At 46.6% G+C, this 144,179-nt stretch overlaps 7 protein-coding genes across 33 annotated transcripts in view; 3 read left to right on the top strand and 4 right to left on the bottom strand.

The window, feature by feature from the left end:
- mical3 (microtubule associated monooxygenase, calponin and LIM domain containing 3) overlaps positions 1-18,851 on the top strand; it is a 147,017-nt gene extending 128,166 nt beyond the window's left edge. For 16 of the 23 annotated variants that reach the window (XM_031898574.1, XM_031898572.1, XM_031898576.1 and 13 more), the window contains 7 exons: positions 1,843-1,950; positions 2,301-2,394; positions 5,853-5,903; positions 10,477-10,542; positions 13,631-13,730; positions 14,633-14,706; positions 16,209-18,851. In XM_031898574.1, coding sequence (XP_031754434.1) covers positions 1,843-1,950; positions 2,301-2,394; positions 5,853-5,903; positions 10,477-10,542; positions 13,631-13,730; positions 14,633-14,706; positions 16,209-16,393 — 678 coding nt within the window. In that variant the 3' untranslated portion in view covers positions 16,394-18,851. The remainder of the gene's footprint in view (positions 1-1,842; positions 1,951-2,300; positions 2,395-5,852; positions 5,904-10,476; positions 10,543-13,630; positions 13,731-14,632; positions 14,707-16,208) is intronic. The other 7 variants (XM_031898579.1, XM_012959371.3, XM_012959375.3 and 4 more) reach the window with 3 other exon arrangements.
- Positions 18,852-25,711: 6,860 nt separating this feature from the next.
- On the bottom strand, positions 25,712-38,993 carry LOC116409449 (protein TsetseEP-like). Its single transcript, XM_031898107.1, has 6 exons — positions 38,835-38,993; positions 35,696-35,755; positions 30,204-30,251; positions 29,331-29,534; positions 28,050-28,118; positions 25,712-25,720 (listed from the first exon to the last, which is right to left on the bottom strand). Exons 1-6 carry the CDS (start codon positions 38,991-38,993, stop codon positions 25,712-25,714), a joined length of 549 nt encoding a protein of 182 aa, XP_031753967.1.
- A 3,526-nt stretch (positions 38,994-42,519) lies between these two features.
- Positions 42,520-44,984, top strand: bid (BH3 interacting domain death agonist; the record flags this gene model as incomplete). Its single annotated transcript, NM_001097226.1, is given in 3 exon segments — positions 42,520-42,724; positions 44,414-44,562; positions 44,784-44,984. Coding segments are annotated over 3 exon segments (555 nt in total), but the record flags the coding sequence as incomplete, so codon positions are not given.
- A 1,695-nt stretch (positions 44,985-46,679) lies between these two features.
- On the bottom strand, positions 46,680-70,084 carry bcl2l13. The gene is made up of 7 exons (XM_031898592.1): positions 69,927-70,084; positions 60,398-60,551; positions 59,717-59,824; positions 59,022-59,178; positions 58,424-58,493; positions 57,514-57,657; positions 46,680-49,037 (listed from the first exon to the last, which is right to left on the bottom strand). Exons 2-7 carry the CDS (start codon positions 60,501-60,503, stop codon positions 48,288-48,290), a joined length of 1,335 nt encoding a protein of 444 aa, XP_031754452.1. The 5' UTR covers positions 60,504-60,551; positions 69,927-70,084; the 3' UTR covers positions 46,680-48,287.
- A 4,219-nt stretch (positions 70,085-74,303) lies between these two features.
- atp6v1e1 (ATPase, H+ transporting, lysosomal 31kDa, V1 subunit E1) lies at positions 74,304-84,622 on the top strand. 2 transcript variants are annotated; one of them, NM_203792.1, is given in 10 exon segments: positions 74,369-74,449; positions 79,398-79,463; positions 80,516-80,625; positions 80,740-80,806; positions 81,916-82,005; positions 82,090-82,158; positions 82,264-82,358; positions 82,612-82,699; positions 83,294-83,776; positions 83,883-84,618. In NM_203792.1, coding segments are annotated over 9 exon segments (681 nt in total). In that variant the 5' UTR covers positions 74,369-74,416; the 3' UTR covers positions 83,357-83,776; positions 83,883-84,618.
- On the bottom strand, positions 84,566-107,829 carry slc25a18 (solute carrier family 25 member 18). 4 transcript variants are annotated; one of them, XM_012958458.3, is made up of 11 exons: positions 107,712-107,829; positions 107,529-107,625; positions 101,828-101,875; positions 101,623-101,745; positions 97,238-97,293; positions 89,611-89,701; positions 88,693-88,811; positions 88,401-88,536; positions 88,142-88,296; positions 86,624-86,699; positions 84,566-86,245 (listed from the first exon to the last, which is right to left on the bottom strand). In XM_012958458.3, the coding sequence occupies exons 3-11, from the start codon at positions 101,842-101,844 to the stop codon at positions 86,104-86,106; spliced, it is 915 nt and encodes a 304-aa protein (XP_012813912.1). In that variant the 5' UTR covers positions 101,845-101,875; positions 107,529-107,625; positions 107,712-107,829; the 3' UTR covers positions 84,566-86,103.
- A 2,823-nt stretch (positions 107,830-110,652) lies between these two features.
- cecr2 (CECR2, histone acetyl-lysine reader) lies at positions 110,653-141,991 on the bottom strand. The gene is made up of 19 exons (XM_031898593.1): positions 141,739-141,991; positions 125,859-125,953; positions 123,960-124,143; positions 122,853-122,986; positions 121,824-121,910; positions 121,508-121,560; positions 121,229-121,395; positions 119,733-119,813; positions 119,501-119,636; positions 119,217-119,346; positions 119,057-119,100; positions 118,674-118,765; positions 117,830-117,956; positions 116,790-117,142; positions 115,804-115,929; positions 115,161-115,719; positions 113,898-115,014; positions 113,496-113,586; positions 110,653-112,731 (listed from the first exon to the last, which is right to left on the bottom strand). The coding sequence occupies exons 1-19, from the start codon at positions 141,850-141,852 to the stop codon at positions 112,714-112,716; spliced, it is 3,708 nt and encodes a 1,235-aa protein (XP_031754453.1). The 5' UTR covers positions 141,853-141,991; the 3' UTR covers positions 110,653-112,713.
- Between the last annotated feature and the right edge of the window lie 2,188 nt (positions 141,992-144,179).

Genomic DNA, 144,179 nt, shown 5'->3' on the forward strand with positions numbered 1-144,179 from the left:
TGGTTAAATGATTCCCTTTTCTCTGTAATAATAAAACAGTACCTGTACTTGATCCCAACTAAGATATAATTACCCCTTATTGGGGGCAGAACAGCCCTATTGGGTTTATTTAATGGTTAAATGATTCCCTTTTCTCTGTAATAATAAAACAGTACCTGTACTTGATCCCAACTAAGATATAATTACCCCTTATTGGGGCAGAACAGCCCTATTGGGTTTATTTAATGGTTAAATGATTCCCTTTTCTCTGTAATAATAAAACAGTACCTGTACTTGATCCCAACTAAGATATAATTACCCCTTATTGGGGCAGAACAGCCCTATTGGGTTTATTTAATGGTTAAATGATTCCCTTTTCTCTGTAATAATAAAACAGTACCTGTACTTGATCCCAACTAAGATATAATTACCCCTTATTGGGGGCAGAACAGCCCTATTGGGTTTATTTCATGGTTAAATGATTCCCTTTTCTCTGTAATAATAAAACAGTACCTGTACTTGATCCCAACTAAGATATAATTACCCCTTATTGGGGCAGAACAGCCCTATTGGGTTTATTTAATGGTTAAATGATTCCCTTTTCTCTGTAATAATAAAACAGTACCTGTACTTGATCCCAACTAAGATATAATTACCCCTTATTGGGGGCAGATGTACCATGTCACCCGGTGCAGAAAGGGGGGGCCCATACTGTGTATGGCTCCCTGTACAGTATCAAGGGATGCCATCTGTTCGTTTTTTGCCGGTTCATTTGTAATATCCCTAAATTTAGCTCTTGGCCTGCCCACCCTAAAGCTCCCCATACACAGGCCGATTGTAGCTGCTGATATGGGTCCCTTAAACTGACTCGGCAGCTTATCGGCCCGTGTAGGGGCACTAACAACGGGCCTGCCCGACTGATATCTGGCCTGAAATCGGGCAGATATCGATCAAGCAGGTTTAAAAATTTAGTTGGATCTGGTCCCCGACCCGAGACGTCTATACCCGTCGTTCCAATTTGATCGTTTAGCCCCAGGGCCAAATGACCGAATTAGCCCAATATCGCCCACCCGTAGGTGGGGATATTGGGAGAAGATCCGCTCGCTTGGCTACCTAGCCATGCGAGCGGATCTTAGCGTGTATGGCCACCTTAGGCCCTCGACCCACCCCAGTCTTACCTTTTCCCTTCCCTGATCTCCCTTCTATCCACTCTGTAGATGCCTGACACGTCATAGCCCCACCCCCTATGACATCAACTGCCCCTTGCCACACCCCTATTTACCCCCCTTCATAACCACCCCCCCCAGCCAGCACATAAGAAAAATTTTGGTGGCAACCCTAACAGTATCTGTTCTTTTGCCCCCCAGTCCCATTAGTTTGATACTTAGCAGGATTTATTTTTGGAGAAGAAAAAAGAAAGGGCATTGTTGGAATAATAGAATGGGTAAGCCCCTGGAGCAGTGTTGGGCCGGCCTACCACAGTGCCAGGACCTCCCAGTAGGCCCTTACCCTAGTGGGCTTTGGCCACTAAAGGTGGCCATACACGATAAGATCCGCTCGCTTGGCGAGGACGCCAAGCAAGCAGATCTTCTCCGTATATCCCCACCTACGGGTGGGCGATATCGGGCTAATTTGGTCATTTGGCCCTGGGGCCAAACAATCGAATGAGAACGACGGGTATAGACGTCCGTTGGTTCGGGGCCCTCAATGTCAGGTTCCCTGGTGGACCTCTAGGAGGCCCATCCCAACACAGGGGGTTATACTGGGTAAGCTTTTAAAGCTTTGCTTACAGAGAGCTGAGAATTAGTCTCCATTGAAAATGGTACTGTCCCCCTCCCCATGTCTTTTTTCATTCCTTCACAGAAAACCTACACGGACGAGGAGCTAAGCGCTAAGCTAACAAGGCGGGTGCAGAAAGCGGCACGGAGACAGGCCAAGCAGGAGGAGCTAAAGCGGCTGCATCGGGCACAGGTGGGAGCCCTGATTCTTTTCTTGTCTTTTGGCACTTGCGTTCTGGGGTGGGGGTACAACACTACTTAGTTAGTGGGCACTTCTCCCCTGGACCAACACCCACCACCAGGGCCCCATGGGCAATGGGCCCTGCCAACTACATATCAGCTACCAATCTATTTGCCGAATCCACCCAGCTGTGCCCCATTACACCAAGGAAATGCCCACAATCCACCTACACTCTCTCTCTAATATTTTGCCAGTCATGCTTTCTCATGTCCCAGGGTGACCCCCTATCACTTATCTGGAAGGACCTAGATGTCCTGGAACGAGTCCATGGGCATGAATGCATTGGCATGTCTGTCTTGCAGATCATTCAGCGCCAGCTGGAACAAGTGGAGGAAAAGCAGCGGCAGCTGGAGGAGCGAGGGGTGGCTGTGGAGAAAGCTCTCCGGGGAGAAGCAGGTATTTCCTTAACTGCCCCCTCCTTCTTTTACTTAGTATTGTGTATAGGTAGGCCATTCCCTCTCTAAGGGGATACTAATTTATAATCAGATACCTTCCAGCACGTACCCAAAAGGGATTGTGATATTGGGTACCATTGGTCAGTTCATTTCCCAATCAGCTTGTTCCGTGTCTTAGGGTGAAGACACACTGGGCTACTAGTACTTACTTCATTGTAGCCCCCAGGAAGCCAATGTAGGACCACTAGCTCCCTTTTACTACAGTGATCTCTGGGGGGTTTTCATTGTCCAAGGCAGGCATTTGCTCTGGGGCTCCTTTGCCCTTGGGGCTCTTTTGAGTTGGGGCTCCTTTGCCCTTGGGGCTCCTTTGAGTTGGGGTTCCTTTGCTCCTGGGGCTCCTTTGAGTTGGGGTTCCTTTGCTCCTGGGGCTCCTTTGAGTTGGGGCTCCTTTGCTCCTGGGGCTCCTATGAGTTGGGGCTCCTTTGCTCCTGGGGCTCCTTTGAGTTGGGGTTCCTTTGCTCCTGGGGCTCCTATGAGTTGGGGCTCCTTTGCCCTTGGGGCTCCTTTGAGTTGGGGTTCCTTTGCTCCTGGGGCTCCTTTGAGTTGGGGTTCCTTTGCTCCTGGGGCTCCTTTGAGTTGGGGCTCCTTTGCTCCTGGGGCTCCTATGAGTTGGGGCTCCTTTGCTCCTGGGGCTCCTTTGAGTTGGGGTTCCTTTGCTCCTGGGGCTCCTTTGAGTTGGGGTTCCTTTGCTCCTGGGGCTCCTTTGAGTTGGGGCTCCTTTGCTCCTGGGGCTCCTATGAGTTGGGGCTCCTTTGCTCCTGGGGCTCCTTTGAGTTGGGGTTCCTTTGCTCCTGGGGCTCCTATGAGTTGGGGCTCCTTTGCTCCTGGGGCTCCTTTGAGTTGGGGTTCCTTTGCTCCTGGGGCTCCTTTGAGTTGGGGTTCCTTTGCCCCTGGGGCTCCTATGAGTTGGGGCTCCTTTACCCTCGGGGCAAAGCCACAACATAAATAGTCATCATAGATATGGTGAAGATAAACTAGAGCCAGTGGGTCTGCAAAGGAAGTCAATATAAAGAGGTGGTTTGTATTCAGGGTCAGACAGCCGGAGGGACACCCAGTGGGTCCCCTTACTTCTAGTAGGGGGGCAAATGAGTGGGGGGGGGGGCAGCACAAAGCATTCATGACTCTGGCAGTGACCAGGCTACTTGACTTAATCTGATTCTTATGAGAGTAGGACTTGGAGGTCAGGTTCTCTGATGGGCCCTCGGGGGCCCCCCCGTCCAACATTTGGTATGTGGAATACTATTGTATTGTAAGACCACCTTGAGTTTTATTATTATTCAAAAAAGACCTACATAAAGTTTCTTTTTCCTTGATTTCTAAGTCAGTGCTCTGATGCAGGGAATATGTGGGGTTCGTTACAATTAAGCCTCGGCCCAGTTTGATATAAAGAAATATATACGATGAAGGGATACTGCGGCTTTTGTGCCACCTTTCAAAAAAAATGGTGGACAGAGCTTATGGGGTTAAAAAAGGGGTGTAAATTAACTTGTAGTCTGTTAAAGAATGGCCAGTTATAAGCAACTTTTTCATTGGTCTTCATTTTTTATAGTTTTTGAATTATTTGCTTTCCTCTTCTGACTCTTCCTAGTTTTCAAATGGGGGTCACTGACCCCGGCAGCCAAGAAAAATGTTCCTCCATGAGGATACAATATTGTTATTGTTACTTTTTATTGCTTATGTTTCTGTTAAGGACCCTCCTCTGTTAATATTTTACTTTTCCGTTCAAACTGCCTGGTGGTTGCTAAGATAATTTTGACCCCCTAGGAACCATAGAGCTGCTAAAATTACTACTTAAGAGTTGTAGAATGAAAAAAAAAAACACAAATAATAAAAAATGAAGACCAATTGCAAACAACATAGCGCTCAGCTCTATATTATCAATCAATATCTTTTTCTTCTCAAACCAATAAAACAAAGAAGTTGGACTGTGCTGTTCTGTGTGTCTCGACCAGTGAGAGCTGATAAGGGGGGGGATTATAACTTGCCTTGAAATGCTGTATTTATATACTGTACGTACAATAGTACCCCCCAAGGGGCAGCCGCCCTATAGCAGTAATGCCCCAGGCCTTCCCAATTGCCCCCATCTTGGATCCCGTTAGGCCATCTTTTATGTGGGCGTTTCATCTCTACTGTGCATCCTGTTGCAGTGCATTGTGGGATATAAGATTCATGGCAAGAGTGGGCAAGAGTGGGAATACCCCCTAGAAGGGGCAGATTAGGATTTAGCCGCTGGCATTAGGGAGAGCCAATGAAGAAAGGGGGAGGAGCTTGGAACATTGTACATTTATTGTTTTCCCATCAATTTCTAGAAACCCAGTCCTGATGTCCCCTGGCCCCTTGGGTTTGTCCCCATCCCGGGGTGGGGGGGCACGGGGTCCTGGTATAAATTGTGTGACAAATGCTGTCCGGGCCACATTGGGTGCAAGTAGAGTGTATCACCCCTGCCGGACATATTTTACTAAAGTGTGTTCCACCTGCACTGTCACGTGGCATGCTGTGTCTGCATGATATTCACTGCCTGTCTTTTGCTGTCTCTTTTTGTCTCGCCTACTTCTGTGCTCTCTCTCATCCTTCTTCTGTCCATTGGCCATTTCACTCATGGCTTCCCCTCCCTGCCCTATTGAGCTTGCTATTCTCCTATCTGCCTTTCATTTTGCCCTCGGCGTCCCTTCTAATCTGCCCCCTGGGATCCCCGAGGCTCAGAGAGACCTGCAGAGACCGGGTCCTTGCCAGGGCCGGCAGTCATTAGAATGGCATAAGCGCCATCTGTGGTGGGTATCTGTGCCAGCAGGTTGGTATTGTTCAGGCATAGTCCCCAAGCAATGCCCACCTACTGGCACTACTATCTGCCCAAAGGTGCCCATACACGTTAAGATCCGCTCGCTTGGCGATCTTCTCCCAATATCCCCACCTACAGGTGGGCGATATCAGGCAAATTTAGGCTAATTCGGTCATTTAGCCCTGGGGCCAAACGATCAAATTATAACGACGGTAATGGGGCAGTCGGTTCAGGGATCGTATCAACAAGCCGATGAAGTCCCCGATCCGACTAAATTTTTTAACCTGCCCGATCGATATCTGCACGATTTCAGGCCAGATATCGGTTGGGCAGGCCAGTCGGTAGTGCCCATACACGGGCCGATAAGCTGCTGAGTCGGTCTAAGGGACCCATATCGGCAGCTACAATCGGCCCGTGCTTGGGGACCTTAAGAAGGGGGCACCTTTACCCTCTAGTTCTCCCTTGGCACTATCCGTATTCTCTATACCCCACTGCTTTATTTACCATCTCTTCCCTGCCGCCCCCCCCCAGACACTCTCTCTTTCTCTCTCATTCTCTCCTGCTCGGCTCTGTCTCTCGTATGCTGATGCTATAACTCTCTTCACCATTCCTTGTTGTAGACTATTGGGGAGAGTCTTATTACAGTGACCTCATCGATTTGCACCTGGGTGGTATGTATGGCCAGAAGTGCACCCCAGTACTAACCCGCACTCGCCCTGGCTCCTAAGTTCCCTCTGACCCCGCTCCCAACCCCATACCCCCCCTCCCCGAAACAACAAGAAGAGTCATTCTAGAGCCACCGATTGGTAGAAGTCCTGGTACAGTCGGCAGTTCTAATGCCGAGGTGACAGTCTTTTCCTTTCCTTCATTCCGGGACATTAACACTTGCATGTTACATGGGGCCGGGAAGTATTTCCTATTATTATCACTTTTCTTCCAACTTGCCTGATTTTTAGATTATTTTTACTTTTCCTAAAATCTGATATACAGCTAACGTCTTAGGGTGAAGACACACAGAGCTACTAGTAGCAGCTACTTGTCATGGCTACTAATAAAGACAATGCTGATCATTTACTGATAATTGTCTCTACGTGTGTTTAGCAGAGGCAATTCTCAGTATTGTCTATGGCACGGTATTATCTGGAGTTTAGTAGCCATGAAAAAGTAGCTGCTACTACTAGCTCTGTGTGTCTTCACCCTTAAGGGTGAAGACACACAGAGCTACTAGTAGCAGCTACTTGTCCCAGCTACAGAATTAGACAATGCTGATCATTTACTGATAATTGTCTCTACGTGTGTTTAGCAGAGGCAATTCTCAGTATTGTCTATGGCAGGGGATTTTCTGGAGTTTAGTAGCCTTGAAAAAGTAGCTGCTACTAAGTAGCTGTGTGTGTGTTCACCAATTTGTCAAAGAAAGCCAAATTCACTGGAGGTGCCAGTTTGTTAGGTACCTGTCCCGTGACCCTAATCGCTAACCAGGGATCCCCATTAGGGGACTTTGCTGCCATCTTTACCTGTGGTACCTGGCCCAGGGGTAGCAGAAGGGATTGCTGGGAAAACAGAAAAAAAATAACAGTGAAGCACTCAGATGGAAAGTACCCATAGGGCCAGTGTGTTATGGATAGGAACACTAGCCCGAGGGCCCTTGTTAGCCTTTAGAGTCACCGGTGGGGGTGTTTATATGTTTTAACCCTGATTTTAACTTCAAAATGGCAAATCTAGACTTCAGTGCATGCATATGGGGGGGGGGGGGGTGTTGGTTATACTGGTGCCATGTTTTTGGGCTACTAAATGCCAACTGAAAGCTCCCTGTCTGCAACTCTCCTAATACAGTATAGGGGTTACTTACTATGACTAAAGATCCAAGTGCTAGAACTCTCAGGGAATAAAGCTCCAGCCCTAAGTTCTCCATGGATCAGCTGGCCCATGGCCATATGGCAGCCCTGTACTCACAGCCACGGGATAAAGGGGTAAATACAGGGGTCCCTAACTGCCCCTTCTGCCCCCTTGTAAATACAGCACAGCTGAATGCAGGAAGCACTGTATTCATGGGGCACACCTGACTTATATATTACATTATTAGTATTATTATTATTATAAGAAAAATTAAGGGAAAATAAGGGAATAGAAAAAAAATAAGGAATAGATATTTAATACTTGGACATTCATTCTGCATGAAATTCCTTTTGCAATCGCTCATTCCAAATATGTTCTCACCGTACCTACCCGTCATTCTGTGTGTGTCACATGGTATAACTGAATCAGTGCAGGCAAACCCCATAAAAATGATTTTTTACAGATAGGCATTTACCCACCATTCCATTGGTGTTTGATATAAATGAATCCCTGAAGGCAGGGAGAAAATGCACTTCAATGCTATATACCCCAGCGTTCAGGAAACATTTAGCTCCAAACCCAGATCCACAAAGATTTGGCTATGGGAAAAAGCTATGAGCAAACTTAGGGGGCTGTTCCTGCTGAATTGTGCTTAGTATAGGGGAATCCCTATGCTGCCATAGTTTTATGGTATCTCTCTGTACAGGCTATGAGCAAACTTAGGGGGCTGTTCCTGCTGAATTGTGCTTAGTACAGGGGAATCCCTATGTGCCATAGTTTTATGGTATCTCTCTGTACAGGCTATGAGCAAACTTAGGGGGCTGTTCCTGCTGAATTGTGCTTAGTACAGGGGAATCCCTATGCTGCCATAGTATTATGGTATTTCTCTGTACAGGCTATGAGCAAACTTAGGGGGCTGTTCCTGCTGAATTGTGCTTAGTACAGGGGAATCCCTATGTGCCATAGTTTTATGGTATCTCTCTGTACAGGCTATGAGCAAACTTAGGGGGCTGTTCCTGCTGAATTGTGCTTAGTACAGAGGAATCCCTATGTGCCATAGTTTTATGGTATCTCTCTGTACAGGCTATGAGCAAACTTAGGGGGCTGTTCCTGCTGAATTGTGCTTAGTACAGGGGAATCCCTATGTGCCATAGTTTTATGGTATCTCTCTGTACAGGCTATGAGCAAACTTAGGGGGCTGTTCCTGCTGAATTGTGCTTAGTACAGAGGAATCCCTATGTGCCATAGTTTTATGGTATCTCTCTGTACAGGCTATGAGCAAACTTAGGGGGCTGTTCCTGCTGAATTGTGCTTAGTACAGAGGAATCCCTATGTGCCATAGTTTTATGGTATCTCTCTGTACAGGCTATGAGCAAACTTAGGGGGCTGTTCCTGCTGAATTGTGCTTAGTACAGGGGAATCCCTATGCTGCCATAGTTTTATGGTATCTCTCTGTACAGGCTATGAGCAAACAAAGGGTTCATTCATGCCTCCTGGGTCATATGCAAAATTAGATCTTTTGGTGTTTTTGAAATGGGATTATAACACAGTAGGAGAACTATGGGGATAGAAAATATGGTGCAAGTGTGTCAGAAAATCACTAGCTGATTAGACAAGTCTAAAACTGCAAGCAGAGGCAGTAAGAATATATATGTAAAAATAAAATTGTATTGTATGTTATAGTTGCCCTTTAACACCCAGAAGTTAAAAAGAAACAATCTCATGGGAAAATATTTTTTATCCAAACACATCAGTTAATAGAGCTTCTCAAGATAATAAGATAGCAGCTCCCAGTAGGGATCAGAACAGCACTCAATAGTAAGAAATCCAAGTCCGGCTTGGGACTCCTCCAGTTACATGGGAGTAGGAGAAACAATAGGTTAGCTGAAAGCAGTTCTAATGTGTAGCGCTGGCTGAAAGCTCAGACTCAGGCACACTTTACTGCTGCGCTGCAAGTTGGAGTGATATCCCCCCTCCCCCCCAGCAGCCGATCAGCAGAACAATGGGAAGGGAGCAAGATAGCAGCTCCCAGTAGGGATCAGAACAGCACTCAATAGTAAGAAATCCAAGTCCGGCTTGGGACTCCTCCAGTTACATGGGAGTAGGAGAAACAATAGGTTAGCTGAAAGCAGTTCTAATGTGTAGCGCTGGCTGAAAGCTCAGACTCAGGCACACTTTACTGCTGCGCTGCAAGTTGGAGTGATATCCCCCCTCCCCCCCAGCAGCCGATCAGCAGAACAATGGGAAGGGAGCAAGATAGCAGCTCCCAGTAGGGATCAGAACAGCACTCAATAGTAAGAAATCCAAGTCCGGCTTGGGACTCCTCCAGTTACATGGGAGTAGGAGAAACAATAGGTTAGCTGAAAGCAGTTCTAATGTGTAGCGCTGGCTGAAAGCTCAGACTCAGGCACTGAGATGGCGCCTACACACCAATATTACAGCTACAAATACATTTGTTGGTTCAAGAATAAAAGGTTAAATGGCCGCGGGAATTATTTGCTGTGTAACAGTGTCATTTAGAAATAAAAAGTCATGACCGTATCCCTTTAATCATCTCCATGTTTGGTTGAATGGAGCACTGCTGTCCAACTTTTTTGTTTGTCCGGGTCCAATTAGGTTCTGGGCAATCAAAGCCCTTTTTGTCAACTGTCACCTGGATCTATTGGACAGCAACCATTCCGAGACCTGAATTCATTATTCCAATTGTAGGAGATCAGTTAATGCCAACTGGTTTTTTCTGGCCTTTATTCCCCTTTGTTTAACATGTCCACAACAAACTGGCCTAGTATTTTTACCGTTACTACCTCCCAGTGTAATCAGTAGAGTTTGTTTACATCGATATAATTAGCTCTGTATAAACAAACCCCTCCTCCCAGCTGGAGAATGTCAGGCTTTTAGATAAGGAATGCTCTGTTCCTTTTCCAACCGTTATCACTATGTTACCTTTACAGGAGCCACTGATGCCGGCCCCTTTGGTGGTCTTATGGTGGGATACACTGTACCAGCAACTTCCCATCTTGTCTCTGGCCTGCCAGGGGGCATATACATATAACTGGAAATATATATTTGGGGGGGGGGGGGTTGAAGTGGACTGAACCCATGTATAATTCTATATATCTTAGTTTTGCTTCCGACCTTCTTCTTGTTGTTTCCTGTTTTTCTCACTCTCACGCTCTGTCCTTTTGCTTCTCTCCCTTTCTTTGTTTTGTCCAATGTCGCCACCCTCACCCCTTCCTGCTGTCTCACCCCCGCCGTCCCCTTCCTGCTGTCTCACCCCCGCCGTCCCCTTCCTGCTGTCTCACCCCCGCCGTCCCCTTCCTGCTGTCTCACCCCCGCCGTCCCCTTCCTGCTGTCTCACACCCGCCACGCTCTCCTGTCCCTCTCTTTCCTTTGTCTCATTCTGTGAAGTTGATCCCGTTGCCGGGACTCCGCGCCGTAGACCTCTCTCCTTCTGCCCCTGCTGTGCCCACGAAGGTAATGTAGAATTGTGCATTGCCCCCCCCCCCCGAGCATGCTGGTCGGGTTGGTGCCGCATTATCACGCCCCACCCCCTGTGATAAAAGCACCGCCTCCCGCAGTCTCCCTTCACTCTTCTCTGATCCCATAATCCCCTGTACAAATGGTTTGCATGAGGCTTAATCCTTATAACAGATGTGGGGGGTGAAATGTTCATTATTATATATAAAGGTGGCTATACACGCTCGCTTGGCGATGTCGCCAAGCGAGCAGATCTTCTCCCGATACCCCCACCAACGGGTGGGCAATATAAGGCTAATTCAGGCTAATTTGGTAGTTTGGCCCTGAGGCCAAATTATCGAATTAGAGCGCCGGTAATAGACGCAGTCGGTTCGGGGACCACATCAACTGTCCCCAATCCAACTAAATTTTTTAACCTTTTAACAGTGCTATTTTGAGTGTTTACCCCAATACTTAACATCATTATCAGTAATAAGGAGCATAAGGGGTCACTCACCCTAATTGTCACCCTAGCTGGCCCTTACTCTGCCCTCCAACCTATCCGGGTACCCCAGAGGCCCCATAGTTTGGAAACCACTGTACTTTCCCAGCAACAGAAAAGTAAATGAGCAAAGGGTAATTAACCCCCTTATGGGGCAAGTGCTCAGATCCTAAATATCAGGGGCAAATGAACAATTCCTTCAGCCCTGGCTCTGCCCCTATTCTGCCTTTTCCATGGCACTGGGAACCCTTGGGATTTAGGGCATCCGGATTGGCTGTATGAAAATCTACCACGTGCCGACAATCGCACCCATAAAGCAAGACAAGGCTGCTGCAAACAAGGAAATCGAAGTAATGGTATAAGTATAATTCTCTCCCTGTTGAGTGCAGTAACTATAAATATAAATTTGTACATTTATTCTGGCAACAGTATCCCTTTAAAGGGGAGGGAGTGACTAGTTCAATGCAATATTCAGTAACAGAAATGGCAGACCCCTTGGTTCAATCTGCAAAGTTGGGAATACTTGCCCTTTATGAGCAGAAGTTGGGAATACTTGCCCGTTATGAGCAGAAGTTGGGAATACTTGCCCGTTATGAGCAGAAGTTGGGAATACTTGCCCTTTATGAGCAGAAGTTGGGAATACTTGCCCGTTATGAGCAGAAGTTGGGAATACTTGCCCTTTATGAGCAGAAGTTGGGAATACTTGCCCTTTATGAGCAGAAGTTGGGAATACTTGCCCTTTATGAGCAGAAGTTGGGAATACTTGCCCGTTATGAGCAGAAGTTGGGAATACTTGCCCGTTATGAGCAGAAGTTGGGAATACTTGCCCTTTATGAGCAGAAGTTGGGAATACTTGCCCGTTATGAGCAGAAGTTGGGAATACTTGCCCTTTATGAGCAGAAGTTGGGAATACTTGCCCGTTATGAGCAGAAGTTGGGAATACTTGCCCTTTATGAGCAGAAGTTGGGAATACTTGCCCTTTATGAGCAGAAGTTGGGAATACTTGCCCTTTATGAGCAGAAGTTGGGAATACTTGCCCTTTATGAGCAGAAGTTGGGAATACTTGCCCGTTATGAGCAGAAGTTGGGAATACTTGCCCGTTATGAGCAGAAGTTGGGAATACTTGCCCGTTATGAGCAGAAGTTGGGAATACTTGCCCTTTATGAGCAGAAGTTGGGAATACTTGCCCTTTATGAGCAGAAGTTGGGAATACTTGCCCTTTATGAGCAGAAGTTGGGAATACTTGCCCTTTATGAGCAGAAGTTGGGAATACTTGCCCTTATGAGCAGAAGTTGGGAATACTTGCCCGTATGAGCAGAAGTTGGGAATACTTGCCCGTTATGAGCAGAAGTTGGGAATACTTGCCCTTTATGAGCAGAAGTTGGGAATACTTGCCCTTTATGAGCAGAAGTTGGGAATACTTGCCCTTTATGAGCAGAAGTTGGGAATACTTGCCCTTTATGAGCAGAAGTTGGGAATACTTGCCCTTTATGAGCAGAAGTTGGGAATACTTGCCCGTTATGGGCAGAAGTTGGGAATACTTGCCCTTTATGAGCAGAAGTTGGGAATACTTGCCCGTTATGAGCAGAAGTTGGGAATACTTGCCCTTTATGAGCAGAAGTTGGGAATACTTGCCCTTTATGAGCAGAAGTTGGGAATACTTGCCCGTTATGAGCAGAAGTTGGGAATACTTGCCCGTTATGAGCAGAAGTTGGGAATACTTGCCCGTTATGAGCAGAAGTTGGGAATACTTGCCCTTTATGGGCAGAAGTTGGGAATACTTGCCCGTTATGGGCAGAAGTTGGGAATACTTGCCCTTTATGAGCAGAAGTTGGGAATACTTGCCCGTTATGAGCAGAAGTTGGGAATACTTGCCCTTTATGGGCAGAAGTTGGGAATACTTGCCCGTTATGGGCAGAAGTTGGGAATACTTGCCCTTTATGAGCAGAAGTTGGGAATACTTGCCCGTTATGAGCAGAAGTTGAGAATACTTGCCCTTTATGAGCAGATGCCTATTTGCACGCCAGTCTAATACAATTAGCCCCTGTTGCTATACAGTTATTTGCCAGTGAAGTCCATACTAAAATACTAATTATTTAGCCATAGATTATCCTGTTTGCCACTTAACAAAATCCTGTTTTTTTTTACCCCTAAAAGTTGCCCCGTACCATTTAGATATAGTGGGGTAATCCTCTAACTATACAGCTGATTGGCTTTAGTATTCCTTTATAAGCTGCCCATACACAGGCCTCCCAAGGACAGCAGCTCATTGGCCAGTTTGTTACCCCCTAGGAGGGTCGATATCCGGCCCTATCAGATACTGAGAAGGAGACTCAGAGTGGGGATTGGCCAATAGGGATGCAGCCTACAATAGGGGTATTTCTGTTGTCTCTTCTCCTCCCAGCACCTCTGGCTGTAGGCAGACTCCATGCTTATAACAGAGTATCCTACATACCCCAGGGCAGCTTCCCTCTCTTCCCTGCTCCTCCACCAGGGGGCGCCCTCCATTTCCAGCTTTGCTTTCTTTTCTATTTTTTTTCTCCATCGTACTCCTGATTTTCCTCTCCATCCCTTCCAGTTCATAACCTCCAGTGTCTGTTACAGGGATGGGAAAGAAGGACGACCCGAAACTCATGCAGGAATGGTTCCGCCTGGTGCAGGAGAAGAACGCGCTGGTGCGATACGAATCGGAGCTGATGATATTGTGAGTTGTGGGGCCAATGGGGCGAGACCAATATGTTCCCAGTAACAGATTCCAACACACTTTAGCAGCTGTCTGGTTGCTAGGGTTCAAATTACTCTAGCAACCAGGCAGTGGTGTAAATGAGTAACTGCAGTGTGAGCAGGAGAAGGCCTGAATAGATAAGTAAGTGATACAAAATAATAGCAAGAGTATAATTGTAGCCGCACAGAGCAATAGTTTATAAGTTGCCGGGGTCAGTGACCCCCATTTGAAGAGTAAAAATAAATAAATGATCCCGGTTCGGGATTCGGGCCGTATCCAGGCTTTTTTTTGAAGGATTCGGTTTCGTCCAAATCCACGGTCTTGGCCGAAACCGAATCCAAATCCTAATTATCGGGATTCGGTAGAATCCGTCAGGGTGGGTTTGGGGGTTCGGCCAAACCCAAAAAAGTGGGTTTTTTCATCCCTATAAATAATATAATAATTAAAAATTGCTAGGAACGACCCCTTTAATGGATTAATTCAATTAAGAATTATATAAATAGAGCCATTTGCTATTTTTCTCTAGCGGGTCAGTGTCCCTTTAAGTCAGGGGGCATCAAACTATGGCCCGCGGGCCAGATACTGCCCCCCAAGGTCATTTACCCGGCCCTGGCCCCGCCCCCGCTGCATCCTCACCCCTGGCTACTACCTGTCTGACTCAGCATGGTCCTCGGACCCAGCGAGTCAAATCACCGAGTCCCACTGACTGACCCTAATGACGCTCCGTAGTTTGAGGACTAACTATAGTCCGGCCCCCCAACAGTCTGAGGGCCCACGAACTGGCCCCCTGTTTAATAAGTTTGAGGACCCCTGCTTTAAGTAGAACCCCTGCACTGAGACCCTATATCAGCGATATCTGACTGCTGTTTGCGTTCACTTAGTGCCCGCGAGTTGGAGTTGGAGGACAGACAGAGCCGACTTCAGCAGGAGCTGCGGGAGCGAATGGCAGTGGAAGGTAGGGGGCGCCACTCTGCTGATTTATTTTTACATGAAGTCCTTAAGCAGCAGCTTCATCTCAAGATGCAATAATGCAGGGGGTAAATATATCTATATTCACATAGTTCTACAGAACAGGTATGGGATCCCTTATCCGGAAACCCATTATCCAGAAAGTTCTGAATTACGAAAGGCCATCTCCCATAGACTCCATTATCAGCAAATTATTTTTAAAAATGTTTTCCTTTTTCTCTGTAATAATAAAACAGTACCTGTACTTGATCCCAACTAAGATATAATTACCCCTTATTGGGGGCAGAACAGCCCTATTGGGTTTATTTAATGGTTAAATGATTCCCTTTTCTCTGTAATAATAAAACAGTACCTGTACTTGATCCCAACTAAGATATAATTACCCCTTATTGGGGGCAGAACAGCCCTATTGGGTTTATTTCATGGTTAAATGATTCCCTTTTCTCTGTAATAATAAAACAGTACCTGTACTTGATCCCAACTAAGATATAATTACCCTTTATTGGGGCAGAACAGCCCTATTGGGTTTATTTAATGGTTAAATGATTCCCTTTTCTCTGTAATAATAAAACAGTACCTGTACTTGATCCCAACTAAGATATAATTACCCCTTATTGGGGCAGAACAGCCCTATTGGGTTTATTTAATGGTTAAATGATTCCCTTTTCTCTGTAATAATAAAACAGTACCTGTACTTGATCCCAACTAAGATATAATTACCCCTTATTGGGGCAGAACGGCCCTATTGGGTTTATTTAATGGTTAAATGATTCCCTTTTCTCTGTAATAATAAAACAGTACCTGTACTTGATCCCAACTAAGATATAATTACCCCTTATTGGGGCAGAACAGCCCTATTGGGTTTATTTCATGGTTAAATGATTCCCTTTTCTCTGTAATAATAAAACAGTACCTGTACTTGATCCCAACTAAGATATAATTACCCCTTATTGGGGCAGAACGGCCCTATTGGGTTTATTTCATGGTTAAATGATTCCCTTTTCTCTGTAATAATAAAACAGTACCTGTACTTGATCCCAACTAAGATATAATTACCCCTTATTGGGGGCAGAACAGCCCTATTGGGTTTATTTCATGGTTAAATGATTCCCTTTTCTCTGTAATAATAAAACAGTACCTGTACTTGATCCCAACTAAGATATAATTACCCCTTATTGGGGCAGAACAGCCCTATTGGGTTTATTTAATGGTTAAATGATTCCCTTTTCTCTGTAATAATAAAACAGTACCTGTACTTGATCCCAACTAAGATATAATTACCCCTTATTGGGGCAGAACAGCCCTATTGGGTTTATTTCATGGTTAAATGATTCTCTTTTCTCTGTAATAATAAAACAAAGATATGTTATATTTTTCTGCACTGCTAGTTCCGACTCCTCAAACAATGTAGCGGAAGGCAGCTCTGGTAATGCTGGTAGTCTTGATCTATTTTGTTTATTACTATGATTTTATTTTCCCCTTTTGCAGATCAATTGAAGACGGAGCAGGAGCTGACGGACGAGAAGAAGATCCTGAACGAGATGCTGGACGTGGTGGAACAGAGAGATGCTCTGGTGGCCCTGTTGGAGGAGCAGAGACTGCGGGAGAAAGAGGAGGACAAAGATCTGGAGGAGGTCATGTTATCCAAGGGGTTTAACCTCAACTGGTCTTGAGATTTTGCCCTCCTTCCTTTGCCCTCTTTCCCCCTGAGCCGGGAAGTCCGACCCCGGCACTGCCGTTTCGACACATGAAGAAATACGAGAATGTTACACGACGACGCTGGGAAGGCTGCCGTGCACTGTGACTCCCTGTGCAGCCGATACAGGCGAGCATTCACTGCACACCGGCGCCCCCTGCAGGGCAGGTTAAATCTGCACATCATATTCAGGTTTACACAATGCTGCCATGTCTATAGCCGTGCAGAGTATGGCCACTCGGTAATGGGATCTCTCCATATCCATGGCTATTGGCCACTCAGAGGAACCGCAAGTATTTTGCTCTGAGTCATGTTCCGCCTAATTTTAGAAAGGGGAAATGTGTTTTTTTTTTTTTTGTGGTTCTACTGCTTTTATCTTATTACTGAGAATCCCAAAGGCCATAATGTTTTGCCTATTAGAAGCCACATGGACTTCCTTAAACAAAGAGAGAGTTTTATTATATTAATATTATTTAACATAGCTGCTTTTTATTCTTCAATATCCTGCTATTCCACCCCCCCCCCCCCACCTACCCACGCCACTTGGCTACCGGCAAGGAAAGTACCCCGAGGAATCCGGAGCAGACCCAAGAGTTGGCGTTGGAGCAAGGGCAAGTCAAGCACTGCAGTTACACGTCGCCACCAGATGGCGCTACTTTGTTCTTCCATTCTTAAGGGCAATGCTGAAGGGACGCGTGGAAATGTCTGTTGCACTATAGTGCGAGGGGGAGGAGGTCATACGATCATTTAAGAATGTGCAATTGCCTGCAGTCGTATCTGTGCCGCCAAGCAACAAAGGCAGAAAGGAAACTGGTTGGGGTTGCTAAGGGGAAAGCCCATGGATACATCCTGCACTGAAGAGGAAACAGTAATGTACTGAAAAGTGCTATTCAGCCCCTCTTGCACTGCCTGTCATTGCCAATGTCCCAGTTTACAGGAATCCATATCCCACTCGCCATATTTATTTCATTTGTTCTCTGCATCTGCTGTCCAATCAGGCGCTGCCGTTCATGCCGATGCCAGCGAATCAGGCTGGAGCATAACCCGGATGATGCTGTGGCCCCACAGGCTGACAGGAGAGATGCTCTTCAGGCCGCTCCATAGTGCATATTGAATGGTTGTGGGGGGTTTCATCTGAATGAATCTTCTGCTTTCCCCCCTCTGATCAATTTTCCTCCATCTTTGTTCCTCTTCTATAAAGTTTAGGGGCGCCAGGAGCCCAATATCACCGTTAAGATAGATTCCCAGTTGTTCATGGGAAGTGGGAGGCTCAATAAACCAAACACCGAAGCTGCAGCAAAGACCTACTGCAATATGGCTGCCAGCGGGACCCCTGTTGCGAGGCTACATTCTCCTTTCCTTGCTTTCTTATATTGTACAATAACGCTGAATGTCTGCTCGTCTCTGGTCTTCCCTCTGCTCTTTGGAAATGTTTTTTACAGAATTGTATTTTTGTTAAATTAACCACAGGGGTACAGGAATGATGTTACAGTTATACATGAGAATAAATTCAACTTATTGTGGGGCTCGTACCCCCGTTTGCCTCGGCCGGGATCACTGCATTTAGGGAAAATAACCCCGCCCTTTGCTTTCATTGGCTGGAATGTCTTATGCCGAATGGCCGCCCAGGCATGTCCATTCTGCAATGAATTTCTGGGGTGCAACAGCTCCCTCTAGTGGCTAGAGCGCCATCATCAATGCAATAGGAGATTATGTTTGTCCTTCCCATTTCTCTTATAGGCATTGGGGTGAGTAAGTGGGAAGATCAGACCCCTGTGTATTGTGGGTAAGTGATTGGGGGGGGGGGTCCTGGTCATTGCTAGAAGCCACACATGCAACCCTGTTGTTGAGCTACAACTCCCAGCACCTTGGCGTTGGGAGTTGTAGCTCAACAATAACTGTCCCTTGTGCTTTAATCAACACGTGGCCCCTGTAATTCCAGGGCCCTGGGCCCCATGTCCTTTTTGCCTTCCCTCAAACCATCTCAGATAGGTTTCTGGTCCAGTAAAATGTATAGGACACACTGGGGGCGCTATTGTACTAACAGAGTGGGTGGAGAATATGATGCAAGTGGGCGGGGCTTCCCTAAGTGCAGTGATGTGGCTCGGTTGGCACAGTCAATACAGTTGTGTTAATTGGACTGTTCTATGAGCATTTAGGGTTGTAGTTCAGTCTGGACATAGAGATTAAGCCATTTAACCCTTTGTTGCGTCATCACTTTATTGGGGGGAACATGATCCTGCATTGAAATCTGTCAATCACCTCTTGGCCAATCACCGTCTGCGTTTCTCTCCCTCACCCCCAGCGACTGTAGCCTGAAACCCCCCCCAACCGGCAAAGCCACACAGACACTGTTTCACTTTGTGTTCTTATTAACTTATTTTTAATACTTGAAAGATTTGTTGTTTTTATACATAAAGGTTCGGAAGTGTTACCCCCGCGTCTCATCTTTTATTTGCCTATGGGGGGGCAGTTGGGCCCCCCCGACGGCAATTATACCTCTCCTTGCCCTTTCAATGCATACAAAGTCCTTTCAGTTTTTGTGTTATTGGTCCTTTAAACATGATTCCATATGACCTAAGCCCCACCCACTATATAAAAGCCCCGCCCCCTTTCTGACCAGCCAACCCCACCTTCCTGCCTCATATGAGTAAATTGAACCCCAGCAACAAAGCACGGAATAATTTAAAAACTACAGAGAGTATAAAAAAAAAGAAGACCAACTGCAAATTGTCTCAATATCACTGTCTGCATTATACTTGTGTTAGCAAAGCATTATGGGAAATCATCATTGGTGATTACTCTGCGCCTATCCGTTTTGTTTCATTCTCTGTGATTTCTATGGCTCCCGTGGGGAGGGGAAGGGGGGTCCCCATTAGCTGCCAGCGAGGGGGGGGGGGGCAGCCATATTGTATTTCAGAGAACCTGGAAGTTGTGTACAACATACTTACTATCATCATATAGTGAGAATCTGTATCATCAGCTTTCCCTGCCTGCCCCGTGTCCCTCAGATAACTGTGTAAACATCGTGTAGGGACAGACTGTGCCTGTAAAGCATTTAGTTCCTTGGGCAATCCCCTCACTGAATAACAAATCCTACATATGGAATTCTAATACTACAGAACCCCTCAGTGACTGCTAATATCCTTATCATTTCCAGTAGGGGGTACATTATCCCTTATAATACATGAGTGATACTCAGAGTTCCCTGTATAACTCAGCCTGCAGCCTTGTGCCTTTATATGGGGGGCACAGAACCCCTCAGTGACTGCTAATATCCTTATCATTTACAGTAGGGGGTACATTATCCCTTATAATACATGAGTGATACTCAGAGTTCCCTGTATAACTCAGCCTGCAGCCTTGTGCCTTTATATGGGGGGCACAGAACCCCTCAGTGACTGCTAATATCCTTATCATTTCCAGTAGGGGGTACATTATCCCTTATAATACATGAGTGATACTCAGAGTTCCCTGTATAACTCAGCCTGCAGCCTTGTGCCTTTATATGGGGGGCACAGAACCCCTCAGTGACTGCTAATATCCTTATCATTTACAGTAGGGGGTACATTATCCCTTATAATACATGAGTGATACTCAGAGTTCCCTGTATAACTCAGCCTGCAGCCTTGTGCCTTTATATGGGGGGCACAGAACCCCTCAGTGACTGCTAATATCCTTATCATTTACAGTAGGGGGTACATTATCCCTTATAATACATGAGTGATACTCAGAGTTCCCTGTATAACTCAGCCTGCAGCCTTGTGCCTTTATATGGGGGGCACAGAACCCCTCAGTGACTGCTAATATCCTTATCATTTACAGTAGGGGGTACATTATCCCTTATAATACATGAGTGATACTCAGAGTTCCCTGTATAACTCAGCCTGCAGCCTTGTGCCTTTATATGGGGGGCACAGAACCCCTCAGTGACTGCTAATATCCTTATCATTTACAGTAGGGGGTACATTATCCCTTATAATACATGAGTGATACTCAGAGTTCCCTGTATAACTCAGCCTGCAGCCTTGTGCCTTTATATGGGCACAGAACCCCTCAGTGACTGCTAATATCCTTATCATTTACAGTAGGGGGTACATTATCCCTTATAATACATGAGTGATACTCAGAGTTCCCTGTATAACTCAGCCTGCAGCCTTGTGCCTTTATATGGGGGGCACAGAACCCCTCAGTGACTGCTAATATCCTTATCATTTCCAGTAGGGGGTACATTATCCCTTATAATACATGAGTGATACTCAGAGTTCCCTGTATAACTCAGCCTGCAGCCTTGTGCCTTTATATGGGGGGCACAGAACCCCTCAGTGACTGCTAATATCCTTATCATTTCCAGTAGGGGGTACATTATCCCTTATAATACATGAGTGATACTCAGAGTTCCCTGTATAACTCAGCCTGCAGCCTTGTGCCTTTATATGGGCACAGAACCCCTCAGTGACTGCTAATATCCTTATCATTTACAGTAGGGGGTACATTATCCCTTATAATACATGAGTGATACTCAGAGTTCCCTGTATAACTCAGCCTGCAGCCTTGTGCCTTTATATGGGGGGCACAGAACCCCTCAGTGACTGCTAATATCCTTATCATTTCCAGTAGGGGGTACATTATCCCTTATAATACATGAGTGATACTCAGAGTTCCCTGTATAACTCAGCCTGCAGCCTTGTGCCTTTATATGGGGGGCACAGAACCCCTCAGTGACTGCTAATATCCTTATCATTTACAGTAGGGGGTACATTATCCCTTATAATACATGAGTGATACTCAGAGTTCCCTGTATAACTCAGCCTGCAGCCTTGTGCCTTTATATGGTCAGTTGGAGAATGACACATAGTGCTATAAACATGAAGGGGAGTGTTACACGGGGCAGGAGCTGTATAGAGACTGGTTTATTCATATGCAGGTAGGGACGTTACTTCCTTATATTATGGGATGTTACTGATACTTGTCGCTGTATTGTGCAGAGGAGAATGGGAAAGTTTGTTTACAAATCTGACACAGAACCTCTGTTAATCTGATAAGATTCCTACCAAGGTCCAGTATCCGCTTCCAATACTTTCTGGTAAACATGACGGGGGGGAATTATAACCTGTACATAAAGTCATCATGGGTCATGTCTGAGTATCACTCATGTATTATAAGGGATAATGTACCCCCTACTGTAAATGATAAGGATATTAGCAGTCACTGAGGGGTTCTGTGCCCATATAAAGGCACAAGGCTGCAGGCTGAGTTATACAGGGAACTCTGAGTATCACTCATGTATTATAAGGGATAATGTACCCCCTACTGTAAATGATAAGGATATTAGAAGTCACTGAGGGGTTCTGTGCCCATATAAAGGCACAAGGCTGCAGGCTGAGTTATACAGGGAACTCTGAGTATCACTCATGTATTATAAGGGATAATGTACCCCCTACTGTAAATGATAAGGATATTAGCAGTCACTGAGGGGTTCTGTGCCCCCCATATAAAGGCACAAGGCTGCAGGCTGAGTTATACAGGGAACTCTGAGTATCACTCATGTATTATAAGGGATAATGTACCCCCTACTGTAAATGATAAGGATATTAGCAGTCACTGAGGGGTTCTGTGCCCATATAAAGGCACAAGGCTGCAGGCTGAGTTATACAGGGAACTCTGAGTATCACTCATGTATTATAAGGGATAATGTACCCCCTACTGTAAATGATAAGGATATTAGAAGTCACTGAGGGGTTCTGTGCCCATATAAAGGCACAAGGCTGCAGGCTGAGTTATACAGGGAACTCTGAGTATCACTCATGTATTATAAGGGATAATGTACCCCCTACTGTAAATGATAAGGATATTAGCAGTCACTGAGGGGTTCTGTGCCCATGTAGGCGACACCATGCAGTTTGACATGTACAGATCATGGAATGACAGTTGTATAAAGCTGCCCTCGTGGAAAGACTTGGGTAATGAGATGCTGCAGGTTTACCAGATGGTTTATTTGCTTTCCGTCAGGATTTCAGAGAAATTACTCAAATCTGAGAAGCCCAGACAACAAACAATACAATCCAGAGCGGCATTATCAGGGGGAAGTCTCAAATATTTTACTGAGGGCGGTGTCTCTGTGACTTATTGGCAAGCTATGTGGTTACATCAAGAAATGAAGAAGTCTTGTGGGATGGTATGTTCCTATATATATATATACACACACACACAAAAAAAACAAAACACTATTATTGATATGGATTTATAAAGCGCCAACATATTCCCCAGCGCTGTACAATAAGAGGGTTTATACATTCAGAATTACATACAAAGCAATACAAGAGGGGAAGAGGGCCCTGCCCAAAAGAGCTTACAGTTTATTAAACATATATATATATATATATATCATTATTTATAAATCACTACTTGTACAGTAGAACAATAATGAATACAACAAACGGGGTTATTTCAGTAACATAAATACAAAGTATAACCATAAATATAAGGTACAGTTGCAATAAGTTAGGAATCAAACAGACGAGGATGGAGGTCCCTGTCCCATAGAGCTTGCAATCTAAATGGGAGGGTATATGGGCTGTTGGTTACCGTGGGTGAGACTGCAGTATAAGTGGCAGTTCCCAGATTGGGGGCTGTGTGAGTGTGAGTGTGAGTTTGAGTGCTCCAATAGGGAGTCTTTGAATTTAGTTCTGAAAAGACTGAGGGAGGATTCTCTCTGAAGTAAATCAGGGAGGGCATTCCCAATGTGAGGGGCAGCAGGGCAGAAAGGGTTAAGGGTGAAGACACACGGAGCTACTAGTAGCAGCTACTTGTCACGGCTACAGATAGAAACAGTTATTAGTAAATGATCAGAATTGTCTATTTTTGTAGCTGCTACTAGTAGCTCTGTGTGTCTTCACCCTAAGGTGGGAAACAGCAGTACTAATGGGAGGTGCAAGCGAGTGGTTTCCGTGAGAGGAGCGTACGGAGACACGAGAAGAGATGGAGTGAGATGCAGAGGAATGGAGGGCTTTGAAAGTTAAAGAGTATGTAACCCTGCTGAACCACCCTGCTCCAAACGTTACTCAGCTGTTGCCGGACTACAAACCCCAGAATAATGTAATATATAATGAAGAGTGAGGCATGCTGGGAGCTGTAGTCCAGCAACATCAGGGTTGGATTCTTAAAGCAATATTGCCCAATAAAACTTATGGATAACGTTTCCCCAAATCCCCACAGCCAGTGACTGCTTTAAATTGCAAAAAAATCCCCCAATGAGAATTATTATTATTATTATTGACATGTATTTATAAAGCGCCAGACTGTATTCTGCAGCACTGTATTATAGGTGGGTGTATACATTGGATATATATAATTACATACAAAGCAACCAATAGAAAGGGGGAAGAGGGCCCTGCCTAAAAGAGCTTACAATCTATAAGGATAGGGGGTTGAGACACAAGGTGTGGGGATGGGCAAGATCAGAATTACATACACGGGCCGATTGTAGCTGCTGATATGGGTCCCTTAAACCGACTCAGCAGCTTATCGGCCCGTGTATGGGCACTAACGTGGGGCCTGCCCGACCGATATCTGGCCTGAAATCGGGCAGGTTAAAAAATTTAGTTGGATCGGGGACCGTATCGGCTCGTTGATGCAGTCCCCAAACCGACTGCCCTATACCCATCGTTATAATCTGATCGTTTGGCCCCAGGGCCAAACGACTGATTTAGCCTGGAGTCGCCCAATATCGCCCACCCGTAGGTGGGGATATCGGGAGAAGATTCGCTCGCTTGGTGACCTTGCCAAACGAGTGGATCTGAAGGTGTATGGGGGCCTTACGGGTATAGCGTTTAGCAGCCTATTGAGGTTAGGGGAAGCTTCTATAAATAAATGTGTTTTCTGAGATCTCTTGAAGGCAGAGAGATTGGGAGAAAGTCTGATAGTTTGTGGGAGCGAATCCCAGAGAAGGGGGGCAGCCCTTGCAAAGGCTTGAATGCTAGTGGGTGAGGGGGGAATGAGAGAGGAGTTGGGGAGGAGGGAATGAGAGAGGAGTTGGGAGGAGGGAGAGAGGAGTTGGGGAGGAGGGAATGAGAGAGGAGTTGGGGAGGAGGGAATGAGAGAGGAGTTGGGGAGGAGGGAATGAGAGAGGAGTTGGGGAGGAGGGAATGAGAGAGGAGTTGGGGAGGAGGGAATGAGAGAGGAGTTGGGGAGGAGGGAATGAGAGAGGAGTTGGGGAGGAGGGAATGAGAGAGGAGTTGGGGAGGAGGGAATGAGAGAGGAGTTGGGGAGGAGGAATGAGAGAGGAGTTGGGAGGAGGGATGAGAGGAGTTGGGGAGGAGGGAATGAGAGAGGCGTTGGGGAGGAGGGAATGAGAGAGGCGTTGGGGAGGAGGGAATGAGAGAGGAGTTGGGGAGGAGGGAATGAGAGAGGAGTTGGGGAGGAGGGAATGAGAGAGGAGTTGAGGAGGAGGGAATGAGAGAGGAGTTGGGGAGGAGGGAATGAGCGAGGAGTTGAGGAGGAGGGAATGAGAGAGGAGTTGGGGAGGAGGGAATGAGAGAGGAGTTGAGGAGGAGGGAAGGAGAGAGGAGTTGGGGAGGAGGGAATGAGAGAGGAGTTGAGGAGGAGGGAATGAGAGAGGAGTTGAGGAGGAGGGAATGAGAGAGGAGTTGAGGAGGAGGGAATGAGAGAGGAGTTGGGGAGGAGGCAATGAGAGAGGAGTTGAGGAGGAGGGAATGAGAGAGGAGTTGAGGAGGAGGGAATGAGAGAGGAGTTGAGGAGGAGGGAATGAGAGAGGAGTTGAGGAGGAGGGAATGAGAGAGGAGTTGGGGAGGAGGCAATGAGAGAGGAGTTGGGGAGGAGGGAATGAGAAAGGAGTTGAGGAGGAGGGAATGAGAGAGGAGTTGAGGAGGAGGGAATGAGAGAGGAGTTGAGGAGGAGGGAATGAGAAAGGAGTTGGGGAGGAGGGAATGAGAGAGGAGTTGAGGAGGAGGGAAGGAGAGAGGAGTTGGGGAGGAGGGAAGGAGAGAGGAGTTGGGGATTAGGTCAGTAGGGGGGTAACAAGCGGGTTGGATGGTACCTAGAGATGAGTTCAGAGATGTAGGGTGGGGCAGAGTTATGGGCTGCTTTGTATGTGAGAGTCATTTGTTTGAATTTTATCCTGGATGGTAGGGGAAGCCTAGAATTGTTAACTGTGATACAAACCTCAGAGACATTATGGGCGTTGGATGGGGGAAAGAGAACCAGTTCAGTTTTAGAGAGGTTTCATTTAAGGGAACGTTGGGACATCCAAGTGGAGGGCAGGAAGAGACGCCAGTTAGGGGCTCTGGGTTGAGAGATAGAGTATTGTCAGCAGAGACATAGAGCTGGTATTGGGAACCATATGAACTGATTTTTTTGTAGAGAGAAAATAGTAAGGGGCCCGGGGCAGAGCCTTGAGGAACCCCGACAGAAAGAGGCAAGGGAGAAGGGGATTCCCCATTGTAAGAGACACTGAAGGATCTGAGAGATAAGATGGAAACCAGGATAGGGCAGTGTCACGGAGGCCGAGAGAGCGGAGAGTCTGGGGGAGAAGAGGGGGATCCACAGTGTCAAAAGCAGCAGAGAGATGGAGAAGTATTATATTATATTGCTGGTTGGGGCGCGGGTTGGGGTGCAGGTTGGGGGGCTGGTTGGGGTGCAGGTTGAGGTGCGGATTGGGGCGCAGGTTGGGGGGCTGGTTGGGGCGCGGGTTGGGGCGCAGGTTGGGGCGCGGGTTGGGGTGCAGGTTGGGGGGCTGGTTGGGGCGCGGGTTGGGGTGTGGGTTGGGGCACAGGTTGAGGTGCAGATTGGGGCGCAGGTTGGGGGGCTGGTTGGGGCGCGGGTTGGGGTGCGGGTTGAGGTGTGGGTTGGGGCGTGGGTTGGGGCGCGGGTTGGGGCGCGGGTTGGGGGGGCAGGTTGGGGCGCAAGTTGGGGAGCGGGTTGGGGGGCGGGTTGGGGCGCAGGTTGGGGGGCGGGTTGGGGCGCGGGTTGGGGGGCGGGTTGAGGTGTGGGTTGGGGCGCGGGTTAGGGGGCTGGTTGGGGTGCGGGTTGGGGTGCGGGTTGGGGTGCAGGTTGGGGTGCGGGTTGGGGGGCGGGTTGGGGTGCGGGTTGGGGGGCGGGTTGAGGTGTGGGTTGGGGTGCGGGTTGGGGTGCGGGTTGAGGTGCGGGTTGGGGGGCGGGTTGGGGTGCAGGTTGGGGTGCGGGTTGAGGTGTGGGTTGGGGGGGCGGGTTGGGGGGCGGGTTGAGGTGTGGGTTGGGGTGCAGGTTGGGGTGCGGGTTGAGGTGTGGGTTGGGGGCGGGTTGGGGTGCGGGTTGAGGTGTGGGTTGGGGGGCGGGTTGGGGTGCAGGTTGGGGCACGGGTTGGGGTGAGTTGAGGGCACAAGTTCATTCTCCCTAAAAGAAAGTTGGGCAGAAACTCCCCGCCGCCAAGACAAACAAATCCTCAGTTTATTTCCTTGGGAGCAGCACCGGGCGGCCGAGGGTTTCTGGGAAACTCACTCTGGATTCGCTTTCTGTAGTACAGGGAAGTACTGGGGCAATTAACTCACGTGGTGCCATGTGTCTGAGCACGTATGTAGAACTGCAATTGCTTCTGTGGATTAACCCCTCCATCCCTATATCTGTCTGTCTGTCTGTCTGTCTATCCATTTTACATCTGTCTGTCTCTCTCTCTGCCCATACTCTCTGTAATGGAATATTCAGAGGGAACAATATTATTTCTGATCTGCCTCTCAGATGTAGGCAAGTATAGACTCAAGTATAGACTCAAGTATAGACTCAGGTACAGACTCAAGTACAGACTCAGGTACAGACTCAGGTACAGACTCAAGTACAGACTCAGGTACAGACTCAGGTACAGGCTCAAGTACAGACTCAGGTACAGGCTCAAGTACAGACTCAGGTACAGGCTCAGGTACAGACTCAAGTACAGACTCAGGTACAGACTCAAGTACAGGCTCAGGTACAGACTCAGGTACAGACTCAGGTACAGACTCAAGTACAGACTCAGGTACAGGCTCAAGTACAGACTCAGGTACAGGCTCAAGTACAGACTCAGGTACAGGCTCAAGTACAGACTCAGGTACAGGCTCAAGTACAGACTCAGGTACAGACTCAGGTACAGGCTCAAGTACAGACTCAGGTACAGGCTCAAGTACAGACTCAGGTACAGACTCAAGTACAGACTCAGGTACAGACTCAGGTACAGACTCAAGTACAGACTCAGGTACAGACTCAAGTACAGACTCAGGTACAGGCTCAAGTACAGACTCAGGTACAGACTCAGGTACAGGCTAATACAGACTAGGTACAGACTGCAGAAGTACAGACTCAGGTACAGACTCAAGTACAGACTCAGTAGACTCAAGTACAGACTCAGGTACAGACTCAGGTACAGACTCAAGTACAGACTCAGGTACAGACTCAGGTACAGACTCAAGTACAGACTCAGGTACAGACTCAGGTACAGGCTCAAGTACAGGCTCAGGTACAGGCTCAAGTACAGACTCAGGTACAGGCTCAAGTACAGACTCAGGTACAGGCTCAGGTACAGACTCAGGTACAGGCTCAAGTACAGACTCAAGTACAGGCTCAAGTACAGACTCAGGTACAGGCTCAAGTACAGACTCAGGTACAGACTCAGGTACAGGCTCAGGTACAGACTCAGGTACAGACTCAGGTACAGGCTCAAGTACAGACTCAGGTACAGGCTCAAGTACAGACTCAAGTACAGACTCAGGTACAGGCTCAAGTACAGACTCAGGTACAGACTCAGGTACAGACTCAGGTACAGACTCAGGTACAGGCTCAAGTACAGACTCAGGTACAGGCTCAAGTACAGACTCAGGTACAGACTCAGGTACAGGCTCAAGTACAGACTCAGGTACAGGCTCAAGTACAGACTCAGGTACAGGCTCAAGTACAGACTCAGGTACAGACTCAGGTACAGACTCAGGTACAGACTCAAGTACAGACTCAGGTACAGGCTCAAGTACAGACTCAGGTACAGGCTCAAGTACAGACTCAGGTACAGACTCAGGTACAGACTCAAGTACAGACTCAGGTACAGACTCAGGTACAGACTCAAGTACAGACTCAGGTACAGGCTCAAGTACAGACTCAGGTACAGGCTCAAGTACAGACTCAGGTACAGGCTCAGGTACAGACTCAAGTACAGACTCAGGTACAGACTCAAGTACAGACTCAGGTACAGGCTCAGTACAGACTCAGGTACAGACTCAGGTACAGGCTCAAGTACAGACTCAGGTACAGGCTCAAGTACAGACTCAGGTACAAGACTCAGGTACAGGCTCAAGTAACAGACACTCAGGGTACAGGCTCAAGTACAGACTCAGGTACAGACTCAGGTACAGACTCAAGTACAGACTCAGGTACAGACTCAGGTACAGACTCAAGTACAGACTCAGGTACAGGCTCAAGTACAGACTCAGGTACAGGCTCAAGTACAGACTCAGGTACAGGCTCAGGTACAGACTCAGGTACAGACTCAGGTACAGACTCAAGTACAGACTCAGGTACAGACTCAGGTACAGACTCAAGTACAGACTCAGGTACAGACTCAGGTACAGACTCAAGTACAGACTCAGGTACAGACTCAGGTACAGACTCAAGTACAGACTCAGCGGTACAGACTCAGGTACAGACTCAGGTACAGACTCAGGTACAGACTCAGGTACAGACTCAAGTACAGACTCAGGTACAGACTCAGGTACAGACTCAGGTACAGACTCAAGTACAGACTCAGGTACAGACTCAGGTACAGACTCAAGTACAGACTCAGGTACAGGCTCAAGTACAGACTCAGGTACAGACTCAGGTACAGGCTCAAGTACAGACTCAGGTACAGGCTCAGGTACAGGCTCAAGTACAGACTCAGGTACAGGCTCAAGTACAGACTCAGGTACAGGCTCAGGTACAGGCTCAGGTACAGACTCAGGTACAGGCTCAAGTACAGGCTCAGGTACAGACTCAGGTACAGACTCAGGTACAGACTCAGGTACAGGCTCAAGTACAGACTCAGGTACAGACTCAGGTACAGACTCAGGTACAGACTCAGGTACAGGCTCAAGTACAGACTCAGGTACAGGCTCAGGTACAGACTCAGGTACAGACTCAGGTACAGACTCAGGTACAGACTCAGGTACAGGCTCAAGTACAGACTCAGGTACAGGCTCAAGTACAGACTCAGGTACAGACTCAGGTACAGACTCAGGTACAGACTCAGGTACAGGCTCAAGTACAGACTCAGGTACAGCTAAGTCAGACCTCAGGTACAGACTCAGGTACAGGCTCAAGTACAGACTCAGGTACAGGCTCAAGTACAGACTTCAGTATACAGACCAGGTACAGGGTCATAGACAGACAGGTACAGACTCAGTACAGGCTCAGAGTACAGGCTCAAGTACAGACTCAGGTACAGACTCAAGTACAGACTCAGGTACAGGCTCAAGTACAGACTCAGGTACAGACTCAAGTACAGACTCAGGTACAGACTCAAGTACAGACTCGGGTACAGACTCAAGTACAGACTCAGGTACAGGCTCAAGTACAGACTCAGGTACAGGCTCAAGTACAGACTCAGGTACAGACTCAGGTACAGACTCAGGTACAGACTCAAGTACAGACTCAGGTACAGACTCAAGTACAGACTCAGGTACAGACTCAGGTACAGACTCAAGTACAGACTCAGGTACAGGCTCAAGTACAGACTCAGGTACAGACTCAGGTACAGGCTCAGGTACAGACTCAGGTACAGGCTCAGGTACAGGCTCAAGTACAGACTCAGGTACAGGCTCAAGTACAGACTCAGGTACAGGCTCAGGTACAGGCTCAGGTACAGACTCAGGTACAGACTCAGGTACAGACTCAGGTACAGACTCAGGTACAGGCTCAAGTACAGACTCAGGTACAGGCTCAAGTACAGACTCAGGTACAGACTCAGGTACAGGCTCAGGTACAGGCTCAAGTACAGACTCAGGTACAGACTCAAGTACAGACTCAGGTACAGGCTCAAGTACAGACTCAGGTACAGACTCAAGTACAGACTCAGGTACAGACTCAAGTACAGACTCGGGTACAGACTCAAGTACAGACTCAGGTACAGGCTCAAGTACAGACTCAGGTACAGGCTCAAGTACAGACTCAGGTACAGGCTCAGGTACAGACTCAGGTACAGGCTCAAGTACAGACTCAAGTACAGGCTCAAGTACAGACTCAGGTACAGGCTCAGGTACAGACTCAGGTACAGACTCAGGTACAGACTCAGGTACAGACTCAGGTACAGACTCAAGTACAGGCTCAAGTACAGACTCAGGTACAGGCTCAAGTACAGACTCAGGTACAGACTCAAGTACAGACTCAGTACAGGCTCAAGTATAGACTCAGGTACAGGCTCAAGTACAGACTCAGGTACAGGCTCAAGTACAGACTCAGGTACAGACTCAAGTACAGACTCAGGTACAGGCTCAAGTACAGACTCAGGTACAGACTCAGGTACAGGCTCAAGTACAGACTCAGGTACAGGCTCAGGTACAGACTCAGGTACAGACTCAGGTACAGGCTCAAGTACAGACTCAGGTACAGACTCAGGTACAGGCTCAAGTACAGACTCAGGTACAGACTCAGGTACAGGCTCAAGTACAGACTCAGGTACAGACTCAGGTACAGGCTCAAGTACAGACTCAGGTACAGACTCAGGTACAGGCTCAAGTACAGACTCAGGTACAGGCTCAAGTACAGACTCAGGTACAGACTCAAGTACAGACTCAGGTACAGACTCAAGTACAGACTCAGGTACAGACTCAGGTACAGACTCAAGTACAGACTCAGGTACAGACTCAAGTACAGACTCAGGTACAGGCTCAAGTACAGACTCAGGTACAGACTCAGGTACAGGCTCAAGTACAGACTCAGGTACAGGCTCAAGTACAGACTCAGGTACAGACTCAAGTACAGACTCAGGTACAGACTCAAGTACAGACTCAGGTACAGACTCAGGTACAGACTCAAGTACAGACTCAGGTACAGACTCAGGTACAGACTCAGGTACAGGCTCAAGTACAGACTCAGGTACAGGCTCAAGTATAGACTCAGGTACAGGCTCAGGTACAGACTCAGGTACAGGCTCAGGTACAGACTCAGGTACAGGCTCAAGTACAGACTCAGGTACAGACTCAAGTACAGACTCAGGTACAGACTCAAGTACAGACTCAGGTACAGACTCAAGTACAGACTCAGGTACAGGCTCAAGTACAGACTCAGGTACAGGCTCAAGTACAGACTCAGGTACAGGCTCAGGTACAGACTCAGGTACAGGCTCAAGTACAGACTCAAGTACAGGCTCAGGTACAGGCTCAAGTACAGACTCAGGTACAGACTCAAGTACAGACTCAGGTACAGACTCAGGTACAGGCTCAAGTACAGACTCAGGTACAGGCTCAGGTACAGGCTCAAGTACAGACTCAGGTACAGGCTCAGGTACAGGCTCAAGTACAGACTCAGGTACAGGCTCAGTACAGGCTCAAGTACAGACTCAGGTACAGACTCAAGTACAGACTCAGGTACAGACTCAGGTACAGGCTCAAGTACAGACTCAAGTACAGACTCAGGTACAGACTCAAGTACAGACTCAGGTACAGACTCAAGTACAGACTCAGGTACAGACTCAGGTACAGACTCAGGTACAGGCTCAAGTACAGACTCAGGTACAGGCCTCAGGTACAGACTCAGGTACAGGCTCAAGTACAGGCTCAAGTACAGACTCAGGTACAGTGCTCAAGTACAGACTCAGGTACAGACTCACGCGTACAGACTCAGGTACAGGCTCAAGTACAGACTCAAGTACAGGCTCAGGTACAGACTCAGGTACAGGCTCAAGTACAGACTCAGGTATAGACTCAGGTACAGGCTCAGGTACAGACTCAGGTACAGACTCAGGTACAGGCTCAAGTACAGACTCAGGTACAGGCTCAGGTACAGACTCAGGTACAGACTCAGGTACAGACTCAGGTACAGGCTCAAGTACAGACTCAGGTACAGGCTCAAGTACAGACTCAGGTACAGACTCAGGTACAGGCTCAAGTACAGACTCAAGTACAGACTCAGGTACAGACTCAAGTACAGACTCAGGTACAGACTCAGGTACAGACTCAAGTACAGACTCAGGTACAGACTCAAGTACAGACTCAGGTACAGACTCAGGTACAGACTCAAGTACAGACTCAAGTACAGACTCAAGTACAGACTCAGGTACAGACTCAAGTACAGACTCAGGTACAGACTCAAGTACAGACTCAGGTACAGGCTCAAGTACAGACTCAGGTACAGGCTCAAGTACAGACTCAGGTACAGGCTCAGGTACAGACTCAGGTACAGGCTCAAGTACAGGCTCAAGTACAGACTCAGGTACAGGCTCAGGTACAGACTCAGGTACAGACTCAGGTACAGGCTCAAGTACAGACTCAGGTACAGGCTCAAGTACAGGCTCAAGTACAGACTCAGGTACAGGCTCAAGTACAGGCTCAAGTACAGACTCAGGTACAGGCTCAAGTATAGACTCAGGTACAGGCTCAGGTACAGACTCAGGTACAGACTCAGGTACAGGCTCAAGTACAGACTCAGGTACAGGCTCAAGTACAGGCTCAAGTACAGACTCAGGTACAGGCTCAAGTACAGGCTCAAGTACAGACTCAGGTACAGGCTCAAGTATAGACTCAGGTACAGGCTCAGGTACAGACTCAGGTACAGACTCAGGTACAGCTCAAGTACAGACTCAGGTACAGGCTCAAGTATAGACTCAGGTACAGGCTCAGGTACAGACTCAGGTACAGGCTCAAGTACAGACTCAGTACAGACTCAGGTACAGGCTCAAGTACAGACTCAGGTACAGGCTCAAGTACAGACTCAGTACAGACTCAAGTACAGACTCAGGTACAGACTCAAGTACAGACTCAGGTACAGACTCAGGTACAGACTCAAGTACAGACTCAGGTACAGACTCAGGTACAGACTCAGGTACAGGCTCAAGTACAGACTCAGGTACAGGCTCAAGTATAGACTCAGGTACAGGCTCAGGTACAGACTCAGGTACAGGCTCAGGTACAGACTCAGGTACAGGCTCAAGTACAGACTCAGGTACAGACTCAAGTACAGACTCAGGTACAGGCTCAAGTACAGACTCAGGTACAGGCTCAAGTACAGACTCAGGTACAGGCTCAGGTACAGACTCAGGTACAGGCTCAAGTACAGACTCAAGTACAGGCTCAGGTACAGGCTCAAGTACAGACTCAGGTACAGACTCAAGTACAGACTCAGGTACAGACTCAGGTACAGGCTCAAGTACAGACTCAGGTACAGGCTCAGGTACAGACTCAGGTACAGACTCAGGTACAGGCTCAAGTACAGACTCAAGTACAGACTCAGGTACAGACTCAAGTACAGACTCAGGTACAGACTCAAGTACAGACTCAGGTACAGACTCAGGTACAGACTCAGGTACAGGCTCAAGTACAGACTCAGGTACAGGCTCAGGTACAGACTCAGGTACAGGCTCAAGTACAGGCTCAAGTACAGACTCAGGTACAGGCTCAAGTACAGACTCAGGTACAGACTCAGGTACAGACTCAGGTACAGGCTCAAGTACAGACTCAAGTACAGGCTCAGGTACAGACTCAGGTACAGGCTCAAGTACAGACTTCAGTATAGACTCAGGTACAGGCTCAGGTACAGACTCAGGTACAGACTCAGGTACAGGCTCAAGTACAGACTCAGGTACAGGCTCAGGTACAGACTCAGGTACAGACTCAGGTACAGACTCAGGTACAGACTCAGGTACAGGCTCAAGTACAGACTCAGGTACAGGCTCAAGTACAGACTCAGGTACAGACTCAGGTACAGGCTCAAGTACAGACTCAGGTACAGACTCAAGTACAGACTCAGGTACAGACTCAAGTACAGACTCAGGTACAGACTCAGGTACAGACTCAAGTACAGACTCAGGTACAGACTCAAGTACAGACTCAGGTACAGACTCAGGTACAGGCTCAAGTACAGACTCAGGTACAGACTCAGGTACAGACTCAGGTACAGACTCAGGTACAGACTCAAGTACAGACTCAAGTACAGACTCAGGTACAGGCTCAAGTACAGACTCAGGTACAGGCTCAAGTACAGACTCAGGTACAGGCTCAAGTACAGACTCAAGTACAGACTCAGGTACAGGCTCAGGTACAGACTCAGGTACAGACTCAGGTACAGGCTCAAGTACAGACTCAGGTACAGGCTCAAGTACAGGCTCAAGTACAGACTCAGGTACAGGCTCAAGTACAGACTCAGGTACAGGCTCAAGTATAGACTCAGTACAGGCTCAAGTACAGACTCAGGTACAGGCTCAAGTACAGACTCAGGTACAGGCTCAGGTACAGACTCAGGTACAGGCTCAAGTACAGGCTCAAGTACAGACTCAGGTACAGGCTCAGGTACAGACTCAGGTACAGACTCAGGTACAGGCTCAAGTACAGACTCAGGTACAGGCTCAAGTACAGGCTCAAGTACAGACTCAGGTACAGGCTCAAGTACAGACTCAGGTACAGACTCAGGTACAGACTCAGGTACAGGCTCAAGTACAGACTCAGGTACAGACTCAAGTACAGGCTCAAGTACAGACTCAGGTACAGGCTCAAGTACAGACTCAGGTACAGGCTCAAGTATAGACTCAGGTACAGGCTCAAGTACAGACTCAGGTACAGGCTCAGGTACAGGCTCAAGTACAGACTCAGGTACAGGCTCAGGTACAGACTCAGGTACAGGCTCAAGTACAGACTCAGGTACAGGCTCAAGTATAGACTCAGGTACAGGCTCAAGTACAGACTCAAGTACAGACTCAGGTACAGGCTCAAGTACAGACTCAAGTACAGACTCAGGTACAGGCTCAAGTACAGACTCAGGTACAGGTCAGGTACAGGCTCAGTACAGACTCAAGTACAGACTCAGGTACAGGCTCAAGTATAGACTCAGGTACAGGCTCAGGTACAGGCTCAAGTACAGACTCAGGTACAGACTCAGGTACAGGCTCAAGTACAGACTCAGGTACAGGCTCAAGTATAGACTCAGGTACAGACTCAGGTACAGGCTCAAGTACAGACTCAGGTACAGACTCAGGTACAGGCTCAAGTACAGACTCAGGTACAGGCTCAAGTACAGACTCAAGTACAGACTCAGGTACAGGCTCAAGTACAGACTCAGGTACAGACTCAGGTACAGGCTCAGGTACAGACTCAAGTACAGACTCAGGTACAGGCTCAAGTATAGACTCAGGTACAGGCTCAGGTACAGACTCAGGTACAGACTCAGGTACAGGCTCAAGTACAGACTCAGGTACAGGCTCAAGTACAGACTCAGGTACAGGCTCAAGTACAGACTCAGGTACAGGCTCAAGTACAGACTCAGGTACAGGCTCAGGTACAGACTCAGGTACAGACTCAGGTACAGGCTCAAGTACAGACTCAGGTACAGGCTCAAGTACAGACTCAAGTACAGACTCAGGTACAGACTCAGGTACAGGCTCAAGTACAGACTCAGGTACAGACTCAGGTACAGGCTCAAGTACAGACTCAAGTACAGACTCAGGTACAGGCTCAAGTACAGACTCAAGTACAGACTCAGGTACAGACTCAGGTACAGGCTCAAGTACAGACTCAAGTACAGACTCAGGTACAGACTCAGGTACAGGCTCAAGTACAGGGCTCAGGTACAGGCTCAGGTACAGACTCAGGTACAGACTCAGGTACAGGCTCAAGTACAGACTCAGGTACAGGCTCAAGTACAGACTCAAGTACAGACTCAGGTACAGACTCAGGTACAGGCTCAAGTACAGACTCAGGTACAGGCTCAGGTACAGACTCAAGTACAGACTCATGTACAGGCTCAGGTACAGGCTCAAGTACAGGCTCAAGTACAGACTCAGGTACAGACTCAGGTACAGGCTCAGGTACAGACTCAAGTACAGACTCAGGTACAGGCTCAAGTACAGACTCAGGTACAGACTCAAGCACATACTCAAGTACAGACTCAGGTACAGGCTCAGGTACAGACTCAAGTACAGACTCAGGTACAGGCTCAAGTACAGACTCAGGTACAGACTCAAGCGCATACTCAAGTACAGACTCAGGTACAGGCTCAAGTACAGACTCAAGTACAGACTCAGGTACAGACTCAGGTACAGGCTCAAGTACAGACTCGAGCACAGACTCAAGTGCATACTCAAGTACAGGCTCAGGTACAGACTCAAGTATAGACTCAAGTACAGACTCAGGTACAGACTCAAGTACAGACTTGGTGGCCCCTGAGGGTGCCGGGGCTGTAGCCTCGGGATAGCAATGAGTGCCCTGTGGGACAAATGCCCAATTAGCCGCAGCCGTGATTGTGGTTTATCAGTTGAATGTGAATTGTTATTGATCTGTAAATGCCACTGACCTGGGAAGGGAGTGTATGAGGGCAGGTATTGTGTGATGGGGAATCAGTTTCACCCTTTTTGTCCCAGCAGGCGGGTGCCCACCCATGGGAGATACTCAGTTCCATATGGAGCTGCAGCCCACAGGCCTCTGTATTGGGCCACAACAACTGTTTTAGATATTGATTGGTCCTGGCGGAATATCCTATTGTAAAGGGGGGTGTCTGGCCTTGACCAACTGTATTTGGTGCCTTTGGGGCCCCCTAAAAACTGTTTCCAACCCCCCATTAGCGCACACAAGGCTTTTCTATAGAAACATTTTGGCAGCAGGGGGGGGGGGGGTTTGGGTGCTAGAACATAACGGAACTGATGCCGCACACATCTGTGACTCATTTGTTGCCAGGTTTTCCCCAGACCTGCCAGCGGCGGAAGAAACCGGCCAATCGCAATGCAGTTGCTGACAGCTGGTTACTGGGCAGATTAGGCAAGAGCGGGAAAACTGCATTAACCCTTACCTTCCAACTCTACTTCCTAGAACTGGCACCTCATATTCAGTAGGTGCCAAATAGCACAGGCACCAAAGGGCCCCTTAAGCTGTCACCCTAAGCAAGTGCCCTCAGATAACCGACACCCCCCCCCCCTCCTGTACCAATATAGGAAGGTGGCAACTCTATCTGTGGGTGACAAGGTGATAGAACCCACGGAGATAGATCTCTGCCAACTAACCTCTCTGAAATGGCTTTCCACCTGCCACAACAGAAGTCACCAGTGGGTGCCCTTCCCACCACTTTGTTTTCTGAAGTTTCTGAGGAAACTTTGTGCGACCGAAGCAACGCAAAGGGCTTTCCACCGGCGCCTCCTACTGTTGTGGGTGGAAAGCCATTTTGGAGCGGTTTGTCCCCCCGTAATAGCGGAGATCTATCGCAGTTGACTGAACCCCTCCATGGGTTATTACCCTTATGGTGATTCCTGATATGTCTGATACTGAGACCTGACCAGGGCTGGAACTAGGGGAAGGCAGAAGGGGCAGCTGGGGTGCAACGATTGGGCGGCCTACCCCTAGTCTGTGCTCCTTTGCCCCCCCCCCCCCATATGTGCCAAAGCGAGGGGGGGGAGGAAGCTGCAGGGGCGAGGTAGCCGACCAGGTTTCCTATGGCGTCCCGTTGGCTTGGCCCGCCCCTGGACCTGACCTCCACACCTTACATGGTCGGAGCACATCCACTCATGCACCCATAAGCAGGGGGGCCAAGCCGACTGGGTGCCCTAAGCAACCCTCAGCCCTCAGCCACCACGCCCCTGCACCTTTCCCCCCCTCAAGTGCAGGGAAGCAGGGAGCGCGGGGGGTGGGGGTCATTTCCCCCACTGCATAATGACAACCGGTGGGGGCAAGAGAAGGGATCGTGGCTAGGGGTAGGTAGGAGAGCCTGCCTGGCACCCCCCAATCATTGTGCCTTAGGAAGCTGCCTCTTCTACCCACCCCTAGTTCTGGCCCTGCCTGTGAGTTAGGGAAAGGGAGGGCATTTTTATATATATAACAAAGTCTGGAGTTACACCCAAATCAGCTCCGACCAGCCCCATAGTGACCGGCATAGAGTCACAGATTGCCAGTCTGGGCCTGTATATATCCCATGCGTATAGCCAAATCCCACTGTGAGTCTGGGCCTGTATATATCCCATGCGTATAGCCAAATCCCACTGTGAGTCTGGGCCTGTATATATCCCATGCGTATAGCCAAATCCCACTGTGAGTCTGGGCCTGTATATATCCCATGCGTATAGCCAAATCCCACTGTGAGTCTGGGCCTGTATATATCCCATGCGTATAGCCAAATCCCACTGTGAGTCTGGGCCTGTATATATCCCATGCGTATAGCCAAATCCCACTGTGAGTCTGGGCCTGTATATATCCCATGCGTATAGCCAAATCCTACGTTTGCCAAAATACACAAACTGTGAGAGGAAAATGCTGGTTTGAAGCAATGAGCTGTGCCTTTAAGAGGAATTGTGGGCGGGACTGCAGGCTAAGGGGCGGAGCAAGGAGCAGGAAGCAGGAATAGAGGCAGTGCTGCTGGCAGTTACACAGTGGGCACATATCAAGGTAAGTGGACATGGTGGTGCCGGATTGACTGTCTGTATGGGGAATGGGGGTCTGTGGGGCAGTGTGTATAGTAAGGCAAGATGGTGTTACAGGAAGGGGACTTTATATTAAGCTGGTGTCAGGGAATGGGGCAGTAACTGTGGCATACATATGGCAGGCACACATACAGATATATATATAGGCACGCAGTAGATGAGGTTGATAAAAGACTAAGTATGAAGTTCAATCGTCTGCTGATATATGGAAGTGTTGAACTGTGTGTATAGTAAAGCAAGATGGTATGGGGGGGTGTAACTGTGGGGCAGTGTGTATAGTAAGGCAAGATGGTTGGGGGGGCTGTAACTGTGTGTGTATAGTAAGGCAAGATGGTGTGGGGGCTGTAACTGTGGGGCGTATAGTTGCTGTGTGGGGTATAGTAAGCAAGATGGTATGGGCAACTGTGGGGCGTGTGTATAGTAAGGCAAGATGGTATGGGGGGATGTAACTGTGGGGTGTGGGCTGTGGGGTTGTGTGTATAGTAAGGCAAGATGGTATGGGGGGACTGTAACTGTGGGGCAGTGTGTATAGTAAGGCAAGATGGGTGCAGGGGTGTAACTGTAGGATAGTGTGTATAGTAAGGCAAGATGGTATGGGGGGCTGTAACTGTGGGTGTGTACAAGATGTATGGGGGACTGTAACCTGTGGGGCAGTGTGTATAGTAAGGCAAGATGTATGGGGGGCTGTAACTGTGGGGCAGTGTGTATAGTAAGGCAAGATGGTATGGGGGGGCTTTAAACTGTGGGCAGTGGTATAGTAAGGAAGATGTATGGGGGGGTGTAACTGTGGGCAGTGTGTAAGTAAGCAAGATGGTATGGGGGGGCTGTAACTGTGGGGCAGTGTGTATAGTAAGCAAGATGGTATGGGGGGCTGTAACTGTGGGCAGTGTGTATAGTAAGGCAAATGGTATGGGGCTGTAACTGTGGTGGTGGTATGGGGCTGTAACCTGTGGGCAGTGTGTATAGTAAGGCAAGATGGTATGGGGGGGCTGTAACTGTGGGGCAGTGTGTATAGTAAGGCAAGATGGTATGGGGGGACTGGGTGGTTGTATAGTAAGCTGGTATGGGGGGACTGTAACTGTGGGCAGTGTGTATAGTAGGCAAGATGGTATGGGGGGCTGTAACTGTGGGCAGTGTGTATAGTTAAGGCAAGATGGGTGTAACTGTTAGTGCTGTAACTGTGGGCAGTGTGTATAGTAAGGCAAGATGGTTACAGTTTATGCCAAGTCTGAACTAAAATCTCCAGCTCCCATGCCCGGCCGGCTCTCCTCTCTCGCCTGGCACTGGGACACGGGACATGCCCAAACATGTATTTGCTGTACTTGTCCAACTGAGCCCCTAATGTTTAGGGCCCCCCAACTTTGGGTAAACAGTCTGTATTGCATACGGTACTGGTTCTGCTTACCCACCAGAGCCCAACCCCCAACTGCCAAGCCCCTCCCCCTGTTATTCAGAATCTGTATCCCCCTTTATATTTATAGCACCGACATACACTGTAGCCCTGTATTCATACATCAGTCCCTGCCCCGGGGAGCTTACACTCTAAAGCCGCCCAATATGCCCCGTATTGTCATTCAGGTTCCGGACCATTTTGGGCCAATTCAGTCGTCTGGGTCCCCAGGCCAAAGGTTAGATCATGTTTAGCCCATTGGGCTGTAAAGCTGCCCAACAGAACCTTATAGGAAGCGATGCTGGAGTGAGTGATATGGAATGTTTGCTGCACTCAATAGGCCACTTGCTAAATAATACTAAATACTAAGTTATATAGAGCGAAGCTGGGATAATGTATATCATGGAGGCTCTGTGCTGCCAACTGATCCAACTGCCCATAACGTATCTTTGTTATAAGGATAATATAGATACGTTATGGGCACTTGGATCAGTTGGCAGCCGCGGGCACAGTTAGTCAGGGTGCTAAGAGGCTGATGAGTTGGCACCTCTGCTGGGTAATTGGGCTAATGGGCGGCTGATCCTGCTGGAATGTGTCAGGGTGATAAATAAAGGAGCTGGGGGGGATCGGGTTGCACTGAGCAGTTGGGCAACAGCGTCTGACCCTGGCACCGAGGGCGAGGCATGTGATCCCCGAGTCAGGCAGTGATTGGCTCATGTAGCCGCCGGGCCGGTAGCCTTTATCTTTCCAGTAGGAAATTCTTCCCAAAAACAAACTCTGGTATTAAAGTTTTATACAGTCATATTACAGCTGCTGGCAGGGCATGATGGGATTTGTAGTTCAGCAACACTGCCAGTTCTGAGTCATAGATATTTCCCCCCCCCCCCAAACTACTGCAGCAGCCCCTTAGGGAGAGAGGGAACCTACCCACCTGTATGGTGAGAAAATGTAGGGAAGCCCCTCCCACCCCCCCACCTGAAATTGCCCCCACAGACACCGGGACACAGTTGGCGCCGATACCTTTTATTGGCTGAAACAGAAAGCAAAAAAAAAATTCCCCCTTGGCCAAAGAAATCAGCTGGCTTCTGCTACATTGTGTCAGCAGTCTGAACCAGCAGTGCAGGGAATATAAGCAGCCAATGACCAGGATCACGGGACAGGAAGGAAGTGACCGCACACACACAAACGTGACATTGGGTTCAGTGTTGGTTCTGCTCATCTGAAAGGTGACAGTTAGGAAATCACATGACCCCAGTCTGCTTCCATTGGTAAAAATCCCTAAATAACAACACTTCCTGGCAGTGTCACTGGGTTCCTGTGCTCCTATGTGGGTGCTCCTATGTGGGTGCTCCTATGGGGGCTTCTATGTGGGTGCTCCTATGTGGGTGCTTCTATGGGTGCTTCTATATGGGTGCTCCTATATGGGTGCTTCTGTGAGTGCTCCTATATGGGTGCTTATGTGGGTGCTTCTATGGGTGCACGGATCTCTGATCCAAATCCGAACCTCGGACAACATGTTCTAGTCTGCACCCCCCTGCAAATTACCCTGCACCAAACTAACTGCCAGTTTACGGCGCCTCTGTTCCTTGTAGGGGTTTCCCTGCCCCTCCTACTTGTGTAATGGGGCAATGGGGGAATTTTAGTTCTTGGCAACTGTCTCTGTGGGACCCCTGACTCATAGTGAGCTTCTTGTACTTTCCCATAACTACATTCAGTTCTACAGGGGAATTCCTACGCTGGCTGCAGGGGGCTGTTCCTGCTGAATTGTGCTTAGTACAGGGGAATCCCTATGTGCCATAGTTTTATGGTATCTCTCTGTACAGGCTATGGGCAACTTTTAGGGGGCCTGTTTCCTGCTGAATTGTGCTTAGTACAGGGGAATCCCTATGTGCCATAGTTTTATGTATCTCTCTGTACAGGCTATGAGCAAAACTTAGGGGGCTGTTCCTGCTGAATTGTGCTTAGTACAGGGGAATCCCTATGTGCCATAGTTTTATGGTATCTCTCTGTACAGGCTATGAGCAAACTTAGGGGGCTGTTCCTGCTCATACACCTACCTTTATACATATGTACCTACCCACCCAGACCATGGTGCCTATTTGTTCCCTGCAGGATGAGTCTCAGCGTGGAAAAGATTCTCCTCTCCTACCTGGAGATCGACTTACCGCGCACCAATGAGGAGCTGAGGGAGGAGCTGAGTCTGTTCGCGGGAGGGAAGCCGAGGCTACAGGGACGGGCGCTGTTTCAATCAGAAGGGGAACTGGAAACGGATGGAAATGTCCAACTAAGGGATTCAGGCACAATTGCCTATGAAGGGGGTAAGTGTAATTCAGAGGGCCCGTTATGTACCGCATAAACTTCATACTGTGTGTTTCTCGATAATGCGGCGAGTCCAATGAGAGAGGAACTCCTCCCCCGCCCGTCACTATCTCTCGGGCTGGCGGGGGGGGGGGCTGTTTGTGCCTCTGGCTACTGGGAATGCCAGGGGGCTGTAAGACGCTGCCACAGCACTCACTAATTTATTGTTGGCTGGGGGGCTGCTATTTGCCCTCTGGGTACTGGGAATGCGGGGGCTGTAACAGGCTGCCACAGGAACAGTCATAATTTATTTGGCTGGGGGGCTGTTTTGTGCTCTGGGCTACTCCGCCCGGCATAGCCAGGGGGGGCTGTAAGGTCGCCACAGACAGTCACTTTTATTTGGGCTGGGGGGGGCTGTTTGTGCCTACTGGGGTATGGGAATGCAGGGGGGCTGTAAGGTGCCACAGACACTACCTATTTATTCGGGCTGGGGGGGCTGTTTTAGTGCCTCTGGGTACTGGAATGCAGGGGGGGCTGTAAGGTGCCACAGCCACATCACTATTTATTGGCCTGGGGGGCTGTTTGTGCCTCTGGGTATGGATTTGAATGCCAGGGGGTGTAAGGTGCCAAGACAGTCACGTATTTATTGGGCTGGGGGGGCCTGTTTGCGCCTCTGGGTACTGGAATGCCAGGGGGGATCTAGTGCCCACAGCGACACTCACTTTTATTGGGCTGGGGGGGGCTGTTTGCGCTCTGGGTATGGGAATCGGGCCAGGGGGGCTGTAAGGTGGGCCACAACGACCTCACATATTTATTGGGCTGGGGGGGGGGGGCTGTTTGTTCTCTGGGTACTGGGAAATGGCCAAGGGGGGCTGCTAAGGTGCCCACAGACATCTCAACTAATTTATTGGGACTGGGGGGCTGTATTGTGCCTCTGGGTACTGGGAATGCCAAGGGGGGCTGTCAGGTGCCACAGACAGTCAGCTATTTATTGGGCTGGGGGGGCTGTTTGCGCCTCTGGGTACTTGGGAAGCCAGGGGGGCGTGTAAAGGTTGCCACAAGCAGTCACTATTTATTTGGGCTGGGGGGGCTGTTTGTGCCTCTGGGTACTGGGAATGCGCAGGGGGGCTGTAAGGTGTACACACAGCAGTCACTATTTATTGGGCTGGGGGGGGCTGTTTGGTGCCTCTGGGTACTGGGGAATGCCCGGAGGGGGCTTTGTAAGGTGCGTACAGACAGTCAAATTTTATTGGGGCCTGGGGGGGCTGTTTGTGCCTCTGGGTACTGGAATGCCCAGGGGGCTGTAAGGTGCCAGCAGACAGTCACTAATTCTTGTGGGGGCTGGGAGGGGGCTGTTTTTGTGCCCTCTGGTCCTTGGGAATGCCACAGGGGCGGGGCTGTAAGAGTGCCACAAGACAGTCACTCATTTATTGGGCTGGGGGGGCGGCTTGTTTGTTCCTCTGGGTACATGGGAAATCTGCCAGGGGGGCTGTCCCAGGTGCCACAGACAGTCACTATTTAAATTGGGCTGGGGGGGGGGGGGGGCTGTTTGTGCCTCTGGGTACTGGGAATGCCAGGGGGGCTGTAAGATAGACAGTGCTTATTTATTGGGCTGGGGGGGGGCTGTTTGGGCCTCTGTGTCCCAGGCCAGACCCGGATCGGGGGGCTTTGGCCGGACCCTGCTGAGCCCCATTTCACTCTCCCCCCAGTAGAACAGGAAGTGGATGAGGAGTTGTGCCGCAGGATCGCCGCGCAGTTGGCAGAGATGGGGGATAAACTGGAGCGAGAGATGAAGATAAAACCAGAGGTGGTTAATGGGCTGGTGGACGCCATGCTGAATCAGACCCTATTGGAGGAGGTGAGTGGAGGGGTCTGATTTCTACCCACATAACTGCACTAACTTGGTATGTCCCGGCATGAACCGAGTAATGCACCGGATTGTACCAAGTTTGTTCCTATATATTTACCAGCTTTGAGGTTGGCTCCATGTAGCCTTTAGCAACCAATGAGATGCTAGCTTGCAAACAGCGGACTTACATATGTAATTTACCCTTGGAATGTGCCATTGTGTATCCCCAGCATTTGGCGGCCACAGTGCAGTCGCTGGTGCAGACTGTCCCCCCCGGGGTGGAGCAGGAGATGGCCGCGGTGGCCATAGCCATGATCCTGACCAAGAAGGCAGTGACCAACGCCCCCTCGCTGCTCCAGAACATCTGCCGCACCACAACGCGCTTTGTAGAGAGGAACTACCGCGCTTGTTTAGAGCGTCTGGCCAGGCAGGTAGGTGTCCGGGGGGTGTAACTTACATGGGTAAGCACATAACTGGATTGGTTGTACTCCGGGCCGCCATCAGGAAGCAGGGGGAGCTGGAGGATGCTGGGGGGAATGCTGGGAGGGAGCTGGAGGATGCTGGGGAGGGGGTCCCTGCCCTGGCACCAATGCAAAATGTAACCCCTGGATACCAATGTTTTAGGGGGTCCCTGGGCTGGCTGCCAATGTTTTAGGGGGTCCCTGGGCTGGCTGCCAATGTTTTAGGGGGTCCCTGGGCTGGCTGCCAATGTTTTAGGGGTCCCTGGGCTGGCTGCCAATGTTTTTAGGGGGTCCCTGGGCTGGCTGCCAATGTTTTAGGGGGTCCCTGGGCTGGCTGCCAATGTTTTAGGGGGTCCCTGGGCTGGCTGCCAATTGTTTTAGGGGGTCCCTGGGCTGGCTGCCAATGTTTTAGGGGGGTCCCTGGGCTGGCTGCCAATGTTTTAGGGGGTCCCTGGGCTGGCTGCCAATGTTTTAGGGGGTCCCTGGGCTGGCTGCCAATGTTTTAGGGGTCCTGGCGCTGGCTGCCAATTTTAGGGGGTCCTGGGCTGGCTGCCAATGTTTTAGGGGTCCCTGGGCTGGCTGCCAATGTTTTAGGGGGTCCCTGGGCTGGCTGCCAATGTCTGTGTGTCTTTGTACTGATGGGAGGGGTCACTGGGAGAGGGGCCATTGGGGGGCAGAGGGGGCGTGATTTCTGATGGCGGCCCTGGTTGTACTGTCTGAGCATTGACCAATCAGATGCCCTGTGCTGACAGACAAGTTGGCGGCTTACTGGCCCACATGGAGGCGCCTCGGCCAACAGGTAATTAGGGGGATGTAACCGTATCTGTGTGTGCCTGGGGGGCTCTCACCCTCCTCCTTGTGTCTCCCCCATGCAGAGGTGAGTGCTGATTGGCCGGACCCGTGAGTGGAAGGATGAGAAGCTGTGACGATTGGTTGATGTGGGCGCCAGCAGGCAGCGGCCGGACCCCCCGCACAGAGGAATCTTTCAGGAACATTTACGTGTCGTTGTGGATAATGAACAATTTTTTTTAACCAAAAACTCTTTTTCGTGGAAATGTTTATTTAATGTTCGATGGGGAAGCGAGTAGCGTTATTAATTCCCCCGAATCCACCAATTACGTGTCCTCTGCTCAGATCTTCTCTGCAAGCCCCGCCCCCCCCATTAGGTTAACCCATTCATTGCCATGGGGACTCCCATTATTCAATGTTCAAATCTTCTTCGGACTCTTTTTGTCTGTAAAATTGTTTCATAAAATACAAACGTTTGTTGTACGTTGGTTTCATTAAAGGGAAAGTTCACCTTTACACAAGTGCAAAACTTTAGCCACGCCCCTTGAGTGCCCAATATAAACAGCTGCCTATTTTCTAAGTTTGTAAAAACCCACTACAGATACTGACCAGGACTTGGAGCAGTAGGTCTATAGAGCCGTGATGTCCGACATAGGACAGGGTATCTTCTACATCTTTCCAATGGGGGTCACCGACCCTAGCAACCTCTATGGTTACTTTTTTTTAATGTTATCTTTCTCTTCAATCCCTCTCTTATTCATATTCTAGTGTCTCATTCAAACCGCTGCCTAGTTGCTAAGGTTAAACAAGACCCCGGCAACCAGATAGCTGCTGAAATTACAATCCAGGGAGCTGTTGAATAAAACTGAAAAACCACAAAAAGTAAAAACTGAAAACCAATTGCAAATTGTCTCAGGATATCTATGTATTTACCCCTTTTATTACATACCTTTTGCATAAAGGGAAAGTATCCCCTTGTTCCTGCCTACGGGTTGGGTCATTTCTTGCCCTGAATGGGGCAAAACCCAAAATGAAAGCCACGTTCCACTTGGCAAATAAAAAGGCAGAGTCCAAAGTGGGGAAAATATCGTATTTATAAAGTGATCACACCGTCTCCGGGTCCAAACAGGATCGTTTATATGACAGTTAATGGCACAGAGGCTTTAGCTCGTTAGTTACCCCCCCCCCGCCCCTTCCTGCTAGACGTGCCCTAATAAACCCACCCAGGAGCTCAGGGGTTAAAAAAATAGAATTTTTTTTTTTTCTCATTATTAAAATAATATGTGAATTGTTGCAGTGATCTCTCGCTTCCCATTGGCCCGTTAGTAATTCAATCCAGTAGATATGTAAATAGAACATAACCCAATGGGGGGGGGGGATACAGTTACACCCCCGTGCATTGTGGGGCCCCAGGGTGGCCAGTTTAACCATGAGATGCCCATGAATATGAGGAGGAATCTGAGGACCATATTTGATTGGTTACGATACCCCAGATTTCAAAGGGCCCATACACTGGCCAATCATATTACCCAACCTGCTTGCTGTACAATCACAGACATGGGTGAAACTAGTCACATGCCCAAAGTTGGCCAATTATGGCCAGAGTCACCCTCTATCCAAGATTAAAAGGCCCCACTGATATCAGAGGGGAGATCCCATCATGTGAGGGCCACAATGGGACATCCCCCAACAGGTCTCAGCAGGCCCCCAGGTTCAGCCCAGCATGTAGGTGGCCAATTGGGCAAAGGCCAGTTTATTTGGTGACCGAGCCTACAGCCATTACTACACTGACAACTGAATCTGCTCGCTACCCCTGAGGGTCCCAAGCAACGACGCAGGGGTCTGAATGCCAGAATGGAAAAAAAAAAATGATAGGCGCTCTCTCTCTCCCATTCTGGTTCTTAGGGTCACAGGTATGTGAGCCAAACTCAAAGTAATTGCATACAGACAGGCACCCCCTAAAAAACTTAGGGGGTGCCCGGACATTACTGCTTCCATAAACGCTGAGCTGATTTGCTGCCATGTTAGTGTTCCAGGCCCAGTAGCAGCACCCCGAGATCTCAATGGGATTGCCCCTTCTGATTTGCTGAGCGTTTCGGGTGGGGGGTTAAGTGCCTGAGTTCATCCTTCTGAATATCTTTCTGATCATTAACTGTACCCCAAATTTTTCCATTATAGTTTCTCCGCCATTTTTTTATTTTTCTCACGAGCAGATAACGGCAGTACAAAACTGCTACGGGTTTCCAAAGCAGCTCTCTGGCGGGGTGCGGTGATTATCTCCAGCATATGAGGCCCGTAGGCTTTTGCACCCCTACAGAGATTAGAGGGGGGGGTCTCTCTACTCATGGAGACCCGGCTGTTTAATAGGAGAGAGCCACTTGTCGGTGCAGTTGGGAAGAGATCGATTATCTGTGTATAATGAGGGACCAACCACAGGTTTGGGAGGCAGAGGGGAAAGAGAATGCTCTTCTGCCCTGCGACCAGCTACTTCTTCCTCAGCGCCACCACCATTCCTACCGCTACTGCCAAAATGGCCACAGCCGCCGCGCCTCCATACAACAAGGCCGACTTCCCCTCGGGGAGAAGAACCTGCTTCTCTTCTCCTGATCCAGAACCTGGAGGCAGAAGTTGGGATACAGGAGACTGGAGCTTGTCTGTATCTAACGTCGTCGGCAGGGGACTCTCTTCTTTTGCCTCCTCGGAGGGGGGTTCTTTTTGTAACTGTCGCCCTTGGACAGGGGGTTCCACTTTGGGAGGCTCTGGTTGGGGAGGAGGTGGCGTTGGGCTGCTTCTCTCTTCCACCGGGGCTGGTGGTGATGCCTCTAGGATAGTGGAGGCGAAAGCAGAATCGGTCAAAAGGACGTCTTTGTGTTCGGCCTCAACGTCCTCCGCTCTGCCGGCCACCACCGCCGCCTCCTCTATGACCTCGGCGATCTCCTCCTTCTCCACGTGGACGATGTCGGAATTGGAGGAGTTATTCTCACTCCGTTCTTCTCCGCCGCCATTGCTGTCCAAGCTCTTTAGCTCCTCGGGATCCATGGCCACCTGTTGCCAGGACTCTGGGCCGAGGGAGGTGGGGAGGCTTTCGGTGTGCCAAGACGAGGAGACGGCCAAACTCTCCGGGGGGCTGACCTGCTCAGAGTTATCGCTGGTCAGGATGTAGATGTCGTTACTGTCGTCGGCAATTAGGCCCTGGACGTCGTCTTCCTCCGAGTCCAAGCTGAACACCGTGCCCTGGGGGCAGAAAGGGGAGAATGGGAATATGTGGGGTGGGAACAAGATGGGCAAAGGGGCAAAAAGGGGAGAAAAGAGAAAAAAACAAAAGTCAATGTATTGTTCAGATTATTCTAAATATATAACTGGCACTTATATACCTTATCATACCGAGCCCACTGCTTTCCTCTCAACAGGGGCATCTAACATTCTCTAGTAAGACTTCTTCATAGCATCCAAGGGCCAATTCCATGTATAATACCCCGGAACCCACGGCAGGATAAATACAGTGCCAATTCCATGTATAATACCCCGGAACCCACAGCAGGATAAATACAGGGCCAATTCCATGTATAATACCCCAGAACCCACAGCAGGATAAATACAGTGCCAATTCCATGTATAATACCCCAGAACCCACAGCAGGATAAATACAGTGCCAATTCCACGTATAATACCCCAGAACCCACAGCGGGATAAATACAGTGCCAATTCCATGTATAATACCCCAGAACCACGGCGGGATAAATTCAGTGCCAATTCCCACGTATAATACCCCCAGAACCCACGGCAGGATAAATTCAGTGCCAATTCCATGTTATAATACCCCAGAACCCAACAGCGGGATAAATACAGTGCCAATTCATGTTTAATACCCAGAACCCACAGCAGATAAATACAGTGCAATTCATGTATATACCCACCCAAGCAGGCTAGTGCCAATTCCATGTATAATACCCCAGAACCCACAGCAGGATAAATACAGTGCCAATTCCATGTATAATACCCCCAGAACCCACAGCAGGATAAATACAGGGCCAATTCCATGTATATACCCAGAACCCACAAGCAGGATAAATACAGTGCCAATTCCATGTATAATACCCAGAACCACAGCAGGATAAATACAGTGCAATTCCGTGTATAATACCCCAGAACCCACAGCAGGATAAATACAGTGCCAATTCCATGTATAATCCCCAGAACCCACAGCAGGATAAATACAGTGCCATTCCATGTATAATACCCCAGAACCCACAGCAGGATAAATACAGTGCCAATTCCATGTATAATACCCCAGAACCCACAGCAGGATAAATACAGTGCCAATTCCATGTATAATACCCCAGAACCACAGCAGGATAAATTACAGTGCCAATTCCATGTATAAACCCAGAACCCACAGCAGGATAAAATACAGTGCAATTCCATGTATAATACCCCAGAACCCACAGCAGGATAAAATTAGAGCTGGGCGGTATGACCAAAAATTTATATCACGGTATTTTTCAAAATTATATCGGTATCACGGTATTTGACGTATATAAATAAAAAATAAATAATAATATTGGTGGCCCCCCCACCCCCCAACAACCCAGCCCCCCCAACCCCCCAGCCACAACCCCCAACCCCCCAGCCACAACCCCCCAGCCCTAGCCACAACCCCCCAGCCCAGCCACAACCCCAGCACCAGCCACAACCCCCAACCCCAGCACCCAGCCACAACCCCAGCACCAGCCACAACCCCAGCCACAACCCCCCAGCCCCAGCCACAACCCCCCCAGCCCCAGCCCCAGCCACAACCCCCCCAGCACCAGCCACAACCCCCCCAACCCCAGCACCAGCCACAACCCCAGCACCAGCCACAACCCCCCAGCCCCAAGCGATGCGTCCTAGCGACGTCGCGTGCGCGCGCCGACGTCACATGCGCGCCGACGTCACGTGCGCGCCGACGTCACGTGCGCACGGGCGCAACCCGGATGTAATTGGATAAAAACTGCAGGAGGCGCGCATACCGGTATAGCGGTATGTTCAAAAATCATATCGTTTTTTTTTTCAAAAACCGGTATACCGGTTAAACCGGTATGCCGCCCAGCACTAGGATAAATACAGTGCCAATTCCATGTATAATACCCCAGAACCCACAGCAGGATAAATACAGTGCCAGTTTCCATGTATAATACCCAGAACCACAGCAGGATAATACAGTGCCAATTCCATGTATAATACCCCAGAACCCACAATAGGATAAAACAGTGCCAATTCCATGTATACCCCAGAACCCACAGCAGGATAAATACAGTGCCAATTCCATGTATAATACCCCAGAACCCACAGCGGGATAAATAACAGTGCAATTCCATGTATAATACCCAGAACCCACAGCAGGATAAATACAGTGCCAATTCCATGTATAATACCCAGAACCCACAGCAGGATAAATACAGTGCAATTCCATGTATAATACCCCAGAACCCACAGCAGGATAATCAGTGCCAATTCATGTATAATACCCAGAACCCACAGCAGGATAAATACAGTGCCAATTCCATGTATAATACCCCAGAACCCACAGCAGGATAAATACAGTGCCAATTCCATGTATAATACCCCAGAACCCACAATAGGATAAATACAGTGCCAATTCCATGTATAATACCCCAGAACACACAGCAGGATAAATACAGTGCCAATTCCATGTATAATACCCCAGAACCCACAGCAGGATAAATACAGTGCCAATTCCATGTATAATACCCCAGAACACACAGCAGGATAAATACAGTGCCAATTCCATGTATAATACCCCAGAACCCCACAGCAGGATAAAATACAGTGCCAATTCCATGTATAATACCCAGAACCCACAGCAGGATAAATACAGTGCCAATTCCATGTATAATACCCAGAACCACAGCAGGATAAATACAGTGCCAATTCCATGTATAATACCCCAGAACCCACAGCAGGATAAATACAGTGCCAATTCCATGTATAATACCCCAGAACCCACAGCAGGATAAATACAGTGCCAATTCCATGTATAATACCCCAGAACCCACAGCAGGATAAATACAGTGCCAATTCCATGTATAATACCCCAGAACACACAGCAGGATAAATACAGTGCCAATTCCATGTATAATACCCCACTGAATTTTCTAGCTTACTGCCCCATTAAACACTTAGGAATGGCTTATGGCCCATGTTGTGCTGCTGAGACTTTTGGAGAGTGTCCCTAATATTTTGGCAAACAAGGTCCCACAGAGCTTTCAATTACAGAGCCAAGAGCTTCCCAATTGCCCCTCCGAGGCAGCTGATTGGATGCAAAGTGCAGACTGGGCCCCCCAGGAGCAAGATCTGAGATATGAGAAGGCTTTTTTTTTTCTTGTTGGGCCCCCGGGACCCATCAGCAAGTGCATCAGTAACTGTTCTATATACTATGTTACCCCTGGGGGGCCTCGTTGGACAAAAAACTGCAGAGTCATACACTGATTGAGAATGGAACTGTTGTGACTCAGCAGCAAAGCATTATGGGTTCTACCCCCCCCCCCCCCCATTTTCCATGACTCTTGGGGGGTCAACACCCCATAGTGTCAGCGTGAGTGAATATTGTGGCAGTTACAGGGCATGCCCACCAGAGGGCGCTGTGTGCTTATTACAAAGGCAGAGTCTGGGAAAAGATGAAACAAATCCAAATTCCATTGTGTTATTTTGATTCCTTGTGCTACAGGTATTTATTATTAATACCCCCGGGGGTAAAATGCCAACCAGAAGCCAAAACAGCTGGGTAGGATCAGCATTAAAGATTCCTATATTCTGTAGAATTAATTTAAAAATACACAAAGCAATATCCTCTGTCTGAGCTTTTATATCAGCAGCACTGGGATAAGTAATCCCTCTACTGCAGCCTCTGAACTACAACTCCCAGCACCAACGAGCAGTCCAGCACCAATGGGGTTATACTAGGCTGGGGCATTTCAAGCCAGTAGCCGGTGTGGTAGTGGATTGGTATAGTACATTGCAAATGAGGGAAAGGGTGGGACAATCCAAAGAAATACCCCGGGGGGGGGGGGATTATGGGTTTTAGTGCGAGGCTGGGGCATTATGAGCCTTAACACCAGTGAAGTGAATTGTCCCACCCTTTGCCTATAGCGCCCCCCAGGGGCACATTGTATCTACAGAGGAAGGAGACCCTGCAATTGCTGGGGGGGGGGGGAACCAATGGATTATTACTGGGTTATACTGGGGGTTGAATCTTCTTTACCCCACTGGAATCCCATAGAATCCAAATGCCCCCCTTCTATTTCTATTGGTTACTCCTTTTAACTGGGACCCAGGTACCGACCCATAACAGCAACACAACAGAACCGCAATAAAATGCCCCTTTACCTGCGCTCCTGCCATGTAGCTCCTGTCTCTCCCCGGCAGCTGTTGGCCCCTGGTGGGAGGAGCCTCTGTGCTTAACCCTTCAGCTGCCAGAGGGCGATGCTACTAATGACTCCCATGTAGCTTTATTCCCCCCCCCCCCCCCCCCCCCTTAACCCAGAACGGCCCAAAAGCAAAAAGCAACACTTTCCCATTATGCTCTGAACTTACAGCATTGTTCAAACAACTGGGACTGGAGAGGAATGCTGGGAATTGTAGTTCTGCAGCACTGGGAGCCCCTCAGGCAGGTGTGCATCAGCCCCTGGTTATTACTGTGTGTCCCTTAGATACACAATTACACACAATTCCCAGGATCTATAAAACTTGCCGGAATAAACCAACTTCCCTTACAACTCCCAGCATCCCCTACCAGCCATAGTTTTCCTATACACACAGCAGTTACACAGCCCCTGCCCAGCATTATCTCACCATAATATAACTTGACTTATTATACACACCAGTCCTATTACAACCCATCCTGACGCCATTCTGCCTTACTATACACAATCCACAGGTATGGATCCTTGCCTTACTATACACACTGTTCCAGTTATACACCCTTCCCAGGATACAAGATTCCCTTACTATACAAATTACAACCCTTCCTATAAACACTATTTTTACAGCTATACACCTTTACCACAGTTGCAACCCTTTCCTACCATCTTGCCATTCTATAAACACTGTCCCACATTTAGTGTTCCTCTACCTTACTATACACAATATCCCCCAATACCATCTGCCCTACTATACACACTATCCCAGTTACAGCCCATCCTACTGATACCATCTTGCCTTACTATACACTATCCCAGTTACAGCCCATCCTACTGATACCATCTTGCCTTACTATACACTATCCCAGTTACAGCCCACCCTACTGATACCATCTTGCCTTACTATACACTATCCCAGTTACAGCCCACCCTACTGATACCATCTTGCCTTACTATACACTATCCCAGTTACAGCCCATCCTACTGATACCATCTTGCCTTACTATACACTATCCCAGTTACAGCCCACCCTACTGATACCATCTTGCCTTACTATACACAGTACGTGACAAAGTTATGGCCCCTTGCTTTAATATCCCACATGACAAAAACCAATCAAGAGGGATCGGGCACCACAACTAATGGTTATTTGCTGGGATAAAGCTGGCACCACCATGCCCGGTGCCCAATGGAAGCAGAAGGCACAGACCCTGCAGTTGAGGCTTCTCTTACCGGGCCGGCGGCTGCAGTTCCAGGCAAGAGGCACGGGAGTGTGAGCTCCGCTCGGAGGAGCAGCAGGAGGGACACACGGGGGCGAGCACGGAGCGCGCTCAGCGACCCACTTTTGTTTGTGCTGGGACTCGGCTGCAGGGCAGGCAGCTAAGCCATGCCAAGTTAGTGCCGGGAAATGTAGCAGAGGGCGCTGCACAACTGAGAGGGACTGGCACAGAGTGCGGATACGGATCCTACTGAGTGTTGTGTAACTGCACATTCCCTCGGCGCGGTGCCAGCTGTACCCTATCTATGGGCATCAGGGCACAGGGCACATCTGCATATACCCACAGTGGCATCTTTGTTCCTCCAGGCTGGAGCAACATATTCTACAGGTGAAACCAGGGACCCAAAACAACCAATCAGACACTTTTGCAACCCACGAATCAGGCTTTTTCCATCTTGGTGCCCCTGAATGCAGTACCCCCTGTACCAGCCCTGCCAATGTATCAGTCAGATATTGATTACACCGGCTGAGAAACCCATCGGGGCATGGATCCCCACTATGACCCAATAAGTTTTGGGGGGGACCGATGATTGGCTCAGCCCCATTTGCACCACCATCACCTCCAAGGAATGGCTCATTTAATCCGATATCATTTTAGGCTCTTTCAAAATGCCGCCAGATTGTAAGCTCATGGGGCAAGCGGTACCTCTCACAACTAAAACACTAGTGAATATAATAATAGAGAATAAAGTCTGAACACCTCAAGGTTCTAACAAATCACACTGCACTGTATCTCTAGAGTACACAGCTTAACCTTTTGTTCCCTGGTTCCACTCGGAATGCCCTGGGGTTGGGGTTACAGTCCAATCCCATATTAAGGATACTTAAATCTATGGGGGGGTTGCCAATTAGTTAGGCATCCCCCAGTGATTATGTACCTCCTACCCCTGGCCCATGCAGAGCAGGAAGTGGCCCACCTCTTTATGTCCTCTATCCACCCCAATATATATATATATATATATATATATATATATATATATATATATATATATATATATATATATATATAATACTATCAATAGCAAACTTCAGGGAATCATGGGGCCCAACACTAATAAATAAGTAGGGCCCCCCCAACAAGTAGAATGAGACCCCAATGGGCAACAAATGGCCTTAGTATCAAAAATTCTACCTCCAATCCACTCAATCAGCCCCTCTTCCCTTCCTGACCATAATGGGACCCCTGTCTGGAGAACCCACTGTACACCCCCACACCCCACCCCTGATGATGGCCCTGGGAAACCCTATGTAGACCTCTTGGAATGGGCTACACATTATGATCAGAATATGGGTGGGCAAATGCTGGTTATTATCAGGCAAAGTAAACCTTCAATTGCTTTATATTTGTCTGACCGCTTAGGGGTTAATTTTTAGCTCAAGTCAGCGGTGGTGCCACCCCCCCTTAAAGACTGGGCATAACACAAGCAGATGGCACAATGGGTATTAATCATGGAAAGGAGAGAGTCATATTGGCAGCACATATCAGGCATCTAATCCCGCAGTAAATTACTCCCCAAACCCTGCTCATCTGGCTATGGGGGGGTCATTTCTGCTCGGGGGGGGGTAAAATATCAGCTGCTCTAATCCCCTGGTATAATTCCCCGGGAAGCTGCAGGCACAGAGCGTGTGCAAGGCGCTGACACACAGAGCCATGATAGGCCGGATTCCTGGCCCGTGACTTACCCTTTATAAATAGAATAATATGTGAGGTCAGGCCCCTACATGTGGCACAGTGCCCCCATTATATGCCTGGCATGGAAACTATCCTCAGCTGATGGGCAGGAATGCGCCAGGCTTCCTCTGTTTCACTGTAACTAAGGGCGATATGTAACTACAGGTATGGGACCCGTTATCCAGAATGGTCGGGACCTGGGGTCTTCCGGATAAGGGATCTTTCCACAAGGATTGTTCTGCCCCAATAAGGGGTAATTATATCTTAGTTGGGATCAAGTACAGGTACTGTTTTATTATTACAGAGAAAAGGGAATCATTTAACCACTAAATAAACCCAATAGGGCTGTTCTGCCCCCAATAAGGGGTAATTATATCTTAGTTGGGATCAAGTACAGGTACTGTTTTATTATTACAGAGAAAGGGAATCATTTAACCATTAAATAAACCCAATAGGGCTGTTCTGCCCCCAATAAGGGGTAATTATATCTTAGTTGGGATCAAGTACAGGTACTGTTTTATTATTACAGAGAAAAGGGAATCATTTAACCATTAAATAAACCCAATAGGGCTGTTCTGCCCCCAATAAGGGGTAATTATATCTTAGTTGGGATCAAGTACAGGTACTGTTTTATTATTACAGAGAAAAGGGAATCATTTAACCATTAAATAAACCCAATAGGGCTGTTCTGCCCCCAATAAGGGGTAATTATATCTTAGTTGGGATCAAGTACAGGTACTGTTTTATTATTACAGAGAAAAGGGAATCATTTAACCATTAAATAAACCCAATAGGGCTGTTCTGCCCCAATAAGGGGTAATTATATCTTAGTTGGGATCAAGTACAGGTACTGTTTTATTATTACAGAGAAAAGGGAATCATTTAACCATTAAATAAACCCAATAGGGCTGTTCTGCCCCCAATAAGGGGTAATTATATCTTAGTTGGGATCAACTACAGGTACTGTTTTATTATTACAGAGAAAAGGGAATCATTTAACCATTAAATAAACCCAATAGGGCTGTTCTGCCCCCAATAAGGGGTAATTATATCTTAGTTGGGATCAAGTACAGGTACTGGTTTATTATTACAGAGAAATTTGAAAAAATGTAATTATTTGATTAAAATGGAGTCTATGGGAGATGGGCTTCCGGTCATTCGGAACTTTCTGGATAATGGGTTTCTGGATAAGGGATTCCCATACCTGTACTACCAACATCACTACCCATCAACCTATGCCTCTCTGGCTGTTGCTGAACTATAACTCTCTACGTCGCAGTGCTTTAGCTTATGTTAAACGTCGCTGCCGTACACAGAGGTAGGTACCCAATCAGGACTTACCCATCCTCCCTGCTGGATAATAAAGTCCGCACACATGTCCTCTATGTAACTGACCCCCAGCTGGACGAGGGCCTTTAGTTGATACTCCCCTCGCCTCGTCAGCTCTAGGAGAAGCTGCTGCAGCAGGACCAGTGGGGCAAGAACCTGAAAGAGGAAGACGATCCAATCACATTGCAGCTCTATGGAGACCCAAGTCACCTACCAGTCCCATAGGGGTTTCTAACCTGGCCAATAGATATCTGGGCAATTATCGGGCAGCTATAAGTCTAGCTGGCCATTGGAAAAGCTAATAAGCTGCTGTTATCGGCCTGCGTGTAGCAGATACAGAGCCTGAGGGCAGGGAGGCACTAGTAACGCTGACAGATTGGCTCTGACACACAGGTAAGTACCTCCTGGGCCTCAGGGCATTAAATCAAGTGAGGCTCAATGGGGGAGAGTTCATCCCCTAAGGGAGAGGCATCGGTACATTCTAATTTCCCAGTATGGATCACCGGCACAGTTCATACATATATCAGAACGTAGGCCAGTACTATGGCTCGGTTGGCAAATAATGAGTGGCTCTATGCCCAGTCTTGCCTGCTATACCCTGGGCCAAATCCAGCTGATCCAATAGCTAATGTGGTCCTTAACCAACTGGATTTTTTAATCGGCTAGACATGGTTTAACCACCTTAAAAAGGCATAAGGGGTTATTTAATAAAAGGCACTAATTTGCCCAGGAGCATTACCCCATAGCAACCAATCAGCAGGTCCTGGTCACCTGTTTAACAGCAAACATCTAATTGGTTGCTATGGGTTACTGCTCCTGGGCAAAGGTAGTGCCTTTTATTACATATGGGGCATAGTGTATTGGCCCTCCCTTTGTTTGCACCCATACTGGAAGTTATGTGTGCGACGTGGGGACTACTTACCTTATTCCAGCCAGTGGCGTGTACACTAATGAGCGCCACCGCCTTCCTGAACTCTTCCGCCGCCAGGCTCCTGTTACAGTAAGGACACCATTAGCTCTTCATTTCCCCTTCGTTTCCCATGCACTTAAATCAATTATGGAGATGCTGATACAGAAGGCCATGACTGGCAGCTTCACCCCATACTGTGAGGGCAAAAGGCTGGAAAACCAGGACCCAATACATATTGCAGAAATATGGCGGGGGGGGGGGTTAGGGTTATGTTCAACAGGGCCTTAGGTGTTACTTGCCCTTTAAATGTTAAAGCCAAGAGCACCTTTAAAAATAATTGGCCCCAGGGTTGGACTGGGGGGTGAAGGGCCCACCGGGGCTCCCACCCCAGGGGCCCTTCAGGTGCCCGCGCCGCCCCCCCACCTGACAATCAAGGAATGATTATGGGCAGTCCCTCTAAATCCAAGTAGAGGAACCAACATCAGAAAGGTGTGGGGCAAAAGGGGGCAACTTTATAGGTATGGATTTTTATTGCCACAGGACTGTGGTACCTACCTAGGTCGGAAGCTGCCCAGGAGCTATACAATATTGTGGCACCACTGGCACTTACCCGCTCAGGAGACCCTCGGAGGCTTTATCCAGCGACTCTCGGATCTCCGTGGCAAGTTTCTCGCAGAGGTGGGACAGGCACTCCTCTATAGAGGTCTCCGAGCTCGCTGGGTAGAAGACCGGGGACGTGTGCATATCAAACCCAGTGGAGGGGAACGCTGGAAGAGAAGAAGAACATAAACTTCTTGATACCCAATGCCAGGGAAGGGGGGGCTCATTCACTGCTTTATCATTAAGCAGCCAATATGTACTAGTGGGGCGATGTATGTTCATATGGCCATGACCCACCCAACCCTTTACATGACTTGCCCAATCATTGTCCTGTCTGCAGTCTGGGCCTGCTCCTGTTTCATCTGGGCTGCCTCCTTGTACCTCCCCATGATGGCCCAGAGTGCAATAATGATTGGTTTGGGACCATCAACTGTAGCTACAAATATAGCCCCAGGCTGATCTTTAGGCCTTGGGTTGGACTGGGCCGGCAGGACACCAGGAAAAAACCCAGACCCAATCTCCGCCTGCCCTTCCCCATCACTCCCCTTCTGCCTTCCCTCCGCCGATTGTGGCAAAGTAAGTATAAAGTGCTCAGGGGGGCAGGATCTGGGCAGCAGTTACCCCAGAGTGGGTAATAGCCCTTGGACACCCCAAGTCCAACCCTTAATACAGAGTTGGTTATTTTCCTTTTAAAGGGATACTGACCAGCCGAGATCTCATCCTCCAGCCTCTGCATCTCGTCTTCTCGCTCAGCCTTCAGTCTGTCTAGCGCCCCCTGGGGCAGGGTAGGAGGAACTGCAGAATGTTGGGCGCCTGTAGTCGTGAGAAGTAAACATATGTGTTACATGCAGGAATAATAATAATAATAATACAGCACTCAAAGCAATAAACTATTAGTGAGAAGTCATTGCATACATGGGAGCTGCCATACAGCTTAGATATAACAACAAGCTATATGGCTTTTTGATAGTGCTGGTCTGTAGCCAGGGGTAAATCAAACACAATCAGGAGTAAATAGGGAGCGAGGCAGCGCATCAGTGACCCCGGGAGAAGATGACTGCAGCAGACAGGCTGTCATAGCCAATAAGAAGCCAAGCAGAAAACACAAGGGCGGCACAGGCAGCTGACAATGCAATTCACAAAGGGGTGTCTGTTAAGGGCGGTAGATGAGGCCCACACTTTGTGCTCCCATATCCTATTACTACGAGAGCCAAGAAATCCCATTGTCATCAGTGACTACAGAGCAGCCCATACGCCTCAAGCCTGTCTCGAGAATTCCATGAATATTCCGACTCATGAGCAAAACACAGATACCGTATTTGCACAATAAGTGCAACCTGCAAGGTTAGGGTATTGTGGGGGTATAACGGCCTTACGTGTACCTACCTGGGGCTGATGTGGGGGTCTCCTGTATGGGGAACCCCAAATAGCTGAGCACCACATACTTGGTTTCATAGTGGAAGCCAACAGGCAGTGCAGCGGATGAAGCCATTAGCGTGTCACGGAGCTCAGCGGAGCACAGAGGGGTCCTGAGAGCAAACTGCACAATTGTATAACATGGTTAGTGCAGGTAGGGACAATACATATCCACATATACATGGGTATAAAAACAATATACAAAATCAGTATAAAAAAAGCATGAAATAACCCTTCATTCACGTCTCTTCTCAGTTTCCCATGTTTTGAGAATCACAAAAAATTGCAATAACTGTAATAACAAGATAACACTTACTCCAAACATTAATTGTTAGAAAGTTTATACACAGATTATTTTCTATATTTGTTCTTGGATTTATTGAGCCCCCTCCTCACTGACTTCCATTAGTTCCCCTTCATCCAAGGACTCCCCACTGTAACCCCTAAAGCTGCTCCTCCGGATCATCCTTTCTCCCCTGCAGCACCTTTCTTCCTCTTCTCCCTCTCCTCTTCCTCCTCCATTAGTTCCCCCCATGGAACCTCCCCAGCACCCACTGGGCTCCTTTATCTTGCCCCTTTTCCTTACCCACCTCCCCTCCCCTGCCTTTATCCCTAGTGGCACATAGGCCTCCCTCCCTGGCCTCTCCTGCCCCCCCTGGGGTAATACAGCACTTTCTGCAGAACTGCTTGGGCGGCCATGTTCTGTACCGACTCTCACCAAGATCTTTGCTCATCATTTCCTCTATATTGGGGCACATTGGGGCAACATTAAGAAATGCCTGGGGGCAGTTCTTATGCGGCCCTGATTGCAGACATAATTGCAACGGATCTGCCTCTCACTAGTCGCACTTCTGTACGTTACATTTACCCACAAGATGGAACTTAGAGCCACACTTAAAGCACAGACTTTGCTGGCCGACGTAATAACAGACCCCCCTGTCCTTCCCTAGGAAAAAGGAGTTGGGCAAATGTCTCTGAACTTGCCCCTCTGAGTGTTATTTAGTTTGCACCTTGTAGCCCCCCACCCAGAAACCTTCCTCATCAAAGACTCCGGTGAGGGGGGGCCAAGCCCAAACACTGCCCCCTGAGCCAAATGAGAATGCCCTCTGGGTGCAACGTTTTACTCCTCATAACGATAGTGACATTGTTGGTCTCAGGCCCAGAGACCTGTATTAGTCAGAACCCCTCCCACCCCTGTGCCCCCTTTACTAGCTGGTACCCCCAGAATACTTCCAGACCCAGTGCCAACTAATAGCTCACATCAATCTCTGTATCAGTAATAATAAAGCAAAGATATCATTTGGGGGTAAAGCCCAAACCCTCCCCCCTAGTCACAACCCTACTGCCCAGGCTTCCCTTCCCTTAGCCACTTGGTTTTACCCACATTCCATCTCTTCCCATCCCCTTCCTCTATAGCCTCCCCCTGATGCTCTCATACAGCCTCTGCACCCCCCCACACCCCCCTCTGCAAAGCTGTCCCACTGTGCCCCCTAGTTCTCTATAGAAGATGAAAGATGGAATTACACATGGAAACCAATTAACCAATGAGAATTTTACAGACCAAAAACTTAATTAAAGATGCAAGAGAATTTACCAATGAGGTTGCTAATTCCCAGCACTGTCAGCCATCTTCCTATTGTCTTATATACAGAGATTATTATGTCATTTTGGCTTCATTATATTATGCTGGAATCAGACATGGGGATAAAGGGACAGACTTGTTCAGTGCTGGGAAACTGTGCTTATTGCTCCCAACTCCAATTGCAGGAACAGAGAACAGGGAGCCGGATTTACTCACATCAGCTGGGATTCTCATTGGGGGATTTCTTGCATCTGGCACAGGCCCTGGAGAAGTGGGGCAATCAGGGACGTATTGTATTTATACATATGGGTAGGAGGTGCCATAGTGTTTCCCTTAGACAGTACAGTATGGGGGTACAGCTTATTGTGTGCCCAGAACATTCCTTGTCTGTATATTTGTATTTATACATATGGGTAGGGGGTGCCATAGTGTTTCCCTTAGACAGTACAGTATGGGGGTACAGCTTATTGTGTGCCCAGAACATTCCTTCTCTGTATATTTGTATTTATACATATGGGTAGGGGGTGCCATAGTGTTTCCCTTAGACAGTACAGTATGGGGGTACAGCTTTTTGTGTGCCCAGAACATTCCTTCTCTGTATATTTGTATTTATACATATGGGTAGGGGGTGCCATAGTGTTTCCCTTAGACAGTACAGTATGGGGGTACAGCTTATTGTGTGCCCAGAACATTCCTTCTCTGTATATTTGTATTTATACATATGGGTAGGGGGTGCCATAGTGTTTCCCTTAGACAGTACAGTATGGGGGTACAGCTTATTGTGTGCCCAGAACATTCCTTCTCTGTATATTTGTATTTATACATATGGGAGGGAGGTGCCATAGTGTTTCCCTTAGACAGTACAGTATGGGGGTACAGCTTTTTGTGTGCCCAGAACATTCCTTCTCTGTATATTTGTATTTATACATATGGGTAGGAGGTGCCTTATTTTACATGGGGGGGGGGGGGGCAGGGAGGGTTTGGGAGTGCAATGTATTTACATGTTTCCAGGCAGAAATAATAATGGTGTTAGGGAGATTCCAATGCTCTGATTGGCTGCATTTTTATTTCATGTCTTAATTGGCTACAGGTTGGTCTGGCCCTGTAACTATTCTAATAATTTGATTGGCTACAAGTTGCTCTAGCCCTGTGAATATAGAATATGGACTGAACTAGCCCTGTGGAACATTCTAATTTCTCTGGATGGCTAAAGATTTGTTCCAGGACCCTCAATCCACGGGAGTTTCTTGGCAGACCCAATACTGCAAAGGGCAAGAGAACACACACACTTTAAACTGGTTCTACGTGTTTAACTTCCCCTTTAAACAAGGCGTGGCTACCGGTTGCCCAACACTACATTACAGAAAATGCATTGCTTAATAGGAAACCGTATTTGGGGAGGAATTACACTATTTGTAAAATTCCAGCTCAGCAGATGGAGGTGAAAGCTGGAGTTGGGTGAATCTATGTGGTGCCAGATACTGCCAGTAGGGGGAGCCCCGGGGGCCAGAGGATACAGGCACTACCCCAGCAGTGTAAGTGACACTCCCTGGCCGGCCCCCAGCCTGACAGAAAGCCCTACAGAGGACACGACCTTCAGACGCAAAGGGTTTAATTTGGACCTGGAGCATTTATAGCCGCTCACATGACCCTGGCGCTGGCGCGGGCTGCTTGTGGGTAACACAGAAGTGCCGTTTTCAGTCCAAACCTGCCCCGGGGCTCGTGTAAAAATAATAAACAAAGAATCCAAAGCCAATGCTGACTGACGGCTACAGGGGAACAATGGCACATAAATCTCACAATAGGAGGCCAGGAGCAACCAAATGCGCTGATACAACACAGGCAAAGCATTCACTGTGTCACAAGCAAAGTCTTAATAACTTTATGGAAGCAAATTCCCCTTCTGTCTGCTGAGTGTTGCTCCTGGGGTCCTGCGGAAATACTATGATGTTGGGCAAACATTTTCTGATTGTAGGAAGATTACGGCTAGCAAGCAAATGACTAACGAGCGCCCGTTAATAACAGCCCCCCCAAATACACACACAAAAAGCTTCAGTCAGATAAGATAAACATAATAAAATAAGACACCAGGCAACTTTCCCTAGAATCCAGGGGAATTTCCAGAATGCTCGGGACCTGGGGTATTCCGGATAAGGGGTCTTTCCGTAATTTGGATCTCCATACCTTAAGTCTGCTAAAAAAATAATTGGAAGGTTAAATAAACCCAAGAGGATTGTTCTGGCCCCAAAAATCTGAATTATTTGGTTTAAATGGTGTCTATGGAAAATGTCCTTTCTGGAATTCGGAGCTTTCTGGATAACGGATGCCATACATGTGCAATCACTGGTGCACCTGCCCTGGGATTCATAAGAATGAAGATCGAAATAAATGGATCGCTGTCTCGCAGCCCCCCACATTTTTTTCCCAACAGCCCCAGCCCGGGGTATGAGGTAAAGCGGGGGTACCAAAATGTTAGGTAATTTTACCTTTCCTTCTGCTTTAAAGGGAAACTAAACCCTGCTGCACGGCTCAACCAAACTTTATTGCTGTTGCTGGACTACAAATCCCAGAATAATGTACCATATAATGAAGGGTGAGGCATGCTGGGAGCTGTAGTCCAGCAACACCCGGGTTGTATTCTTAAAGCAATATTGCCCAATAAAACTTTCCTCCAATGAGAATCCCAGCTGATGTGAGTAAATCCGGCTCCCTGTTCTCTGTTCCTGCAATTGGAGTTGGGAGCAATAAGCACAGTTTCCCAGCACTGAACAAGTCTGTCCCTTTATCCCCATGTCTGATTCCTGTGCCATATAATGACGGGAAAAATGCCATCATTATCTCTATATGTAAGGTACCAGCAAGATGGCCGACACAGTGCTGGGAATCAGCATTCTCATTGGTCACTTCTCCTGCACTTATAATGAGATATTTAGCCAGTAGAATGCTAACCCCTTCTGTCCCTGTTCCTACCCTGTATAACCAGTGCCGGGGGGGGGGGGGGCAGCGGGGCTAATTCTCGGGGCAATATAAATACACGGCCCAATGCTAACATACATTATAACCTCTCTAGTTCCCTCGCCCCCATTCCTCACACAGATGCAACTATTGATTACAGAGCCCTGATTATAGATGAGTTGCGACTGCCCAAACATGACAGTGCATTTTGCTTGCAGCTGCCGCACAGGGATTCGGGGCATCAGGCCTCAATGTAGAAAAATGTACAGGTCTTTGGCCCTGGCCCAGCTGCTACTTATTGGGCACGTGGGCTTTTTAAATGCCAGGGCACATTCTATGTTTCAAGTCCACACCTGCCTGTGCCACTTTCATTACTACCACCAAATATATAAGGGAATATATAAGGGAATATATAAGGGAATATATAAGGGAATATATAAATGTGCAGCCTACTGTTTGCGGCCCCACTATAAGCATTTCTAGAACTATTAGGGGCCCCCTATACTCAAATCATAGCTAGAATTCCGGTGTAGGGACCGGTTTAGCCCTGGATATTGCCCCAACCCCTCCCGGGGACCCCCCCCCCAGCTTGCCCTATCCTACTCTCCAGAATGGCTTCCAGGGATCCCATATGGTAGCCCACCACTGTTCTTTTATCACAAAGATACAATCAAAGGGCCAGTAAAGGTCCCCATACACGGGCCGACTATAGCTGCCGATATCGGTCCCTTGGACAGATTCGGCAGCTAATCGGCCCGTGTATGGGGAGAGCAGAGCGGCCTGGCCGACCGATATCTGGCCTGAAATTGGCCAGATATTGATCGGCCAGGTTAGAAAATCCGGTCCGGAAAATCGGCTCGTTGATGCGGTCCCTGATCCGACTGCCCCATTGCCGCCCACATAATCTGATCGTTTGGCCCCAGTGCCAAACGATCGGATTATTTTTTTTTTTACCTAAATCCTCCCTGATATCGCCCACCCGTAGGTGGGGATATCGGGTGAAGATCCGCTCGCTTGGCGATGGGATCTGCTCGTGTATGGCCACCTTAAGGGTGAAGACACACAGTAGCCTACTTGTCGTGGCTACTAAAACAGACAATGCTGATCATTTACTGATAATTGTCTCTACGTGTGTTTAGCAGAGGCAATTCTCAGTATTGTCTATGGCAGGGGATTTTCTGGCAGCCGTGAAAAAGTAGCTGCTACTAGAAGCCCAGTGTGTCTTCACCCTTAAAAGGACTTGGCCACCCTGTATCTAATCTAGCAGTTAGGCAGGTTATATATAGGCATTATGGTTGAACGTGATGGACGTGTGTCCTTTTTCAACCTAACTTACTATGTTACTATGTAATCTGATTGTTGCAATTCAGTTGCTAATTGTAACCATTCTGTCAAAGTCTATAGAATTGTATGGTGAATATCTAACTTATTTGGTAACATTTATCACACCAGAGTAGGCATAGCCGGCTTCTAAACCTAGGGCAGGGGGTGGGCATGGCGGCATCTTTTTCTTGTGATTGTTTTTTTTTTTTGTGGCAACTTCGGCAATTCGGGGATGCCATCCCACCGGCAATTTGGCATATCGGGAGATTAGTCACCCGCGACAAGGGAGAGTTCAAGAGAATCTCCCCATGTGCCGCAGCCCTTAGGGTGAAGACACACTGAGCTACTAGTAGCAGCTACTTTTTCACAGCTACTAAATGCCAGAAAATCCCCTGCCATAGACAATACTGAGAATTGCCTCTGCTAAACACACACGTAGAGACAGTTATCAGTAAATGATCAGCATTGTCTGTTTTAGTAGCACGACAAGTAGCTGCTACTAGTAGCTCTGTGTGTCTTCACCCTAAAGGCTTCAATACATTTATTGGTTTCTGGTTGGATTAAGCCCTGTACTACCCAATGTTGGTTAGACACAGTCAGAAAGTCCATACAGACTGCCCCTAGCTGAACTACAACTCCCAGCAGCCTCCAGGATGGGTTTCTACTAATAAGACCCAGGTTAACCCTGGGATTCAAGCCTAAGGACTTGGTACAGAATTAATTTTGTTGATGGAAAAGAGAAGCGGCTTCTCCTTTAACTGGCAGGGGAAGTTGCAGAGCGGAACATCTGTCACTCAGATCATTTTGCTTCTGTCGGCAGAAACGCCAGGGATGGAACCTGCAGGTTCTAACAGGGCCCAGTGAAGAAGAGCTCAGGCTGAGTCACGGCACCGAGGGCCACACCAAAATATAACCATTTATAGGCTGGAAAATGTAGCACGAGAAGCTCGATGCCCCCTGATTTCAAGTGTTTCTTTATCGCTTTTCCAGTTCCGACTCTTCGAACAATGTAGCTGTCAGCTCTCTTTCATGTCTGGCTTCCACTTCATTGTCTCAGAAGTGAGAACCAGCAGTGACGTGGATATAAACAGACACGACATTCAACAGCAATTACATAATAGCTTTAAAATAACTGAAATTCAGTAATGAATGGCTATTGCTTACAACTGCATTTTTTTCTTATTAGCCAAAAAGTACTTTGGGTGAATTTTCCCTTTAAAACTCACAATAGTGGCAGTGGAGGATGGGTCAAAATAGACTTTGCATGTGTCATTAATGATATGAAAAGTAGGAATGTCCAACCGACAGCCCTTGAGATGACTTACCCCCCCCCCGCTCTCCCAGCAGCCTTAGTGCTACCCAATAAAGGACTGGGCCACATAGGAGAGTTGACCCATAAAGCCTGTAAATTAGACATCTACACAGTGCTGTTATGGGGGGTGATGTACAGGTATAGGTTTTCCAGAATGCTCGGGACCAAGGGTATTCCGGATAAGGGGTCGTTCCATAATTTGGATCTCCGTACCTTAAGTCTACTAAAAAAAATCAATAAAACATTAATTAAACCCAATAGGGCTGTTCTGCCCCCAATAAGGGGTAATTATATCTTAGTTGGGATCAAGTACAGGTACTGTTTTATTATTACAGAGAAAAGGGAATCATTTAACCATTAAATAAACCCAATAGGGCTGTTCTGCCCCCAATAAGGGGTAATTATATCTTAGTTGGGATCAAGTACAGGTACTGTTTTATTATTACAGAGAAAAGGGAATCATTTAACCATTAAATAAACCCAATAGGGCTGTTCTGCCCCAATAAGGGGTAATTATATCTTAGTTGGGATCAAGTACAGGTACTGTTTATTATTACAGAGAAAAGGGAATCATTTAACCATTAAATAAACCCAATAGGGCTGTTCTGCCCCCAATAAGGGGTAATTATATCTTAGTTGGGATCAAGTACAGGTACTGTTTTATTATTACAGAGAAAAGGGAATCATTTAACCATGAAATAAACCCAATAGGGCTGTTCTGCCCCAATAAGGGGTAATTATATCTTAGTTGGGATCAAGTACAGGTACTGTTTTATTATTACAGAGAAAAGGGAATCATTTAACCATTAAATAAACCCAATAGGGCTGTTCTGCCCCCAATAAGGGGTAATTATATCTTAGTTGGGATCAAGTACAGGTACTGTTTTATTATTACAGAGAAAAGGGAATCATTTAACCATTAAATAAACCCAATAGGGCTGTTCTGCCCCCAATAAGGGGTAATTATATCTTAGTTGGGATCAATTACAAGGTATTATTACAGAGAAAAAGGATTGAAATTATGAATTATTTGATTAAAATTGACTCTATGGGAGACAGGCTTTCCGTAATTTGGAGCTTTCTGGATAATGGGTTTCCGGATAAGGGATCCCCATACCTGTATTACAGTAAGGGGTACCATGGCAGGGGGGGGGGGGGGGCAAGAGACAAGGAGGTGCCACACATAGGTTGTAAAGGGAGGGGATGTGGGGGTGGGTATTATTTGGTGAATAATGGTGGGTGGGCCAGGGGCATGACGGGTCCACATGTCCCATTCTAATGAATGACAGGGCCCACTACACAAGGAGTCCAGGTGATCACTGGACTAATATTTGGGGCCCCCTGGGGGGGGAGGGCCCTACTAGCCCCACACATTATATATTATATATATATATATATAAAATAATCATCTTGCCCTAGAACATGTGTTATTATCTCTTTGCTTCTTCTGCTGCAGCAGAGCCTGGGACACAGTCGCTCCCGAGATAAGACTACAGACAGTTGCAGTCGGGCCGCTCCGTGCCTTTAGTGGAAATCCAGGTCACAAGCCCTCTGGCCCGTAACTAACTCCCAGCTCAGCCCAAAGTCAACAAGCGCATTCCTCCCCGCATACAGGATTTAATATGGTATATGCCCCCCCCCCCCCCCCCCCCCCCCCCCCCAAAAAAAAATACCCCTATGTCCTATTATGACTATGAAGATTTTCATTCATCCAGGTCATGGTACATCTAGTATAAATAAATCTAATACTAGATATCCCTATGTACTGTTATTATATGGAAACTTGTCAGCCAATTAGCTACAGACTTACAGACTCCTATAGCAATGCCCTTTGCATAGCGCTTATATATAATGTACAATGTATTTATAAGAGCACCAACATATTCCATAGAGCAGTACAAACAGGATAAATACACATATATAACTGCAGAGGGGGATCTGGCTGTCTCTGCACTGCTGGTTCTGACTCTTGAAACCAAAATGTAGCTCTGCTCCATCAGTAGCAAATCTGCTACATTGTTTCAGGAGTCAGAAATGGACAACAGCGATTATATTAACAAATAACTTTCACATTTTTTAAACTGTGCTTACAATTTAACCATTTTTTTAATTGAAATATATATATTTTATATTTTCGATATGTCTGCCCACCCCCCCCCGACAAACACAATACTCATTGCCATTAGTTTTTGGCACCCATGCAATTAAAGAGACACCTGTTAATTCCCCCCCAGCAGGGTGTATTTGGCCCCAACTGGCAGAGAAATGGTGTATAATGTGCCTACGACGTAAAACACACACAGAGCGATTCCCCCGCCCCCTCTCACCTGCTGCGGCCGCAGCTCTGGCAGAGCAGTCCCTTCTCTCCCGGCTCCGGCTCTACACAGGAGCCGCAGCCATGACAGGGGGCGGAGCTAACGAGCAAACCACGCCCGCTCCGAAGTTCAAGTTCGCTTCGCCCTGACGGAGTTAGCCAATGAGAAACGCAAATGAAAAAAACACGTGGTTCGCAAAAATCCACACTATGAATACAGCGGGCGTGGCTTTTTCAGTTGAGGGCGAGGCTTGAAACGCAGAGGGGGACGTGGTTTGCGTTACAAGAGGGCGGTGCGTTGTGACGCTACAGTCAGCTGGGTTTGACCTATTAAAGGGGACAGTGCGTCCTCTGTGGGGCCAAGTCACCTCTATGGTAGAGAAGCCTCCGCCTCAAATGAAAAGCTGAATAAAGGGTTGCAGCCATAAAAATGTCAAGTAAATGAATCCATTTCTGACATTTATATAAGTATAATACATCAATCAGTAGCTACATGCCTTTTGTTTCAATGTACCTGTAGATTGTAAGCTCTTGTGACCAGGGCCCTCTGATCCTATTGTTACTCTGTATACCCTTGTTTAGTAAACTTTTTAAGATCCCTGTTTGTTTATATTTATTGTGAAGCGCTGCGTAATCTGCCGGCGCTATATAAATGAATAAGAGCAGAGCGAGTTGGAGTTCGGGAGCGGCCAATTAGAAAGGGAAAGCGGAATTAGAAGGAAAATATGGAACTATCTATAAATTACTTAAGTACATATACATAGTTCAGATAATTCCCTATAGTTCCTAGTGGTGGAAATACCATGTTGCTTGCTTTGCTTTACATACATTAGATAGTGGCGCCATCTAGCTTTGGAATATAGTTACTGCCGCTTCCATTGTTGTCTGTGGAAGGAATGATGTGAGAGCACATATAGCTTTACTGTACCCCCATACTGTACTGTCTAAGGGAAACACTATGGCACCTCCTACCCATATGTATAAATACAAATATACAGAGAAGGAATGTTCTGGGCACACAATAAGCTGTACCCCCATACTGTACTGTCTAAGGGAAACACTATGGCCCCCCCTACCCATATGTATTAATACAAATATACAGAGAAGGAATGTTCTGGGCACACAATAAGCTGTACCCCCATACTGTACTGTCTAAGGGAAACACTATGGCACCCCCTACCCATATGTATTAATACAAATATACAGAGAAGGAATGTTCTGGGCACACAATAAGCTGTACCCCCATACTGTACTGTCTAAGGGAAACACTATGGCACCCCCTACCCATATGTATAAATACAAATATACAGAGAAGGAATGTTCTGGGCACACAATAAGCTGTACCCCCATACTGTACTGTCTAAGGGAAACACTATGGTACCTCCTACCCATATGTATAAATACAAATATACAGAGAAGGAATGTTCTGGGCACACAATAAGCTGTACCCCCATACTGTACTGTCTAAGGGAAACACTATGGCACCCCCTACCCATATGTATAAATACAAATATACAGAGAAGGAATATTCTGGGCACACAATAAGCTGTACCCCCATACTGTACTGTCTAAGGGAAACACTATGGCACCCCCTACCCATATGTATAAATACAAATATACAGAGAAGGAATGTTCTGGGCACACAATAAGCTGTACCCCCATACTGTACTGTCTAAGGGAAACACTATGGCACCCCCTACCCATATGTATAAATACAAATATACAGAGAAGGAATGTTCTGGGCACACAATAAGCTGTACCCCCATACTGTACTGTCTAAGGGAAACACTATGGCACCCCCTACCCATATGTATAAATACAAATATACAGAGAAGGAATGTTCTGGGCACACAATAAGCTGTACCCCCATACTGTACTGTCTAAGGGAAACACTATGGCACCCCCTACCCATATGTATAAATACAAATATACAGAGAAGGAATGTTCTGGGCACACAATAAGCTGTACCCCCATACTGTACTGTCTAAGGGAAACACTATGGCACCTCCTACCCATATGTATAAATACAAATATACAGAGAAGGAATGTTCTGGGCACACAATAAGCTGTACCCCCATACTGTACTGTCTAAGGGAAACACTATGGCACCTCCTACCCATATGTATAAATACAAATATACAGAGAAGGAATGTTCTGGGCACACAATAAGCTGTACCCCCATACTGTATTGTCTAAGGGAAACACTATGGCACCTCCTACCCATATGTATAAATACAAATATACAGAGAGGGAATGTTCTGGGCACACAATAAGCTGTACCCCCATACTGTACTGTCTAAGGGAAACACTATGGCACCTCCTACCCATATGTATAAATACAAATATACAGAGAAGGAATGTTCTGGGCACACAATAAGCTGTACCCCCATACTGTATTGTCTAAGGGAAACACTATGGCACCCCCTACCCATATGTATAAATACAAAAATACAGAGAAGGAATGTTCTGGGCACACAATAAGCTGTACCCCCATACTGTACTGTCTAAGGGAAACACTATGGCACCCCCTACCCATATGTATAAATACAAATATACAGAAAAGGAATGTTCTGGGCACACAATAAGCTGTACCCCCATACTGTACTGTCTAAGGGAAACACTATGGCACCCCCTACCCATATGTATAAATACAAATATACAGAGAAGGAATGTTCTGGGCACACAATAAGCTGTACCCCCATACTGTACTGTCTAAGGGAAACACTATGGCACCTCCCTCCTGTAGGAGTAAATACAAATATAGAGAGAAGTAATGTTCTGGGCACAGAAGGAATGCTCTGGACACTCGTTAATATCCTTTCAACTGGTTTTCATTATTTATTTAGTAAATATAAGCTGAAAATGCTGTTTGGGGGTCACCAACCTTAGTTACAACACAAACAACTGAATGTGACGCTTCAATTTTAATGTTTTATTGCTCACTTTTCTTGTCAGGCCCTTTCCTGTTTATGTGCCAGTTTGTCTTCAGCACTGCTCCTTGGTTGCTAGGGCAATTAACCCATAACAACCAGAGTCTAAATTCCAAGCCTAATAGCCGCACAAGAAATCTACATACCTCCCAACTGGCCCGATTTTCGCGGGACAGTCCCTCTTTTGACAGCTCAACCCGCAGTCCCGGATTCTTACTGAAAAGTCCCTCATTTCCCTTTGATCTCCTGCACTGAAGCTTAAAAAGATACAATGTTTCTCAAACTTAATTAAATAAGTAGCTTTGGGCAGAGAGCCCAGAAATCTTAACGAGCATCATCTGCACTGAGATACAGTGTTTCTCTTATTTAATTAAATAAGTAGCTTTTGGCAGAGAGCCCAGAAATCTTAACGAGCATCACCTGCACTTCGATACAGTGTTTCCCTTATTTAATTAAATAAGTAGCTTTTGGCAGAGAGCTCAGAAAGGTAAAAAGCCCCCCCCTGCACAATATAATTGTAACTAATAAGCCAAACAGGTCTCATGGGGGAACTGAGACTCGCAGTTTAAAGGGCAACTTCACCTTTTTCAGAGTGGGTTCAGGTGAACCCAAAAAAGTGGGTTCGGTAACACATAAAACAGGACCCCAAAACCCCCAGAAATGTGTTCCAAATTGAGTCAAATGGGAGTGGTATTTAGGGGGTGTGGCCACAAAAATGGGTGGGGTAAAAAAATCATTTATTTTTGTCCCTCTTTCCATTGGGAGGTACAAATGTAGCTGATTTTTTTTTTAATCACAACCCCCCCCCCCCAATACTACATATTAATTTTAACATGAATTTTCCCTTTATGATATCCTATTAAACTATGTGCCAAATCCCCATATTGCGCAGGGAATCAGAGGTTAATGAGTATACACGCTGCAGCCTGCACACATTTCCATGCCGCCATGCAGCACACATCTGATTGGATAATTAGTCCTGGGTGAGACAGAACCCCACAATACGAACCCCATAGTATTACATGGACTTTATTTCACTGCTTTTATCTCTGCGCTTCACCCACTGGCTGCCTCTGACCTTCCTATTCCGTGAGAAGGTTACAGAACCACGACTCCGGGTCAGTAGCGCCAGTCCTGCTATTCCACAACCCTCCCACCGCTCCAGCGATAGCGTCCCTGCCAAGTTCGGAGAATGTTTCGGAAAAACCCGGAGCGGATCGCTCCCTTTATAGCTCTGTCTATCGCTACATAGCAAGTGGGCGGGGCCCAAGCAGCCGAAGAGACTACAGGAGGCAGTGATTGGGTAGTCCTTTCACGTGATCGGGAAGTCGGCGTTACGCTGTCGAAGTCAGTTGACTATCACTGGCAGGCGCCGAGACCACAGGAGGCGTGGCTGTACGGGTGGGATTAGGTAGCGCTTCAGTCCTATCACGTGATCCGGAAGGGGGCGTTACGCTGTCGAAGTCAGGTGACTGCCGTATAAAGGGGAAGTAGCCGGCTGCCAGTGTTATTGTGCCGCTGTCACCTGATTCTCTCCGGCCCTTCTCTCTCTCTCTCACACCGAGCCGCTACCATGGCGCTGAGCGATGCAGACGTGCAGAAGCAGGTAAGCAATGGCCATAGCATCCCTATGGCACCACCCACACATATATATCTGCCATAGAGATGGGGGGGTCGGGAGAGATTCAGTATCTGGGTCCCAGGGAGTCTGATTGGCTGGAACCTGCAGGCCCCTGTACTGTAAATGCCAACATAGAGGCGGGGCAGGTAATATATGATTGACAGCTCAGATTTTTAATTACAATTCATTTCACTTTCCATTCAGCACTTCCTAGATATCACCCAGATGGTAAATGCAAAATGGCAAATGGCGAAAACTCCCAGCGCCCTACCGCCCACCTACTGTAGTACCCCAAAACCTGCCTGTGACCTTGGGGTCTAGTCTAGTCCATGGGCGACCACTGACAGAAGGTAGAAATAATGCCACTTGGGCACATTAAGGATTTTATTGGGTTGCCAGTTGCTACACTAGGCAATAACTGCCAGGAGATGCCCTGTTTGCCCATTTACCCATCTGTACGTTGGTGGAAACAGAGTCTAAGATGCAGGTAAGATCATAGAGGACACTGGGAATTGTAGTTCTGCAGGAGCCCCACCTTTGCTGTATAGGTCTAGAGAGAATTATATCTCCCCCCTCACTGGCCTCTCTTACAGTGTAGTATGTGAGAATGGAGTTGCCAGTGGGGTAACTACAACTTACTGGAGTAAGTAAGGTCACAAAGTACAGGTATGGGATCCGTTATCCGGAGACCCGTTATCCAGGAAGCTCCGGATTACGGAAAGCCTGTCTCCCATAGACTCCATTTTAATTAAATCAGATTTTTAAAGTTGATTTCCCTTTTCTCTGTAATAATAAAACAGTACCTGTACTTGATCCCAACTAAGATATAATTACCCCTTATTGGGGGCAGAACAGCCCTATTGGGTTTATTTAATGGTTAAATGATTCCCTTTTCTCTGTAATAATAAAACAGTACCTGTACTTGATCCCAACTAAGATATAATTACCCCTTATTGGGGCAGAACAGCCCTATTGGGTTTATTTCATGGTTAAATGATTCCCTTTTCTCTGTAATAATAAAACAGTACCTGTACTTGATCCCAACTAAGATATAATTACCCCTTATTGGGGGCAGAACAGCCCTATTGGGTTTATTTCATGGTTAAATGATTCCCTTTTCCCTGTAATAATAAAACAGTACCTGTACTTGATCCCAACTAAGATATAATTACCCCTTATTGGGGCAGAACAGCCCTATTGGGTTTATTTAATGGTTAAATCATTCCCTTTTCTCTGTAATAATAAAACAGTACCTGTACTTGATCCCAACTAAGATATAATTACCCCTTATTGGGGGCAGAACAGCCCTATTGGGTTTATTTAATGGTTAAATCATTCCCTTTTCTCTGTAATAATAAAACAGTACCTGTACTTGATCCCAACTAAGATATAATTACCCCTTATTGGGGGCAGAACAGCCCTATTGGGTTTATTTAATGGTTAAATGATTCCCTTTTCCCTGTAATAATAAAACAGTACCTGTACTTGATCCCAACTAAGATATAATTACCCTTTATTGGGGCAGAACAGCCCTATTGGGTTTATTTAATGGTTAAATGATTCCCTTTTCTCTGTAATAATAAAACAGTACCTGTACTTGATCCCAACTAAGATATAATTACCCCTTATTGGGGGCAGAACAGCCCTATTGGGTTTATTTAATGGTTAAATGATTCCCTTTTCTCTGTAATAATAAAACAGTACCTGTATTTGATCCCAACTAAGATATAATTACCCCTTATTGGGGGCAGAACAGCCCTATTGGGTTTATTTAATGGTTAAATGATTCCCTTTTCCCTGTAATAATAAAACAGTACCTGTACTTGATCCCAACTAAGATATAATTACCCCTTATTGGGGGCAGAACAGCTCTATTGGGTTTATTTAATGGTTAAATGATTCCCTTTTCTCTGTAATAATAAAACAGTACCTGTACTTGATCCCAACTAAGATATAATTACCCCTTATTGGGGGCAGAACAGCCCTATTGGGTTTATTTAATGGTTAAATGATTCCCTTTTCTCTGTAATAATAAAACAGTACCTGTATTTGATCCCAACTAAGATATAATTACCCCTTATTGGGGGCAGAACAGCCCTATTGGGGTTATTTAATGGTTAAATGATTCCCTTTTCTCTGTAATAATAAAACAGTACCTGTACTTGATCCCAACTAAGATATAATTACCCCTTATTGGGGGCAGAACAGCCCTATTGGGTTTAATTTATTGATTTATTAGTAGATTTAAGGTATGGAGATCCAAATTATGTAAAGACCCCTTATCTGGAATACCCTTGGTCCCGAGCATTCTGGATAATGGGTCCCATACCTGTAGTAGTAGTTTAGGGCCCCTTCTAAGCTTTGGGAATAAGTTCATAAACGCTGGTCCCTGTAGATCCTGGGTGCCCCCAGCAGTTAAAGGGTCTCCTTCCTTTATAGTTACACCCCTGGTTAGGAGACAGGGAGGGGGTGCATAGGAGAACATTACCATGTGACCCTTCATGTGGCCATTCATTGGTCAGCAGTGGAGTCAGCAGGAGCACATGAGCTGCAGATCACATGATCCTCGCCGAATCAGGAAGTGAAGATTCTATTTATCTGCCAAGACTTGCCAGTCCGATGCAGCAGGGCACATATCACCTAAGCAGTGGTATATATATAATTACTATGAATTTAAAGAGACAGTATCTGTTATTCGGGACTATTTGTATGTCCACTGCAGCCTCCACTATAATGGTGACCCTGCGGCTCTTTCCATTGGTGCCATTCTGGGTTGGCATTCACTGTGCCAGTCAAGGTCGTTAGGGCCCGAATGACATTAGGAAAACTACAGTGATGTTTTAGGAGGTGGGTTCAGCACGTTCCCCTCCTCCTCACCCTGGTACCGGGGCAGTTTGTGTTGACGGTAAACACCGGTGTGGGTCAGATCCGCTCCCTTCTGGCTGAGAAAGCAGCACCATAATCAGCACCTGTCTGGCCTGGGCTGGGTTTCCCCGGTTCTGTCAGTAGGATCAGTCCATTACCTTGTTTAGGTAAAAACACTGACTGTGTCCTATATAACCAGCAGGGCTCAGCTGAGCAACCAATGGGAAAAAGGCCCTTCTGTCTATGGGAAACCTTAAGGAAAACTAAACACAGCCCCCATCATATCTAGAACCTTCTTCCCTAATACAGCACTGCTGTTTGGTGCCTATGTTTGCCCATTTTACTTCCACCCCTGGGAAACCGATTGGGCCCGTGATTGTACTGGTAATGGGGACTGTCCTGCCCCCAATAAGGGGTAATTATATCTTAGTTGGGATCAAGTACAGGTACTGTTTTATTATTACAGAGAAAAGGGAATCATTTAACCATTAAATAAACCCAATAGGGCTGTTCTGCCCCAATAAGGGGTAATTATATCTTAATTGGGATCAAGTACAGGTACTGTTTTATTATTACAGAGAAAAGGGAATCATTTAACCATTAAATAAACCCAATAGGGCTGTTCTGCCCCCAATAAGGGGTAATTATATCTTAGTTGGGATCAAGTACAGGTACTGTTTTATTATTACAGAGAAAAGGGAATCATTTAACCATTAAATAAACCCAATAGGGCTGTTCTGCCCCAATAAGGGGTAATTATATCTTAGTACCTGTACTTGATCCCAACTAAGATATAATTACCCCTTATTGGGGCAGAACAGCCCTATTGGGTTTATTTCATGGTTAAATGATTCCCTTTTCTCTGTAATAATAAAACAGTACCTGTACTTGATCCCAACTAAGATATAATTACCCCTTATTGGGGCAGAACAGCCCTATTGGGTTTATTTAATGGTTAAATGATTCCCTTTTCTCTGTAATAATAAAACAGTACCTGTACTTGATCCCAACTAAGATATAATTACCCCTTATTGGGGCAGAACAGCCCTATTGGGTTTATTTAATGGTTAAATGATTCCCTTTTCTCTGTAATAATAAAACAGTACCTGTACTTGATCCCAACTAAGATATAATTACCCCTTATTGGGGCAGAACAGCCCTATTGGGTTTATTTAATGGTTAAATGATTCCCTTTTCTCTGTAATAATAAAACAGTACCTGTACTTGATCCCAACTAAGATATAATTACCCCTTATTGGGGCAGAACAGCCCTATTGGGTTTATTTAATGGTTAAATGATTCCCTTTTCTCTGTAATAATAAAACAGTACCTGTACTTGATCCCAACTGTTTTATTATTACAGAGAAAAGGGAATCATTTTTAAAAATTAGAATTATTTGCGTATAATGGAGTCTATGGGAGGTGGCCTTTCTGTAATTCGGAACTTTCTGGATAACGGGATTCTGCATAAGGGATACCATACCTGTAGTACATTTTGGCACTCAACCCTTGGGTAAATCTCATGGCATTGAAGCTGAATTGCCCCCCTGTGGTTGTGCAACCCCCCCCCCCTGCCAGACCATGTGGATCATACCTGGGAATCTCTTTGTGGCCCATGTTTGCTAAACAGCAGTGGAATCCCTGAATGGCATTATGGTGTTTGTTTTTCTGTGGGTGGGGAAGGACCTGCCTGTATGAAAAGGCTGCTTAGCGGACATGGGCCGCTCTGAGATACAGAATCCCCCAACTGTGCCACATTCCTCATTGTGACATGATAAATAACAGCCCATATCCCATATGCTCCGCCCCCCCCCCCCCCAAAAAAAATAGTTATCATAATCTAGTCGCTGGCCCAGAGGCCAAATGATTGGATCTACCCTCTACATCAGGCAGATCCTTGCCAAATCAGGGTTGTTTAATTGCCCCTCTAGGGTCACATGTCCTCTTTATTAATTAGTTTTTACTACAATGTGGCTTGGCATAGGGAGAATGAATATGACAGATGGCGGCGCTGGAGGTCTGGCATTCGATGGAGGTTGACTCTTTTTAACTTTTTTTTTGTCTTCAGATCAAGCACATGATGGCTTTCATCGAGCAGGAAGCCAATGAGAAGGCGGAAGAAATAGATGCCAAGGTAAGGCCCCCCCCATGCAGAACATTCACTAGAGCATCCGAAAGACTTACCTGCCCGAAGGGTCCTCATAGACATTAACATTTCCCTTGGTTACCACCTACAGAAATAATAGTACCTAGGGGGCTGTTCCTGCTGAATTGTGCTTAGTACAGGGGAATCCCTATGCTGCCATAGTTTTATGGTATCTCTCTGTACAGGCTATGAGCAAATTAGGGGGCTGTTCCTGCTGAATTGTGCTTAGTACAGGGGAATCCCTATGCTGCCATAGTTTTATGGTATCTCTCTGTACAGGCTATGAGCAAACTTAGGGGGCTGTTCCTGCTGAATTGTGCTTAGTACAGGGGAATCCCTATGCTGCCATAGTTTTATGGTATCTCTCTGTACAGGCTATGAGAAAACTTAGGGGGCTGTTCCTGCTGAATTGTGCTTAGTACAGGGGAATCCCTATGTGCCATAGTTTTATGGTATCTCTCTGTACAGGCTATGAGCAAACTTAGGGGGCTGTTCCTGCTGAATTGTGCTTAGTACAGGGGAATCCCTATGCTGCCATAGTTTTATGGTATCTCTCTGTACAGGCTATGAGGAAACTTAGGGGGCTGTTCCTGCTGAATTGTGCTTAGTACAGGGGAATCCCTATGTGCCATAGTTTTATGGTATCTCTCTGTACAGGCTATGAGCAAATTAGGGGGCTGTTCCTGCTGAATTGTGCTTAGTACAGGGGAATCCCTATGCTGCCATAGTTTTATGGTATCTCTCTGTACAGGCTATGAGCAAACTTAGGGGGCTGTTCCTGCTGAATTGTGCTTAGTACAGGGGAATCCCTATGCTGCCATAGTTTTATGGTATCTCTCTGTACAGGCTATGAGGAAACTTAGGGGGCTGTTCCTGCTGAATTGTGCTTAGTACAGGGGAATCCCTATGTGCCATAGTTTTATGGTATCTCTTTGTACAAGCTATGAGCAAACTTAGGGGGCTGTTCCTGCTGAATTGTGCTTAGCATTTAATTCCATAATTGTCAGTCTGGCTTATGAGACATTTCTCGCTCGCTGTAGGCAGAAGAGGAGTTTAACATTGAGAAGGGCCGACTGGTGCAGACCCAGAGACTGAAGATCATGGAGTATTATGAGAAGAAAGAGAAACAGATCGAGCAACAAAAGAAAATGTAAGTTTGGGGTGCAGGGGGCTTATAATGATTTTTTTTGTTCTGTTTCTTTGCCCAGGGGAGCAATTAAAGGTTCTGCAGTTTCACACTAATGTATCACTTTTTAACTCTCAGTCAGATGTCAAACCTGATGAACCAAGCCCGTCTGAAGGTGCTGAAAGCTCGCGATGATCACATTTCGGTAAGGAGACTTCATGCATTAGAGCCAATAACCCAGTCACCCCGCTATAGTTCCAGGGGTACCCAGGGCACAAGTAAGCACTCACCCCAAATCCCCCCTAACTGGCCTTCAGGCTGGGCCCCCTTAGCCCATAACAAGGTTACAGATATATAGAAACATTGGGGTAACAGTCACCCTGCTATAGTTCCAGGGGTACCCAGGGCACAAATAAGCACTCACCCCAAATCCCCCCTAACTGGCCTTCAGGCTGGGCCCCCTTAGCCCATAACAAGGTTACAGATATATAGAAACATTGGGGTAACAGTCACCCCGCTATAGTTCCAGGGGTACCCAGGGCACAAATAAGCACTCACCCCAAATCCCCCCCTAACTGGCCTTCAGGCTGGGCCCCCTTAGCCCATAACAAGGTTACAGATATATAGAAACACTGGGGTAACAGTCACCCTGCTATAGTTCCAGGGGTACCCAGGGCACAAATAAGCACTCACCCCAAATCCCCCCTAACTGGCCTTCAGGCTGGGCCCCCTTAGCCCATAACAAGGTTACAGATATATAGAAACATTGGGGTAACAGTCACCCTGCTATAGTTGCAGGGGTACCCAGGGCACAAATAAGCACTCACCCCAAATCCCCCCCCTAACTGGCCTTCAGGCTGGGCCCCCTTAGCCCATAACAAGGTTACAGATATATAGAAACATTGGGGTAACAGTCACCCCGCTATAGTTCCAGGGGTACCCAGGGCACAAATAAGCACTCACCCCAAATCCCCCCCTAACTGGCCTTCAGGCTGGGCCCCCTTAGCCCATAACAAGGTTACAGATATATAGAAACATTGGGGTAACAGTCACCCCGCTATAGTTCCAGGGGTACCCAGGGCACAAATAAGCACTCACCCCAAATCCCCCCCTAACTGGCCTTCAGGCTGGGCCCCCTTAGCCCATAACAAGGTTACAGATATATAGAAACATTGGGGTAACAGTCACCCCGCTATAGTTCCAGGGGTACCCAGGGCACAAATAAGCACTCACCCCAAATCCCCCCTAACGGGCCCCCATTAAGCATAGTGTAAGTGAGTTCCGGTTCTGACCCGCGGTGTTGCCCCGGCACAGGAGTTGCTGAATGAGGCCAGACAGAGACTCTCTCGGGTAGTGAAGGACACGGCTCGGTACCAGATGCTGCTGGACGGACTCATCCTGCAGGTACAGACCCTTCTGGTCGGGGCATTTGGTGCTTCTGTCACATTCACTCACTGGTTCTGATTCTGATCCATGGATTATTTTTAGGGTTTGTTCCAACTCCTGGAGCCCAGGGTGCTGATACGCTGCCGTAAGCAAGACTTCCCTCTGATTTCGGTAAGTATATCTCTATACACCTTGCACCTGTGAAGGGGGTGGGGTTAATCCCACAAGCAGGAAATGGTCCAACTACATCTGTCTGTACTGTATCTGTCCCTGCAGGCTTCTGTGCAGAAGAGCATCCCCACTTACAAGGCTGCTACCAAGCAAGGCGTGGAGGTGATCATTGATCAGGAGAACCACCTACCCCCCGAAATGTAAGGCACACCCCTCACTTTATGTTTAGATTTTATAATGGGGGGGGGGGGTCTTTAATTAGTCCCCCCTTAGTAATCACCTGACACAGGCTCAGGAAGCTTCTTGTCATTGAAGCTGAAAGCCAATACGTTAGACAGGGGGGGATTCTGGGTGATTTGGGGTTCTTCATATCCCCCCCCCCGCGCTGTCTGTGTCCGTTAAACCTCCCAATCAGTGGCTGACTTTCCCTTTATTATCTCGTGCCCCTTGCAGAGCCGGAGGAGTGGAGCTTTATAACGGCGATGGGAAAATCAAAGTGTCAAACACGCTGGAGAGTCGGCTGGACTTGATCGCTCAGCAGGTAAAGATTCCCCTGTACTAAGCTCAATTCAGCAGGAACAGCCCCCTAAGTTTGCCCATAGCCTGTACAGAGAGATACCATAAAACTATGGCACATAGGGATTCCCCTGTACTAAGCACAATTCAGCAGGAACAGCCCCCTAAGTTTGCCCATAGCCTGTACAGAGAGATACCATAAAACTATGGCAGCATAGGGATTCCCCTGTACTAAGCACAATTCAGCAGGAACAGCCCCCTAAGTTTGCTCATAGCCTGTACAGAGAGATACCATAAAACTATGGCACATAGGGATTCCCCTGTACTAAGCACAATTCAGCAGGAACAGCCCCCTAAGTTTGCTCATAGCCTGTACAGAGAGATACCCTAAAACTATGGCACATAGGGATTCCCCAGTACTAAGCACAATTCAGCAGGAACAGCCCCCTAAGTTTGCTCATAGCCTGTACAGAGAGATACCATAAAACTATGGCACATAGGGATTCCCCTGTACTAAGCACAATTCAGCAGGAACAGAGTTGTAGTTCCGTAACAGCTGGAGGGCTGCAGGCTGTGCCTCCCTGATTCTCACTGTTTATTTCCCGCTTGTGTGTAACAGATGATGCCAGAAATCCGAGTCGCTTTATTTGGGGCCAACACTAACCGAAAGTTTATGGACTGAGCGCCGGGGGTGGTTGGACGCCGGTCTCACTGCCGTACTCCTGGAGGTGGAACATAAGCAAAGCCTGAATCTCTTTGTTTCATTGTATGTAACTTTATATTGTAGTCATGCTCTTCCCTTGTAAGAACTAGGCAACAAACCAATCCCGTTTTGTCTTATTGGTCAGTATTGGTGGGAGGCGGGGTCAGCCAGCGGCAGGTTCAAGCTTTTCCCAATTTGTCATTAACCACATCCCTCTGTTTGTATCTAAAGCGGAACATAACCCCCCCAGAATGGATTCATGCACAAGTCCTTTTCTGAGCCCTCATTATTTATTTTCTACTTTGTTTGCATGATGTTGGCAGTTTTACACCGCCAATATCATGAATTTGCAACAAAAGCATCTGCTGTTGATTCATCTGGTCTGACAGTTGCCAGGAGGTTGTGTTACTGATGCAGGAAGCATCTCCTGGCACATCTCTGCTCAGTCAGGGAGCTTAATGTTTGATTAAATGGGCCATAGAACTAAGCTGAGATGTGCCAGGAGATGCTTCCTGCATCAGTAACGCAACCTTCTGCCTCCTGTGAGCAGATTCATGGTATTAGCAGTGTAAAACCTCTAACATCATGTAAACTAAAGGGCAAAACAATGAACCCCCCCCCCCCCCAAGAAACAGAACCTTTCTAGGAACTTCCTGCTGAAATAGGAAGTCAGACTGAAAGCAGTGACCCTTAGCAACCAATCAGCAGGTAGAATTGTCTGGTCACCTGTTTAAAAGCCAACTGCTCAGATACCTGGGCATGTAACTAGCCAATCATTAGCTCCCGCTCTCTGCCATGGCAACTTTTTAAAAGGGTGAACTTCCCCTTGAAATCCCAGAAATATATCTCTGCCGCCCATAGTAGCCGATCTGCCCCTTAACCCTTTATAAACGTATCACCGGGGCAGATTGGGATCTTGTGATCATCCCCACTTCCAAGCCTCGGTAGCCGAACTGCCCGTTGGTGGCCCGGGGGCTGATGGGATATTTTTGTTTACAATAAATGCTCAGATCTGGGTAATAGACTGTAATTAAAATCGGTTTTATTTGTGGGTAAGCGCTGGCTACACCGTGCGCCCCCCCCCCCCCGTGCAGATCCCGCCTACCGCTGCCTGTTACACGCATGGCTACTCCCGGTTTTCAAACTTCTGTATATGTGGCCCCCCCAGTAACACCATCAGCCTCGTTATTCATTGTCCAATGTGATGTTTATTTATTACAATAAAGTTGTGTGGACCCTGCTGCCTACTGTCTGTCCTTCTACCTTTCTTTCTCTTGCACTCTGTGGTGCACTGCTTAGGTGACATGGGCCAAATCACATACAAAAGGTACCGGTGGGCACTCACAGAAGCGCTTTCCCATGCAATAACTGCTTCCTGCCAAATACATGACCCACCAGTGCATTGGCAGAGTCCAAAAAATCACCTTGGCCCCCCGGACCCCCTACCCACAATTAACCTAAAGGTGCCCATACACGTTAAGATCCGCTCGCGTGGGACCTCGCCAAGCGAGCAGATCTTCTCCCGATATCCCCACCTACGGGTGGGCGATATCGGGTGAATTTTGGCCCTGGGGCCAAACGATCAAATTAGAACACTGGTAACAGGCGCAGTCGGTTCAGGGACTGCATCAACGAGCCAATGCGGACCCGATCCGACTACATTTTTAAACCTGCCCGATTTCAGGCCAGATATCGGTCGGGCAGGCCAGTCGTTAGCGCCCATACACGGGCCAATAAGCTGCTGAGTCGGACTAAGGGACCCATATCGGCAGCTACAATCGGCCCGTGTATGGGGGGGTTATTTATACCAGGGGCAGTATTTTAGCCTAGAGCTCCCAGCAGCCACTGGCAGCCAAAGGTCAGCGATGGGGTTTGCAGTTAAACAGCTTAGTGGGACACCATTGTAGCCCCCCTGACTGAATACCCCCTGCACCTATAACCTGGCACAGCCATTATTTCCCAGTGCCCACACCCAGTCCCTATAATACTGCATAGGAATATTTTTGCCTATAAATTCTGGTTCTTTTGATACTCATTTATGTGCTTATCATAAATACAAAGTACAAGGAAAGCTAAAACAGTCATAGTGCCAAAGTATAATTCCAATCCCCCCCCTGGTGATCCCTAGTTGCTAAGCTCCGCCTCCCTATCACAGGGTAGCCAATTGGGAGGCACCCCCCCTTGCAGGTTTGCTTTAAGCTCATATATACTTTTTAAAAATAGGCTATAAGCTGAACAAATACAATATTTTTCTGGGTCCCACCACTACCTTGCATGGCCCTTGATCAACAGGGGCAATACAGGGTGATAGTGGGGTCCTGTGGATACAGTTGGTTGGGGTGGGGGAGAGCAGATATATTACTGGACTCCCCCTATCATCATTGGCTGTTGTACAATGCATTATTTTGCCTTGTAAACACACTGAGGCCATTCCCAGACCACGTAGCCAATAAGTGGCCTCTGTCGGACTGGTCCACTGAGTGAGCCCCAATGCACCTTGGCCGCTGCCTGCTCAGGATCTGCACGGAGGAGGCAACTGCCTACTTTGCTCCAGCAGACCTACCCCAGGGTGTATATGGTCGGCCAGCTCCCAAGGTTCCTGGGTTCCAACCTCTCCTTCTAATGAGACCTACGTTGGGTTCCTAGGAGACCAATTATATTCTGTGATCTAATGTCTCCTGTTTCTAGGAGTCCTCTCTCTCCCTCTCCATCACGGGGGGGCGGAGCTAGTTGAAGTATCCCAGAATATATTCTCCTATGCCGATGAAATACACCACCTGGGCTATTCCAAAGAGAGGGGCAATTACCAGTGCCCTGCAGCCTGCCCCCTTCATAAAAGCCGAGGGGCCTTCGTTCCTCCAGGTCTTCCTGTAATGACAAAGGTGACATGCAAAAGGGGAGTCACAGGAGAGTAAAATGCCCAGCAACCCCCCATACTAATATTTAGAAATTTTGTATTGATACATTAAAGATTTCAGCCTCCCTCTACACTATTTAGTGAACTACACAGCCCAGACACCCATTTAGAATATTGATATTAAATCTAAACTGTAGGTGGCGCTGGAGATCCATAGAAGCCTATTTAGAATCTTATAGATTGGTATCAAATCTAGCCTGTAGGTGGCGCTGGAGATCCATAGAAGCCTATTTAGAATTGAATAGATTGGTATAAAATCTAGCCTGTAGGTGGCGCTGGAGATCCAGATACAATATACTAATATTTGCACATTCACCGCCAGCCCATACCTTGCACAGTCCAGGATTCCATTGTAAGTTTCTTCTCCGATTCCTTTCTGTAAAGTCTGGATCCTGGTTTTAAGCACTAAAAAGGAAACAGGAAACACCCCCATTATATCTTCCTGTTAGGGTGACTGGGGATTTTATCATTAGATCCCTTTGTGTTGGAAGGGTTACTGCCTGCCTTGCTCTCATTTCCCTACAGAAATAGGGGTTGGTAGCACTAGGTAGGTACCTAATATATAGGGGCAGAGACAGGGGAAAGTGTTGGAAGGGTTATTGCCTGCCCTGCTCTCATTTCCCTACAGAAATAGGGGTTGGTAGCACTAGGTAGGTACCTAATATATAGGGGCAGAGACAGGGGAAAGTGTTGGAAGGGTTACTGCCTGCCCTGCTCTCATTTCCCTACAGAAATAGGGGTTGGTAGCACTAGGTAGGTACCTAATATATAGGGGCAGAGACAGGGGAAAGTGTTGGAAGGGTTACTGCCTGCCCTGCTCTCATTTCCCTACAGAAATAGGGGTTGGTAGCACTAGGTAGGTACCTAATATATAGGGACAGAGACAGGGAAAAGTGTTGGAAGGGTTACTGCCTGCCCTGCTCTTATTTCCCTACAGAAATAGGGGTTGGTAGCACTAGGTAGGTACCTAATATATAGGGGCAGAGACAGGGGAAAGTGTTGGAAGGGTTACTGCCTGCCCTGCTCTCATTTCCCTACAGAAATAGGGGTTGGTAGCACTAGGTAGGTACCTAATATATAGGGGCAGAGACAGGGGAAAGTGTTGGAAGGGTTACTGCCTGCCCTGCTCTCATTTCCCTACAGAAATAGGGGTTGGTAGCACTAGGTAGGTACCTAATATATAGGGGACAGAGACAGGGGAAAGTGTTGGAAGGGTTACTGCCTGACCTGCTCTCATTTCCCTACAGAAATAGGGGTTGGTAGCACTAGGTAGGTACCTAATATATAGGGGCAGAGACAGGGGAAAGTGTTGGAAGGGTTACTGCCTGCCCTGCTCTCATTTCCCTACAGAAATAGGGGTTGGTAGCACTAGGTAGGTACCTAATATATAGGGACAGAGACAGGGGGAAAGTGTTGGAAGGGTTACTGCCTGACCTGCTCTCATTTCCCTACAGAAATAGGGGTTGGTAGCACTAGGTAGGTACCTAATATATAGGGGCAGAGACAGGGGAAAGTGTTGGAAGGGTTACTGCCTGCCCTGCTCTCATTTCCCTACAGAAATAGGGGTTGGTAGCACTAGGTAGGTACCTAATATATAGGGGCAGAGACAGGGGAAAGTGTTAGAAGGGTTACTGCCTGCTCTGCTCTCATTTCCCTACAGAAATAGGGGTTGGTAGCACTAGGTAGGTACCTAATATATAGGGGCAGAGACAGGGGAAAGTGTTGGAAGGGTTACTGCCTGCCCTGCTCTCATTTCCCTAAGGATATAGGGATAGGTAGCAGTAAGTCATTTCATGTAGTGCTGGAGTTGCCATACCACATGGGACAATATCTGACCCCAGTCTCACCATCTAGAGGCGTCACGGCAACAGCCGCCACGGACCCCGCGACGCACCCGGCCAGGAAGGAATGGTAGAACGGCGCTCTCTCACGAGGAGACTTCTGCCCCAGTTTATTCAGGTTGGCAAATAGCGGGAAATAAATGACAGAGAAAGGGACGTCTCTACAGACACAGCACAGGGGGAAAGGACACATTAGGTATTGGCGCACGGCCCAGGGCCCTACTGGTCATTAATCTGTTCCTGGGGGGGTTGCCTTGGTACTCACCGTAGCAACGTGGCGCCGAGTCCCTTATAAACCCCCGAGATGCCCTGGGTGCGTAGCAGGTTTGTGGCTATGAGCAGCGCTGAGGGTCTCTTTGGGATGGCAGCCAATCCCTCTTCAGCAAAGGCTTTCTGGGTTGCTGTATAGACAATCCAACACGCCATTGGATAGTTTTGGGCCAGGGGAGGAAAAACACAGCTGATGAGAAACAACATGGCAGCTCCCACCCCTATGTGCAAAGAAGGAGCCTAGATGAGGTAGGGACCCCCTACATAATGACAGATGACATAATTACCCAGGCGCCCTGCATCCTGGAGCTGGATTTTCAGCATTTCCATGGGGGACGTCACTACTACCTGGCACGTTCCCGCTCCGCAGCCGGCCAGCATCTCCTTCAGCAGCGTTAACTCTTTCCTGTAAGTACCACCATGATCGGGTAAGTGAATTCCAAATGTACAGGGAGTTAAACTGGGTCTAAATTATACCCTGTTTGTAAGAATTATCTATATTATTTTCTCTTAAAGAGAACTTGTGTGAGTGCTGGTGGTGTCCTTGGAAACTGCCAAAGCTTTTCATTCCATAGAGTGGCCGTACCTGTGGCAAGTGTTAGAATCTATGGGAATCAAAGCAAGATTCTAAAGGTGGGTTTGCTTAATGTATAGCCACCCTCAGGGAAGGGTTCGCATCAATGGTCATTTATCTGCACCTTTTAATTTAGCCAGAGGTACCAGGCTGGGATGCCCACTATCCCCACTGCTGTTCACTCTAGCCATTGGCAATTTTAATCATAAACTTAAACCTCATCCAAGGCCTTAAATACCTTAAAGACCTTCTTCACAATGCTTACAATGTGGGGCTGATAATGGTACCTTCCTACATGTTATCTGGGAGTGCCCTCCTGTCCATAGGTACTGGCAAAAATTCCTTGTAGACGAATTAGCAATGACAAACATAATTTGCCCCAAAGTCTGTATTCTACATGCTATCCAATATGCATTCTTGCACCTTACTGTTTTTTCTCCTGTTGTAATGCTAATTGATAAATGTAGCTCCTTGCCCCTTGTCTGTCCTTTTCTATTACCCTCTTTTGTTATGTATGAAAAATGCAGAAAATAAAAATCTTTAAAAAAAAAACCCTGCTGTGTAGCCCTGGGGGCAGCCATTCAAGAGGAGAAAAGGCACAGGTTATAGAGCAGCTAACAGACCAACTCACCCATCCCGAGCCAACAGGTTTCGGAAAAAATCATTCGCCGCTAGTTTGATTGCCTTTTCTGGGGTGACAAGGGTTAGATTGACAGCTGCCCCTGTAGGGTAATGAATAGAATTAAGACAAATACAGTGCCAATTCCATGTATAATACCCCAGAACCCACAGCAGGATAAATACAGTGCCAATTCCATGTATAATACCCCAGAACCCACGGCAGGATAAATACAGTGCCAATTCCATGTATAATACCCCAGAACCCACAGCAGGATAAATACAGTGCCAATTCCATGTGTAATACCCCAGAACACACAGCAGGATAAATACAGTGCCAATTCCATGTATAATACCCCAGAACCCACAGCAGGATAAATACAGTGCCAATTCCATGTATAATACCCCAGAACCCACAGCAGGATAAATACAGTGCCAATTCCATGTATAATACCCCAGAACCCACAGCAGGATAAATACAGTGCCAATTCCATGTATAATACCCCAGAACCCACGGCAGGATAAATACAGTGCTAATTCCATGTATAATACCCCAGAACCCACAGCGGGATAAATACAGTGCCAATTCCATGTATAATACCCCAGAACCCACAGCGGGATAAATACAGGGCCAATTCCATGTATAATACCCCAGAACCCACAGCAGGATAAATACAGTGCCAATTCCATGTATAATACCCCAGAACCCACAGCGGGATAAATACAGTGCCAATTCCATGTATAATACCCCAGAACCCACAGCAGGATAAATACAGTGCCAATTCCATGTATAATACCCCAGAACCCACAGCGGGATAAATACAGTGCCAATTCCATGTATAATACCCCAGAACCCACAGCGGGATAAATACAGGGCCAATTCCATGTATAACACCCCAGAACCCACAGCAGGATAAATACAGTGCCAATTCCATGTATAATACCCCAGAACCCACAGCAGGATAAATACAGTGCCAATTCCATGTATAATACCCCAGAACCCACAGCAGGATAAATACAGGGCCAATTCCATGTATAATACCCCAGAACCCACAGCAGGATAAATACAGGGCCAATTCCATGTATAATACCCCAGAACCCACAGCAGGATAAATACAGTGCCAATTCCATGTATAATACCCCAGAACCCACAGCAGGATAAATACAGGGCCAATTCCATGTATAATACCCCAGAACCCACAGCGGGATAAATACAGTGCCAATTCCATGTATAATACCCAGAACCCACAGCGGGATAAATACAGTGCCAATTCCATGTATAATACCCCAGAACCCACAGCGGGATAAATACAGTGCCAATTCCATGTATAATACCCCAGAACACACAGCGGGATAAATACAGTGCCAATTCCATGTATAATACCCCAGAACCCACAGCAGGATAAATACAGTGCCAATTCCATGTATAATACCCCAGAACCCACAGCAGGATAAATACAGTGCCAATTCCATGTATAATAGCCCAGAACCCACAGCAGGATAAATACAGTGCCAATTCCATGTATAATACCCCAGAACACACGGCAGGATAAATACAGTGCCAATTCCCATGTATAATACCCCAGAACACACGGCAGGATAAATACAGTGCCAATTCCATGTATAATACCCCAGAACCCACAGCGGGATAAATACAGTGCCAATTCCATGTATAATACCCCAGAACCCACAGCAGGATAAATACAGTGCCAATTCCATGTATAATACCCCAGAACCCACAGCAGGATAAATACAGTGCCAATTCCATGTATAATAGCCCAGAACCCACAGCAGGATAAATACAGTGCCAATTCCATGTATAATACCCCAGAACACACGGCAGGATAAATACAGTGCCAATTCCATGTATAATACCCCAGAACCCACAGCAGGATAAATACATTGCCAATTCCATGTATAATACCCCAGAACCCACGGCAGGATAAATACAGTGCCAATTCCATGTATAATACCCCAGAACCCACAGCAGGATAAATACAGTGCCAATTCCATGTATAATACCCCAGAACCCACAGCAGATAAACACAGTGCCAATTCCATGTATAATACCCCAGAACCCACAGCAGGATAAATACAGTGCCAATTCCATGTATAATACCCCAGAACCCACAGCAGGATAAATACAGGGCCAATTCCATGTATAATACCCCAGAACCCACAGCAGGATAAATACAGTGCCAATTCCATGTATAATACCCCAGAACCCACAGCAGGATAAATACAGGGCCAATTCCATGTATAATACCCTAGAACCCACAGCAGAATAAATACAGTGCCAATTCCATGTATAATACCCCAGAACCCACAGCAGGATAAATACAGGGCCAATTCCATGTATAATACCCCAGAACCCACAGCGGATAAATACAGTGCCAATTCCATGTATAATACCCCAGAACCCACAGCAGGATAAATACAGGGCCAATTCCATGTATAATACCCCAGAACCCACAGCAGGATAAATACAGTGCCAATTCCATGTATAATACCCCAGAACCCACAGCAGGATAAATACAGTGCCAATTCCATGTATAATACCCCAGAACCCACAGCAGGATAAATACAGGGCCAATTCCATGTATAATACCCCAGAACCCACAGCAGGATAAATACAGTGCCAATTCCATGTATAATACCCCAGAACCCACAGCAGATAAACACAGTGCCAATTCCATGTATAATACCCCAGAACCCACAGCAGGATAAATACAGTGCCAATTCCATGTATAATACCCCAGAACCCACAGCAGGATAAATACAGTGGCCAATTCCATGTATAATACCCCAGAACCACAGCGGAAAACAGGCCAATCCATTAATACCCAACCAGCAGGATAAATACAGGGCCAATTCCATGTATAATACCCCAGAACCCACAGCAGGATAAATACAGTGCCAATTCCATGTATAATACCCCAGAACCCACAGCAGGATAAATACAGGGCCAATTCCATGTATAATACCCCAGAACCCACAGCAGGATAAATACAGTGCCAATTCCATGTATAATACCCAGAACCCACAGCGGGATAAATACAGTGCCAATTCCATGTATAATACCCCAGAACCCACAGCGGGATAAATACAGTGCCAATTCCATGTATAATACCCAGAACCCACAGCGGGATAAATACAGTGCCAATTCCATGTATAATACCCCAGAACCCACAGCAGGGATAAATACAGTGCCAATTCCATGTATAATACCCCAGAACCACAGCAGGATAAATACAGTGCCAATTCCATGTATAATACCCCAGAACCCACAGCAGGATAAATACAGTGCCAATTCCATGTATAATACCCCAGAACCACAGCAGGATAAATACAGTGCCAATTCCATGTATAATACCCCAGAACCCACAGCAGGATAAATACAGGGCCAATTCCATGTATAATACCCCAGAACCCACAGCAGGGATAAATACAGTGCCAATTCCATGTATAATACCCCAGAACCCACAGCAGGATAAATACAGTGCCAATTCCATGTATAATACCCCAGAACCCACAGCAGGATAAATACAGTGCCAATTCCATGTATAATACCCCAGAACCCACAGCAGGATAAATACAGTGCCAATTCCATGTATAATACCCCAGAACCCACAGCAGGATAAATACAGTGCCAATTCCATGTATAATACCCCAGAACCCACAGCAGGATAAATACAGTGCCAATTCCATGTATAATACCCCAGAACCCACAGCAGGATAAATACAGTGCCAATTCCATGTATAATACCCCAGAACCCACAGCAGGATAAATACAGTGCCAATTCCATGTATAATACCCCAGAACCCACAGCAGGATAAATACAGGCCAATTCCATGTATAATACCCCAGAACCCACAGCAGGATAAATACAGTGCCAATTCCATGTATAATACCCGAACCCACAGCAGGATAAATACAGGGCATTCCATGTATAATACCCTAGAACCCACAGCAGAATAAATACAGTGCCAATTCCATGTTAAATACCCCAGAACCCACAGCAGGATAAATACAGGGCCAATTCCATGTATAATACCCAGAACCCACAGCGGGATAAATACAGTGCCAATTCCATGTATAATACCCCCAGAACCCACAGCAGGATAAATACAGGGCAATTCCATGTATAATACCCCAGAACCCACAGCAGGATAAATACAGTTGCCAATTCCATGTATAATACCCCAGAACCCACAGCAGGATAAATACAGTGCCAATTCCATGTATAATACCCCAGAACCCACAGCAGGATAAATACAGGGCCAATTCCATGTATAATACCCCAGAACCCACGAGCAGCGATAAATACAGTGCCAATTCCATGTATAATACCCCAGAACCCACAGCAGATAAACAGTGCAATTCCATGTATAATACCCAGACCACAGCGATAACCGTGCCATTCCATGTATAATACCCCAGAACCCACAGCAGATAAACACAGTGCCAATTCCATGTATAATACCCCAGAACCCACAGCAGGATAAATACAGTGCCAATTCCATGTATAATACCCCAGAGCCCACAGCAGATAAAACACAGTGCCAATTCCATGTATAATACCCCAGAACCCACAGCAGGATAAATACAGTGCCAATTCCATGTATAATACCCCAGAACCCACAGCAGGATAAATACAGGGCCAATTCCATGTATAATACCCCAGAACCCACAGCAGGATAAATACAGTGCCAATTCCATGTATAATACCCCAGAACCCACAGCAGGATAAATACAGGGCCAATTCCATGTATAATACCCAGAACCCACAGCAGGATAAATACAGTGCCAATTCCATGTATAATACCCCAGAACCCACAGCAGGATAAATACAGTGCCAATTCCATGTATAATACCCCAGAACCCACAGCAGGATAAATACAGTGCCAATTCCATGTATAATACCCCAGAACCCACAGCAGGATAATACAGTGCCAATTCCATGTATAATACCCCAGAACCCACAGCAGATAAACACAGTGCCAATTCCATGTATAATACCCCAGAACCCACAGCAGGATAAATACAGTGCCAATTCCATGTATAATACCCCAGAACCCACAGCAGGATAAATACAGTGCCAATTCCATGTATAATACCCCAGAACCCACGGCAGGATAAATACAGTGCCAATTCCATGTACAGTGGAGGAAATAATTATTTGACCCCTCACTGATTTTGTAAGTTTGTCCAATGACAAAGAAATGAAAAGTCTCAGAACAGTATCATTTCAATGGTAGGTTTATTTTAACAGTGGCAGATAGCACATCAAAAGGAAAATGGAAAAAATAACTTTAAATAAAAGATAGCAACTGATTTGCATTTCATTGAGTGAAATAAGTTTTTGAACCCTCTAACAAAAAAAGACTTAATACTTAGTGGAAAAACCCTTGTTTGCAAGCACAGAGGCCAAACGTTTCTTGTAATTGATGAGCAAGTTTGCGCACATTTTAGGAGGAATGTTGGTCCCACTCCTCTTTGCAGATCATCTCTAAATCCCTAAGGTTTCTGTCTCTGTGCAACTCTGAGCTTGAGCTCCCTCCATAGGTTTTCTATTGGATTAAGGTCCGGAGACTGACTAGGCCACTCCATGACCTTAATGTGCTTCTTCTTGAGCCACTCCTTTGTTGCCTTTGCTGTATGTTTTGGGTCATTGTCGTGCTGGAACACCCATCCATGACCCATTTTCAGTTTTCTGGCAGAGGGAAGGAGGTTGTCGTTCAGGATTTCACGATACATGGCTCCGTCCATTTTCCCGTTAATGCGAATAAGTTGTCCTGTGCCCTTAGCAGAAAAACACCCCCAAAGCAAAATGTTTCCACCCCCATGCTTGACGGTGGGGACGGTGTTTTGGGGGTCATAGGCAGCATTTTTCTTCCTCCAAACACAGCGAGTTGAGTTAATGCCAAAGAGCTCTATTTTGGTCTCATCAGACCACAGCACCTTCTCCCAGTCACTCACAGAATCATTCAGGTGTTCATTGGCAAACTTCAGGCCTGCACATGTGCCTTCTTGAGCAGGGGGACCTTGCGAGCCCTGCAGGATTTTAATCCATTGCGGTGTAATGTGTTTCCAATGGTTTTCTTGGTGACTGTGGTCCCTGCTAATTTGAGGTCATTAACTAACTCCTCCCGTGTAGTTCTAGGATGCTTTTTCACCTTTCTCAGAATCATTGACACCCCACGAGGTGAGATCTTGCGTGGAGCCCCAGAGCGAGGTCGATTGATGGTCATTTTGTGCTCCTTCCATTTTCGAACAATCGCACCAACAGTTGTCACCTTCTCTCCCAGCTTCTTGCTAATGGTTTTGTAGCCCATTCCAGCCTTGTGCAGGTCTACAATTTTGTCTCTGACATCCTTGGACAGCTCTTTGGTCTTTCCCATGTTGGAGAGTTTGGAGTCTGCTTGATTGATTGATTCTGTGGACAGGTGTCTTTTATACAGGTGACTAGTTAAGACAGGTGTCCTTAATGAGGTTGACTAATTGAGTAGAAGTGTCTAACCACTCTGTGGGAGCCAGAACTCTTAATGGTTGGTAGGGGTTCAAAAACTTATTTCACTCAATGAAATGCAAATCAGTTGCTATCTTTTATTTAAAGTTATTTTTTCGATTTTCCTTTTGATGTGCTATCTGCCACTGTTAAACCTACCATTGAAATGATACTGTTCTGAGACTTTTCATTTCTTTGTCATTGGACAAACTTACAAAATCAGTGAGGGGTCAAATAATTATTTCCTCCACTGTATAATACCCCAGAACCCACAGCAGGATAAATACAGTGCCAATTCCATGTATAATACCCCAGAACCCACAGCAGGATAAATACAGTGCCAATTCCATGTATAATACCCCAGAACCCACAGCAGGATAAATACAGGGCCAATTCCATGTATAATACCCCAGAACCCACAGCAGGATAAATACAGTGCCAATTCCATGTATAATACCCCAGAACCCACAGCAGGATAAATACAGTGCCAATTCCATGTATAATACCCCAGAACCCACAGCAGGATAAATACAGTGCCAATTCCATGTATAATACCCCAGAACCCACAGCAGGATAAATACAGGGCCAATTCCATGTATAATACCCCAGAACCCACAGCAGGATAAATACAGTGCCAATTCCATGTATAATACCCCAGAACCCACAGCAGAATAAATACAGTGCCAATTCCATGTATAATACCCCAGAACACACAGCAGGATAAATACAGTGCCAATTCCATGTATAATACCCCAGAACCCACAGCAGGATAAATACAGTGCCAATTCCATGTATAATACCCCAGAACCCACAGCGGGATAAATACAGGGCCAATTCCATGTATAATACCCGCTCCACATAATGCAAGAGCATCATGCAATCAGAATCTTGCCCAGTAATCTCCCTATGTTAGATAAGTTGCCTAATGTATTGCTGTTAAGGGTAAATCGTATTGAAGAATTCTTTTGTATCCCTAATTAAGTGTAGGGTGCCTACTTTACAATGGGGTTTCAGGAATGGTATGTGCCCCCTTTAAAAATAACCAATGCATTTTCTTTTTGTGAAGCAAGGTATTCTGGGAGCTCCTCTAGGAACCAGCATAGGGTTGTTTAATTAGCAGAATGTTATTACCTCGATACATGCCGAAGAATCCTTCTGAGCGTACAGTCTTAATCAGGCAGTCAAACCTGAGAAAGGAGAGAACAGGGAGAAGAGAGCATTATTGGCAGTGGCATAACTATATACACTGTATATATATTTCCATGCTCTGGGCACTTTCCAAAAACTGTTCCGTGCCCATTGGCATCAAAACTCTACCAGGCTACTAGCATTTCATTAGATTGTACCTAGAATCCATGCTTACTGTCTAAGGGCCTGTTCCAACTGAACCGCTGCATAGCTGGAGGGCAAGCAAAGTGTTTCATTGGCGCATTCCAACTCTTAAAGGGAAAGGTAGCACTGTTTGTAAATAGGGGTATTTACAAATATACAGAGAAGGAATGTTCTGGGCACACAATAAGCTGTACCCCCATACTGTACTGTCTAAGGGAAACACTATGGCACCCCCTACCCATATGTATAAATACAAATATACAGAGAAGGAATGTTCTGGGCACACAATAAGCTGTACCCCCATACTGTACTGTCTAAGGGAAACACTATGGCACCCCCTACCCATATGTATAAATACAAATATACAGAGAAGGAATGTTCTGGGCACACAATAAGCTGTACCCCCATACTGTACTGTCTAAGGGAAACACTATGGCACCCCCTACCCATATGTATAAATACAAATATACAGAGAAGGAATGTTCTGGGCACACAATAAGCTGTACCCCCATACTGTACTGTCTAAGGGAAACACTATGGCACCTCCTACCCATATGTATAAATACAAATATACAGAGAAGGAATGTTCTGGGCACACAATAAGCTGTACCCCCATACTGTACTGTCTAAGGGAAACACTATGGCACCCCCTACCCATATGTATAAATACAAATATACAGAGAAGGAATGTTCTGGGCACACAATAAGCTGTACCCCCATACTGTACTGTCTAAGGGAAACACTATGGCACCCCCTACCCATATGTATAAATACAAATATACAGAGAAGGAATGTTCTGGGCACACAATAAGCTGTACCCCCATACTGTACTGTCTAAGGGAAACACTATGGCACCCCCTACCCATATGTATAAATAGAAATATACAGAGAAGGAATGTTCTGGGCACACAATAAGCTGTACCCCCATACTGTACTGTCTAAGGGAAACACTATGGCACCCCCTACCCATATGTATAAATAGAAATATACAGAGAAGGAATGTTCTGGGCACACAATAAGCTGTACCCCCATACTGTACTGTCTAAGGGAAACACTATGCCACCTCCTACCCATATGTATAAATACAAATATACAGAGAAGGAATGTTCTGGGCACACAATAAGCTGTACCCCCATACTGTACTGTCTAAGGGAAACACTATGGCACCCCCTACCCATATGTATAAATACAAATATACAGAGAAGCAATGTTCTGGGCATATACCCTCATACACCCATATATCTGATCTAGGAGTAGACGCCAGTGGTTGAGTGAGTGCCAGCTTGTTGCCCAAAGAATAACAAAACAGTACTGTAGCGAGTTGGATGCATCTAAAAAGAATTCAGGACAAAGAATGGGATTATGATTCACTGGAGGTTGGGAGGAGGGAGGGCATGGAGGAGGATTTTGGCCAACATTCATTTTCCACACAAGGTATTTCTCACACTAATTCTATACACTGATGTAGGACTTCCCATCCTGCAAGCCAGACAGGGGATGCTGGGAGTTGTAGTTCAATAACAACACCCTTTTTACTGATTACCTTAACATCATGTTGATTTAACATTGTCTCATGTAAGGGTGGCATTGGGCAGCTGAAGTGGTCCTCATTCGATAGGTTTTCATGGGCTGCTATCAGGGGGGCAGGCAGAGGGAAGTCCATCCAGGCTTAAGGTGCCCATACACCTTCAGATCCGCTCACTTGGCAAGTTCACCAAGCAAGCTGATCTTCTCCCGATATCCCCACCTACGGGTGGGCGATATCGGGCGAATTTAGGCTAATTCGGTTCGGTTCAAATTGGAGCGCCGGTAATGGACGCAGTCGGTTCAGGGACCGCATCAACGAGCCGACGTGGTCCCCGATCCGACCACATTTTTTAGCCTGCCTGATCGATATCTGCCCGATTTCAGGCCAGATATCGGTCGGGCAGGCCCGTCGATGTGTGTCTTTTTTCAACCTAACTTACTATGTTACTATATAAAATGGTGCCTATTGGGATGCATTGGGCGGTGGCCAAGACAATGCTAAACATGGTGGGCAACTCACACAAGGCCATAAAAATCTACGACACCTGGAAGCCAGCTTGGCAACTACAGGCCCCTTAGATGTTACAGTCTTTGGCAGAGTTAAACTTTGCCCGCCGCATTGTTATGCAGTGTAGGAAAAGACCATCGTTTCCTGATTTGCAGAAACAATGAGTGAAATGAATCTGTGTTCCAGAACTTTTCAGCTTTTTCCTTCTATAATTCTATATATATATATGGAAGTCAGTGCCAGACGGGGCGGTTGGACGCCCTAGGGAACCTTGCACACACACTGGAACAAACAAGTACACACATGCTGACAATGATGAGTGGGTGCTGGGAGGACAAGGGCCTAGAATAGGGGTGGGCCCCCTCATCTTTGGGCCCTAGCTACATTATTTCTTACTATTAACTATTATTTATTTATAAAGCGCCAACATATCCCACAGCGCTGTACAATAAGTGGGTTCCATACATTGGACATACAGAGTAACATATAAAGCAACCAATAACCGATACAGGAGGGGAAGAGAGCCCTGCCCAAAAGAGCTTACACTCTACAAGGAGTAACATATAAAGCAATCAGTAACCGATACAGGAGGGGAAGAGAGCCCTGCCCAAAAGAGCTTACACTCTACAAGGAGTAACATATAAAGCAATCAGTAACCGATACAGGAGGGGAAGAGAGCCCTGCCCAAAAGAGCTTACACTCTACAAGGAGTAACATATAAAGCAATCAGTAACCGATACAGGAGGGGAAGGGAGCCCTGCCCAAAAGAGCTTACAATCTACAAGGAGTAACATATAAAGCAATCAGTAACCGATACAGGAGGGGAAGAGAGCCCTGCCCAAAAGAGCTTACACTCTACAAGGAGTAACATATAAAGCAATCAGTAACCGATACAGGAGGGGAAGGGAGCCCTGCCCAAAAGAGCTTACACTCTACAAGGAGTAACATATAAAGCAATCAATAACCGATACAGGAGGGGAAGAGAGCCCTGCCCAAAAGAGCTTACACTCTACAAGGAGTAACATATAAAGCAATCAGTAACCGATACAGGAGGGAAAGAGAGCCCTGCCCAAAAGAGCTTACACTCTACAAATGCCTCTTTTGTCTACCCTAGTTCCTGCCTTGGCAGAAGTAAATTCCCCCTCAGGTCTGTCAGTCAGCTGGCTACATTTTTTCATGAGTCAGAACCAACGAGCAGACAGACATTGCTTTCAATATAAATTACATTTACACATAACTTAAAACTAGAGAAAGGGGATGTAAACCCTGCTGCACTGCACTGTATAACCAAACTTTATTTAGTTGTTGCTGGACTACAAATACCAGAATAATGTAATACTGTATATAATGATGGTTGGGAGCTGTAGATCAACAACATCAGGGTTATATTCTTAAAGGGGAACTAAACCCTGCTGCACTGCTCAACGAAACGGTACTCAGCTGTTGCCGGACTACAAATCCCAGAATAATATAACAGGGTGAGGCATGCTGGGAGCTGTAGTCCAACAAAACCCAGGTTGGATTCTTAAAGCAATATTGCACAATAAAACTTTCCCCCATTAAAATGCAAGAAATCCCCCAATGAGAATCCCAGCTGATGTGAGTAAATCCGGCTCCCTGTTCTCTGTTCCTGCAATTGGAGTTGGGAGCAATAAGCACAGTTTCCCAGCACTGAACAAGTCTGTCCCTTTATCCCCATGTCTGATTCCTGTGCCATATAATGACGGGAAAAATGCCATCATTATCTCTATATGTAAGGTACCAGCAAGATGGCCGACACAGTGCTAGGAATCAGCATTCTCATTGGTGGATTATTTTCCATTTATAATGGTCAGTAGGATTCTCATTGGTGAATTTTCTTGCATCTATAATTATGTTTTTTGGCAACTTCTATAGAGAACTAGGGGGCGCAGTGGGACAGGGTTGTGGTTGGGTTTAAAACCCCTTTAATATATATATGATCTATCCGGCCACACACACTTCTATCCAGACACTTACCTCATCTGCCCCAAGAACCACCCAGTTTCCTCTAAACCTGCCTCTTTTGTCTTCAACTTTAGTGCCCAGTTGGGCAGCTGGACAATCTAGGAAAACATCGGTCAGGTTGGGTATTTGTAAGTGAGAGAGATTTGGTCGACCTGCAACTTACATGCCTCTGTATATGCCACTTCCCTGCTGGTTCTGTAGCCGCGTCTTGGCCAGGTCAATAGGAAACACACAGGTGACCCCAACTAGCCCAGCGATTCCCCCATTGATCAGTTTGGCCGGCAAGCTGGAAGACAAAGACATTTAGGGGTCACCCACTGCTCCTCACGTGGCATCTTCTAACGTAGAGAAATATACAATCAACCAACCTGATCTTCTCTGCCATGGTGGCACTGGTGCCTGATGGATTGTGGGATCTGCAGTGGTGACGAAGGGGGGGGAATAAAAAAAAGAACACAAGAAAGAGTCAGAATTGGGCAATGATGTTACATTTCTATAGGATGTAGACCCCTTGGCTGTACCTGTATCCCTTTATGTTTGTGGTACAGGTATGGGATCCCTTATCCAGAAAGTTCCGAATTACGGAAAAGCCATCTCCCATAGACTCCATTATAAGCAAATAATTCTAATTTTTCAAAATTATTTCCTTTTTCTCTGTAATAATAAAACAGTACCTGTACTTGATCCCAACTAAGATATAATTACCCCTTATTGGGGCAGAACAGCCCTATTGGGTTTATTTCATGGTTAAATGATTCCCTTTTCTCTGTAATAATAAAACAGTACCTGTACTTGATCCCAACTAAGATATAATTACCCCTTATTGGGGGCAGAACAGCCCTATTGGGTTTATTTAATGGTTAAATGATTCCCTTTTCTCTGTAATAATAAAACAGTACCTGTACTTGATCCCAACTAAGATATAATTACCCCTTATTGGGGGCAGAATAGCCCTATTGGGTTTATTTCATGGTTAAATGATCCCCTTTTCTCTGTAATAATAAAACAGTACCTGTACTTGATCCCAACTAAGATATAATTACCCCTTATTGGGGGCAGAACAGCCCTATTGGGTTTATTTCATGGTTAAATGATTCCCTTTTCTCTGTAATAATAAAACAGTACCTGTACTTGATCCCAACTAAGATATAATTACCCCTTATTGGGGGCAGAACAGCCCTATTGGGTTTATTTAATATTTGAATTATTTTTAGAAGACTCAAGTTATTGACTTCCAAATTACGGAAAGACCCCTTATCCGGAAAACCCCAGGTCCCAAGCATTCTGGATAACAGGTCCCATACCTTTACTGTATTTCCATGATTGTGTTTATGTTATAAACAAGCCTTCTCCCCTGATCTCACTCTAATTGGCCTTTCCCCCATTCACTGCTCTGGGCCCCCCTCAGAAGTTACCACATTTGGGAGCTACTGGTTTAGAGTTTTCCTATTACAATGACACAGCGGCATGTGACATCTGCAAACACTCGGCGGGGTCATATTTACTCAAGCAAAGCCCTTTAATCTCGTGAAGAAGGATGAAAGACCCCTGGGCCATGTTTATGTCACATGATCATCCTAGGCAAAGTCCAAATGCATTGGGGCAAGTGTTGCACTCCATTCAGCTAACCTTAATCAGATGTTCCCCAAGGACACAGTTACCGATTATGTGCCAATAGACTCAGTGTAGGAAACCTGAAGCGATGTCCTAATGTAACTGAGAATGCTCAGGACCTGAGGTTTTCCGGATAAGGGATCTTTCTGTAATTTGGATCTCCATAAGTCTGCTAAAAATCATTTAAGTATTGAATAAACCCAACAGGATTGTTCTGCCCCCAATAAGGGGTAATTATATCTTAGTTGGGATCAAGTACAGGTACTGTTTTATTATTACAGAGAAAAGGGAATCATTTAACCATGAAATAAACCCAATAGGGCTGTTCTGCCCCAATAAGGGGTAATTATATCTTAGTTGGGATCAAGTACAGGTACTGTTTTATTATTACAGAGAAAAGGGAATCATTTAACCATTAAATAAACCCAATAGGGCTGTTCTGCCCCAATAAGGGGTAATTATATCTTAGTTGGGATCAAGTACAGGTAGTGTTTTATTATTACAGAGAAAAGGGAATCATTTAACCATTAAATAAACCCAATAGGGCTGTTCTGCCCCCAATAAGGGGTAATTATATCTTAGTTGGGATCAAGTACAGGTAGTGTTTTATTATTACAGAGAAAAGGGAATCATTTAACCATTAAATAAACCCAATAGGGCTGTTCTGCCCCAATAAGGGGTAATTATATCTTAGTTGGGATCAAGTACAGGTACTGTTTTATTATTACAGAGAAAAGGGAATCATTTAACCATGAAATAAACCCAATAGGGCTGTTCTGCCCCCAATAAGGGGTAATTATATCTTAGTTGGGATCAAGTACAGGTACTGTTTTATTATTACAGAGAAAAGGGAATCATTTAACCATTAAATAAACCCAATAGGGCTGTTCTGCCCCAATAAGGGGTAATTATATCTTAGTTGGGATCAAGTACAGGTACTGTTTTATTATTACAGAGAAAAGGGAATCATTTAACCATTAAATAAACCCAATAGAACTTTTCTGCAGGCCTGGAGTGGAATTCTGTGGATTTAGGTCACTATTTATTGGGTCTGTGGGTGGCTATTTGGTCTTCTGTGTACTTAAAATGTCACAGCCTATTGGGCGCCAAAACAAAATCAATTTTAGAGCCTATTCTCCAGAACCAACACCATTTTCTGAACCCATTGGTATTAAGTCTCTTTAGCTCGTTTGGCACTAATTATGCTCTTTTACTCCTCCGGAATCTAAACCAGCCCTTTCCCAGCACCAACTGAAAAGGAGCCATCAGCTTCCATCTCATTCATATAGAATGGCAGGGCCTGGTTGCCATGGATTACTTGTTCAGCTCTGGGTGTCTCCATGGAGATCACTTGGCAGGAACATCCTGTCAAATCTAGGCCAGGCTTGAGGCCTTTGTATTGTGTCAAAGAGGGGTCCTAATAGGGGAGCCTGGAAATATAATATAATAATGCTGCGGCCTCAACAGAAACTGCAGTGTCATTGCTCTAATATTGAAATAAACCCAATAGGGCTGTTCTGCCCCCAATAAGGGGCAATTATATCTTAGTTGGGATCAAGTACAGGTACTGTTTTATTATTACAGAGAAAAGGGAATCATTTAACCATTAAATAAACCCAATAGGGCTGTTCTGCCCCAATAAGGGGTAATTATATCTTAGTTGGGATCAAGTACAGGTACTGTTTTATTATTACAGAGAAAGGAGAATTATTTAACCATTAAATAAACCCAATAGGGCTGTTCTGCCCCAATAAGGGGTAATTATATCTTAGTTGGGATCAAGTACAGGTACAGTTTTATTATTACAGAGAAAAGGGAAGCTAACTCCCAAATTTCATCCATAACTGGGGATTCTGAAACTTGCTACAGACTACAACTCCCATCATCCTCAAATCATAGTTACTATAATGTTCCTTTCAATTCCAAAGGGCAAAGGGACAATATTTATATATACATTTATTTTGATTAAAAAGATGTATTATTCTTGCTTGCGGGAGAGTTGCAATGGGTTTGTAAAATGAGTATTGGGTCAGAATGAAACCTGAATGAAGTCTATGGAGATGATCAGCTCCATGGGTTGTAATGATAATCTACAGCAGAGTGACAGGAATGCTGAAAGGGCTGGTTCTGGGATGTCTGAAGCCACTGCCAGTTCATTTTGCCAGACTTTTCTCTATTGCTCAATTCAGGCTTCACCCAGTCCAGGGATTCATAATATATGGGTCAGAATCCAAAAGTGGGTACCCATGCTGCTTGGATTTGGTCCCTCTGATCCCCCTTAATATAAAAATACCTATTAAAATCAGACCCATAATTATAAACCAATTTTTGGGCCACACAATATTTGGGTAAATTCAAAGTTTTTACATATTTTGTTCGGCAGCTTTCTGCCTCTGGTTGCTAGGGCTAGCCTCCCAGTCAATTTATCAATGAAAAAAAAAACCATAAACCAATGAAAACCAGGTTCACTCACTCATTACCCTGTTAATGAACATTGGCTATCTAGATGTCCATGGACTACAATTCCCAGCATGCTTTAGTTGCTGATTTTAGGTTGGAGTTGGAGCTGATCAACATCTCGGGATCCAAGGTTAAAAAATAGTTGTCTTTCCTACGTGAAAATTAGAAAAAAACTAACCCTAAACAGTGTTTGTTCCACAAGTTTCAACACCTTTTGGGCCGGCGACGGAGTCGTGAGTCACAGAACAGCAAACTGACAGCGAAATTCCACTTGGGGCTTCATAAAGAACAACATGTGCTTTTCTGTCATCCCTGCCGCCCCTTTGGAATTTGACCCTTTCTGTTAAAGGAAATGTTCTCTGTAGCCTAGATCCCCTATGATCGATTTAACTTAGTTCCAGGGGTATTTAGGCTTAAAGATTTTTTTAACCTCTGAATAAACTTTTTAGATTTTTAGAGATAATTTGCAGTTGGTCCTCATTTTTTATTATGTGTGGCTTTTAAACGTTTTAGCTTTATGCTTGGTAGCTCTCCAGTTTGGAATTTCAGCAGGTATCTGGTTGCTAGGGTCCAAATTACCCTAGCAACCAGGCAGTGGTTTGAATGAGAGACTAGAACAAGGGTCCTCAAACTCCTCAAACAGGGGGGCAGTCAGGGTCGGACTGGGCCGCCAGGAAAAATGTACGCGCTCGGGGGAGGACATCGGGTGGGGGACCCTGCGAGAGGAGATAGGGGGCCCCGGGGGGGGGGGGGTTTAGGGGATACGGCCGGCAGGGGCACCTGCCCTTCAGCCCCCTCCCCCTTTCCGACCTTAGGGACAGTTCATGGCTCCTCAGACTTTTGGGGGGCCTGACTATAGTTAGCCCTCAAACTACGGCCCCCTACCCCCCCAGTGCATCCTAACCCCTGGCTACTACCTGTCGGCTTCAGCGTGGCAGATACTAAGGCAGACAGGTAGTAGCCAGGGGTGAGGACACAGCGGGGGCCGGGTAAATGACCTTGTGAGGCCGTATCCGGCCCACGGGCCGTAGTTTGAGGACCCCTGGACTAGAATATTAAGAGGGCCTGATAAGTAATAAAAATTAACAATAACAATATATCTGTAGTCAGACCTCACAGAGCAAAAGTTTATGGGCTGCCGGGGTCGGTGACCCCCATTTGAAAGCTTGAAAGAGACAAAAGGCGGCAAATAATAAAAAAAACTATAAACAATAAAAAATGAAGACCAACTGACAAGTAGCAAAGAATTTTACAACCTATTACAAGTTAATCTAAAGGTGAACTAACCCTTTAAAGACAAATATTAGTCCCCATATTTAGTCCACTGCCCTAATCCTGAGGAATGATCAAAGGGGAAGATTTTGGGAGCTTTGGCTTTTCCATTATTATTATTATTATTATTATTAACATTTATTTATAAAGCGCCAACATACCCCGCAGCGCTGTACAATAAGTGGGTTACATACATTGGACATACATAACATATAAAGCAATCAGTAACCGATACAGGAGGGGAAGAGGGCCCTGCCCAAAAGAGCTTACACTCTACATCTTTTCCATATTGTGGAGCACAACAATTCTACATGCCCATATGTCATTCATTTGCTTTCTGGACCCAAACCAGATGCTGCCCCCTTAAAAAAAAAAAATTGAATTGCTGTAGTTCACTATGTGTCTGTGAGTAGGGGGGGGGGGGCTTAGCTTGTAAACGTGTGGATAATGCAAAACACAAGTGTAAAAGTCACATTTATAGCGCTTTATAAATAGAGATATACATACATTTAAAAATCAAGGACAAAGCACCATTATCTTTTACATTAAAGGGAAAGTAAACCAAAAATACAGACAGAAAATACAATGCTAAGCAACTTCCCAGTCTACATTCATTTCACATTGTTGCTGCTTTTATAATTGTTTGGAAATGTAATTGCTGTTGCTGTCTGACTACTGAAACAATGTAGGAGAGGGAAGGTGATCATATTAAATACTCCTTACCTTTTTACTGTTTGTATACAATACGCCCCACGATGGTTACAGCAGGATGGTTACAGCACCACTGAGCAGATCCTTATGGAACTTCTACTGATGTACACTGAAATAAACTGCTACAATGATATAAAATCATTTCTAAATTGATATTAAAGTAATGGGATCCAGGTTTCCAGCTGGCACATTCACCTGGTATCCACAGCCCGGGATCCTCTCCTGGGAAAGTGTCGGGAGTCTGTACTGAACTCAGGGCTCGGCATCTGGGAGGGTCAGGGAAGGGGAGGAGAGACGCTTCTCATGCAATGTTGACTTACAGAGTCTTGTTATGGTATTAGGGATAATCCCAGGTTCTGCTTTGAATGTCCAGGGGTCATTTACTGCCCTGCTTTATGGCTGAGATTCTAGCTATCTGTATAACAGAGCATTCTGTCACAGTGGCACAGATCCTATCTGATCCCCCCCATTGTAAGCAGCAGTCCTGCCCTGCTTTATGGCTGAGATTCTAGCTATCTGTATAACAGAGCATTCTGTCACAGTGGCACAGATCCTATCTGATCCCCCCATTGTAAGCAGCAGTCCTGCCCTGCTTTATGGCTGAGATTCTAGCTATCTGTATAACAGAACATTCTGTCACAGTGGCACAGATCCTATCTGATCCCCCCCATTGTAAGCAGCAGTCCTGCCCTGCTTTATGGCTGAGATTCTAGCTATCTGTATAACAGAGCATTCTGTCACAGTGGCACAGATCCTATCTGATCCCCCCCATTGTAAGCAGCAGTCCTGCCCTGCTTTATGGCTGAGATTCTAGCTATCTGTATAACAGAGCATTCTGTCACAGAGACCTCTATACCTGTAGCGGAACTGCTAACTGCTTGTGTCATCTACAGCAGGGGAAGCATTTTACATAAATTCTACAGAAGGTACAATTCTACATTTGTCACTAGAGAATGCTTTATGCTCAAAATAACTATACTGGTTAGGAATGAGACCAAGAGACATGCACCAAGAAAAGTAATGTGTGTTTTAAAAAAAAGTGGAAGGACCGCTTTGTGTGTTGCTGATTATTTAAAAGAAGATAAATAAAATAAAATGTATTTCAACAGTTCTCATTGTCTGCTCCAAATCAATTACGAAAGATGAAACTTAAGAACACAAAAATAAATGCCTTTGAAGAAACTAGGGAATGTAAGCAGGCAGGCTCAGAACAGAGTACTGTTTCTTCAACTGGAGTCATGGATGAAATTATAATGAGCTCAAAGGATTGGATTCATGTCAAGCAGCCACTCCCAAGAGAAGGCATTTGTATTTCATTACCAACCGCATTGTCTCCACCTTGAATGTTCCTATAGTAACAACAGGCCTAATAGCCTCTGGGAAGGGACTGGGGCTGTGGGATAGCAGGTATAGTAGGGAGAGATGGTGCCTATAGTAGCAGTGGGATAATAGCCTCTGGGAAGGGACTGGGGCTGTGGGATAGCAGGTATAGTAGGGAGAGATGGTGCCTATAGTAGCAGTGGGGGAATAATAGCCTCTGGGAAGGGACTGGGGCTGTGGGATAGCAGGTATAGTAGGGAGAGATGGTGCCTATAGTAGCAGTGGGATAATAGCCTCTGGGAAGGGACTGGGGCTGTGGGATAGCAGGTATAGTAGGGAGAGATGGTGCCTATAGTAGCAGTGGGGGGATAATAGCCTCTGGGAAGGGACTGGGGCTGTGGGATAGCAGGTATAGTAGGGAGAGATGGTGCCTATAGTAGCAGTGGGATAATAGCCTCTGGGAAGGGACTGGGACTGTGGGATAGCAGGTATAGTAGGGAGAGATGGTGCCTATAGTAGCAGTGGGGGGGATAATAGCCTCTGGGAAGGGACTGGGGCTGTGGGATAGCAGGTATAGTAGGGAGAGATGGTGCCTATAGTAGCAGTGGGATAATAGCCTCTGGGAAGGGACTGGGACTGTGGGATAGCAGGTATAGTAGGGAGAGATGGTGCCTATAGTAGCAGTGGGGGGATAATAGCCTCTGGGAAGGGACTGGGGCTGTGGGATAGCAGGTATAGTAGGGAGAGATGGTGCCTATAGTAGCAGTGGGGGGATAATAGCCTCTGGGAAGGGACTGGGGCTGTGGGATAGCAGGTATAGTAGGGAGAGATGATGCCTATAGTAGCAGTGGGGGATAATAGCCTCTGGGAAGGGACTGGGGCTGTGGGATAGCAGGTATAGTAGGGAGAGATGGTGCCTATAGTAGCAGTGGGGGGATAATAGCCTCTGGGAAGGGACTGGGGCTGTGGGATAGCAGGTATAGTAGGGAGAGATGGTGCCTATAGTAGCAGTGGGGGGATAATAGCCTCTGGGAAGGGACTGGGGCTGTGGGATAGCAGGTATAGTAGGGAGAGATGGTGCCTATAGTAGCAGTGGGGGGATAATAGCCTCTGGGAAGGGACTGGGGCTGTGGGATAGCAGGTATAGTAGGGAGAGATGGTGCCTATAGTAGCAGTGGGGGGATAATAGCCTGTGGGAAGGGACTGTTGGTGCCTTTGATGCTGAAGGACACAATGGTTTCTAGGTTAAGGGCAAACTATTCTTAATTCATCCGACTCACGCACTGTTCCTGCTGGATATGTATTGCCGATGACTGATGCAAATTGGTAAAAGTGACTAATAAATGTAACAGTGCTACAGCCTGTGAAAGCCACGTGCTGCCTTAGAAAACCTAAACATGCCATGTAGCAGGCCGGCACATGTGCGGTCGCTTTAATACTCGGCTATAATGTGGGTAAAAGCTTTCAACATGCAGGGTTGGCTCCAATGCAGAGTCACACGGATTTGCCCCTTATCCAGCATAAGAGCCAGGTCCCCAGTACTGTCATTTCCCATTTAAACTAATGACAGGCCATAGTCAAACTGGATTGGGCCTAATAAGTGAACTTTAAATTAATCTTATCAAATTGTCTTATACTCGTCAGTAAATATTGCCCTGTTATATGTTTTCCCTTGAGCCACCATTTTGTGATATTCTGTGTTTCACTTCCTGATCACCTGACAAGTTCTCACTGTAACAGGAAGACACAGCTCTGCCCCTTCATTTCCTGATGTAACCTTTCCCCTCTCTGTGGCCAAATAACACTCACATTTTGATTAAACTGTTTAGAACTGTTTATTCTAAGAACGCATCTTTATACAAAATTAACAAATCCGTGAAAATTCACTATCCCCCGCGCATATGTCAAATTCCTTATACATTAAAAAAAAATGAATGCAATGGTCAGTCAAAATAGATTAAAAAAACAAAACAAAAACAATTTATCATACTTAGCGCCGACTGCTGAGGTAACAAGTGGTTGTGTGAAAAAGAAAAACCCAAAATATACAAATTTGTAAAAACCAATAAATAAAAATTCACATTTTCTGGGAATGTCTGAGGAGTTTCTCTGTGATTTATGAACTGGGGCTGTATAAATAAATCATGATCAAATATCAAAACTGTCGCTTTATAAAAAGTATATATATATATATATATATTTCAGCTGTTTACGAGATGGTAAAATGTATTAGGCATACAATAAAGTCCAACTATGTTTAGATTCTGACAAAAGAGCTACCTGAATTACCTCATCAAACCCCCATTTTGAGCAAAACACCCCCCAGATCTCAAGGGGAACTTAAACTCTTTAAAAGTTATCTGTAAATGCATTGGCTTCAATAGCAGTATTTCATTACCCCTCTCCTGTCCTGTGGTTCTGGATCTGAAATAATGTAGCAGAAGACTATTCTCCTCCAGGTCAGCTGGCTTCTGCTGCATTGTTCATAAGTGTCTATTTGACTGTTAGCTCTTCTGTCCAACAGATTAGGGGGGAGTCATTTTTATTTGCACCACCCATTTCCTGTCACGTGACCTTATTTCATACATAACACAGCAGGATGTAACAGTGTAGAAAAACCCGGAGCACAATAAAGTCCATGGCTCCATCTGAGCTTTGTTTTTGCACATCGCTTGTCCGGCTACTTCTGCTATAGGAGTTCATGAGTCTTATCCTTTATATAACAGCGGCACTGAAAATGTGAGACTGCAGAATACTGAATAGGACCTTCCACAGGAAGAGTCATTTCTTTTCTGTCTTTTCATTTTGCACTGTTAATATAATAAACTCTGAACAACGGCGCCACCTGCTGTTCATTGGGCCAACTGGATACGGCCGGCAGAAAATGAAATTAGTGAGCAGAGAATGGATCACCTGATGCCACAAGGGTTTCCTTTGTTCTGTTTCTGCCACTGGTCGGTGGGATGAAATAAATTGCAGTTGGTGCGGTTGTTTCACTGCCATTGTAAAAACTATTAATATCTGGAAAACTAGAAAAATATATTTAATTAATGCAAACTGCAAAAGAATTTTTTCAACTGCCATCTTATAGAGGTAGAAGCAATAAGTCGGTTGCAGCTGGCAGAGCCTTGTACTTAAGAGTGGGTTTGGGTTTGCTTCATTACGGAACCAGGACTGGATGATAGAACCATAACACGTCAGTACCAGCTGTGCCAATTTCTAACACACAACATCTTCTTGGCATACAGTTCCCATGATTCTCAGCAAGAAAATACAGCTAATAACAGTAATGCCTTCAACTCCTCATAAGCAATGGACACTGCTCTGATATGCACTATATTCTACAAACTGGCCAATCAATTTATCCTTTTAAAGGGGAAGGCAACCCAAAAAAAGGAAAAACAATGCCAATATTGTATCCAGGGCAGTCTCCACTAAAGGGGAACTAAACAGACCCACCAGCCTTAATGATTTCTTCATACACAGAGGAACTCATATCAGACACATTAGGGGATAGGGGGGCAAACTCTGTACAATACATTCGTCAAAATCAGAAAATAATTAAAACTAACACAAAGAACGAAGAAGAAAAAAAAAAAAAGGCAGCAAAATTGAGTGTGTAAACAGACAAGAGAAGGCGCAAGAACGCCACTCAAATTTCCTGAGATGCCCTGTCCTCAGTGCCACCTTGGGAAGGACAGGCGTGTTCCGATTTACAGTGTAAGATGGCAGCAAGGTCCTGCAGTGGCCGTGTAGGGTGGAGGGTACTTGGAAGAGAGTCCCTGAAGGCACAGGCCAGCCAAGGCTACGGCATCACGGGGCGGCAGTGATCCAAGGCCTTGTTTGAAGTGAGTGCACTCACCGGTCTTCCTGATATTCACTCACAAGTTGCCTGCTGCAAAGAATTAAATTAACAAGAGGATCAGTTGGTGCTCATAAGGGATAATGTACCCCCTACTGTAAATGATAAGGATATTAGCAGTCACTGAGGGGTTCTGTGCCCATATAAAGGCACAAGGCTGCAGGCTGAGTTATACAGGGAACGCTGAGTATCACTCATGTATTATAAGGGATAATGTACCCCCTACTGTAAATGATAAGGATATTAGCAGTCACTGAGGGGTTCTGTGCCCATATAAAGGCACAAGGCTGCAGGCTGAGTTATACAGGGAACGCTGAGTATCACTCATGTATTATAAGGGATAATGTACCCCCTACTGTAAATGATAAGCATATTAGGAGTCACCAAGGGTGATCATAAAAACCCCTTTGGCCTTGCCACTTGATCTATTACCTGCCCTGTGGTGTTGATTAAGTAAAATATTGAGAGTTCTATACAATTATCTGGCTTTAAGAAGAGATTCCCATACTGAGGGAAAAGCACCACAAGGTAGGTATAGAGTTGTGGGTGGGATGGGGGGGGGGGGGGTCAGTAACTACAATATATATTTATCTACTTACACTAAATGTAATGAGCTCAAGGAACAGAGGAATGGCTCAACAAGCCTACAAACTCAGTATTAGTGGGTTCTGGCTTGTTACATGCCCTCTGGTGTTGGATTAGGGGAGTGCAGAGCATTTTTGCCAGGGAGGTGCCTTTAAGAGCCTTGGCCTAGTACTGACCCATCTGTGCCTATGGGATCACACTGTGCCCCTTACCTGGTCCTGCGGCATGGATGGGGGCTTCTGTACCATGTCCCCTTGCCCAGTGGCTTTGGGGAAGGCTGGAGGCTGCATTTGGAAGTTCATCCTGTACAGGGAGATGGAGGGAGATTAAAACATAAACCTGTAGTGAAACAATAAATCTCCATTATAGAGATGGGTAACTCTACTATTGAACCACAGATCCCAGCATCCTCAGCCAATAACATCTGTCTTGAAAGGCAGCTCACTCACCCCCCAAAAAAGGCAAAAAAGGCCCAAATATCAGCATGTAGAACACAGAGCACTCATGGGACTTTTCAGTCGTTAACAGAGAATGTTGGGAGATGTAGTTCAGTAGGAACTGGAGAAGCCAGCTACCAAAACAAAGCTCAGAAGCAGACTTGGCCCCATACTCACCGCTGGGGTCGGTACATGTTCTGGAAAGGGGGCATGTTGCCACTTTGCTCCATCATGACAGCCTGAAAGTGTCCTCTGTTGTGATCCAGGTTCTGGTAGCCAGGCCGCAGAGCAGCATGGCCGTTAGTCTCGGCATGACCAGGATGCCGCGGGGCATGCATTGGTGGCTGAGGGTAGCCCTGAGGCCGGTAATGGTGCTGAGGTGGATAGGGAGGCTGAGGCATAACATTAGGATGGGGACGGAAGTTGCCATTACCCCAAGGCTGCGGCCCTTCATACCCAAAACTGCCACACTGTCTCTTGTGACTGTCCAAGTCCAGGAATTGTTTGGGGCTCTCAGGTCTGTCTGATCCTCCTTCACTCCTTTGTCCTTCCTCCTCTGCCTGCACTTTGGCCTCCCCTGGCACAGCCTTTGGCTCTCCTTCCAGCAGAGGGGACATTAGTAAGCTCCTCAGTTCCCCCATTCCCTGCAGATTTTGGGGGGGCCCTGGGTGAGGATAGGTACCTCTCTGCTGAGGAGGCTGGGGCCAGCGTGTATATTCCCGAGGGTAATAAGGAGGCTGCTGATAAGGCTGGTAGGGTGGATGCCCTTGCTGTGGGTGCCGTTGGTAAGGATAAGACGGATCCTGATGGGGGTACCTGGGATATGACCCTGGTGCAATTTGAGGATGTCCGTTACCATATCTCTGGGGTGGAAAGGGTGAAGGATATGCCCCTGGAGGCCTAACGACCCCAGGATTGTGGGAAGCAGTGGATAACAAGGTTGCCAAGTTACTGACTGTCTCTGCCCCTGGCTGGGGGCGAGCCACATCCTTCCTAGGGGCTGTTATCGGCTCGCTCTTTGGGGCCTCCTTCAAAGATTCCTTTGATTGCCCAACTTCTGCTGTCCCTTCCACTGCATTATTTGGGCCCTGGTGGGGTGCTGAGCTGGCCCCATCCTGGGTTCCACCTGTGGGACCCCATTGCTTTTCCTGATCTCTGAAGGCGCCAACGCCTGGATTCCCTTGGTTTGGCGGAGGGACTTGTGGCAAAGGCGAAGGACCGTCATCCCCATTCATTAGGGCTTGTGTTGGAGCAGTGGGAGGGGACTTGGGTTTGGAATCGCCTGGTGACGAAGCTGCAAATGAAATACAAACGCAATGAAAAGCAGCTCTAATAGGTTATACCAGCTTTTGGGAATTCTAATGCCAGGACTCGGATTGGCTACATGTTGATCTAATTCTCTAACTGAAGATATAGGAAGGGTCGGGCATGGATACCTACCTTTATCTCCTGGAGCAGTTGTTTTTGCTCGATTCACAGCAGAGGGCTGGCACATATCTGGCCCATTCATTGTTCCCGGTGCCCCAGAGGGCGGATAGGGTGCAGGTCCTAGAGGCAGGGGGTATGCAGAGCTTGGAGGACCAGAAAGGGATGAAAGTCTTTGCATGGCCACCATCTCTGGACTGTCCATCATGGAATTCCCAGCTGAGCCAAATGTATTCCTCCCATTGCACACGGAGTCAGGGGGCCTCACCATGCGTGGGTCCATAGGGGCCCCATACTGTTGAGGCCTTGGAGGACAATTTCCATTCCAAGCAGCAGATGGCTGCCCTAATTGAAATGGTGCAGAGCCAGGGCCTTGAGGAGGAACTCTACCATCTGGGAGGCCGGGTCTCATCTGGGGCATGTATCCCATGGGGTATTGTGCTTGAGGGTACAAACGCCCGCCTTCCTGTGAGGGGCCGCTCATTCTGGCAGAGTTGGGCGGGACATGGGGGCCACGGGAATGTCTGAAATTGGCAGGGTTACTGTCCGATGCTTCCGGAACGTCAGGAGAGGCCTGCAACAAGACAACATCAGGGTTAATATATGGGGCATCATAGGGTCTCCCCTCTCCACACATCACAACCCAGTTCTGCATTACCTGAGTTCTGTAGCTTTGGGTTTGCTGTACGGGATCCCCAAGTTGCGGTTCTGGAAATCTAAGTGCTCCGTAACTAAGGCCGGGCTCCGAACTCCTCAGCGGCGCCTGCATTCCAGGGGCCGACGGCTGTTTATACGGACGGACAGACAAAGGCAATTTGTATTTAGGTCAGTACACATTAACCGTATCAGTGCTGAAAATCCTACCTATCAAGCTGGGCAGACTCCCTTTTCAGTCACCATGTTCGGCTGCACAAATCAGTCATAATGCAGTGGCTCCGCCCAACTCTCCATGTGTCCAATAAAACAACTGAACAGAAGTGAGCCTGCCCAGCTAAGCAGATAGGATCTAGAACCTGAGCTAAAGCTTTTTATTTTCCAATGAACTGGTTAGCCCTTAAGTGACACTAAGGGGCTGATTTACTTACCCACGAACGGGTCGAATGGAGTCCGATTGCGTTTTTTTCGTAATGATCGGTACTTTGCGATTTTTTCGTATGTTTTGCGATTTTTTCGGATTCTTTACGAATTTTTCGGATCCAATACGATTTTTGCGTAAAAACGCGAGTTTTCCTATCCATTACGAAAGTTGCGTAAAAAGTTGCGCATTTTGCGTAGCGTTAAAACTTCCGCGAAAAGTTGCGCATTTTTCGTAGCGTTAAGTTTTAACGCTACGAAAAATGCGCAACTTTTCGCGGAAGTTTTAACGCTACGAAAAATGCGCAACTTTTCGCGGAAGTTTTAACGCTACGAAAAATGCGCAACTTTTTACGCAACTTTCGTAATGGATACGAAAAACTCGCGTTTTTACGCAAAAATCGTATTGGTAACGAAAAATTCGTACAGAATCCGAAAAAATCGCAAAACATACGAAAAAGTCGCAAAATGTTCGTTTTCAAGTCGGAACTTTTCCAATTCGGGTCGGATTCGTGGGTTAGTAAATCAGCCCCTAAGAGTCGGCAGTTAGCCTGTGAGACATTGGCTTACCATGTCCCTTGGATGTAGGGACTGCCGGGCCATGCCCCCGTAGTGCAGCTGGTGTGGGTATGGTGATGCCATAGCCGGGGGACCATAATGCCTCTCACTTTCCTCCTGTCTTGGTGTGGAAGGACTGGCTCTGCTGCTTTCGCTTGATTGCCTTTTCCTCTCACTGTCATCTCTGCTCTTCTGCCAGCCCCCCACCTTAGAGCGCCTCCCAAGACTCTTCCGCTTCAAAGGCCTCTCCTTCTCCTCCACGTGAATCCACGTTTCTCCGTCTGACTCCCCCTCGTCCTCAGGCAGGTGCTTGAGCATGGCCTTCTTAAAGCAGCGCTCCAGGTTATCTGCCATCTCTGTGTATTCTGTAACGAGTCACATGTATAGGGAACCTCAGCACACAATAATCTGTACACCCATACTGTACTGTCTAAGGGAAACACTATGGCACCTCCTACCCATATGTATAAATACAAATACACAGAGAAGGAATGTTCTGGGCACACAATAAGCTGTACCCCCATACTGTACTGTCTAAGGGAAACACTATGGCACCCCCTACCCATATGTATAAATACAAATATACAGAGAAGGAATGTTCTGGGCACACAATAAGCTGTACCCCCATACTGTACTGTCTAAGGGAAACACTATGGCACCTCCTACCCATATGTATAAATACAAATATACAGAGAAGGAATGTTCTGGGCACACAATAAGCTGTACCCCCATACTGTACTGTCTAAGGGAAACACTATGGCACCTCCTACCCATATGTATAAATACAAATATACAGAGAAGGAATGTTCTGGGCACACAATAAGCTGTACCCCCATACTGTACTGTCTAAGGGAAACACTATGGCACCTCCTACCCATATGTATAAATACAAATATACAGAGAAGGAATGTTCTGGGCACACAATAAGCTGTACCCCCATACTGTACTGTCTAAGGGAAACACTATGGCACCTCCTACCCATATGTATAAATACAAATATACAGAGAAGGAATGTTCTGGGCACACATATAGCTACTTCAGGCACTACTTACCACTGTCCTGGCCATTGTATTTGGCACAGTTCTTAAATATGATTTTCATGTCATTGACAAACTGCTCCTTGGTGAGATAGTACCCAGAACAGAGCCTCTGCTCCACCCTGGACAGATCCATTGGGCACTGTGTTGGGGCAGAAAAGCACACGTTAGCACAAAGGGAACATTGCTTGAAGAGCGTTAAATGCATAATTGAACTTTGGTGTTAGAGGTATTAACGAACTGTTCACTGGGTAACAGGAATAGGGCAAGCTATAACTAAAACAGAGTTTGCAGCTTGGCAATTATGTATGTATGTATATCTTTATTTATAAAGTGCTACTTATGTACCCAGCACTGTACAGTAGAATACATTAATACAAACAGGGGGTTAAATAGATAAATACAAAAATACAAAGTATAACCATAAATACAAATAAATACAAGATACAGTTGCAATAAGTTAAGAGTCAAAGACACAAGAGGATGGAGGTCCCTGCCCGTAGAGCTTACAATCTATATTATATATTTATAAAATCCAGATATAGGGATAGTAAGCTCTTTTGGGCAGGGCTCTCTTCCCCTCCTGTATCGGTTATTGATTGCTTTATATGTTACTCCTTGTAGAGTGTAAGCTCTTTTGGGCAGGGCTCTCTTCACCTCCTGTATCGGTTATTGGTTGCTTTATATGTTACTCTGTATGTCCAATGTATGAAACCCACTTATTGTACAGCGCTGCGGGGTATGTTGGCGCTTTATAAATAAATGCTAATAATAATAATAATAATAATAATAATAAAATTAATAATAGTATACCATACTGCTGAGTATGGGGAGTGGGATACATCCTAATTCACATTACCGTAATGATGTTGTAGTAATTAGGGGCATAGGATTCATCAACTGGTTCCAGAAATGGCCAAGAATCCTTGTGTGCTTTCACTGCATCCAGAACTGTAGGAAACAACATGTAACAATCAGTAAGAGGACAACAGGGGGAGCTGCTGAGACATACAGAGACTAATGGTGTTTTTTTTACATATAAAAGGCATAAAATGAATAAAAAGTGCAGTGATTTCGTTGGCTGTACCTAAATCTTACCACAGGTCTCTCCAGGCAGCAGTGTTGTAAATGTTGTTTTGAAAAACAGGGGAATTGTTTCTGCCTTTCACCTATTCTCTAGAATCCCTGCCATAAAGCAGAGTGGGACTGCTGTTCTAGTCATGTAGGAAGAAACCAACTCACCTTTGTACATTGCTGTGTAATGATCGTCCAGCTCAAAGCTAAATCTAAATGGGGAAATAGAGACAGGAGAGGGGTAGGAATCAGTGAAAAGGCTTTTAGAATCAGAGTTAAATTGCCCCCCCACTGGTACCCGGCACCCATAAGCCTCCGCCATACTCACAGGTCTCCGGTTCCGTAGTCCGTTTCCACTGGGGATCTGGGTTCCAGGTGCCGGAGTTCTGGGGGGAGCTGTTTGCCCTGGGACAGGAGCCAAGCGCGTTCCTCCCTCAGCTTCCTCCTCTGGGCACGATCTGCATGGGAGGAAAAAATCAGATTAGACTCCGTAACCAACTCAGTAACCCATAGCAACCATAGGTTTAGTATCAGTTCGTTCTTCTGTCCTTCAGCAGTTGGACTAATGGAAGATTAGTGCTGCTTAAGGACCCAATCGGGCCGGACTCTCACCTTCCACAGACTTCACCCTCTCTGCCATCGCTCTCTTTCTCTCCTCCTTCAGCCGAAGCTCTTGCTCCTTCCTCTGCACGGCCAGCAGCAGGCGCCTCTCCTCATCTCCCTCGTGGCCTCCCAGAGGATTGTGGTCCTAAAGAAACAGTATTAACAAGTCACGTAAGACCTCAACTGTTATTATGTAGGAGGATTGTGGGATAATTTAGCCCCACGCCACCTTCATCCTCACCTGCTCAGGATCCCGGAGCCCAGAACGTTCCGATAACCGCTTGGAAGCAATCTCTGCTTGTTCCTTTTGGATCTTTGTTTCCTGGAAGGAAATAGTTTTATGGTATCTCTCTGTACAGGCTATGAGCAAACTTAGGGGGCTGTTCCTGCTGAATTGTGCTTAGTACAGGGGAATCCCTATGTGCCATAGTTTTATGGTATCTCTCTGTATAGGCTATGGGCAAACTTAGGGGGCTGTTCCTGCTGAATTGTGCTTAGTACAGGGGAATCCCTATGTGCCATAGTTTTATGGTATCTCTCTGTACAGGCTATGAGCAAACTTAGGGGGCTGTTCCTGCTGAATTGTGCTTTGTACAGGGGAATCCCTATGCTGCCATAGTTTTATGGTATCTCTCTGCACAGGCTATGAGCAAACTTAGGGGGCTGTTCCTGCTGAATTGTGCTTAGTACAGGGGAATCCCTATGTGCCATAGTTTTATGGTATCTCTCTGTACAGGCTATGAGCAAACTTAGGGGGCTGTTCCTGCTGAATTGTGCTTAGTACAGGGGAATCCCTATGCTGCCATAGTTTTATGGTATCTCTCTGTACAGGCTATGGGCAAACTTAGGGGACTGTTCCTGCTGAATTGTGCTTAGTACAGGGGAATCCCTATGTGCCATAGTTTTATGGTATCTCTCTGTACAGGCTATGAGCAAACTTAGGGGACTGTTCCTGCTGAATTGTGCTTAGTACAGGGGAATCCCTATGTGCCATAGTTTTATGGTATCTCTCTGTACAGGCTATGAGCAAACTTAGGGGGCTGTTCCTGCTGAATTGTGCTTTGTACAGGGGAATCCCTATGTGCCATAGTTTTATGGTATCTCTCTGCACAGGCTATGAGCAAACTTAGGGGGCTGTTCCTGCTGAATTGTGCTTAGTACAGGGGAATCCCTATGTGCCATAGTTTTATGGTATCTCTCTGTACAGGCTATGAGCAAACTTAGGGGGCTGTTCCTGCTGAATTGTGCTTAGTACAGGGGAATCCCTATGCTGCCATAGTTTTATGGTATCTCTCTGTACAGGCTATGGGCAAACTTAGGGGACTGTTCCTGCTGAATTGTGCTTAGTACAGGGGAATCCCTATGTGCCATAGTTTTATGGTATCTCTCTGTACAGGCTATGAGCAAACTTAGGGGACTGTTCCTGCTGAATTGTGCTTAGTACAGGGGAATCCCTATGTGCCAAAGTTTTATGGTATCTCTCTGTACAGGCTATGAGCAAACTTAGGGGGTTGTTCCTGCTGAATTGTGCTTAGTACAGGGGAATCCCTATGTGCCATAGTTTTATGGTATCTCTCTGTACAGGCTATGAGCAAACTTAGGGGGCTGTTCCTGCTGAATTGTGCTTAGTACAGGGGAATCCCTATGTGCAATAGTTTTATGGTATCTCTCTGTACAGGCTATGAGCGCAATAACTCCGACCCCACCCAGTCACCAGGTACTGATGAGGGAACTGACCTTCTGGGAGATCATGTTACAGATTTCGGGAAGGAATTCCTCGCTCAGGAGCTTGTAGAGCTGACGCTCATTATGGGACACCTTATCCCGGAAGCTGTCCGTGACTTCCCTCCATTCCTGCTCCGTCTGGCATAGGAGCGACCAGGAGCCCTCGCCGGGGGAACAGCCTGCACGGAAGACAAAATCCTTAGTTAATCACGGGAAAGGGGCAAAGCACCCCCATTTGGACTGACAGGACATACGTATTGAGGGACAAGCAGTGATATATGGTACCAGTACCTTTCATGTCTGATATTTCATCCACAACTGGGGGCTTGGGGTCCATTTTCTCACTGTAAGGGATTAAAGGGTAAGTACCACCGAAATTATCCTATAAAATGAACTCCAGTTACAGGGTGAGCAGTCTCTATGTGAGGTTTAGCTTTGCCTTTATTCTCTCAACGTGGAAAATGCCAATTGTATTTACATTACATTTATAGAAATATAAACAGTCCAAAGTGCTTCTTTCCAATGGGTTTAGTGGCTTGGCATGTACATAAAAGTTCTGTATAGGTCGCCCTTGTAACAGACATGGGACAGGTTTTGGGTTTTGTACCTGAGCAAAAGCTCTTCTTCCACTGGCTTCTTCTTTTTGGGTGGGCGCCCCCTCTTCCGAACCGGTTTCTCTTGGTTCTTGGATGCCCTAAAAAAAAAAAAAAGAAGGATTTGAATGTTCTGGGCACACAATAAGCTCTACCCCCATACTGTACTGTCTAAGGGAAACACTATGGCACCTCCTACCCATATGTATAAATACAAATATACAGAGAAGGAATGTTCTGGGCACACAATAAGCTGTACCCCCATACTGTACTGTCTAAGGGAAACACTATGGCACCCCCTACCCATATGTATAAATACAAATATACAGAGAAGGAATGTTCTGGGCACACAATAAGCTGTACCCCCATACTGTACTGTCTAAGGGAAACACTATGGCACCCCCTACCCATATGTATAAATACAAATATACAGAGAAGGAATGTTCTGGGCACACAATAAGCTGTACCCCCATACTGTACTGTCTAAGGGAAACACTATGGCACCTCCTACCCATATGTATAAATACAAATATACAGAGAAGGAATGTTCTGGGCACACAATAAGCTGTACCCCCATACTGTACTGTCTAAGGGAAACACTATGGCACCCCCTACCCATATGTATAAATACAAATATACAGAGAAGGAATGTTCTGGGCACACAATAAGCTGTACCCCCATACTGTACTGTCTAAGGGAAACACTATGGCACCCCCTACCCATATGTATAAATACAAATATACAGAGAAGGAATGTTCTGGGCACACAATAAGCTGTACCCCCATACTGTACTGTCTAAGGGAAACACTATGGCACCCCCTACCCATATGTATAAATACAAATATACAGAGAAGGAATGTTCTGGGCACACAATAAGCTGTACCCCCATACTGTACTGTCTAAGGGAAACACTATGGCACCTCCTACCCATATGTATAAATACAAATATACAGAGAAGGAATGAGAACTTATATACTGTATGAAGTTTATTAGCCTAGCAACAAATAACTAAGGTAATGTATTGAGTCTAGTAGAAATCTTACTGCTCCAGAAGGCGCTGTCTCTTCTCCCAGGAAGGCTCCTCTTTATACAGTCGGGTTCCATAGAAATACCAGTATAAATTCCCAGAGGAATCTTCCCCGAGAGGCTCCACGCGAAGGCTGTCTCCATCCAAACCCTTAGACAGACACACAGTGTTATATATATATATATATATATATATATATAGAGCAGTGATTGTACAGGGAGTACTGATACTACTCTACACGCTGGTTACACCGACTGACGCCTACTCTCATACTCAGCACATAATACCCATACCTATTATTTATACAGAATACCTGGCACTTTAGAATGGCAGTGGCTTCCAGACTGGGGGGGCTGACTCCCCTTGGAGAGGTGGTCTCTAATGGGGTTATGTAAATGGTATTAAGTTTGCCCATGAGCAATAACCCATAGCAACCAATCAGCAGGCAGAATTAACTAGTCACCTGTTTAAAAGCAAAGATCTTATTGGTTGCTAGGGGGTTTCTGCTCCTGGGGAAACTTAGTGTCTTTTATTACATATGGGGGTAAGTATCTGAAGGCACAGGCTGAGTCAGGTGGCTCTGACGAATAGCAGTCTGCCATTACAAAAACAACTGACTTACCCTTTAAATGCCATGTAGGTCCGCAGGGAAAACAGATGACGGGTTTATTGCCCCCCAGGCATACACGTAAAGATCCGCTCACCTGGCAAGGTCGCCAAGCGAGCAGATCTTCTCCCGATATCCCCACCTACGGGTGGGCGATATCAGGGGAATTTAGGCTAATTGGTTTGTTTGGCCCTGGGGCCAAACGATCCAATTATATCAACTGGAATAGGCGCAGTCGGTTCGGGGACCGCATCAATGATCCGATGTGGCCCCTGATCAGACTAGATTTTCTAACCTGCCCAATCGATATCTGCCCGATGTCAGGCCAGATATCGGTCAGGCAGGCTCGTCGTTAGTGCCCCTACACGGGCTGATAAGCTGCTGAGTCGGTCTAAGGGACCCATATCGGCAGCTACAATCGGCCCGTGTGTGGGGACCTTAACAGCTGGTCACATACTGCAGTCTGGAAATCATGGAGGCACCCACATATATAATGCTTTGTCCCAGTGGGCTTACCTTGAGCAGGTCAAACACATCGTCGGCGTCCAGTCTGTAGTCGCAGAGCCGGTGGAGGATCTCCAGCCTGGTCCGCAGCTCCAGTTGGTGGAAGGTCGTCCCCCTAAGGGGATTGGGCTTCCCTTCTTCCATCTCCCACCGGTAACTGATAATGTCCTCCAGATAAACGTGGAAGGTCTGCAAACTGAGCAACAGGACAGGGAGGGTTAATAAAGGGGAAGTTCATCTTTATAGCAGTAACTTTCAGTATGTTGTAGATGAGACCTTTCTAAGCAGCTTTTCAATTGGTCTTCATTAGTTTTTTTTTTTTTTTTTCTTTAATTACTAGGGTTTCTATTTTGCCTACGGCCAGCCTGCGATTGAAAATGATTCCTGCTTGCTTTGGCCACTGACCCCCAGCACCCTAAAACAGAAACTGACAACAAGGGTTCATTACTTCTGTCTTACAAACTGCTGCCATGGTTGCTGCGCTAATTAAGCCCTAGCAACGAGTTAGCAGTTGACGTGGCTTGGTGAAGTGCCACCTGGTTGCTAGGGCTTAATTGGAATTAACTGGGCAGATTAATAGAAGAGAGCCAGAAAGGTAAATAAGGAAATAAAAGTTAGAATACCAAAAATGAACAATAGTATAATTGATGGGTACGTTTTTTGCTGGGGTCAGTGACCCCGACGTCTAGTTGGCATTTCCAGTTGCAGTTAAAGAGTCAGTGTGATCCATATAGGAGTTATTACTGGAGGGGGGTGGGCTTTGATGTGGTTGAGTTTTATGTACAGAGAGTGGGGGGCTCAGTGCATTCATAGGCAAAGCACTTCCTTTGACTCACAGCCATGGAATCCCAGGCCATTCCCTTCCCGGCACAGGACAAAAGATACCGCCGTGCCCATGCCACAAAGCGATGATTAAGACTTGCGCCAATGCAGTGCCAGTTAATGACTTCCAGATGGAATGTCTAACGGCTATTGACTTTAAGGGGCTGGAACCCCCAAAACACTAGGCTATGGAGAAACGACAGCCTATTTTCTGTGTTTTGTAAGGTGGCCATACATGGGTCGATTGTAGCTGCCGATATGGGTCCCTTAGACTGACTCAGCAGCTTATCAGCCCGTGTAGGGGCACTAAAGATGGGCCTGCCCGACCGATATCTGGCCTGAAATCGGGCAGATATCGATCGGGCAGGTTAAAAAATGTAGTCGGATTGGGGACCGCATTGGCTCGTTGATGCGGTCCCTGAACAGACTGCGCCCATTAACTTTGTTATAATTCAATAGTTTGGCCCCAGGGCCAAACGACCGAATTAGGCTAAATTCGCCCCGATATCACCCACCCTTAGGTGGGGATATCAGGAGAAGATCAGCTCACTTGGCGACCTCGCCAAGCGAGCAGATCTTAACGTGTATGGCCACATTGAGCCAATGTGGTTCCTGATGGGAAAAATCAAACCAACCTGTTCGAAATCTTGCAGATTTTTGGCCAGATATTGGTCAGGTAGGCCCATCGAGGGTCCCCATGCATGGCCAGATGAGCTACTAAATTGGAAGGACCCGTATCGGCAGCTTAAATCTGCCTGTGTATGGGCACTGGGTCAGTCTTTGGGTGGAAAAGGACTATTTTACTAGGTGTGCAGTGGGGTGGGGTCATAATATATTTTATATATATATATATATATATATATATATATATATATATATATATATATATATATTTTATATATATATATATATATATATATATATATATATATATATATATATATATATAGTGACTTCACTGCCAGGTTATGGAGTCGGCTTGTACGAAACCTCCTGCAAGTTACATAGCAGTAAGTCTAAGGTCAGAGGGCCCTAATCGGGCCCAAGTGGCCGACCCAGACACAGGGTAACAGATAAGGAGGTACTCACGTGATGTCGCGGCGCTGGTAGCAGCCCTGCAGGAGGCAGGCCACAAGCTCACTGAGAAATTCCACGTCATTCCTATGTAAGGCCTCCTCCAGCTCCTACACCGGGGAGAAGAACAGGGTCAGAGGCTGGAAACCACAGGGGCAACAAGCAAAGAATAATGTTTAATAAAACATTAATTAAACCCTATAGGATTGTTCTGCCCCCAATAAGGGGTAATTATATCTTAGTTGGGATCAAGTACAGGTACTGTTTTATTATTACAGAGAAAAGGGAATCATTTAACCATGAAATAAACCCAATAGGGCTGTTCTGCCCCAATAAGGGGTAATTATATCTTAGTTGGGATCAAGTACAGGTACTGTTTTATTATTACAGAGAAAAGGGAATCATTTAACCATGAAATAAACCCAATAGGGCTGTTCTGCCCCAATAAGGGGTAATTATATCTTAGTTGGGATCAAGTACAGGTACTGTTTTATTACTACAGAGAAAAGGGAATCATTTAACCATTAAATAAACCCAATAGGGCTGTTCTGCCCCCAATAAGGGGTAAATATATCTTAGTTGGGATCAAGTACAAGATGCTGTTTTATTACTACAAAAAAAAAAAGGAAATCAGTTTTAAAATTTTAAATTTGATTAAAATGGAGTCTATGGGAGACAGGCTTTCCGTAATTGGGAGCTTTCTGGATAACGGGTTTCCAGATAAGGGACCCCATACCTGCACTGATCATTTACACATACTTACACATCCAGGTAGCAGTTTAAATTCCAACAGTTCATTCCAGTTAATACCATAAAACTTAATTAGAAGGTTAACATTTTTTTTCCCCTTTATTTTTATATTTGTTTTTACCATGACCGACAGCTTTAGGACAATATGTTGTGGCTGTTTCGCTTATGATGGATAAAACATTAATAGTGCTTGAATCTGCCCCATGTCGCTGCGCCCACGAGGGTGGATTTCGGCCTAAAAATGTACATTTCAGGGCAGGGGGGACAGAAGTGTAACTCACAAATTACACGCATCTATAAGGATGGTTGTATCTGACACATACGTGTCCCAGTTTCTCGTGGCCAATCAGAAACCATATTGGCAGCACATGCCGCTTTCACGCGAGGTAGGGAAATCATTCCTGTCCTCATTTTGGGTTGGGGGGGTTTGTATCTTGCTCACACCTGACAGCTGGGTGCCGAGGGAACGTGACGCATGTTTCTAAGAAAATGCCCCATTTGTACTTGATAGCAGTGTTACAACATATAGAGTATATACTGTACCAAAATGGGGCCATTTATTGTCTTTAACAGATGACAGCAACCCCCAAAGTCTCAGAAATCACATTTAATTGGACTCACACCCCAAATCCCCCCTAACTGGCCTTCACGCTGGGCCCCCTTAGCCCATAACAAGGTTACAGATATATAGAAACATTGGGGTAACAGTCACCCTGCTATAGTTCCAGGGGTACCCAGGGTACAAATAAGCACTCACCCCAAATCCCCCCCTAACTGGCCTTCAGGCTGGGCCCCCTTAGCCCATAACAAGGTTACAGATATATAGAAACATTGGGGTAACAATCACCCCGCTATAGTTCCAGGGGTACCCAGGGCACAAATAAGCACTCACCCCAAATCCCCCCCTAACTGGCCTTCAGGCTGGGCCCCCTTAGCCCATAACAAGGTTACAGATATATAGAAACATTGGGGTAACAGTCACCCCGCTATAGTTCCAGGGGTACCCAGGGCACAAATAAGCACTCACCCCAAATCCCCCCCTAACTGGCCTTCAGGCTGGGCCCCCTTAGCCCATAACAAGGTTACAGATATATAGAAACATTGGGGTAACAGTCACCCTGCTATAGTTCCAGGGGTACCCACGGCACAAATAAGCACTCACCCCAAATCGCCCCCTAACTGGCCTTCAGGCTGGGCCCCCTTAGCCCATAACAAGGTTACAGATATATAGAAACATTGGGGTAACAGTCACCCCGCTATAGTTCCAGGGGTACCCAGGGCACAAATAAGCACTCACCCCAAATCCCCCCCTAACTGGCCTTCAGGCTGGGCCCCCTTAGCCCATAACAAGGTTACAGATATATAGAAACATTGGGGTAACAGTCACCCCGCTATAGTTTCAGGGGTACCCAGGGCACTAACAGCATTTGCTTTAGCCCCCAGCAGAGGGCAGCTCAATCATTTAGAAAGAGCAGAAGGGTGGAAAGCCCTTTGGCACAGATCGCTGGCACCGGCCTTACGGCTTTACTAGCCCTTTTGTTGCATTACACGGCCGGTTGCCACCAAGCCCAGCGTCTGATCCATTCCCAACTGCCAGTGGCCCTATTCAAAGTTCTACTCCTGGAGCTGTGACTTTGCACAGACAGAGAGGCAGCAGGAGGGGGCTCCACACACATTAGGGGACGGCAGCTCTGTGGGACCCCTCTCCACATTATGCATGCACAGGCTGCAACCCCCCCCATACGCAATTGAATTAAACAAACAAGCACTGAAAGGCAGCCTGATAAAAGGGAGCCCTTTAACATGGACTGGAGTCGCCTTCAGTTCTCCTGGGGAGAAGCACAAAGGAAACAGTGGCAACGACAGCCCCCGCCCCTCCTCCTCCTCCTCATAACTTGGTAAAGCCAAGGGCTCTCAACTGGGCCCACAAGCACAGGCCGGAGGGCTACGCAGGGTGCAGGGAATCCGCACTCCCTAGACCTTATCCCCCCTGAGCCAGGCTGTTCCAACCATAAGCGCTTATCCATCTGCCGCCAAATCCCACGGCTTTGCCGCTCGCCGCACATTAATCACCCAGGAAAGCGGTCACGGGGATTTTCCTGGAAAACGACTGCGCAATTCGCATCAGTCACTGCGTTAAAAACAGCTCATTTATTAATGCGCGGGGGGGGGGGGGGGGGTTATTAGTGTTGGAGTGTAATTAAAGCCTCTGATTAGGGCCTAACAAGTTCATTATTATTATTATTACTAACCAAAATAGCACAAAACTAGTAAAACGCGTAGAAATACTTATTATATAGCATTTACCCCCCCCCCAGATGTTAATCTTTTCACTTAACAGCTTGTTCCTGCCCATTACAATCTGTCATTGAGTTAAAGGGATTTGGCTAAGGCTCTAACACAAGAGCAGGACCCAGGTTTCCCAGAATCCCTCAGCCCCCTCCATATTTATCCAGCTTCTACAGCCAACCAGAAGGCAGCAGGTCAGGCCAGCTTAAGGGTGAAGACACACGGAGCTACTAGTAGCAGCTACTTGTCGTGGCTACTAAAACAGACAATGCTGATCATTTACTGATAACTGTCTCTACGTGTGTTTAGCAGAGGCAATTCTCAGTACTGTCTATGGCAGGGGATTGTCTGGGGTTTAGTAGCCATGAAAAAGTAGCTGCTACTAGTAGTGTCTTCACCCTAAATGTCCAGCAAACTTTCTTAGAATTGTCCACTGGGGGCGCTAGCTCAGACAGTCTTTAGTTTGTGGGGGCACAGTCTGTAAGGTCAGTCTATAGAAACCACTCCGACTTGCATGTAATTACATAGCAGCCAACGCAGATATAAAGAGAAAGTGGATTATTGGCCCCTGTATAGGGCCCACCCAACCAAAACTGCCCAGACTGTCATCTTTTTACATACAGTGGAGGAAATAATTATTTGACCCCTCACTGATTTTGTAAGTTTGTCCAATGACAAAGAAATGAAAAGTCTCAGAACAGTATCATTTCAATGGTAGGTTTATTTTAACAGTGGCAGATAGCACATCAAAAGGAAAATCGAAAAAATAACTTTAAATAAAAGATAGCAACTGATTTGCATTTCATTGAGTGAAATACGTTTTTGAACCCCTACCAACCATTAAGAGTTCTGGCTCCCACAGAGTGGTTAGACACTTCTACTCAATTAGTCAACCTCATTAAGGACACCTGTCTTAACTAGTCACCTGTATAAAAGACACCTGTCCACAGAATCAATCAATCAAGCAGACTCCAAACTCTCCAACATGGGAAAGACCAAAGAGCTGTCCAAGGATGTCGGAGACAAAATTGTAGACCTGCACAAGGCTGGAATGGGCTACAAAACGATTAGCAAGAAGCTGGGAGAGAAGGTGACAACTGTTGGTGCGATTGTTCGAAAATGGAAGGAGCACAAAATGACCATCAATCGACCTCGCTCTGGGGCTCCACACAAGATCTCACCTCGTGGGGTATCAATGATTCAGAGAAAGGTGAAAAAGCATCCTAGAACTACACGGGAGGAGTTAGTTACTGGCCTCAAATTAGCAGGGACCACAGTCACCAAGAAAACCATTGGAAACACATTACACCGCAATGGATTAAAATCCTGCAGGGCTCGCAAGGTCCCCCTGCTCAAGAAGGCACATGTGCAGGCCTGAAGTTTGCCAATGAACACCTGAATGATTCTGTGAGTGACTGGGAGAAGGTGCTGTGGTCTGATGAGACCAAAATAGAGCTCTTTGGCATTAACTCAACTCGCTGTGTTTGGAGGAAGAAAAATGCTGCCTATGACCCCCAAAACACCGTCCCCACCGTCAAGCATGGGGGTGGAAACATTTTGCTTTGGGGGTGTTTTTCTGCTAAGGGCACAGGACAACTTCGCATTAACGGGAAAATGGACGGAGCCATGTATCGTGAAATCCTGAACGACAACCTCCTTCCCTCTGCCAGGAAACTGAAAATGGGTCGTGGATGGGTGTTCCAGCACGACAATGACCCAAAACATACAGCAAAGGCAACAAAGGAGTGGCTCAAGAAGAAGCACATTAAGGTCATGGAGTGGCCTAGTCAGTCTCCGGACCTTAATCCAATAGAAAACCTATGGAGGGAGCTCAAGCTCAGAGTTGCACAGAGACAGAAACCTTAGGGATTTAGAGATGATCTGCAAAGAGGAGTGGGACCAACATTCCTCCTAAAATGTGCGCAAACTTGGTCATCAATTACAAGAAACGTTTGACCTCTGTGCTTGCAAACAAAGGTTTTTCCACTAAGTATTAAGTCTTTTTTTGTTAGAGGGTTCAAAAACTTATTTCACTCAATGAAATGCAAATCAGTTGCTATCTTTTATTTAAAGTTATTTTTTGGATTTTCCTTTTGATGTGCTATCTGCCACTGTTAAAATAAACCTACCATTGAAATGATACTGTTCTGAGACTTTTCATTTCTTTGTCATTGGACAAACTTACAAAATCAGTGAGGGGTCAAATAATTATTTCCTCCACTGTATAGGGAGGGCAATGGTAGGCCAATCACAGATTGCTGATGTCATCCAACCCCGCCCCCTGCCTGGACTAAGGGAAACTAAAAGGCGGCAACCCTAGTTTCAAATGTTTTGAATGGACAGAGTTAACAATCTGGGGATGATTGACAGTGCCATTACTGCAGGTGAATGGGTGGGGTGGTGCTGTTCCTGCTGAATTGTGCTTAGTACAGGGGAATCCCTATGCTGCCATAGTTTTATGGTATCTCTCTGTACAGGCTATGAGCAAACTTAGGGATTCCCCTGTACTAAGCACAATTCAGCAGCAACAGCCCCCTATGTGCCATAGTTTTATGGGATCTCTCTGTACAGGCTACGAGCAAACTTAGGGGGCTGTTCCTGCTGCATTGTGCTTAGTACAGGGGAATCCCTATGTGCCATAGTTTTATGGTATCTCTCTGTACAGGCTATGAGCAAACTTAGGGGGCTGTTCCTGCTGAATTGTGCTTAGTACAGGGGAATCCCTATGTGCCATAGTTTTATGGTATCTCTCTGTACAGGCTATGAGCAAACTTAGGGGGCTGTTCCTGCTGAATTGTGCTTAGTACACGGGAATCCCTATGTGCCATAGTTTTATGGTATCTTTCTGTACAGGCTATGAGCAAACTTAGGGGGCTGTTCCTGCTGAATTGTGCTTAGTACAGGGGAATCCCTATGCTGCCATAGTTTTATGGCATCTCTCTGTACAGGCTATGAGCAAACTTAGGGGGCTGTTCCTGCTGAATTGTGCTTAGTACACGGGAATCCCTATGTGCCATAGTTTTATGGTATCTTTCTGTACAGGCTATGAGCAAACTTAGGGGGCTGTTCCTGCTGAATTGTGCTTAGTACAGGGGAATCCCTATGCCCAAATAAGAGAGTTGTTATATATGGCCCTGCCAGATGCCCCAATTAGTGCCATCTCTGCAGATCCATGCACCAGAGGGTGGCGCTGTAACTGCAGTCCTATGGGAAAACCGACTGCTGAATGGAAGTGGCCAGAGGCGGTACTGCAAAGCTGGAAAGACCCCCATGAGACACCCAGCCCCTCGCTACCGTGGGTTTTAGGGTAAAAGCACACAAATTGCCCTTAGTGTGCACTTTTTCACACATCCTGAAATCTGCTCTCCGAAACTGGGACACCCCCCCTCCCCACCCCCAGCCATACCCCCAGGGGCCGCACACAAACCCACATTGAGGTCCTGCTGAACTTCTGACCTGGCCAACACCAACCAATCCCGCGGGCCCCCTGCTCTTTTCACCTCTTGGAACATTCCAGCGAGCCCACGGCTACTGTACACACTGGGGCGATGCTGATAGGGCGTCGGTAGGGAGGGCAATTATACAGCAGTTGGTTGGAACTGTTATTTTATGAAGCATCAGCAGTCACGTCCCACAGTGTCAAATCAGCAGTTCTACACACTGACAAACAATACAGAACTGACTCCCGCATCTAGGAATCATGGGAAATCATATGCAAATAACACTTAAGAATTGGGGTCTCCAACCAACAGCCCCCAAAGTTTGCCCATAGCCTGTACAGAGAGATACCATAAAACTATGGCACATAGGGATTCCCCTGTACTAAGCACAATTCAGCAGGAACAGCCCCCTAAGTTTGCTCATAGCCTGTACAGAGAGATACCATAAAACTATGGCAGCATAGGGATTCCCCTGTACTAAGCACAATTCAGCAGGAACAGCCCCCTAAGTTTGCTCATAGCCTTTACAGAGAGATACCATAAAACTATGGCAGCATAGGGATTCCCCTGTACTAAGCACAATTCAGCAGGAACAGCCCCCTAAGTTTGCTCATAGCCTGTACAGAGAGATACCATAAAACTATGGCACATAGGGGGCTGTTCCTGCTGAATTGTGCTTAGTACAGGGGAATCCCTATGTGCCATAGTTTTATGGTATCTCTCTGTACAGACTATGAGCAAACTTAGGGGGCTGTTCCTGCTGAATTGTGCTTAGTACAGGGGAATCCCTATGTGCCATAGTTTTATGGTATCTCTCTGTACAGACTATGAGCAAACTTAGGGGGCTGTTCCTGCTGAATTGTGCTTAGTACAGGGGAATCCCTATGCTGCCATAGTTTTATGGTACCTCTCTGTACAGGCTATGAGCAAACTTAGGGGGCTGTTCCTGCTGAATTGTGCTTAGTACAGGGGAATCCCTATGCTGCCATAGTTTTATGGTATCTCTCTGTACAGGCTATGAGCAAACTTAGGGGGCTGTTCCTGCTGAATTGTGCTTAGTACAGGGGAATCCCTAAGTTTGCCCATAGCCTGTACAGAGAGATACCATGGAACTGGCGCATAGACACAGATAGCTGCACCATTGTGCCAGGGGTCCCAGGCTAATCCCATGCATGGAGATTTGTTATAAAAATATGTTTCAGTATTTCCTATGGGACAAAACAACGCAGGCATGCCCCAATGAAACCTGCTTGTATCAGGTGCAAAAACTCAGAATATGTTACATCAGCTTTAAAGTGATACTATATCCCCAAATTAAGCTTTTTAAAATATTTAGCTAAACACAGATAGGATCTGTGCCACTGTGACAGAATGCTCTGTTATACAGATAGCTAGAATCTCAGCCATAAAGCAGGGCAGGACTGCTGCTTACAATGGGGGGGATCAGATAGGATCTGTGCCACTGTGACAGAATGCTCTGTTATACAGATAGCTAGAATCTCAGCCATAAAGCAGGGCAGGACTGCTGCTTACAATGGGGGGGGGATCAGATAGGATCTGTGCCACTGTGACAGAATGCTCTGTTATACAGATAGCTAGAATCTCAGCCATAAAGCAAGGCAGGACTGCTGCTTACAATGGGGGGGGATCAGATAGGATCTGTGCCACTGTGACAGAATGCTCTGTTATACAGATAGCTAGAATCTCAGCCATAAAGCAGGGCAGGACTGCTGCTTACAATGGGGGGGATCAGATAGGATCTGTGCCACTGTGACAGAATGCTCTGTTATACAGATAGCTAGAATCTCAGCCATAAAGCAGGGCAGGACTGCTGCTTACAATGGGGGGATCAGATAGGATCTGTGCCACTGTGACAGAATGCTCTGTTATACAGATAGCTAGAATCTCAGCCATAAAGCAGGGCAGGACTGCTGCTTACAATGGGGGGGGATCAGATAGGATCTGTGCCACTGTGACAGAATGCTCTGTTATACAGATAGCTAGAATCTCAGCCATAAAGCAGGGCAGGACTGCTGCTTACAATGGGGGGATCAGATAGGATCTGTGCCACTGTGCCAGAATGCTCTGTTATACAGATAGCTAGAATCTCAGCCATAAAGCAGGGCAGGACTGCTGCTTACAATGGGGGGATCAGATAGGATCTGTGCCACTGTGACAGAATGCTCTGTTATACAGATAGCTAGAATCTCAGCCATAAAGCAGGGCAGGACTGCTGCTTACAATGGGGGGGATCAGATAGGATCTGTGCCACTGTGACAGAATGCTCTGTTATACAGATAGCTAGAATCTCAGCCATAAAGCAGGGCAGGACTGCTGCTTACAATGGGGGGGGGATCAGATAGGATCTGTGCCACTGTGACAGAATGCTCTGTTATACAGATAGCTAGAATCTCAGCCATAAAGCAAGGCAGGACTGCTGCTTACAATGGGGGGGGGGGGGGGGGGGGGGGGGGGGATCAGATAGGATCTGTGCCACTGTGACAAAACGCTCTGTTATACAGATAGCTAGAATCTCAGCCATAAAGCAGGGCAGGACTGCTGCTTACAATGGGGGGGGATCAGATAGGATCTGTGCCACTGTGACAAAATGCTCTGTTATACAGATAGCTAGAATCTCAGCCATAAAGCAGGGCAGGACTGCTGCTTACAATGGGGGGGGATCAGATAGGATCTGTGCCACTGTGACAGAATGCTCTGTTATACAGATAGCTAGAATCTCAGCCATAAAGCAGGGCAGGACTGCTGCTTACAATGGGGGGATCAGATAGGATCTGTGCCACTGTGACAGAATGCTCTGTTATACAGATAGCTAGAATCTCAGCCATAAAGCAGGGCAGGACTGCTGCTTACAATGGGGGGATCAGATAGGATCTGTGCCACTGTGACAGAATGCTCTGTTATACAGATAGCTAGAATCTCAGCCATAAAGCAGGGCAGGACAAGGAAAAGTAGATTTTTCCCAAAATGCTATGTCTCATAAGCACTCTATTATTTAACCCTTGAGGGCCTGGCGTTCTCTAACAGCAGCTCTCCGGCACACAAGCAGTCACAGTACCCTCGGCCGGTGCCAGTGTGCCGCTTCCCTCCTGCCTCGCACGCTCTGCTCATTACCCACAGCCAACTGGGAGGTACCCAGGTGCAGAGCGGTGCAGTTGACAGCGCAGCGCGGCAGCTGGAGGGCTGATTATAGGAGAGAGCTGGGACCCATGGAGAAGCCCCAGACCCTGCGAATCCTCTCATCAGCAGTCCTGTCACACAGGCCCAAGAGGAACTGGGAACAAACACTTCATTACATCTCCCGGCAATGTCACAGTAACCACATTAACTCCTCGCAGCTGCACCGCCACCACTGAGCCCACTCTGGCACGGAGACGGGGGGTTAAATGCCAACAGATCAGCTGGCGTATACAGAAAAGGACCATCTGCATCATTTATATCATTTGTACCCCCTACCCATATGTATAAATACAAATATACAGAGAAGGAATGTTCTGGGCACACAATAAGCTCCACCCCCATACTGTACTGTCTAAGGGAAACACTATGGCACCTCCTACCCATATGTATAAATACAAATATACAGAGAAGGAATGTTCTGGGCACACAATAAGCTGTACCCCCATACTGTACTGTCTAAGGGAAACACTATGGCACCTCCTACCCATATGTATAAATACAAATATACAGAGAAGGAATGTTCTGGGCACACAATAAGCTGTACCCCCATACTGTACTGTCTAAGGGAAACACTATGGCACCTCCTACCCATATGTATAAATACAAATATACAGAGAAGGAATGTTCTGGGCACACAATAAGCTGTACCCCCATACTGTACTGTCTAAGGGAAACACTATGGCACCCCCTACCCATATGTATAAATACAAATATACAGAGAAGGAATGTTCTGGGCACACAATAAGCTGTACCCCCATACTGTACTGTCTAAGGGAAACACTATGGCACCTCCTACCCATATGTATAAATACAAATATACAGAGAAGGAATGTTCTGGGCACACAATAAGCTGTACCCCCATACTGTACTGTCTAAGGGAAACACTATGGCACCTCCTACCCATATGTATAAATACATATATACAGAGAAGGAATGTTCTGGGCACACAATAAGCTGTACCCCCATACTGTACTGTCTAAGGGAAACACTATGGCACCTCCTACCCATATGTATAAATACAAATATACAGAGAGGGAATGTTCTGGGCACACAATAAGCTGTACCCCCATACTGTACTGTCTAAGGGAAACACTATGGCACCTCCTACCCATATGTATAAATACAAATATACAGAGAAGGAATGTTCTGGGCACACAATAAGCTGTACCCCCATACTGTACTGTCTAAGGGAAACACTATGGCACCCCCTACCCATATGTATAATTACAAATATACAGAGAAGGAATGTTCTGGGCACACAATAAGCTATACCCCCATACTGTACTGTCTAAGGGAATCACTATGGCACCCCCTACCCATATGTATAATTACAAATATACAGAGAAGGAATGTTCTGGGCACACAATAAGCTGTACCCCCATACTGTACTGTCTAAGGGAAACACTATGGCACCCCCTACCCATATGTATAAATACAAATATACAGAGAAGGAATGTTCTGGGCACACAATAAGCTGTACCCCCATACTGTACTGTCTAAGGGAAACACTATGGCACCTCCTACCCATATGTATAAATACAAATATACAGAGAAGGAATGCTCTGGGCACACAATAAGCCCAGTGTGATGTAGCTGGAAGATAGTGGGGTAGCAGGAGGGTTTAGGGTCTACTTTCTGCTTAATGTGATTGGCTGAATACAAACTGCCCCCTGCAGAGGTGACAAGGAGTGGCCAATGTGCAGAGGTCACCCACAGCCGGCAGGGCAAAGCGCTTACAATGTATCACAGTGACTCTCTAGTGGACACACAGACAAGCAGCTGCTACATTGTAGCGCAAGAAAACTTCATAAAAGGAAAGAAACTGGGAAATGGATTTTGTGTTATTTCCCTTTTAAATAAAAGCATCTCTGCAGAGCAAGGAAAACAAACACCCCTGCCCGAGCCCCCTCCCATGCAGTGACATCACCCAGGAGAGGGGGGGCTGGGGGCGGGGCCTCGGTGTAAATGGGTAGAGCCACAGCGGGGAGGGAAATATCCTCCCCATTTTTATCATAACAAAAAAGCCATGTGCTTCAACTCCTATCCAGAGCCAGCAGTGCAGGGGCATTCATAGCCCCCCAGCAAAAACAGAGCTGGGCCCCAGCAGCAGAGGGGCCCCCTTAGTGGGGGGGGGGGGGGGGTAAAAGTACAAAGCACAACAAATAAGGCTGAACTCTCACCCTGGCAATACGTGTGTGTGGGGAAATTGTACAATATCCAGCCAATCACATGCAACCACTTTGATTTTCTTTCCCCTGCTGCTCTTGACCCGAAATCACACCGCCCAAAGAATAAATAGCAGCTCTCCCGATGGCGGAATGGAAATTCCAAATCAATATTTGTCCCTTTTCTTTCCTTCTCCTTCATTTCTTGCAAAACAACACCCGGCGGCATAGGCATATAGCTAATATACAGCAATGTACCCCCCTACTGTAAATGATAAGGATATTAGCAGCCACTGAGGGGTTCTGTGCCCATATAAAAGGCACAAGGCTGCAGGCTGAGTTATACAGGGAACTCTGAGTATCACTCATGTATTATAAGGGATAATGTACCCCCTACTGTAAATGATAAGGATATTAGCAGTCACTGAGGGGTTCTGTGCCCATATAAAGGCACAAGGCTGCAGGCTGAGTTATACAGGGAACCCTGAGTATCACTCATGTATTATAAGGGATAATGTACCCCCTACTGTAAATGATAAGGATATTAGCAGTCACTGAGGGGTTCTGTGCCCCCCATATAAAGGCACAAGGCTGCAGGCTGAGTTATACAGGGAACTCTGAGTATCACTCATGTATTATAAGGGATAATGTACCCCCTACTGTAAATGATAAGGATATTAGCAGTCACTGAGGGGTTCTGTGCCCATATAAAGGCACAAGGCTGCAGGCTGAGTTATACAGGGAACTCTGAGTATCACTCATGTATTATAAGGGATAATGTACCCCCTACTGTAAATGATAAGGATATTAGATATCATACCATATAAAGGCAAGCATGGGAAGGGTTAAGTACCTGGCTACTGATGTGCTGGCATATAGACTACAAAAGCCCCTGACCATTGTGCTGACTGATTTATATAATCAGGGCTGGGCAGCCTGTATCTGCCCAAACATGGCTGACTTACAAGTCTTGGAATTAATGGGGGCTGCTGGGAGCTGTAGTTGGTGGGACACCGGCTGCTCTCAGAAGCCTCCCCCTGGCCAGAGACCATGCAAGCACAGCACAGAGCCATGGCTTACGTGACTCCAGGCCAAGGAACGGTTAAGGCAAGCCCACCTCCTCTCCCACCCCCCCCCCCCCCCCCCCCCCACGGTCACATTGTCCCATCCCGAGATGCCATGCTGCCTCTGCAAGCCACAGAACAAAACAAACAGAGGGGTTTCCCCCCTTAGCTCCCCCCCACCCGCCCCACAACCCCTTTTACTCCTCACCCCCGACCCCCCCCCCATCACAGCTCTGCCCCACAGAACAAAACTTTTCTATTACATCCAGCACATTGCATCCCAATAGGCAGAGAAACTGAGCTCTGCTAAACCCCTTCATCACCAGGAAGCTGCAACCTGACCCGGCTGGACCACAATACACAACAAAGGGGTGGGGGGGGGACTTTATCTTTGAAATCACACGTAAACCTTCACAAAAAACATTTAAATATGCCGCAGATGGCTGTGCCCAAAGCTTAATGATTTCTCTCTCTATTCTGCTTCCCTACAAAGTAAAGCTTGACATGTAAGCTGGTTGCTAAAGTCAGTGACCTTAGCAACCAGATTTTGGCAACCAAAGAGTAGTTTATATCTGGACTTTATATCTATCTGGACTATATATCTATCTATCTAGACCTTATATCTAGAACACCCGTCTGTAAGTCGCCGACCCACTTAGGTTTAAACGCTATGGGACAAGGACCTCCTTTCTGGTATCTGGAGCACCCCAACAGGGTGGCAGCGCCAGACAAGCACCCCATATGCCATAAACCTGTCACTGGTAAAATTTGGGTGCCTCTAGAAATGTCCCCTTTACTCTTTCTATTTTGTCCACCAATCCTATTTATGGTTCGGAAGACCTATATTTAAGTTTTTCTTTTCTCTCTGTTGCATTGAACGTGGATCCGACTCCAGATGTTACAGGTTCAGCGGACAAAAAAAAAAAAAAAAAAAACAAATTACATGGTGTTACATCATCCAGCACCCTGGCGCTCAGGTACAAGAGACCAACGAGGTGCCTAGTGATTACTGTAACCCTCCGGTAAAGGGGAAGTAAACCCAATACGGGAGAAGCAGCTGATTAACAAACAAGGAGAATAGATTTCTGCTACATGGCTTCAAGAGTCAGAACCAGTGGACAGACAGCAATGAGAGTAACACATATAAACCCAGGGAGAATGAGGAATGAATGGGTATTGGGGAAGTTGTATCAGGAGTCAGAACCAGCAGTGCAGGGAAGGGAAAGGGACAGACACAGTGACAGTTACACATAACTATAAACCCAGTGAGAATGAGGAATGAATGGATATTGGGGAGTTGTATCAGGAGTCAGAACCAGCAGTGCAGGGAAGGGAAAGGGACAGACACAGTGACAGTTACACATAACTATAAACCCAGTGAGAATGAGGAATGAATGGATATTGGGGAGTTGTATCAGGAGTCAGAACCAGCAGTGCAAGGAAGGGAAAGGGAGGGACAGACACAGTGACAGTTACACATAACTATAAACCCAGTGAGAATGCGGGATGAATGGATATTGGGGAGTTGTATCAGGAGTCAGAACCAGCAGTGCAGAGAAGGGAAAGGGACAGGTACAGTGACAGTTACACATAACTATAAACCCAGTGAGAATGCGGGATGAATGGATATTGGGGAGTTGTATCAGGAGTCAGAACCAGCAGTGCAGAGAAGGGAAAGGGACAGGTACAGTGACAGTTACACATAACTATAAACCCAGTGAGAATGAGGAATGAATGGATATTGGGGAGTTGTATCAGGAGTCAGAACCAGCAGTGCAGGGAAGGGAAAGGGACAGACACAGTGACAGTTACACATAACTATAAACCCAGTGAGAATGAGGAATGAATGGATATTGGGGAGTTGTATCAGGAGTCAGAACCAGCAGTGCAGGGAAGGGAAAGGGACAGACACAGTGACAATTACACATAACTATAAACCCAGTGAGAATGAAGAATGAATGGATGGGTATTGGGAAAATGCTTAATATATATTTCTGGGTTTATATCCCTATTGAAATAAAGACAGAGCGGTCGCCGTGCCCCAGGTACACGGATACGGGGTTAATCCTATGGGCATTTAATGGCAATTCTCACTGACTAATCGCATATCCCCCTAATCCTGCGGCACGGAGAGAACTCGGGCAAAGTACTCAAGGAAAAGTTTAACCATTTCTATTTAATTCCCAGAAAAATAAGTCTATCCAAGCACTTGGGCGCCCAAGACACCAGCAGAACGAATGGGTTTGGCCCCATTGTGTTTCCCATATTCCAGTGCCACAGGGCTATAAAGTCTCCCATTAAACTGGTAGTCAGTGCAGAGACGCCCCTGTGTGGGTTGTAGAACTACCAATCCCAGCATCCTCTTGGGAATTGTAGTGCAACAACAGCTGGCTTGCTGCAAGCACTTACCCTTCACATCAATGAGCAATGAGTTACACTCAAACCCACTGGCTACATTTAACCCCTGTTATGCTGCTAAAAGCTAAATAAGACCGTACTATCTTATGGGGGGGGGGGGGTTAGAGAAATCTAAATGAACTATGGGGGGGGATATGCAGGGCAAATAAGGTAGAATAGGACTTCTGGGGGTCCAAGAAGTTTAGATATATGAGCAAATAGGTAGGGAGGGCACATTACTGAGAGAATAATATTGGGAAATCGAATTATTGGAATAACGCAGCTATTGCCCCGGCCCTCAGGCTACTCAAGGGGTGCTGGGGATATACCATCAGACAGGGGGTGCTGGGGATATACCATCAGACAGGGGGTGTTGGGGATATACCATCAGACAGGGGTGCCCCATACCCAGGCTGCAGTCTCTCAGTCCCAGGGAAAGTTGCCGCTCAGTAGTAGCAGGTACCCCCCCCCCTTATCTCCCAAGTTTAGCCCCAAACTCAAAGCGCCATCGCCCCAAACTCGTAACGCCGCCCCCGGCCCAGGTGTAGCCTCCGCTCCCGCCCCCAGGCCCCCGGGCCCCCCGGCCCCTCACCTCTATCTCGAAGTCCGGCAGCTGGAAGGCGGTGCGGAAGAGGGAGCAGAAATGCGCGATGGCGGGGACCCGCCAACAAGAGCGGAGCTCCCCCAGGGCACCGACCGGGGGCATCCCGAGGCAGCACCCCGAGCCCGGCTACAGCGTGTGGGGAGCTCCGGTACAATGTGATCCCCGGCCGGGCTGGGAGCAGATGGAGCGGGGGAGGGGGCTGGGGAGGGAGGAGACTGGGGGAGGGACTCGGAACCCACTCCGGGCACACTACTCACTCATATACACTCACTCACTCACTCCCTCCCTCACTCATATACACTCACTCACTCACTCCCTCACTCATATACACTCACTCACTCACTCATACTCACTCACTCATATACACACTACTTACTCACTCACTCACTCATACTCACTCACTCACTCCCTCACTCATATACACTCACTCACTCACTCATACTCACTCACTCCCTCACTCATATACACTCACTCACTCATACTCACTCACTCACTCATATACACACTACTTACTCACTCACTCACTCACTCATACTCACTCACTCACTCCCTCACTCATATACACTCACTCCCTCACTCATATCCACTCACTCACTCACTCATATACACACTACTTACTCACTCACTCACTCATACTCACTCACTCACTCATATACACTCACTCACTCATATACACTCACTCACTCACTCATATACACTCACTCACTCACTCATATACACTCACTCACTCATATACACACTACTTACTCACTCACTCACTCATACTCACTCACTCACTCATATACACACTACTTACTCACTCACTCATACTCACTCACTCACTCCCTCACTCATATACACTCACTCCCTCACTCATATCCACTCACTCACTCACTCATATACACACTACTTACTCACTCACTCACTCACTCATACTCACTCACTCACTCATATACACTCACTCACTCATATACACTCACTCATATACACTCACTCACTCACTCATATACACTCACTCACTCATATACACACTACTTACTCACTCACTCACTCATACTCACTCACTCACTCATATACACTCACTCACTCATATACACTCACTCACTCACTCATATACACTCACTCACTCACTCATATACACTCACTCACTCACTCATATACACTCACTCACTCATACACTCACTCACTCATATACACTCACTCACTCACTCATATACACTCACTCACTCATATACACACTACTTACTCACTCACTCACTCACTCATATACACTCACTCACTCATATACACTCACTCACTCATATACACTCACTCACTCATATACACTCACTCACTCATATACACTCACTCACTCATACACTCACTCACTCATATACACTCACTCACTCATATACACACTACTTACTCACTCACTCACTCATATACACTCACTCACTCATATACACTCACTCATATACACTCACTCACTCATATACACTCACTCATATACACTCACTCATATACACTCACTCATATACACTCACTCATATACACTCACTCACTCATATACACTCACTCCCTCACTCATATACACTCACTCATATACACTCACTCACTCATATACACTCACTCCCTCACTCACTCATATACACTCACTCACTCATATACACTCATTCACTCATATACACTCACTCACTCATATACACTCACTCACTCATATACACTCACTCACTCATATACACTCACTCACTCATATACACTCACTCATATACACTCACTCATATACACTCACTCACTCATATACACTCACTCCCTCACTCATATACACTCACTCACTCATATACACTCACTCCCTCACTCACTCATATACACTCACTCACTCATATACACTCATTCACTCATATACACTCACTCACTCATATACACTCACTCCCTCACTCACTCACTCATATACACACTACTTACTCACTCACTCACTCATATACACACTACTTACTCACTCACTCATATACACACTACTTACTCACTCACTCATACTCACTCACTCACTCCCTCACTCATATACACTCACTCACTCATATACACTCACTCACTCATATACACTCACTCACTCACTCATATACACTCACTCACTCATATACACACTACTCACTCACTCACTCACTCATACTCACTCATATACACTCACTCACTCATATTCACTCACTCACTCATATACACTCACTCACTCATATACACACTACTTACTCACTCACTCTCACTCACTCACTCATATACACTCACTCACTCACTCATATACACTCACTCACTCATATACACTCACTCACTCACTCATACTCACTCACTCACTCATATACACTCACTCATATACACTCACTCACTCATATACACTCACTCACTCATATACACTCACTCACTCATATACACACTACTTACTTACTCACTCATACTCACTCACTCATATACACTCA

The sequence above is a fragment of the Xenopus tropicalis genome, chromosome 3 (genome assembly GCF_000004195.4).
Source record: "Xenopus tropicalis strain Nigerian chromosome 3, UCB_Xtro_10.0, whole genome shotgun sequence".
Taxonomy (NCBI): Eukaryota; Metazoa; Chordata; class Amphibia; order Anura; family Pipidae; genus Xenopus; species Xenopus tropicalis.

Bases quoted from the DNA above. Each gene is read 5' to 3' on its own strand.
- LOC116409449 (XM_031898107.1), bottom strand. From the start codon at position 38,993: ATGTCCACTTACCTTGATATGTGCCCACTGTGTAACTGCCAGCAGCAC. The intron at 30,252-35,695 runs CCTGTACCTGAG...CCTGTACCTGAG, and splicing joins TACTTGAGTCTGTACCTGAG to CCTGTACCTGAGTCTGTACT. The intron at 28,119-29,330 runs TCTGTACTTGAG...CTTGAGCCTGTA, and splicing joins TACCTGAGCCTGTACCTGAG to CCTGAGTCTGTACTTGAGCC.
- bcl2l13 (XM_031898592.1), bottom strand. From the start codon at position 60,503: ATGGCTTCATCCGCTGCACTGCCTGTTGGCTTCCACTATGAAACCAAG. The intron at 59,825-60,397 runs GTAGGTACACGT...TCACGACTACAG, and splicing joins GACCCCCACATCAGCCCCAG to GCGCCCAACATTCTGCAGTT. The intron at 49,038-57,513 runs GTAAGTCCTGAT...TTCTGCCCCCAG, and splicing joins TTATCCAGCAGGGAGGATGG to GGCACGGTGTTCAGCTTGGA.
- atp6v1e1 (XM_012958763.2), top strand. From the start codon at position 74,417: ATGGCGCTGAGCGATGCAGACGTGCAGAAGCAG. The intron at 74,450-79,397 runs GTAAGCAATGGC...TTTTGTCTTCAG, and splicing joins ATGCAGACGTGCAGAAGCAG to ATCAAGCACATGATGGCTTT. The intron at 82,006-82,089 runs GTACAGACCCTT...GATTATTTTTAG, and splicing joins TGGACGGACTCATCCTGCAG to GGTTTGTTCCAACTCCTGGA.
- slc25a18 (XM_012958458.3), bottom strand. The intron at 88,537-88,692 runs GTAATTATGTCA...TTGTCTATACAG, and splicing joins CCAGGATGCAGGGCGCCTGG to CAACCCAGAAAGCCTTTGCT. The intron at 86,246-86,623 runs GTATGGGCTGGC...TTGTCATTACAG, and splicing joins GGAATCCTGGACTGTGCAAG to GAAGACCTGGAGGAACGAAG.
- cecr2 (XM_031898593.1), bottom strand. From the start codon at position 141,852: ATGCCCCCGGTCGGTGCCCTGGGGGAGCTCCGCTCTTGTTGGCGGGTC. The intron at 119,814-121,228 runs GTCAGTTCCCTC...ATTTCCTTCCAG, and splicing joins GTAACATGATCTCCCAGAAG to GAAACAAAGATCCAAAAGGA. The intron at 115,720-115,803 runs GTAATGCAGAAC...GTCTTGTTGCAG, and splicing joins CCCAAAGCTACAGAACTCAG to GCCTCTCCTGACGTTCCGGA.